General features: G+C 36.6%; 13 protein-coding genes across 19 annotated transcripts; 5 read left to right on the top strand and 8 right to left on the bottom strand.

Moving 5' to 3' along the window:
• Positions 1-7,007: 7,007 nt before the first annotated feature.
• LOC147558794 (uncharacterized) lies at positions 7,008-10,088 on the bottom strand. Its single transcript, XM_086660465.1, has 2 exons — positions 7,627-10,088; positions 7,008-7,471 (listed from the first exon to the last, which is right to left on the bottom strand). Exon 1 carries the CDS (start codon positions 9,915-9,917, stop codon positions 7,809-7,811), a length of 2,109 nt encoding a protein of 702 aa, XP_086516591.1. The 5' UTR covers positions 9,918-10,088; the 3' UTR covers positions 7,008-7,471; positions 7,627-7,808.
• A 7,600-nt stretch (positions 10,089-17,688) lies between these two features.
• LOC147558793 (uncharacterized) lies at positions 17,689-20,662 on the bottom strand. The gene has a single exon (XM_086660464.1). It carries the CDS (start codon positions 20,283-20,285, stop codon positions 17,952-17,954), a length of 2,334 nt encoding a protein of 777 aa, XP_086516590.1. The 5' UTR covers positions 20,286-20,662; the 3' UTR covers positions 17,689-17,951.
• A 17,886-nt stretch (positions 20,663-38,548) lies between these two features.
• Positions 38,549-44,063, bottom strand: LOC147558792 (agamous-like MADS-box protein AGL15). Its single transcript, XM_086660463.1, has 8 exons — positions 43,622-44,063; positions 41,570-41,645; positions 40,706-40,770; positions 40,464-40,563; positions 40,240-40,281; positions 39,793-39,834; positions 39,518-39,681; positions 38,549-38,911 (listed from the first exon to the last, which is right to left on the bottom strand). The coding sequence occupies exons 1-8, from the start codon at positions 43,801-43,803 to the stop codon at positions 38,836-38,838; spliced, it is 747 nt and encodes a 248-aa protein (XP_086516589.1). The 5' UTR covers positions 43,804-44,063; the 3' UTR covers positions 38,549-38,835.
• Positions 44,064-50,943: 6,880 nt separating this feature from the next.
• On the top strand, positions 50,944-68,060 carry LOC147558790 (S-adenosyl-L-methionine-dependent methyltransferases superfamily protein). Of its 2 annotated transcripts, none has more exons than XM_086660462.1 (9): positions 50,944-51,149; positions 64,155-64,408; positions 65,439-65,552; positions 65,669-65,737; positions 65,867-65,886; positions 65,972-66,024; positions 66,149-66,179; positions 66,274-66,355; positions 67,532-68,060. In XM_086660462.1, exons 2-9 carry the CDS (start codon positions 64,225-64,227, stop codon positions 67,735-67,737), a joined length of 759 nt encoding a protein of 252 aa, XP_086516588.1. In that variant the 5' UTR covers positions 50,944-51,149; positions 64,155-64,224; the 3' UTR covers positions 67,738-68,060. The 2 variants fall into 2 exon arrangements, with proteins under 2 accessions (XP_086516588.1, XP_086516587.1); XM_086660461.1 differs by having other exon boundaries at positions 51,086-51,131; positions 64,146-64,408.
• LOC147558791 (uncharacterized) lies at positions 57,372-61,629 on the bottom strand. Its single transcript, XM_086659110.1, has 12 exons — positions 61,207-61,629; positions 60,936-61,085; positions 60,575-60,841; positions 60,418-60,483; positions 60,279-60,344; positions 60,099-60,206; positions 59,725-60,005; positions 59,544-59,634; positions 59,342-59,437; positions 58,648-59,030; positions 58,408-58,550; positions 57,372-57,700 (listed from the first exon to the last, which is right to left on the bottom strand). The coding sequence occupies exons 1-11, from the start codon at positions 61,627-61,629 to the stop codon at positions 58,409-58,411; spliced, it is 2,073 nt and encodes a 690-aa protein (XP_086515236.1). The 3' UTR covers positions 57,372-57,700; position 58,408.
• Positions 68,061-69,155: 1,095 nt separating the features above from the next.
• LOC147558789 (Glycosyltransferase family 61 protein) lies at positions 69,156-71,627 on the bottom strand. Its single transcript, XM_086660460.1, has 3 exons — positions 70,984-71,627; positions 70,820-70,900; positions 69,156-70,667 (listed from the first exon to the last, which is right to left on the bottom strand). The coding sequence occupies exons 1-3, from the start codon at positions 71,192-71,194 to the stop codon at positions 69,388-69,390; spliced, it is 1,572 nt and encodes a 523-aa protein (XP_086516586.1). The 5' UTR covers positions 71,195-71,627; the 3' UTR covers positions 69,156-69,387.
• Positions 71,628-81,692: 10,065 nt separating this feature from the next.
• On the top strand, positions 81,693-85,372 carry LOC147558788 (P-loop containing nucleoside triphosphate hydrolases superfamily protein). Of its 2 annotated transcripts, none has more exons than XM_086660458.1 (10): positions 81,693-82,019; positions 82,574-82,661; positions 82,762-82,943; positions 83,056-83,160; positions 83,241-83,318; positions 83,553-83,694; positions 83,812-83,882; positions 84,007-84,103; positions 84,553-84,767; positions 84,948-85,372. In XM_086660458.1, exons 3-10 carry the CDS (start codon positions 82,776-82,778, stop codon positions 85,218-85,220), a joined length of 1,149 nt encoding a protein of 382 aa, XP_086516584.1. In that variant the 5' UTR covers positions 81,693-82,019; positions 82,574-82,661; positions 82,762-82,775; the 3' UTR covers positions 85,221-85,372. The 2 variants fall into 2 exon arrangements, with proteins under 2 accessions (XP_086516584.1, XP_086516585.1); XM_086660459.1 differs by having other exon boundaries at positions 81,876-82,038.
• A 774-nt stretch (positions 85,373-86,146) lies between these two features.
• LOC147558787 (Acyl-CoA N-acyltransferases (NAT) superfamily protein) lies at positions 86,147-87,058 on the top strand. The gene has a single exon (XM_086660457.1). It carries the CDS (start codon positions 86,240-86,242, stop codon positions 86,864-86,866), a length of 627 nt encoding a protein of 208 aa, XP_086516583.1. The 5' UTR covers positions 86,147-86,239; the 3' UTR covers positions 86,867-87,058.
• Positions 87,059-92,242: 5,184 nt separating this feature from the next.
• On the bottom strand, positions 92,243-99,372 carry LOC147558786 (protein pns1-like). 2 transcript variants are annotated; one of them, XM_086660522.1, is made up of 7 exons: positions 97,658-99,372; positions 96,730-96,992; positions 95,044-95,692; positions 94,563-94,931; positions 93,475-94,440; positions 92,931-93,164; positions 92,243-92,818 (listed from the first exon to the last, which is right to left on the bottom strand). In XM_086660522.1, exons 3-7 carry the CDS (start codon positions 95,062-95,064, stop codon positions 92,642-92,644), a joined length of 1,767 nt encoding a protein of 588 aa, XP_086516648.1. In that variant the 5' UTR covers positions 95,065-95,692; positions 96,730-96,992; positions 97,658-99,372; the 3' UTR covers positions 92,243-92,641. The 2 variants fall into 2 exon arrangements, with proteins under 2 accessions (XP_086516648.1, XP_086516649.1); XM_086660523.1 differs by lacking the exons at positions 96,730-96,992; positions 97,658-99,372 and having other exon boundaries at positions 94,563-94,947; positions 95,044-95,254.
• A 669-nt stretch (positions 99,373-100,041) lies between these two features.
• On the bottom strand, positions 100,042-105,092 carry LOC147558785 (protein TRAUCO-like). The gene is made up of 2 exons (XM_086660524.1): positions 103,678-105,092; positions 100,042-100,628 (listed from the first exon to the last, which is right to left on the bottom strand). The coding sequence occupies exons 1-2, from the start codon at positions 104,819-104,821 to the stop codon at positions 100,363-100,365; spliced, it is 1,410 nt and encodes a 469-aa protein (XP_086516650.1). The 5' UTR covers positions 104,822-105,092; the 3' UTR covers positions 100,042-100,362.
• Positions 105,093-105,396: 304 nt separating this feature from the next.
• LOC147558784 (F-box protein At1g30790-like) lies at positions 105,397-109,002 on the top strand. The gene is made up of 2 exons (XM_086660520.1): positions 105,397-107,132; positions 107,288-109,002. The coding sequence occupies exon 2, from the start codon at positions 107,314-107,316 to the stop codon at positions 108,835-108,837; it is 1,524 nt and encodes a 507-aa protein (XP_086516646.1). The 5' UTR covers positions 105,397-107,132; positions 107,288-107,313; the 3' UTR covers positions 108,838-109,002.
• A 2,849-nt stretch (positions 109,003-111,851) lies between these two features.
• ABCA1 (ATP-binding cassette A1) lies at positions 111,852-131,515 on the top strand. 4 transcript variants are annotated; one of them, XM_086660516.1, is made up of 41 exons: positions 111,852-112,092; positions 112,236-112,345; positions 112,664-112,743; positions 112,877-113,048; positions 113,183-113,265; positions 113,674-113,890; positions 114,836-115,023; positions 115,160-115,220; positions 116,156-116,242; positions 116,477-116,709; positions 116,806-116,920; positions 116,994-117,083; positions 117,555-117,754; positions 117,829-117,941; positions 119,070-119,176; positions 120,266-120,328; positions 121,095-121,181; positions 121,688-121,786; positions 121,876-122,060; positions 122,270-122,324; positions 122,439-122,510; positions 123,476-124,165; positions 124,271-124,449; positions 125,261-125,471; positions 125,686-125,769; positions 126,542-126,583; positions 126,712-126,808; positions 126,993-127,120; positions 127,286-127,390; positions 127,514-127,660; positions 128,330-128,590; positions 128,709-128,844; positions 129,062-129,141; positions 129,253-129,360; positions 129,486-129,636; positions 129,742-129,878; positions 129,968-130,042; positions 130,142-130,439; positions 130,618-130,751; positions 130,957-131,015; positions 131,109-131,515. In XM_086660516.1, exons 2-41 carry the CDS (start codon positions 112,259-112,261, stop codon positions 131,188-131,190), a joined length of 5,598 nt encoding a protein of 1,865 aa, XP_086516642.1. In that variant the 5' UTR covers positions 111,852-112,092; positions 112,236-112,258; the 3' UTR covers positions 131,191-131,515. The 4 variants fall into 4 exon arrangements, with proteins under 4 accessions (XP_086516642.1, XP_086516641.1, XP_086516643.1 ...); XM_086660515.1 differs by having other exon boundaries at positions 111,966-112,345; XM_086660517.1 differs by lacking the exon at positions 116,156-116,242 and having other exon boundaries at positions 112,008-112,345.
• Positions 131,516-131,662: 147 nt separating this feature from the next.
• Positions 131,663-134,366, bottom strand: LOC147558782 (amino-terminal glutamine amidohydrolase). The gene is made up of 6 exons (XM_086660519.1): positions 134,099-134,366; positions 133,914-134,019; positions 132,816-132,893; positions 132,531-132,658; positions 132,293-132,417; positions 131,663-132,146 (listed from the first exon to the last, which is right to left on the bottom strand). The coding sequence occupies exons 1-6, from the start codon at positions 134,182-134,184 to the stop codon at positions 131,989-131,991; spliced, it is 681 nt and encodes a 226-aa protein (XP_086516645.1). The 5' UTR covers positions 134,185-134,366; the 3' UTR covers positions 131,663-131,988.
• Between the last annotated feature and the right edge of the window lie 6,857 nt (positions 134,367-141,223).

The following is a 141,223-nucleotide window of genomic DNA, read 5'->3' as shown; positions in this document are numbered from 1 at the left end:
TTTTCGGCACGCACAGTCTTCGTTGTTCGGAAAATCCAACGGTAAGATCTTCTCCGATTGAGCTTAAATTTGGCATAACTGTTCTTGACATATTCATCTAGTATTTGTACCGTGGGATCGTTGATTGGTGGCTGGAATTTTAGTGAATTTAGGGTAGACTGCAAATTTCTGGATTGTTTTGTTCTTTCTTGTGAGGGTTTCTCCGGGTTTCTTCGTGTTTGAGATTGATTCCTTGTTGGGGGTCTGAGTCTCGGGTGGACGTAGTTTGTAACTACTTTGCTTATTATAGTTGATTTGGTTGGACTACGAGTCCCATAATTTTTACTTCTCATATTGAAGAGGTTTTTCATGTTAAAATTCGTTGTCTTATTTACTTTCCGTTCTTTATTTATTGCTCCCACTATTCTTCTGTATTATCCTCGTAATTAACACAAAGGGGAAAAACTTTATATGTAGCCGAAGAACAAAAAAACAGCTACAATGACTACTCAGTCACGGGTTGGCGTACCCCCTCTTTCTCCCATCAAGTTAAACACCACACCTTTTCACTTTTAATTAGCTTCATGCATGCATTAAATTGGAGGTTTTCTCTTTGCTAGGTTTTGAAATTGGTGAGTTTAGGTATGTTAAATCAATATCTCTCCATATACGATGTTTTTTTATTCGAATTGTCCACTGTATACACCACTTCCACAGTTTTTCTCCTTAACTATGAAACTGTGATAGGAAATCATGACAAAGATGGTAAAATGACTTTTCAGCAGCAGGACTTGATCCATGGTATTCCAAAACTGGTGCACAGTATGAATAGAACATTCTCACATCTGTCTTTCTTACTTCCCATTTATAGGAAAACATAGTAGATATGAAATATTATCGGGTACAGAAGTTGTATATGGGTTTGAGTTCAATGCATTCGGAAGATCCATAAATTACAATAGGTTACATGAGAATGTTAAGTGGGTACTAGGGGATTATTTACGGATTTGAATACCTAGATGTTGTACGGTTTATGAAAATTGTACAAAATTATTTCCAACTGTCTTGTTAAAACCTTGCCAGAAAACTCCATTGACACAAAAATCACGGCTAATGAAAAACAATGTTGTAAGAGAATAGAAATCAGACCAGAAACAGAGCTCATTCTCATTTTGGTTTAATGACTTCAATCAGTGTAATTGGAGTGTCAACAGAAGACTACAAATAGTCCCAACGGTCTCTTGGTGTAATAGAAGTGTAATTTGATTCATGCCTTAACTATCTAATGTTTCTCTCTCTAACTTGTGGAATGTGCTCTGCAAGTTTGTTAGGAAATGTCAGAACTACAGAGCATATTCCTTTTCTCCTCAGCTATGCAATTGATCTATAAATGGCTGAGGAAACCCTTGTATCAATTTGCTCAATTCAATATCAAATTAAAACCCTAATAGTTCTTTTATGGTATCAGAGCCATCTCTCTTTTAAACCCTATTTTCATTTTTTTTTCTCCTTCTTATCTTCTTGTTTTCTTTGAAACCAAAAACCATTTTAATGGAAGAATCTCCCATACACAGCACTACTGCTGATTTTAGCAACAATGGAGGAAGTTACACAACTCCTCAAATATCAAACATCACAAATTATATCTCACACAAGTTAGATTCATCAAACTACCTCCTATGGAAGGATCAGTTCAAATCTATACTTCTATCTACTGATCTCATCTACTATGTAGATGGAACATTACCACAACCTCAAAAACATATTGAAATTGAGGGAGCTATAAAGCTCAATCCAGAGTATTTAGCCTGGAGAAAGGTAGACCACTTTGTAATGAGTTGCCTCAAAACGACTTTGTCACAGTCATCAGCTCAAGAAGTTCTCGGTCTACCCACTTCTGCTAGCATTTGGAAGGCTTTTGAAACTTTGTTTTTTCAAGAGTCATTTGCTAAGAAGACATTGCTGAAAAACCAGATTCAAAATATTAAGAAGGGTACTGACTCAGTAGTTGTATACCTTCAAAAGATTAAAAACATCAAAGATGCCTTATCATCTATCAATTATCGGGTTACAGATGAAGATTTAATTGATTACACCCTAAAAGGACTTGGAAAAGAGTTTAAATACTTGTCTGTTCTGATTAGTAATAGAGAAGTCCCCACCACCTATTCAGAAGTGAAAAGCAAGCTCCTCAACTATGAGCAACAAATTATTCAAGAAATTGCTGAGGAAAATGCTGCTTTATCTCTTCATTCCAATGCTGCGTATTATTCTCAAGTTAACCATGCTTCTAGTAGTCAAAACAAGGGTTTCAATCTGAAACCAAAAACATATGAGCAAAAACACTTTAATCAACAACAGTATGGGGTTTCTAAGGAGCATGAAGCATTTCAAGGTCAAAATCAAGAACAATCACGAGAAAGGTTGTGTCAAATATGCAAAAAGCCTGGACACACTGGAGATAGGTGCTTTTTTCGTTATAAGAAGCAACAGAGGAACACCCAACAATCCTATCAACAAAGAAGGCAGAAGGTCTATCATACAAATGCCCAACCTGACCTTTCTTATTATCACCAAAATCCCAACACTATAGCAAGCCAAGGGCAGGTGTATACTCAAACTTACCAACCACAAGCTTACCAACCAGTTCAGTCAAATTACTTTACACCTATGACTCCTAACTTCAATGAAGCTTTCACTGCTCTTCAAATCAATCCAAGTCAAGTTCATGAGCCACATCAGACAAATTGGCTAGGTGATTCAGGTGCTTCCACACATATTGTGTCTAATCCATCGGCGTTGCAGTTTTCTCAACCTTACAACGCCAATGTGATGGTTGGAGATGGGGGCCAAGCTGCTGTCACTCATCAAGGTATAACCACACTTTCTACACCTCATAAAACTTTCAAACTTACTCATGTTTTATGTGTACCTAGTATAAAAAGAAACCTCTTATCTATCTCTAGATTTACTAAGGATAACAACTGCTCTTTTGAATTTTTACCTTGGGGTTATTTGGTGAAGTCCCTCAAAACAGGTCATATTCTGCTTAAAGGGGAAGTCAAGGACAACCTCTATCCTATAACATCTGCTGGTGTCGACTTTGTTTCAGCTTTTAATGTTCTTCACACTCTACCTAATCTGTGGCATTCTCGGCTAGGACATCCCTCGGCAAGAATTCTCACACAACTCCAACAAAACAACCAAATCAAGCACTTCTCTGTCTCAAACTCAGTTTGCAACTCTTGTCAATTAGGCAAAAGCAAGAGATTGCCGTTTTCTTCAAGCAATAGGATTACTAGTAAACCCTTAGAGTTAGTCCACTGTGATGTGTGGGGACCTTCTCCTATCACTTCACATGAGGGATATAGGTACTATATAGTATTTGTTGATGATTTTTCTCGTTTTCATTGGCTTTATCCACTAAAATGTAAGTCTGAAAGTGTAACAGCTTTTATGCATTTCAAAAATATCAATGAAAATCTCCTTTCTTCTTCTATTAAGAGTTTTCAATGTGATGGTGCAAAAGAACTAACCATGGGTTCACTCAAAACTTTTCTTGAGCAAAATGGTATACAACTTAGGGTATCTTGTCCTCACACACCTCAACAAAATGGTCTAGCCGAGAGGAAGCATAGACACATCACGGATGTAGGTCTTACCTTGATGTTTCATGCCTCCATTCCAGCTGAATATTGGGTGGAAGCTTTTCTTACAGCAAGTTTCCTTATCAATAGACTTCCCACACCTATTCTAGATCATAATTCTCCCTACTATACCTTATTCCATAAGCAACCCAATTACAACCTGTTTAGAGTGTTCGGGTGTCTTTGTTATCCCTACTTAAGGGCCTACAGAGAACACAAACTTGCTCCTAAGTCTAGTGCTTGTGTCTTTATAGGGTATAGCTCTTCCCATCTTGGTTACTTGTGTCTTGATCTCTCATCTATGAGGACTTATATAAGTCGCCATGTCATCTTTGATGAACATGTCTTCCCTTTTGCTTCATTCAACCCCACTTCTTCTCTAAACTCAGCTCCATCCTCTATGACTTTTATCCCTCTTCCAACCTCCCTTCCTCTAGTTTCCCCACCCCCACCACCCTCCCACACCATTTCTTCCCCTCATTCTCCTCCTTCCCTTCCTCTTGTTTCTGATTCCTTATCGTCTTCGCCATCTCCCCCTTCTCCTCAAAGTCCTCAAAGTTCTCATTGTCCCCAAAGTCACCAAAACCCAACCCCAACCCCACCACCTCCACCTAGAACTAGACTTCAATCGGGTGTCGTGAAACCAAAGTCTTTTCCTGATTTTGTAACCTACCTCACCACACCTATTAGAGAACCCACCAATATCAAACAAGCCCTGAATAATCCAAACTGGAAAGCTGCCATGGATGATGAATTTTGTGCTCTCCATAAAAATAATACTTGGTCCTTAGTGCCGTATTCGCCTTCTTTGAACGTTTTGGGGTGTAAATGGGTGTTCAAATTGAAGCTGAAAGCTGATGGAACCATTGAACGATACAAGGCACGCTTGGTGGCCAAAGGGTTCCAACAGCAAGATGGGTTGGACTTCTTTGAAACTTTCAGTCCTGTGGTTAAAATTGCTACAATTCGAGTGGTACTCTCCCTTGCGATATCTTGTGGTTGGTCCCTAAGGCAATTAGATGTCTCTAATGCCTTCCTTCATGGTGATTTGCAAGAAACAGTTTATATGGAACAACCCCCTGGCTTAATTGACCCTCATAAGTATCATCATGTATGTCTTCTCCACAAATCATTATATGGCCTCAGACAAGCCCCAAGAGCATGGTTTGACAAGTTTGCTGGCTTCTTGCAACAATGTGGTTTCCTTCAAAGCAAGGCAGATACATCAATGTTTATCTTCAAGTCCAAGGCAGACATTATCATCCTTCTTTTATATGTTGATGATATAATACTTACAGGAAGTTGCTCCTTTATGGTTTCCCGCTTCCTTCTTACATTGAACTCTCATTTTGCAATGAAGGATCTTGGCCCACTACATTACTTTTTAGGTATAGAGGCAACAATATCAGATTCTCAAAGGTCAATCTCTCTCACTCAAAACAAGTACACTATGGACCTTCTCACAAAGACCAACATGCTGCATTCCAAGCCCATTGATACACCAGTAGCCTCTGGAAGTCGACTCTCAGCATATGACGGCGAACCATTTCCTGATGTCACTTTGTATCGAAGCACAGTTGGTGCTCTCCAGTACCTCACAATTACCCGACCAGACATCACTTATGGAGTGAATTACGTTTGTCAATTTATGCAAAAGCCTTCTTTATCTCATTGGAAAGCTGTCAAGCGTATCTTACGTTATCTAAAAGGTTCAATTGGTTTGGGAATTTCAATTGTAGCTGGTGACATTAGCAAGATCTCCTCCATTACAGCCTTTTCTGATGCAGATTGGGCTGGCTGCCCTGACTCACGAAGGTCAACTACTGGATTTTGCACCTTTCTTGGTCCTAATATCATCTCGTGGAACTCCAAAAAGCAACCAATAGTTGCTCGTTCCTCAGCTGAGGCTGAATATCGAGCAATGGCTCATGCTGTAACTGAACAACTTTGCCTTTCATACATATTGCGAGAAATTGGCCTTCCGATAACCAGATTTGATCTCTTTTCCGACAGTATAAGTGCACAATGTTTGGCTCGAAATCCTATTCTCCATAAGAGGTCAAAGCACATCGAGATTGATCTCCATTTTCTTCGCGAGCTTGTTGCTGCAGGATGTCTTCTTCTTCATTATGTGCCTTCTCAAAATCAATTGGCCGATATCCTCACAAAGGGGTTAAGTGCTCCTACATTTCTCTCCTTGCGTAGCAAACTTATGTCGTCAGGCCGCCATTAGTTTGACGGGGGGTGTAAGAGAATAGAAATCAGACCAGAAACAGAGCTCATTCTCATTTTGGTTTAATGACTTCAATCAGTGTAATTGGAGTGTCAACAGAAGACTACAAATAGTCCCAACGGTCTCTTGGTGTAATAGAAGTGTAATTTGATTCATGCCTTAACTATCTAATGTTTCTCTCTCTAACTTGTGGAATGTGCTCTGCAAGTTTGTTAGGAAATGTCAGAACTACAGAGCATATTCCTTTTCTCCTCAGCTATGCAATTGATCTATAAATGGCTGAGGAAACCCTTGTATCAATTTGCTCAATTCAATATCAAATTAAAACCCTAATAGTTCTTTTAAATGTAGATCACGTATAACGGGATGACGTAGGTAGCACATCAATGTCTAGATGTGGTATTCCCTCTCACTGCATTATAAGTCAAGCTAATCAATCAAACAAACCTCATTTGTGGTCATTCAAGGTTCTTTGAAAGTCTCTTGTGGATGATCTGGCTAACCTGGTTCAAATGCTTAATGTAACAAGTCAATTCTAATTGAATAGTAACAACTAGTTAACCATTTTCAAAGAAGAACTCATAACTTCTCAATACGACCACAAAAGAGAAAGACTCACAATTCCTGTTTTTGGATTTAAAGATCGTAATATTGTGTACTGAAGTCTTGTTTCAACAATTAAATTGAACACACTGCTGCTTTAATACTCGTAGAGGTACCCCGAGGAGAATATCAAAAGATAAACTTAAAACAGTCAGAATTTAGAATACAAACTCTAGATTTAATCCACTTTTAGCTCTGATTGAATTTTTTTTAGGTGGGAGTGGAATATCAAAGAAGATCAAGAAGAAATTTTTCCTTTTCTCAACCAACCCATACAATAAGCAAGAGATACAATCTAATGACAAACTTTATTTGTATTTGTCATTGTAATATACTCATCCATTACCCGAAATACTCTTAAGAAGTTTATAAAATTTTGGCAAACAAAATAAACTAAAAGAAGTAGAAGCAATAGTCGTGGCACTATATCTCTAACGTTATTGTAAATTTCAAAAACAAATTAGTCAACGTATTTGTAGAAGCAAAACAAAATAAACTAAAATGCAGTTATGAAGCTACAAATTCATCATGAACATATGGCAAAGTAGCGAAGAACCTCTTAGAGTTTTTCGATTTCAATTTTTTTCCTTTGAGAACAATGAAATCAAGACTCTGGATGTTAAGATGCTAGCAGCAAGAAAACTTGATGACCGGGAAGTCCAAGTTAGACATAAAACAAATATTCTGAAATCAAAGCAATTCAGCCAGCAATCTGGAAAAAAAAATAGTGATATTCTTGTTTTGTACTAGAAGCTATATCAGGAAAGATAGTCATCAATTAATCAGAAGTAACACTACAAATTATCGACTTACTCGCCATAGGTATGAAAGATGCGACTCAAAATTGATCTTTAAGAACCGAACTAGCCAGATAGATGGATTGGACGAGAGACTTTCGAGATAAGTTCTATTAGCTATGAAGATCAGAGAAGAGTGCAAAGGAAAACCAGAAACCTGGGTGCTGTTAGATCTGCATCCTGAATCCAAATCATCAAACAAATTGCATCACCTACAAAAACCAATAAAAAAGTTGAAAGCACTTGATGAAAGAAAAAGAGAAGGAACGCAGATGAGGCCTCTTAACTTTTCGCGTATCCTGTGTCTTTCGATTAATAAGCTTATGGATGCATAACCATAAACACAAAAAAAATTTGGAAGTATTACAAAATGATTCAAAGATGTCCGTTAGTTGCTTAGGACGAGCAATTTGGCCTCTATTGTCTTTGCCGATAACCAATGGGAGAGCATTGATCAATGAATTTTGCTAGATCTTAACCATCTTCAGTTCATGCTGCTAGTTTGGTGCTAGGAAACTTAAAAAGTACATGGAAGAGCTCGACTTATAATTATTGCTTGAGTCCAATTCCTGGAGTAGCAGAAAATTTTAGATTTTTGAGCTGCTCCACAGAGAGCAAATTTACAAGCAAGGAAATAACGCCATCGCTAGGGGAAAATTCTCTTTCACGCATCTTCTGAAGCATTTGCATTGCCTCATCAACCTTACGCTTTTTAAGCAAACAAAAAATGATGGTATTATAAGTGATGCAATCGGGTAAGCAACCCTTCCCTTCCATTTCACTGATCAATTTGTAAGCCTCGGACAACCTCCCGTTCTTGCAATGGCAATTAACCATTGTAGTATATGTTACAACGTCAGGCACTAATCCTTTGTTTGAAATTTTATCAAATAATTTTTCCGCATTTTCATATTTTTCCGCCTTGACCAATCCATCAATTAGAGTACTATAAATTTCAATACTACCTTTAAAGCCACTACCCTCCATTAACTGAAATACCTCCATTGCCGTATCAATATCTTGGTTCTTACAAAGGCCATTAAACAATGAGCCAATTGTAACTAGATCAGGAGTTAGCCCACGCGTTTGCATCTCAATAAACAACTTCTTTGCAGTTCCAAGTCTTCCACCTTTGCCATGTCCAGCTATTAGTATATTGTATGTGTACTCAGTGGGTTTACATCCCTTCCTTTTCATTTTTTCTAAAAGTTGCATAGCTTCGTCAAACCTGCAACTTTTACAGTAACCATTTATCAAAGTACTGTACGTGACAACATTGGGTTCCAATCCTGTATTTACCATTGACTCAAACATTTTCACTGCCTCCTCCAGTTGACCTGTCAAACAGAACCCATTAATCATCGCGTTGTATGTAAGTAAATCAGGTTGTGCTCCCAATTTATCCATTAATTGAAATAACTCCCTAGCATCTTTCATCATCCCTTCTTTACAAATGGAATCTACTATGATATTGAACGTCACTAAGTTGGGTGAAATCCCATGTTTCACCATTTGATCGAAAAATGTTCTTGTTTTCTTCCACTGTCCACATAGGCAAAATCCATGAATTAGAGAATTGTAAGTGACTACCTCGGCCATAATTCCTTGACTATGCATTTGGTCAAAGAGACTAACTGCTTCACTTAACTGTCCACATTGGCAAAAACCATGGATTAGTGAATTATAAGTCACCACATTCGCTGTAATTCCCCGACTATGCATCTGGTCAAAGAGACTAACTGCTTCACTTAACTGTCCACATTGGCAAAAACCATGGATTAGTGAATTATAAGATATCACATCCGCTATAATTCCACGACTAGACATTTCTTCAAAGAGACTAACTGCTTCAGTTAACTGTCCACATTGACAAAGACCATGGATTAGTGAACTATAAGTCACAACGTCCTTTGTAATTCCTCGACTATGCATCTGGTAAAATAGACTAACTGCCTCATTGAATTGGCTTAATTTGCAAAGAGCATCTATTATCACACTGTATGTAACAACATTAGGAGACAAATTCCATATTTTTACCATCTTGGTTTGGAATTCGATAGCAAGACCCACTTCACCAATTCTACAAAGGCCAGTTATAAGAGTTCCACATGAAACAATATTGGGTTGAATCCCAGAGTCAGTCATTTTATCAAACACTTGAAGGGCAGCATCAATCTTTTTCTGCAGACACAGCCCTTTGATAAGTGTATTGTAAGTGATCAAATCAGGCTCATAACCACTCTTTAGACATTTCCCCATAACACAGAATGCATAGTTAACTTGCCCTAATTGACAGCAACAGTTAATCAAAATATTAAATGTGAACAAATCAATTTGGATTCCAACCGAAATCATCTTTTTATAGAGGGTAAACACATCTGAGTAGGATCTAGTTTTGGTAACTGAACTCAGTAGTTGATTGAAGGTAGAGGTAGAAGGAATTGGTTTAATGGAAACCAATTTATCAAAGTAAAATAGGGCATTATGAAGATTCTTAATATTCCCAGATTGATCTATTACATAACTTGCAAATTGGGTAGGAATTGCTTTAGCTTTAGCTGAAGAAGAATGAAAATAACTTGACAAAATCTTGCCTGGTTTTGAAGAATTATTGAAGGAAGAAACTATAGCAGCTAGTCTTTTGGAGAGGACTTCCATTTTCTTCTTACCAAAGAAACTGAAACTGTTCACATTTGGCCCATTTTTACCAAATTTGTCTAAAATTCATCATTTGACCCCTTTTTATTGTAAATTTCATCTTAAATCTGTTCCCCTTTTATCACTTAAAAAAGTGGTGAGAGCCAAGTGTAAAAAGTTAGGGTGAATAAGTTTTTTTTTTTTTTTTTGTTGAAATAGTGAATAAGTTGTTATTTCTAACTTATAAGTAGTGCATCTTACTATTTTTTTTTTTTTGTTGAAAAGTAGTGCATCTTACTAAGTCATAGTAATGTAGTGGTTGATCTAAGTCTGACACTAATCTAGCATTTGAGTTAGTCTTTATGTTTGTTAAGAGTCATTGTTATTGTGAATTTTTAAGAGATAATTATGCACTAATAAAAATGGTATAATTTAGGGGTGTCAATGGGGCCGTTCGTGTTCGACAGTCTCACCACCAAAGCCTATTAAAAATTACGATTTCGGTTCCATAATATAAGGATTTGAACCAAAACCTATAAATGCGGATATTCGTTGGGTATCATGTGCTTAATGGTTTCTTTTTAAGACTTGTTATTTCATCATTTTTACTATTGATTAGGAGATGATACTTCATTTAAGATTCTAATTATTTTTATTAGATGAAGAAATTATAAGAATTATTAGATGTTTGAAGTTGCTATTAAATATATTTTGATTATCAATTAAGAACATTATACTGAGTGAGAAATTCAGATGACGTCATTCGTATATGATTAACATTAACATAGAATAAGTAGTTCATACCTTAAAACTTGCAAAATTATCAATCAGTCACCTATAAAGGCAGTTATCAGGTACCCATCGGGTCACTATCCGGTATACCCAATTAGTATTGAAATTTTCTTCGACCACCATTTTTTCTTCCTCTCCTCTTCTCTCTTACTCTCTGTCTATCTACTTCTCACACACAGTATATCTTTTTCTGTCTCCTCCGTCTCCAAATTTCAAGACAAATGCTTCCTGGCCGACCATCCATAAACCTTTCGTGGTCGGCCCTTCCATGAAATGCTTCGTGGGAAGAACAGTGGGAAGCACGACCACGAGATGCAAAGCAAACATCTCGTGGTCGGTCGACCACAAAGCATTTCGTGGAAGGGTCAGTCACTAAGTCCGCAACCTCGACGAAACCCTCCTCGAGAGAGAGAGAGAGAGAGAGAGAGAGAGAGAGAGAGAGAGAGAGAGAGAGAGAGAGAGAGAGAGAGAGAATGATGGTGGTGTTGATCGGAGATGGTGGTCGAAAAAGGAGATTTGACAGAGATATTTGAAAGAAAAAAAAATAAAGGTTGCCGTAATGGCAGTTTGCCGACAAACTTTACCGAAATGGAGAATAAATGGTCATCAAAATTTTATTTCTCACCACAACTAGAAAATATGTTGGTAAGCTGAAGTTAACCCATTTTTGCCAAATCACTCACCTAAAGTAATCCTGGTTTAAAATTAGTATAAACTGAAAACGTTTACTTATTGCCTTATTGATTGGATATTTCACTATTATATACCCTCTCCGTCCCATTTTGTTTGGGTCTTATTCCTTTAAAGGAAGTCTCAAAATGTTTGTCTACTTACTTTAAATAGGACTCATTTATTATTAATTTTATTGTCATTTTCCAATCTACCCTTACTTTTAATAAGGTTCCACACTCAATATAGTCTTTTCTCAAAAGTTCTATTGAGAGGAAATGATTTTGTTGATAGTTTTCAGCAAACGAAGAACCAAAAGTAACAATATAAACTATTTTTTTTCTACTTGGTGTATATTCATTTCATTCTGCATTTTATGGTTTAGTTTTCACTATTTTGATATACAATTTGTAACATTAGTTCTAAGCAACCATCTTATTTTCTTGTTCAGTTTTCAATTACTAAGCAAATGGTTGGGATAATCTCACATTGTTCGTGGTAGAGACAGTCAGATCGGAAGCTCTCACGCCTTAAACCAGCTTTTTAGGTAAGCCCAAAACCACCCCAACACTGGCATCAAAATAGAGGACGCAAAAAATTTCGACCTAATAGTCTATTGAAGTCAAAACCAATGTGTGAAAGGAATGATTGTTGAGATACCACTATTAAAGTAAGCCCAAGACTACCCCAACCAAACAACCGGATTATGCAGGAATTTTAGCGAAAAAACCGTAAAGATGTCTCAAGTTAATCTAACATATCGACAAAAATATATTTATGAAACAACTAATGACCCAACAAATTAAGTTCCAAAAGTCAAGCAACTCAGGTATTCAAATCATTGCAGAATACAAAAAACAACACCAATTTCACATGAATCTCATCCAAGGTAAACTAGAATCTATAACTTTTCATCTCCCTCGCTGCAAAATAAACTAATCAGGTGTAATTATAGCTCCATTCTGATAATTTTGTTTAACAACGAACTAAAATTTTTGATAAATATATGTTATAGAGAAAACTGGTCCAAACCTGAAAGTTGTCTGATATTTGATTTCAACCTATATCTTAACAAGTATAACTAGAGATGATTCTCATCGAAGAATTTATCACCTTGGATCCTAGTGACTGCCAGAAACACTCGAAAACGAGCCTCTCTCAGGTGCTTTCTTCTTGAAATATGAGTCAGGCGCCAACCTGAAACAAATAAACAACTTAAACTAATAAGGTAGCTCCTAAGCAACCACAACTTCAAGTCCACGCTTGGCTGACATGTTTACATTCAGATATTCTTCCCTCAGAGATTTAAACATCAATCATTTTTACTAAAATCACATGAACTTGCTTCAAGTAACTGAAGAAATTAACACTAGTGCATGAATTGTAAAACTTTTTACTAGACTAGTAGTACTTCCATAACATAGAGCAACAAAACCGGAGACTAATATATGATCGAGTAGAGAGGATGTTGACTTACCAATCATTCTTTAATTCAATTAATGTAGTCAACCTCGAGAATCTGTTTCAAGTCGCAACAGAAAAGTTCAGTGGAACCGCCCAACATTTTCTATGTCACATTCATGTGAAATATTTGTTATTCCATTACGAACACTACACCAAAAGAATGACACGGCATGATATATTAGGAACTATGTAGAGGATAACTGAAAAACATAGACCATGTCGAAAAGCAAAGATTACCAGAAAGATATCTTCTTGAATACTGATCGCTAACCAATACATATTTGAATCGATCAGACATGATATATTAGAATCTTCAAAGATCACTTATGCCTTAATAATCCATATTCTTGATATGAGTCCATATCACTTACAACATGTAACCTATGTAACACTGCCACGGTTATATTTGCCAATATCAACACTAAGCACTACACTACAAGAGAAGGCTACGACAGAGACAGAGACCTACCTGTTGTATACATAGAGGTTATTGTGTTACTCAGAGTAAAGAAACAACACAAAATTAGTAAGATGGTGTACACAATGATGCTACAGGAGTACACATCTATTACTGGAATAGCACGAGGCACAGGTTACAGACATTTAGAAACAGGAAGAGAGGATAAGATAATAGAAACTGAACCCTACTCAGGCATACGTAGACAAGCTACTAGTCTTCATAAGAAAACCGAAACAATAAGAACGTTAATACGGACTCACCGGGGGACATTCTTGTATCACAATTATTACTTCCAACTGAAGTGTATAATGTTTTGTAGCCAAGGTTTGTTACTTGAAAGAAACATAAGATATGAAAACAGCTACAACGATTACTCGTCATATCCATCACGGGTTGGTGTACCCCCTCTTTCACCCATCAAGTTAAACACCACCACTTTTCACTTTTATTTAGCTTCATGCATTAAATGGAGGTTTCCTCTTTGTTAGTGATAGAGATGAATGGCAGCAACTGTTTAAGGCATATGGAGGCATATGGGAGACGCCAAAAGAAGGATTGCCAGACCCAAATTCTGATTTGGCGTGTCTTGCATGAATGGCCCACTTAGAACCTCTAATAATGCGGGCCTGATCCACATGTCTTTGTGGAGATTCTACTAGTTTCTAAGTATTAGGATGGTTAAGTGTCTTTAATGTCTTTTAGTGTCTCTTTAATGTCATCTAGTGTCTCTTTAATGTCTTTTATGTCCTAGGAGTTTAGAAGTATGGGATATTAAGGGTCAGTTTTAGGCTATATATAAGGGTTGTATTCTGCTGTTTGAGGACAGACAGAGAGTATTCCAGCAGCTACTTAAGCTTTATGTGTTTGTGTGATGCAAATACCCCAAAGGTATGATGCCTAAGGGCTCTAGGAGTGATTCCTAGTTGTACTAGTGGGATGCTAGTGTCTATCTATAATATAATCAAGTTATTTTATTCTTCAATTCCATTTTCCCATTTCTGTCCTACATCAGTTTGGTATCAGAGCGAGGTTACATAATGGCAACTAGATCCGGACTTAGGAGAAGATTAACTGAGAATGAACGAGACAATATCATTTTTGAAATTGCAGAACGACTCAAAGACGTGCAAACCAGACTAGCTAAGATGGAAACTCGAACACACCATCTTGCTAAACATCCTGAAACTGCAAAAGGAGATGAGCAAGCCGGAAATAATGAAGAGAAAGCTCTAGAAAATGAAACTTTATTTGATTATGGAATCTATGAGTATAATGACCTAGAGGAGGAAGAAAATAGTTCCCATGTATCTGTTGTTGGACTCGTTACCACATCTCTAATAGTGGAAAACGAAGAAACTAAAGACATTGTTGATCATCAAAGTGTTTCTATCGAGGTGGATTCCCATCAAGGATATTGGATTAATTGGAAGGGGCACCCACTTACTGACTATACGAGGATTAGATATGATGAGTTCGAAGTACTTGACGAAGGCCTTTGTGCATTTAACTCGCCAGAGTCGAGCTTTCTCAAACCCGGGAGAATTGATAGAGATGATGAGTCCAAAGTACTTGACCAGGACCTTCATGAGAAATTTTATGCATTTAACTCGTCGGGGTCGAGTTTTCTCAAGCCCGGGAGAATTGATAGAGATGAATGGCAGCAACTGTTTAAGGCATATGGGAGACGTCAAAAGAAGGATTGCCAGACCCAAATTCTGAATTGGCGTGTCTTGCATGAATGGCCCACTTAGAACCTTGAATAATGCGGGCCTGATCCACATGTCTTTGTGGAGATTCTACTAGTTTCTCAGTATTAGGATGGTTAAGTGTCTTTAATGTCTTTTAGTGTCTCTTTAATGTCTTTAATGTCATGTAGTGTCTCTTTAATGTCTTTTATGTCCTAGGAGCAAGGAACGAAACTTCGGTTTCGGTGGAAATTTCGGGCGACCCAAAAGTGGAAACGTTTCGTGGAAATGTTTCGGTCTGTGTGGAAGTTTTACAAAACCACAAAAATGATAGAAATATATTAGAATTGTATATACTAATATATTTTATCTATATTTTATCCATCATGAAGCCTAAAGAAAACATTGTTATAATTATAGTATTATTATGGTTGAAAATAGTTGATATGAGGGGCAAAAAGATAAAAAAAAAAGTAACGAATTTGTAACAAAATCAGTAGGTTTGAGGTGTAAATTGCAATCACATAGTTAGGTCAGGGTCAAATGGAAAATCTATAACATTAAAAGACTTGAAGGAAAAATAACTAAAAAGGAAAGCTGTAAAGGCGCCCTCCGTAAGTGTCAAAGGCGCCTGACTTGTGCCTTTCACAATTACGGGGCGCCCTTAAAACTTCCCTAATAGATTAGGGTTTGAAGAACAGAATTCCTTTTTCATCGTCTTCTTCCTCTGGCTGCCACTTTCTCTCTCTAGGGTTTCATATGAAGAAACAAATTATGAGTTGATTTTCGAAGAAGAAACAAAGTATGAGTTGATTCCGACTAGGGTTTCGACTGTTTCGAAGATTTCGACCGAAATCTAACACGAAAATCGTGTATGTGTGTTTTTACTTCGGTTGGTTGAAAAACCGAAATATTTCGGTCATGTCGACCGAAATTTTTCGAAATTTCATTCCTTGCCTAGGAGTTTAGAAGTTTAAAAGTTTAGAGGTATGGGATATTAAGGGTCAGTTTTAGGCTATATATAAGGGTTGTATTCTGCTGTTTGAGGACAGACAGAGAGTATTCCAGCAGCTACTTAAGCTTTATGTGTTTGTGTGATGCAAATACCCCAAAGGTATGATGCCTAAGGGCTCTAGGAGTGATTCCTAGTTGTACTAGTGGGATGCTAGTGTCTATCTATAATATAATCAAGTTATTTTATTCTTCAATTCCATTTTCCCATTTCTGTCCTACATCAGTTAGGTTATGAAATTGGTGAGTTTAGGAATGTTAAATCAATACCTCTTTCCATTGATGCTGTTTTCTTATTCGAATTGTCGAATGTATACCATTTTCGAAATGCCGAAGCTATCAGCAGCAGGACTTGATGATGGTGAAGATCCATGGTATTAGCAATTGCTGAACCCATATTAGTGACCCGCTATTCCAAAACTGGTGCACGGTATGAATAGAACATTCTCCTATCTGTCTGCCTTACAACCACAAAAGACAAAGACTCACCGTTCCTGTTTTTGGATTTAAAGACTGTAATATTGTGTACTGAAGTCTTGTATCCACAACAAATTTGCTAAAATGTTTATATATAAACTTTGATAGGGAAACATGATAAAGATGGTGAATGACTTTTTAGAGTTTTTCGCACAATATCTCTAACGTTATTGTAAATTTCAAAAACTAATTAGTCAATGTATTTGTGGAGCAAAACAAAATAAACTAAAATGCAATTTAGTATTGTGACAAGGTCCGTAGTTATGAAGCCACAAATTCATCAAGAACATAGGGCAAAGTAGCGAAGGACCTCTTAGAGTTTTTCGATTTAATTTTTCCTTTGAGAACAACGAAATCAAGACTCTGGACGTAAAGATGCTAGCAGCAAGAAAACTTGATGAACAGGAAGTCCAAGTTAGATGTAAAACAAATATTCTGAAATCAAAGCAATTCAGCCAGCAAATCTGGAAAAAAAATTAGTGATATTCTTGTTGTTGTATACTATAATACTAGAAGGTATATCGAGAAATAAAGTCATCAATTTTTTTTTGAAACTTAGAATGAATATATTAGAAGAAGAAAACTATGTACAACGGAGTAGGATTCTTAGGATAGCGTCTCACAGCATCCAAGTCTCCCACTGAATAACTACATCAAGATAAGATACATTTTTTAATTTATCCTATTCTCCTAATCCAAGCGAAGATGGTTCCTTTAACATCTTCGATATCGACTGATGAATTGATGTTTATCAGTCGATATCGACTTATTCGCCATATTCGCCATAGGTATAAAAGAAAGTCATCAATCAATCAAAAAGTAAGACACAAACACTACAAATTATCGACTTATTCGCCATAGGTATAAAAGATGCGAGTCAAAATTAATCTTCAAGAACCGACCTAGCCAGTTAGGTGGATAGGACGAGAGACTTTTGAAAACTATTTATATGAAAATAGAGTGACAAGACAAAATGGTCCTATCCAGATTCTGCAGGACTTGATCTGTTCTTTTACAAAGAGATAGATTCTCCTAGCTATTAAGATCAGAGAAGAGTGGAAAGGAAAAGAAGAAACCTGTTGCTAGATCTGCATCAGAATCCAAATCATCGAACAAAAGCACTTGATGAAAGAAAAAGAGAGGGAACTCAGATGAGGCCTCGTAGCTTTTCTTGGTCACCTGTGTCATTCGATTAATAAACGTACAGATGCAAAACCGTAAACACAAACATAACTTGGAAGTATTACAATTGATACAAAGACGCCCGTTAATTGCTTAGGACCAGCATGTATCATTGAATTTTGGTGGATCTTAACCATCTTCAATTCATGCTGCTAGAATGTTTACATTTGATGTCAGAGTTCCCATGGAACTAAACAGTCTAAGACTAATTAGTATATCAACTTCAACTTTATAAGAACAACGAAACCAGATATTATTATGTGAGGAATACGATAAGTTTCCCTTAAAAATTACATGGAAGACCTAGACTTATAATCATTCCTTGACTCCATCAATTCCTGGAGTGGCGGACAATTTTAGATTTTTGAGCTGCTCCACAGAGAGCAAATTTACAAGCAAGGAAATAACGCCATCGTTAGGGGAAAATTCTCTTTCACGCATCTTCTGAAGCATTTGCAATGCCTCATCAACCTTACGCTTTTTAAGCAAACACAGAATGATGGTGTCATAAGTGATGCAATTGGGTAAGCAACCCTTCCCTTCCATTTCACTGATCAATTTGTAAGCCTCAGACAACCTCCCGTTCTTGCAATGGCAATTAACCATTGTATTATATGTTACAATGTCAGGCACTAATCCTTTGTTTGAAATTTTATCAAATAAATTTTCCGCATTTTCATATTTTTCCGCCTTGACCAACCCATCAATTAGAGTACTATAAATTTCTATATCAACTTTAAAGCCACTACCCTCCATTAACTGAAGTACCTCCATTGCCGTATCAATATCTTGGTTCTTACAAAGGCCATCAAACAATGAGCCAATTGTAACTAGATCAGGAGTTAGCCCGCACGTTTGCATCTCAATAAACAACTTCTTTGCAGTTCCAAGTCTTCCACCCTTGCCATGTCCAGATATTAGTATATTGTATGTGTATTCAGTGGGTTTACATCCCTTCTGTTTCATTTTTTCTACAAGTTGCATAGCTTCGTCCAACCTGCAACTTTTACAGTAACCATCTATCAAAGTATTGTACGTGACCTCATTGGGGTCCAATCCTGTATCTACCATTGACTCAAACAATTTCACTGCCTCCTCCAGTTGACCTTTCAAACCCAACCCATTAATCATCGCGTTGTATGTAACTAAATTAGGTTGTACTCCCAATTTAGCCATTAATTGAAATAACTCCCAAGCTTCTTTCATCGCCCCTTCTTTACATATGGAATCTACTAAGATATTGAACGTCACTACGTCAGGTGAAATCCCATGTTCCACCATTTGATCGAAAAAAGTTCTTGTTTTATTCCACTGTCCACATTGGCAAAAACCATGGATTAGTGAATTATAAGTTACCACGTTCGCTGTAATTCCTCGACTAGACATTTCTTTAAATAGGATAACTGCTTCACTTAACTGTCCACATTGGCAAAGACCATGGATTAGTGAATTATAAGTTACCACGTTCGCTGTAATTCCTCGACTAGACATTTCTTTAAAGAGGATAACTGCTTCACTTAACTGTCCACATTGGCAAAGACCATGGATTAGTGAACTATAAGTTACCACATCCGCTGTAATTCCTCGACTAGACATTTCTTTAAAGAGAATAACTGCTTCAGTTAACTGTCCACATTGGCAAAGACCATGGATTAGTGAACTATAAGACACAACATCCGCTTTAATTCCTCGACCAGACATCTCGTCAAATAGTTTAACTGCCTCACTTAACTGTCCACATTGGCAAAAACCATGGATTAGTGAATTATAAGTTACCACGTCCGCTGTAATTCCTCGACTAGACATTTCTTTAAAGAGAATAACTGCTTCACTTAACTGTCCACATTGGCAAAGCCCGTGGATTAGTGAACTATAAGTGACCACATTAGCTTTAATTCCTCGACCAGACATCTCGTCAAATAGTTTAACTGCTTCACTGAATTGGTTTAATTTGCAAAGAGCATCTACTATCACACTGTATGTAACAACATTAGGAGACAAATTCCATATCTTTACCATCTTAGTTTGGAATTCGATAGCAAGACCCACTTCACCAATTCTACAAAGGCCAGTTATAATAGTTCCACATGTAACAATATTGGGTTGAATCCCAGAGTCAGTCATTTTATCGAACACTTCAAGGGCATCACCAATCTTCTTCTCTAAACACAACCCTTTAATAAGTGTACTGTAAGTGATCAAATTAGGCTCATAACCACTCTTTAGACATTTTCCCATAACAGAGAATGCATAGTTAACCTGCCCTAATTGACAGCAACAGTTAATCAAAATACTAAATGTGAACAAATCAATTTGGATTCCAACCAAGATCATCTTTTTATAGAGGGTAAACACATCTGAGTAGGACCTAGTTTTGGCAAGTGAACTCAATAGTTGATTAAAGGTAGAAGTAGAAGGAATTGGTTTAATGGAAACCAATTTATCAAAGTAAACTAGGGCATTATGAAGATTCTTAATATTCCCAGATTGATCTATTACATAACTTGCAAATTGGGTAGGAATTGCTTTAGCTTTAGCTGAAGAAGAAGAATGACGATAGCTTGACAAAATCTTTTCTGGTTTTAGAGAATGATTGAAGGAAGAAACTACAGCAGCTAGTCTTTTGGAGAGGACTTCCATTTTCTTCATACCAAAGAAACTGAAACTGTTCACATTTGGCCCATTTTTACGAAAATTAGTTCATCAAATTTGTCTAATTCATCATTTGACCCCTTTTATTGAAAATTTCGGTTGTGTTTGTTTTTCTTTTTTGTCTGAATCTGAATTAGTTAAATCTGAATAGGCCGAACTGAAATGGTTGAATCTAAATTGGATGAATACTTTTACAAGTTAGTACGTTTGTTTTTCAATCTGAATTCTTCTGTCTGAAAATAATTTTTGACACTTATAACCCTCTTTGATATTTTAGCCAAACAAACCCTAACTTCTAATTTCTCACTCCTCCCTTGTTTAAATAAAAAACCTAAGCAAACCCTAATCCTCTTTCTACCGCCTCTCTCTCTCTCTTACCCCCTCTCTCCCACTTCTGTGATTTCCAAGCCTTCTCTGTCTCTGATCGAAGATGGTGGTCGTGTGGACTTCTTTTAGTATCTGACCGAAGATGGTGGTGGTGTGGGCTAATGGTTAATATTTCAAGCATTCTCTGTCTCTGAATGAAGATGGTGGTGGTGGTGGTGGTATCCCTCTTTGTCTCTGATTGAAGATGGCGGTGGTGTGGGCTGTGAAGGATATGGTGCCTGAAGTCTGAAGGAATGGTATCCTTCCGAAGGAGTGTCCTTCGACCAAGGATGCAATGCGTGCAATTTGGCTATTAGGATCTTAATGACCTTATTCGGAAGATCATTAGTCCGGTCCAATTAGGGGTCGTAATGCTTAGCTAGAAGCCAACTACGATCGTCGAATCAAGAGTTGATTCGCGGCTAACATAGACCGGATCCTACAAGGGTTACACAACAGAATAATGATTTGAACGGAGAGAATTGACAAGATGGATAATGGCAAATAAGTGGATTGGATCCGTTATTGGTAAGTCCAGAAAGATTCGGAGAAGTCCGAAAGGGATAAACATGTCCGGGCCCAAAAGGGAGGCCCGGAATGGCTTTAGGGAAGCCGGCCATGTGATGGCCGGCTAGGCCCTAAGTGGGCCGGCCAAGGAAGCCCATAAAGGGCTATGTTGGCCGGCCACACTTAAGTGACCCAATGGAGGGTATTTTGGGTGTTGCCTATTAATTAGGTTTATGGAATCCTAGTTTGAGTCTAATACCTCTTCTAGGGAATTCTATATATACCTAATTATACAACCTAAAGAGAGAGGCAATTTCATAAGAGAAATTTCCCAAGTCTGAAAGAGTTTCAGAATATACATCTCAGAGAGAGAGAGAGAAAAGGAGTTTTCTCAAGTATCTAGTCAAGAAGAAGGAGTTCTTCATCTCAACCTTCAAGAAGGTCCTAGCTGACTGAAAGGAGGGAGTTCAAGTCATTATTCGGTGTCTCAAGTAGAGGAGCTACACTTGGAGCTCTTATCTTCCGAATACTGATCGGAATTTAGTTCGTGGGAAAGCGATTAAGAGGTAATCTTCTTTCCAATCTAGTTCATTGGTATGTTCATGTATAGATCCTGGATTAGTGTTAAACATATGATGTTTGAGATTCCGCTACCAACACTAATAGACAATTAGGTGTATGAGATACACTAGGTTATTCCCTACAGTGGCATCACGAGCCGTTTGCATGAACTATCTTTGACTAGATGAATTAGATTCACACTTGAACAACTAGATATTAGTGTTTTAATGTTTGAATAGAGATTTAAACATAAGTTTGATGAGATCAAATTAGGGTTTTGGATGAGATTCATGACCTAGAAACACTAGAAACAAAGTTTTATGAAAAGAGTTTTCATAAACAAGTGTTAGGGTTTTAGAATTTTGATAAAAATCATCAAAACCATGAAGATTGGTTGATGATTTGATCAAAAACAGTACCTAACAGCAGCTGGAACAGAAAGAAAGAAAAGAAAAAGAAGTTGGAACGGCAGGATTTTCCAAAAAACATGGAAACCCTACTGGCCGGACCGGCCAGGACGCGTCCAGGACGCGTCCGGGCCGGACCAGCACGTCTCGGACAGACAGTCCGAGACAGACAGGGACACGGACTGGAAATCCCTGTCCGTGAAGGACCGGGAATCCTAGTCCGAGCTGGACTAGGAGTCCGAGACTCTCGGGTCTCGGACATCCCAGAGCGTCTTGGACGCGTCTGGGAATCCCAGTCCAACACGGACTAGGAGTCCGAGACTCTCGGGTCTCGGACGTCCCTGCGCGTGGGACGCGTATGGGACATCCCAGTCCGAGACGGAATAGGATTCCGAGACAGGAGCGTCTCGGAGATCCTTGACGCGTCTGGGACGCGCTCGAGGAACCTATTTAGAGTCTCGGTCTAGGACCGAGACACTGGACGGGCGTCCGGATGCATCGAGGATGCGTCTGGAGCAACCAGAAGCATCTCGGATGCGACTGGAAGCTTCCAGACGCAACTCGGATGCAACCGGAGCATCCAGAAGCGTCTAGGACGCGTCTGGACGCGTCCAGAAGGCATCCCAGATGGGATGGCCTAGCCGTCTGTGCACAGAAGCGTCTGGGACGCGACTGTGGGGCACGGGTGCATCTCGGACCAAAAATCCGAGATGGCACGTGTGCTGTCCCGAGACCAGACACGTCGGGGACGCGTCTGGGAGTTCCAACAGCTCTCGGATTAAGCATCCGAGCGGCATATGCAGCGACCGGATGGCCTGGACGCGTCTGGGACGCGACCAGGACGCATCCTAGACATCTCATCCGAGATGTCTATGGTCTGTCCTAGGACAGAAGCGTCTAGCTGGGCTAGGACGCATCTGCCCGAGAGACATAGCACGGCAGGAAGGTGCTGTCTCTAGGACCGGACCTTGACCGGGCTGAGTCAAGAGTTGACCAGAGACCAGTCAAGGGGCTTTGACCAGGGTTGACTCAGATCTTTTGAGTGAGACTCAAAGGCCCTTTTGGCCATGATCTGAAAGGGAGTTTTTCAGACTTTTCTCCCGGTTCCGAGCATAATTTTTTCCGACTTAGACCCGGGTTAGAGGAGTACCCGAACAGAGTTTTTCCTTATTTTGATTTTGGAAACAATTAAGGAAGAAACGTAATGTTTTAGTTTGAGTATTGAGAATACGAAACTTTAGAAACATTAGACATAGAGATGTCACAAATTCCCACGAATAGCTATGTGATAGCAAAACCTAGAAACGAATCTAGGATACATACTTTATTTATTATGATTGTCATATTTTTGTATGTATGGATGTATGTGATTGCGTAGAATAGTATACCTTTAGATAGGATTATCGTTTCTTGTTCTAAGCGCAAGGAGTTGTGCCCGAATAATACTTAGAGTATAGGGTCTTAGAATCTATTGACGAACTGAATGATGAGATCATGGTTCAAGTGGGAGTAGTCAATAGAGGTTCTTGGATAAGAATCCAATCGAACCATAGGCGAACAAGAAATAAACTTAAAAGATGGGATCTTTTAAGGGGTAATACTAAGATTTAACAAATCATTACGCAAACCCACATAAACTTTTACGTAATAAATCATGAATGGTTATGCAAGAGTTCACAGTAACGCAACTTGATAAATTACGTAATAAGTCCCAAAAGAATTTTGAGTAAAGCCTACCCAGATTAAGACACCTGTTGAGCCCTTGTTCATCGATGGTGGGTCATGCCAAAGCAGGGTGCCATCTTTTACCTCGGGACAATACGGGTAGATCTATGAAGAGGTCTACATGTCTAAATGGTTATTCTCAAACGAGTCAGCAAAAGAGTTTTGGATTTCGAGGCTAAAGGACGATTTAATCGTTAACCAAGAGTCATATGAGATATGATCAGTAAGGAGTTACTCACCCAGGAGGGTGAAGTTAAGGGCAGTGCCAAAGTACGCTTAGCTTCACAGGAATGGGATCTTGGAATTATATTATTCTAAGGGGACAACAAAAGTAGAATAATATAGGCAAATTAGGAAAATTGCCAGGATAACAAGTTTAATCACTTTCGCATTTCTTACATGTAGTTTAATTATGACAACAACCATCTTCAACCTCTACACTATACTTGAGAAATTGAACGACACCAACTTCGTTCAATGGGAGAGGAACCTAAGAAAGGTTCTAGGAAAAAGCGCAGAAATATTGGACATTCCGATCCCCGTGCTTTCAGAAACTTCTTCTGATGAAGAACGTAAGCAAGTAGACGACATTCGAAGGAAGTCAGCACCAGTAACCGGTTTAATGCTAATGGCCATGGAAAGAAAATATATAGATATGTTCATTGAAATGGAGGCATACACCATTATTCGACGGTTAAGAGAAGTGTTTAGAACACAATGTCGAATAGAAAGATTTAGAATCACAATGGTGTTACTGGGGATGCGACTGGAGAAAGGGAAACCCGTTCGTTATCATGTTTTGGAGATGATCGATCACCTCAAAGACATGGAATGGATGGGGTCTCCTATGCCAGTCGAACTGGCGGTTGACATGATCCTGAATTCATTGGATGAAAGGTTTAAGGATGTAGTAACAAACTTTGAAGATAAGTTTGGACGGGTATCCTTCGAAAGTCTACTGGCGATTCTGGAAGTTGCTGAAAGTGGTTTCAGCACCCCTGAAACTCTAGAAGAGATTCTAGGAATTCAGGAGACAGTAAATACGGGAACGGAAGACGTTAGGAGAAGGAAGCTGTCTGGCAGAAGAATGGGCAAGAAAGCACCAAGACCCAGAACCATCCTTCCTAACAAGAGATGTCTTGTGTGCGGTAGTACATCTCATATTCGGTTAAGAGATTGCCCGCGATTCTTGGAAGAACAAAACGACGGAGCTGGGAGTTCCGGTCAAGGTAAAAATTGTTAAAAGTTATTCAATGAATTCACATTCCTCAAGGTATGGGATACCTAAAAGACTCTTATCATTATGAATGACAGGAGCGAGAGGGAGCTGAGTATTTATTGAAGAGGAGATGAACCTGTCGAAAGCTGAAGTAGGCAAGAGTTGCTGGAAAAGCTTAAGAAGGATCATAGACTCGATAGGCAATACTTTAAAGCAGTTTTAGTATTTCTTTTTCTTTTTAGAACATTGACTCTGTAATGAGATTATGGGAGTGAATAAAATATGAGATATTTTATGATGTTCTTAAAGGAGCCTGTCTAACTTTTAAGTAAATTTTAACGAACGATCCAACTTAGTCATTCTAAATCTTGTAAGAGTACAAGAGTTCAGTTAATCGTAGAAAACAATGTTGGACATGAAAGTCTGCGATTAGTGTGATTAGAATGAACATAAGACTTGATTGTGGAGGAGTTTTAGAAACAAATCCAAAATCAAGAGGTGGATCGGGATGACTAAAAGAACATGATGAGATCATGAGTTCGATAGTCATCAGTCTTCCAAAACACAAAGTCTAATACGTATCTGCCAAACCACTAAAAACCTAAAAGCTATAGTGAATAATTGAGTCCATTCGGATATGGATATCGTTTTAGAAGGAGTTCTAAAATTATCAATTATTCCAATGTCTAAAGCGTGTTAGACATGAGTTCTTCAAGAAGAAGAACGGGGTTTTCTCGCCAAACATCGGAACACAATGAGATTGTTGCTCTCGATGGTGTCTTCATTAAAAGGGGGGTCCTTCTAAAGAAGACAAGTGGGAGGAAAAATCGAATGGGATTCGATAAAGAGCAACAAGAGGAAGTAAGGAGTTACTTGCCTTAAAACAAAAGAGAGTAAAGAGTTACTCGTCTTAAAACGAAAGAGAGTAAGAGTTACTCGTCTTACGTGACAAGGGATGTCGACTTGAATGGTTCAAGGGACGATCGCCTAGAAACTTCTTAAGGAGTTAAGAAGGTTGCTCAAAAACCCCAATGAGTCTTGGGAAGATTCATAAGAACTATAGCAGAAACCACTCTGAAATTGGATCGGAAATCCAAAGAGATAAGAGTAAGAATGGTTGAATCTTGTGAGACAAGAAGGTAAGTGGGAGTGAAACAAGAGTTGTTTCAGGGGTCCTGCATGTGGGAGACATGCGAGAAAGGACAAGAAGACGAGGGTGAATTAACCATGGGCATCAAAAGTCTATGGAGATGGACTTTAGATGATAAAGACTCGTTCAAAAGGAGTTTTGGAGAGGTCTGAATAAGAAGTTCTCTGGGAGAGAACTTCTACCCAACTCCCGTGGAAAACACAGGAGAGACACTTATGTTATAAAAACGTAAGAACGATCATGAGATGATTGTTGTTCACCCGTACAGCTAAGAAGGTACTTGGAGTACGAAAAGATGTCGTCGCCCATCCAAGTCAGAAGATTGAAGATAGTCATAAAAGTAATCTTCCGAAAATAAAGATAGGAATCTTTTAGGAAGGGCTAACAGATGGGAAAGAGTTTTCCATGCTGGGAGTCGTTGCTTAACTCTACTAGATAAGAAAGTAAAATTAGAACTTGGGAAGTACTAATTTCAGTGGGAGAAAACTGATAATATCGTAACAGCTTACGAAGAGTTCGAAAGCAAGATAATTACAAAGCGAAGTGAAAAAGGAAAACTAAACTGTCACCTTAGAACGATCATGAGATGCTCGGGTCTAAGGAATTAGGATCCAGGAGGAGAATCCTAAAAAGACTTGTAAAATTGAGAACGTGAAGGAGTTCACGCGGGTGCTCAAATTTTACAAACTCTTGTTATCCGAAATAAACTGGGTTTATTTCGTCATCTAAATTGTGGTTTAGAATTTAGACGACAGTCCAAAAGGATGGAGTGTTCCAGGTAGGTTTATTAGATACGTGATCTAATGAAAGAAACCCTACTAAGTGAACATGGAAGCACATCATCCTAATATCCCTAGTCCAGGTCATTAGTTGGACAATAATGACTTATGAAGACTAGCATGAGTGATTGACAAGATAGCGCTGTTTCTTGGGCTATGGGAATAGGAGTATTCAAAGGTCAACTTCATGGGTGTATATCAAGAGTTGATGATACACTGGAAACCCGCCGAATGAGAGTACTTCAAGAGTTGAAGTTATAAGGTGTCATAACTCTCATTCAAGCAAATTGGAGAGATTCCTCAAAACATGAGTACTCACTCAGTTTATGGAAGGAATGTCGAACTTTGGTACCGTCAAACGCCATCCGTAAAAAGTGGTTATAAAAGCGGCATACTGGGGGAGACAGGATAGACATGAAATTGAGTGGGAGTACAAGAATGGATTATGTTTTCCTGAGTAAAATCAGGATAAAGTATCTCCGGGCCACTTGATGAGAAACAACTGAAAAATGCATGGCCGTGCTCAAACGGATTAAGAGTTAATCGTTTGGATTGGAAGTTGTTCTCGGGATCAAGAGAGTCTGATAAATATGACATATCAGATGAGATACGAAAAAACATGGGAATCGAGCATTGCACTTGTTCTAAGTACAAGTGGGAGACTGAAGGATATGGTGCCTGAAGTCTGAAGGAATGGTATCCTTCCGAAGGAGTGTCCTTCGACCAAGGATGCAATACGTGCAATTTGGCTATTAGGATCTTAATGACCTTATTCGGAAGATCATTAGTCCGGTCCAATTAGGGGTCGTAATGCTTAGCTAGAAGCCAACTACGATCGTCGAATCAAGAGTTGATTCGCGGCTAACATAGACCGGATCCTACAAGGGTTACACAACAGAATAATGATTTGAACGGAGAGAATTGACTAGATGGATAATGGCAAATAAGTGGATTGGATCCGTTATTGGTAAGTCCAGAAAGATTCGGAGAAGTCCGAAAGGGATAAACATGTCCGGGCCCAAAAGGGAGGCCCGGAATGGCTTTAGGGAAGCCGGCCATGTGATGGCCGGCCAAGGCAATAGGGCCGGCCATGTGATGGCCGGCTAGGCCCTAAGTGGGCCGGCCAAGGAAGCCCATAAAGGGCTATGTTGGCCGGCCACACTTAAGTGACCCAATGGAGGGTATTTTGGGTGTTGCCTATTAATTAGGTTTATGGAATCCTAGTTTGAGTCTAATACCTCTTCTAGGGAATTCTATATATACCTAATTATACAACCTAAAGAGAGAGGCAATTTCATAAGAGAAATTTCCCAAGTCTGAAAGAGTTTCAGAATATACATCTCAGAGAGAGAGAGAGAAAAGGAGTTTTCTCAAGTATCTAGTCAAGAAGAAGGAGTTCTTCATCTCAACCTTCAAGAAGGTCCTAGCTGACTGAAAGGAGGGAGTTCAAGTCATTATTCGGTGTCTCAAGTAGAGGAGCTACACTTGGAGCTCTTATCTTCCGAATACTGATCGGAATTTAGTTCGTGGGAAAGCGATTAAGAGGTAATCTTCTTTCCAATCTAGTTCATTGGTATGTTCATGTATAGATCCTGGATTAGTGTTAAACATATGATGTTTGAGATTCCGCTACCAACACTAATAGACAATTAGGTGTATGAGATACACTAGGTTATTCCCTACAGGCTGATGGTGTGGTGGTGCAGGCTGATGGTTGTGGTGGTGTAGGATGATGGTTCTTTTGTAGAGGTGGTGCTGATTTGGTTTGAATGTGGTGGTGTTGTGGTTTAAGGGTGGTGGTGTTGTGGTCTAATGTTGGTGGTGGTGCTATGGTTTATGGGTGGTAGTGTTGTGGTCTAATGTTGGTGGTGGTGATGTAGTTTAAGGGTGGTGGTGTTGTGGTTTAACGTTGGTGGTGTTGTGGTTAGAGGGTGGTGGTGTTGTAGTCTAATGTTGGTGGTGGTGTTGTGGTTTAGGAGTGGTGGTGTTGTAGTCTAATGTTGGTGGTGCAGTGGTCTGATGGTGGTGGCTTGAGGTGCTGGTGTTTTGGTTTTGCCGGTGGGTTGTGGTTTGCTGGTGGTGTAATTTTTCCTAAATCACAGGGGCAGATTCGTCATTTGACGAATTTCAGATGATGGGACAAGATTTCAGACTTGTTTTGAAGTCTGAATTATGTGGGCTCTTTTTAGCTTATTCAGACCATGGCCCGATTCAGATTAATTTTCAGAATTTCTTAAATACAAAAACAAACATCTGAAATCTGAATTGGGCTCCAATTCAGATTTCAGATCTGAAAAAATAAAAAAAACAAACAGCACCTTCATCTTAAATCTGTTAACGGGCTTTTCCCCATTTTACCCTTATGCCATTAAATGAAAATTGCTTTTCCCCGTTAAATGGTTGTTACTCTCCTCCATCTCATCACCTCTCTCTGCCACCTCATCTATCACGCTACATCATCGTCTTTACCGGCGGAGGTCGCCGGCCAGTCAAATTTTCAGTCGGCGACCTTTAAACTTAATTTTTTTAGAGAGAGAAATAGGAGAGAATAAAAAAATTGAGAAAGAGGAGGGAGAAAAAAATTGAAGTTTGAAAGTCGCAGGCCGAAAATTTGGCTGGTCGGCGACCTTCACTAGTGAAGACGATGATGTGGCGTGATAGATGTGAGAGAGAGGTGATGAGATGGAGGAGAGAGAGCAACGAACATTTAAAGGTAACTGAAATAAGGGGGTCATCTGGATATTTTTGGTAAAGTAGGGGGCTAGGCAGGAAGCTGGTCACAAAGTTCGGGGCTATTTGGGAAATAGTGAGAGCGAAGTGTAAAAAGTTAGGGTGAATAAGTTGTTATAAGTAGTGCCTCTTACTAAGTCATAGTATTGTATTTGTTATTGATGGGGATTTTTAGAGAATGACCCCCATTTATTAAGCTGTATTAGGGGGACACTGCTAAAAACATTTCCGTTTAGGCGTTAACCCCAAAGTTCATTTTCCGTTCAAATAGCCGTGAAGTAGTGGTCGTGCGAATCACATGCTCGATCTCTGACCAAAATACCCCCGTCCTAATTTTTAGTATATGACCCCCATTTATTTAGCTATATTAAGTCTACACCCCCAACCAAAATACTTTGTCCATTCGAATAGTTTATCCCGAGCCAATACCTTCCCATCTCACGATCGACTGAATCACCCTAGTTACATGTCGAACCACTAACTCCGAGGTTCGCCCATAGACTGGGTCATGCTCACCCCTAGCCAGAGGTCAGAGCTAGATCCAATCCACGAGTGACTTCGGTTGCTTCACCCTTGTTACGTTCTCTGTCTCATAAGTCTGAGGTTCGGCTATAGATTGGGTCATACTCTCCCCGAGCTAGAGCCAATCAGCGGGTGACTCTGGTCGAGGTGTCACTTGTACTCCGATGATAGGGTGGATCGTGTCTTTACCAGTCCGTGTACCCAAAAATTACTTGTATGGGTCAAGTTCAAGTTATGATATCCACCAAACAGAACCCAAAAAAGAATAGAAGAACAACTAGTAGTAGTAGTACCCAAAAATAGTGTAAGTGGTTTCAAAGTCTTTGTTTTATAATTGTTTCTCACAAAAATCTGATATTGAATCTTTTAGTCATGTTTTAAGGAGTTGACATCCATTTCTTAGACATGGGTTTCGAAGAAAAGATGAAATCTTAGAAGATTTTGCTAGAGAAGAATTGAAATCTAGAAATAGATTTTAAGAAATTGAAGAAGGAGAAGCAAACAAAGAAAAACAAACCGAGGAAGAAATTCATCCATGTTAAATCGGTTTTCAGATTGTCCTTCCACAACTAACCAAGATTCAGAGCAAAAAACATAACCCAAGTTGACAATGAAGAAGAGCAAAAACAAGAAACTGGTGAACTCCAGATTGAAATTAGAACCCATTTGCTTAGATTCAGCAGATCCAGAAATTGAAGAAAAATCTGGATTTTATAGTGAAAATTTTAATATTTGAAGCGTCACTTATTCCAAAAGAAGAAGAAGATACTACAGGTTGTAAAGTTGATGGTTGAGAGGAAGAAGGTACTTGAGAAATAGTTGGTTCTGAAGCTCCAAGTGGTATTTTGGTTGGAGGTGTAGTCCTAATATAGCTAAATAAATGGGGGTTATATATTAAAAATTAGAACGAGGGTATTTTGGTCAGTAAGAGAGCATGTGATTCACACGACCACTACTTCACGGCTATTTGAACGGAAAATGAGCTTTAGGGGTTAACGCCTAAACGAAAATATTTTTAGGGGTGTCCCCCTAATATAGCTAAATAAATGAGGGTCTTGACCTAAAAACCCCTTATTGATCAAGTCTGACACTAATCTAGGATTTGAGTTAGTCTTTATGTTTGTTAAGAGTCATTGTTATTGAGAATTTTTAAGAGGTAGTTATGGACTAATAAAAATGGTATAATTTAGGGGTGTCAATGGGGCCGTTCATGTTCGAGTGTCTCACCACCAGAGCCTATCAAAAATTACGATTTCGGCTCTATAATATAAAGATTTGAACCGAAACCTATAAAAAATGTGGATATTCGTTGGGTATCATGAACTTAATGGTTCTTTTCAAGACTTGTTATTTCATCATTTTTACTAGTAATTAGGTGATGATACTTCATTTAAGATTCTAATTATTTTTATTAGATGAAAGACTTATAAAAATTTGCAACAAATTTTATTATTAGATGTTCGAAGTTGCTATTAATATATTTTGATTATCAATTAAGAACGTTATACTAAGTGAGAAATTCAAATGACGTAATTCGTATATGATTAACATATAATAAGTAGTTTATACCTTAAAACTTGCAAAAGTATCAATCGGTCACTGATGAGTCATGAAAATGCCTCATTTCAATCTCTTAATTGGAGCTAGTTAGTCCATATCGAGCCGTTACTCTGATGAACTGCTTGATTTTCTTTCTCAGGTGTCTTTTACGGAGTTTAGTGTGAAAAACAGGCAAAATCGGGAGAAATTGATGTTAGGGGCATTTTGGTCATTTGGTGACAAGGGTAGAATGGTAAGTTTGGATAATGTTGATGCTCGGATGAGAAGAAGGGTCCATGACGAGTCCGTGGGCGAAAACGGAAGTCGAATCGAAATCCGGACGAGCGAATTAGGCAAGGTCAAAATTGAAGTCAAAGTTAGTTGACCAAATGGGTCAGTAACACATGGCACGCAGGAGGGAAGTAGATCAGACGGTCCAGATCAGTTGTGGGCTACGTTCGGTCAGTAAAGGTGGGTCACTGGATTCTCAAAGAGCGTAAGATCCGGTACACCCGAGCACAAGATATCACCATGCAACCAACCATGACTTGTCGAGATCCGAGAGTTTCAGCACACGTGTTTTTCATCCAACAGCAGCTAGCATAATCCGTCATGTCCCGCAAAGCACCCTATCTTATTCAGTTCACCAACTTTGAAATCCCACATAATTTCTTTTTCTCTCTCTCGAACTCTAACTCTCTTAACTCACATAAACTGATTCAAACAGTTTAAAGAGACCCGAGAGAGAGGGAGTGAGAAGGATTCGAAATCAAAACAGAAGGAGGAAGAGATGAGACCCGAGAGAGAGGGATTGAAGGAGGATATTGTTGTTAGGATTGTAAAGAGAGAGAGAGAGTTGGTTAAAACCGAGAAGATGGAAGAGAGATGACCGAGATTGGAGGAAGATTTGGGAGTTGAAATGGGATTCGATTTATTTGGGTTTATAAAAGAGAAAGAGAGAGAGAGAGAAGGGTATCACGGTTTTGAAGAAAAAAACACAGTTTAGAGGGGGGTCGGCCATTAAAGAGAATATCACGATCGGGAACAAAAAGGGAGAGAACCGAGAGCTTCCATGGAGGTTTTTCATTGATTTTAATTTTACATCTTTTTGATTGTCTTCTTCTTATTAGTTCTGTCTTTGTGAGAGAGATAGAATTAACAGAGAGAGAGAAGGACATTGTAGAGAGAGAAAAACAAGAACCACCATTAATGAATATTGGATTTTAAAGAAATTTGTTTTCGATTTGTTTCTTTTGATTCTTGTATTATCTTTCTTTGTGAGAGAGAAGGATTATACAGAGAGATTAAGAATAGAGAGAGAAAACAGAAAGTTTAGAGAGAGAAAGAGAGTTAAGGAAGGTGAGAAAATAATTTTCTCAGAGAGGAAAATATTTCCGGGAAGACGAGAAAATCGTTTTCCCTAGGGGTGCGTTTGGCAGAATTCTCGGAAAATCAGAAGGAAATCACTTCCTTAGGCTCTGTTTGGTGGGAAAATCGCAGAAAAGTTAAGTTTCTTTCTTCTTTTTCTTATACTAATTCAAATATTTATCGTTTCTAGCATGAGTAGCTAAATCTTTTCTATCTAGGGTTTTAGATGAAGTCATAATAACTATTCTCTCGATAAATTTATTAAAGTTTTTACTATTTTAACGATAAAATCTTCCGGGTTTTTAGACCGTTCATGGACTAAAACCTGAGTTATATAAAGAACTCTCTAATTAGATAAAAATTAAATTGTCGTTAGAATTGTTAGGAAGACGGATTCGAAAACCCTAGGTTCCCTTTTTCTGAATACCGACTTATTTCTTTATTTATTTTTTGAGTTTTATATTTTATTTTTATTTTACCACCATCAAACCATTTTTAAATCTCAATAGTTTTAAGGTTAGAATTTAGTTTAACTTAGTCTCTGAGGAACGAACCGGTCTTACCGGAACTATTACTTGACGCCCGTATACTTGCGGGTGGAGACCTTTTAGGGTAACCTTTTAGGCCCATCAATCACCTGTAAAGGCAGTTATCAGGTACCCATCGGGTCACTATCCAGTATACCCAATTAGTATTGAAATTTTCTTCGACCACCATTTTTTTCTTCCCCTCCTTTTTTCTCTTACTATCTGTCTATCTATTTCTCTCACACAGTATATCTTTCTCTGTCTCCAATTTTCAAGACAAATGCTTCGTGGTCGACCATCCATAAACCTTTCGTGGTCGGCCCTTCCACCAAATGCGTTGTGGTAAGAACGACCACGAGATGCAAATCAAAAATCTTGTGGTCGGTAAACCACGAATCATTTCGTAGAAAGGTCGGTCACGAAGTCCACAACCTCGAGGAAACCCTCCTCGGGGATTAGGTTTAGGGAGGGAAGAGAGCAAGGACGACACAGAGAGAGAGGGAAATACCGTGACTGAGTGAGTGAGTGAGTAGAGAGAAGAAAAGCAAATGATGACGACAACGATAAAATCATCAGATTGTCTCTGATTTGAGAAAACAGATCAAAAGAAAAACCCTTGCTAAATATATCAGCAAGTTGATCCTTCGTCGAGACATGTTTAATCACCAGAGAACCATTCGATACTAAATCACGAACATAGTGAAAGTCGACTTTGATGTGTTTCATTCGAGCATGAAAGATGGGGTTCGAGGCGAGATGTTGAGCACTGATGTTGTCACAAAAGAGAGTGAAAGGTCGATTTAGTGGACATTTCAGATCATCCATGAGGTAAGATAACCATGCCAACTCTGTTGCCGTGTTTGATAAGGCTTTGTACTCAGCTTCTGTCGACGATTTAGCCACTGTAGCTTGTTTCTTAGAGCTCCATGAGATAAGACTCGAGCCAAGAAAAATGCAGTACCCTCCAGTTGATTTCCTTGAGGTAGGGGACCCAGCCAAATTTGAGTCTGGATAAGCCATTAAAGTAGTAATATTACCAGGGATTACTCGAATTCCAGAACCCATTGATCCTTTTAGATATCTCAAAATCTTTTTGACAATATCCAAGTGAACTGTTGTGGGTGTTTGCATGAATTGAGCTGTGTAATTTACTGCAAAAGAGAAGTCTGGTCGAGTTAAGGTGAGGTATTGAAGAGCACCCACTAAACTACGATATTCTGTGCGATTTTCAAGCACTTCTCCATCAGTAATAGACACTCGTTGACCACAATCAACAGGGAGCTTAGAAGGTTTGCGTTTTAACATACTTAACTTTTGTAATAGTTGTAAAGTATATTTATTTTGTGTGAGAAATATACCTTTAGTAGAAGTAATTGACTGAACCTCTATGCCCAGAAAATAAGAAAGAAGACCCAGATCTTTCATTTTAAATGCTGAGCTCAAATCAGATATCAATTTGGAAATTTGAGAATTTGAGCTGCCAGTTAGAATAATATCATCAACATAGAGTAGTAGAACCATCATCTGATCTTGAGAATGATAGAAGAACATTGAGTGATCAGTTTTACTCTTAGTGAAGGCATAAGCATGTTGAAAATTTGCAAACTTGTTATACCAGGCCCTAAGAGCCTGTTTTAGACCATAAAGAGCTTTAAGAAGATGGCAGACATAATTTTCCTTTCCTTGTTGCTCAAAACCTGGTGGCTGAATCATATACACATCTTCATCCAATGTTTCATGGAAAAAAGCATTTGAAACATCTAACTGTTGCTCAAAACCTGGTGGCTGAATCATATACACATCTTCATCCAATGTTCCATGCAAAAAAGCATTTGAAACATCTAACTGTTTCATGAGCCAAGACCTAGTGACTGCAATTGTGAGAACAAGTCTAATAGTGTTTGCCTTAACAACAGGACTAAAAGTTTCTGCATAGTCCACTCCTTCCTGTTGATGGAAACCCTTGGCTACAAGTCTTGCCTTATATCTCTCAATAGATCCATCACTATTTTGCTTCAATTTAAATACCCATTTGCAGCCTAAGATGTTCATAGAACTATGATAAGGCACAAGGGACCATGTCTGATTTTGTTGAAGTGCTAAGAACTCTTCATTCATTGCCTTGACCCACTCTTCATGTTTGCCTCTTTGAATGTTGTGGGTTCAGTAGGTAAATGTAAGATAGAGAGAAAGGCCATATCTAACATGTGAAGGGATGAATAATGAGCCACACAATGAGTAGGCAGCTGCTTGCTTTTGATTATGCCATTTCTGCCTCTAGTAATCACTTGGTTAGACTGTAAAGTCTGAGATTGCAACTCTGAATTAGATGGTGAACTAACCTTGAAATCTGATACCATGTAAGTTTTTCTAAGAACTTTAGATTTTATTTCAATCAGTTCTAAAACTCAATTACATTTTGTTTATATAGAGTTAGAATAGAGAAGAAGAGAATAACAACTAACTAATTCTTAACTAATAACAGAATTAACAAACTTAGTTCCTAACTAACTTTGTTATCTTGATTATTCAGGTACAGGAGGTGCTTCTATAGTTGGACCTTGAGAGCTTGGGCTTGCGTGGGCTTCATAAAGACTATTTTACCCTTCATATGAATAGAAGACAAAAAAAACCCTAGAAACTGTTTCTATCTTCTATCTCCTACAGAACCCTAACTTTTACACTCTTGCAAGCATTGGAAATTACGAAATTACTTAAGAAGGGAGTTGAAGACTAGAAAAAATAAAGTGATCTTTTTCGCTAAAATAAAAATTTATAGGGACTTTTGACTACAATTATATATTTCTAAGTGTTTCTTTTTTTAATCCAAGGGAAACATACCCATTAATAAGTGATAAAATCACATTGATACAAGGATGAAAATTGTTATTTCTCTCCTCTAGATACCTCATGCGAATTACATACCTGTAACTGCAAATGCCTCCTGAAGGGAAAGAAATTAGACTAGACACAGACGCAAGGGATCCTAAAGATCCGAGAAAAGAGACCCTAAAGATCTGACAAAAGGATCCTAAAGATCTGTGAAAGGAGACCCTAAAGGTCTGACAAAAACAAAATAATTATACTAAGAAGAAGACAAAAACTGATAATACAAATTAATAAAATACTAATCAAACATCTCCGTCGCTGCCGGAAAACCGCCATTGTCACCGGAAAACCGTCGCCGGAAAAATCGTCGTCGGAAAACCGCCTTCATAACCGGAAAACCGCCTTCATAACCGGAAAACCGCCACCACCACAGAAAAAAAACTGCCATCATCACCGGAAATTATCCAAGAATCGGAACGAATAGTTCTGTAACCTTCTTGATCAATCTAAATTCAATCTTTTTTCGATCAAAACCCTAAATGAAAATCCTGGACTTTCCAACCAACGACCTTCTAATAATAGTTCATCCATGAGATCAAAATCGATGTTGGTATCCGTGTACATGATGGTATCAAGTTGAAATCTGCTATCTTCAATTATGTATGGGATCTTTTTTTTCCAGAAAAACCCCATCACTTTTGTTGTTGGATCAATTTCAAAGATCATATAATCTTAGGATCCAAACCAGAGAAGAATGAAGAAGAAGAATAACAAGAGGGATTTCCAGTATGGGTTTCTTTTGTTGTTGGATCCCCAAATTTCATGTACCTAATTTGTTCATATTTTCCCATGAATCACAATACAAAACCATTCAGATGAATTAGGTACCCATGAACATCCCTAATTTGTATGATACCCTAAGTAGATTAAAAGTTCAGATCTAAAAACAACAAAAGTAAACAGCAGAAAAAATCAAACTTCAAGTTTTGATCATCTACTAATGGTGATGTTGTATCATTATGTGAGCTTTTGCTATCTCAAAATGTCAGACTCGTTTGAGTAACCACTTGCGATAATTTTAGGTCTATTTGAGTTAGACACAAAATAAATTTCAACGAACCCCTTTCCAAATAATTTTAAGTGATTGTTGTGTCCCATAATAAGATAAGTTTGTTGTGTCCCTTATTTCAATGAAAATCAAACCACAGATTTGCAACTAATAAGTAATTTTGGGTTTCTATAGATTTTTGTGAGACCCAAGCATAAAGTGGGTCACGTAACAGTAGAACGATACTATTACAGTTTCCTTTTTAGTCAATTTACATAAAGAGATTTATAACAGCAGTCGGATGTGATCTTTGTGAATATCCCAATAAAAGTGAACGGCCAGACTTATACCCTGAATAATAACTGAGATGTTTTAATACATAGGATATGTTTATGTCGTATAACATTATACTTTAAAATTGTCGTAGGAGGGAGACCATTTGGAACGTCATTCTTAAACAACATGTTTCTAATATAATTAATTACGTAAAACACCCATTCTTCTTCGTTCTCTTAATCAAACAAACCCTTTTGGGGTAAGCGAACCCCAAGACTACCCAACACTAACATCAGAATCCAAGAAGAAACAAGTCTCAAGCTAACAGTCTATAGAAGTCAATAGCAATGTGTGAAGGGAGAGATTGTTGAGATAACCCAACATCCCATGTCAAAGGGCAACTGGTTATGTCAACATGTCATAATGTGAGGAAAAACCTTAGACTGTGATACCAATATTGGATGGTATTTGAGTCTATTAAAGTTAAAACCAATGTGTGAATGGGAGATTGTTGAAATAACTCGACCTTGGTTGTCGAAGGGTAGGTGATCATTCATAATTGGGGAGAAGGTCCAAGACTACTCAACCAAAAAAATCTAAATACGTAAGAATGTTGACGAAAAGGCGTAAAGATGCCTCAAGTTATTCTAATGTATTCAACAGAAATAAATTTATGAAACAGCTTAATTGACCGATATCCCAACAAATTAAGTTTCAAAGTTAAGCAATTCATTCAGGTGTTCAAATCATTGCAGAATACAAAAACAACACTAATTTGACATGAATTATCCAAGGTAAACTAAAAATGTATAATTTTTCATCATCTCCCTCACTGCAAAATAAGCTAATCAGGTACGAACTAAATTTTTCGGTAAATATATGCTATAGAGAAAACTGGTCCAAACCTGAAAATTATCTGATATTTGATTTCAACCTATATCTTAACTAGTATCACTAGAGATGATTCTCATTGAAGAATTTATCACCTTGGAGCCTAGTGACTGCCAGAATCACTCGAAGAAGAACCTCTCTCAGGTGCTTTCATCTTGTAATATGAGTCAGGTGCCAACCTGAAACAAATAAACAACAACTTAAACTTATAAGGTAGCTCCTACGCAACCACAACTTCAAGTCCCCGCTTAGCTACTTAAGGCTTTACTCAGGCAATTTTAGGACCCAACAGATAAAAATTGAGAACGAATAATATGAGATCTCTGTTCATGTTGACCTACACTAAATACTTAAAGCGAAAGGGACAGCCGACCCTGTGACAAAAAGATAAGAAGAAATATCTCTGGCCGTGGAATTTTTTTAGGACCAGTGAAACCCTTCACAGAAAGATAAGAAGAAATCTCCCAGACTCGGGTTCGGCTCTACATTCTTTTGGTGAATGAGGATTTACATTTCTACATATATGAAGATGGTGGGAACTCTAGGAACCTACGATCATATAAAGAATGAAGATCGTTCCCTTTTACGTCACTAAACACCATGATTTATAGGGCTAAAATAATTTTTTTGCTGACCAACTTAGAGTCATAGTTAACCACCAAACAAGCGAAAGAAAAAGAATTATATCCGAACTTCCCAGCTATTAGAACATATCTTGCTTGTGTCAATTGGCCAATATAACGTTATCTATCGTAATTGTTAAGTTAAAGGATAAAAAGGCATACCCCAAGTGTAAGCAAGTATCTGAAACATCTGGTTTCTCAGCGACATGATTGCAAACAACATTTGAACTCATCAAGTGTGAATGCTTCCTTTCCATTGGATGAAGTTCAAGATATGATGGCGTCGCAGGCTTAGTTGATGGAAGCATTGCTCGAAGCTCCTCTACCTACCAAAGTTTGAAACAAAAATCGCGTCAAATGAGAATCACCATGTAAAACGTTTTACTTTTTGTTTTTTAAGAAGATCCGTTATTCGATTACGAAAGTTTTAGTATTACCTGCTTTCGCAAACTCTCATTCTCAAGGATAGCTCGTTGTTCCTGAGGACAACAAACGAGATCAATCTTCACAAACCCATACTAAATGATAAAATATGACGAAAAATAAATGGCAACAACAACAATTCACATTTAGTAGATTTTTCTAACTATAAACCATGAAGAACAAATCAATAATGCTAGTGATTTATAACAATGTCCATTATAGCATGGTGGTAGTTGTGAAATTGTGGGATTACTCCCACATTGTAAAATTTCGAAGCAAACAATGAAGCTAATAAGATTTAACAACCAATTAGAGACCTAAGTTACAATCCGAGACCAAAGTTCAAGCCCATTAGACTGGTTAAGTTGGGGACACTAATGGTGCAACGGTTGGGCCCATTCGTATGGGTTCAAAACTTCTTTAATATAGAAATGCATGAACTTGTGTAGTATCTATCATACCCGTAGTCTTGACTGATCAATCTGCTCAAATAGCAATTGCTCCTGAAATATGAAAACTTTCAACTCAAAATCAATTGCATCTTATAAAACCAAATATTCATATTTTGCATTGTTCAAGTTTTTCGGAGAATGATTAATTTTTTAGTTTTAACTTGAAAAAAAAAATAGTTTAGTAATAAATAACAAAATTTTGAGAATGAAAGGATTTTGAAATTCAATAGTACCTTCCTAGCCTTCACCAACAATATCCCTTCATTCAATTGATTTTCAAGGTGTTGCAGATCTTTCAAGCTCATGCCTGTCAATTCCTTTCCTAACATTCTCCTTGACAAAGTAATAAACATGCAATTAATATTAAAATTGGTAGATTATAATACTAGAATTAAAATTGAGAAGGTCATGCCCCTATTCGGTAGTCGACGATAGGACCTAGCTAGATAGACATGAAATTTGAACTAAGACTTACAAATGTGATGTTCGCAGTTTCGAAACTTCATCTTTCAAAAAGTTGATTTCCTTAGATTGTTGTCTCTGCACAAAATGAAGCCAAAAGACAAAGGAAACAGGTGAGTTACCTAAAGGCCAATAACAACAACGGTATTTAAATATATTAATACATATGCAGAAGAAAAATGAGAAGAGGAAAAGAACCACGAAGGAGGAGTGGAAGAGAGAAAGACACCGGTACTCTTATTTTATAATCATATAGATTTCACACTCCCAAATATATTTTTGGACATCAAAATCAAAACTAATTGGGCGACGAGAAGAGAGATCCTATATATTATATTATTGGTCATGAGAGTATTCTCACACGTTCCGTGTGGCTTCTTGAGCCTAAAACATATCCTTTTGTTGAGTAACCGAGCACGAGCTACAAGAGGACATATCACCTGAGGCCTAGCTCTTGTATGACATAAAGTTTGTGGACATCCAACATAATCCCAATTCCTGATAAGTGGAAGATATTATATACTTCCTCTAACATACTGTACCGCTTTCACTTCAAGTAACTATAGTGTGAGATAATGAGAATTGATGATAGCTCAATATACAAGCACAAAACTTCAATACAAGAATGCTTTCTTGGAGTTGTGAAGATCGGAAGTGATTTACCCTAAATGAGAAATCTTCATATAATAGATAAGTCAATCAAGTGTATTGAAATAAATTGGTTGTAAATAATGACTCAGGGTGTTTGTTTTCATCTGCCACAAAAGCCAGAATCGAAAGAATCCAACACTACAAAATCGAAATATAAATGCCCGGAAAAAGAAAATTTCCGAGAAAAATGGAAAATATTTACGAGTCGAAGGCAGGCAAAAGGTACCTCGCTTTCATGCTCAGTCACGGAACTTTCAGAACAATCCTGGAACTTTCTGTATCTTGAAAGTGTTCGCTGCATGCTGCACAAAGAAGTAACAAAAACAAGTAACAGCATAAATCAGGGTATATTCCGGAGCTTTCGCTGCAGATATGGGACTTAAAACAAGTTACGAATGAGAAACGTGCTCTTAAATAAGGCCTTTCAACAAAAGCGAAAAGTAAGTCCCACATATGAGATTAACCTGAAGGGAATCTAGTATACTAAGTATAGAAATTGGAAATCGCACATATAGTCATCGAAGAAGGCATTGCATTGGTGAAGTATAGGTTTCCCAAGAGACCAAGTGATGATAGAAAGTTCATTTGAATTTATTACTCGCCATACAGAAAGGTTAGATAACGACGAACTAAACAATGGTCATTCTTTCTATGTAATGCCGACTATTGGGAGGACGAGCTTTTAGTGTGCAAATCCGGAGTCGGTAAAAGGTGAAATTCGTAGAAAAATACCAAGATATTATATATATATACACATACACACAATTCCATACTACATTATACTTCACAAGACCTGGAACTTTTTGGAAAGAAAACTTGATACGACACGAAATGAGGTCTTCAACTACAACAAATAACTAAACTCGTCCACATTTTCAGAAATCAAACACAACGAAAAAAGTGAACCGCAAAGTTGGTGAAGAAAACAAAAGTACTCTAGATGGTCTTTTCTACCCCATGCATCAATCGAAAATTTCGTAAGCTCGGATATCTACATAAGAAAAGAGGGAAAAAGAGGAGGAAACTAGAACAGGAAAAATATAGGTATGTGGATTCACTTTCAGATAGACCCTGAAAGGGGAAGGAAGGCTGGAATGCCTACAAACGTCTATATACTATCGAATTCAACCGACCTGATACTACATTACTACCCATTTTTGAAATGTCCACTGCTTCAAAGATCATGTCGAATAATGACATTGTTACCCATCTAGACTCACGTTTCAACCGACCTGATACTACATTACTACCCATTTTTGAAATGTCCACTGCTTCAAAGATCATGTCGAATAATGACATTGTTACCCATCTAGACTCACGTTTCTTATGAAGAATGTCAACAGCGAACCTTAGCAATTGATCAAATATAGCCAAGAACTAACTTCTACTTCTTCAAGTTCATTTGATTCCATTCCAAGTCTATAAAACTCAAACTTAATTCTTAGCATCTACAAATGCATCTAATACTAAATTTGGATTGAAAAATGCAGATTGGAGAAATGTACTTTAAGTGTTTACTTATAAATGGACAGTCATAAACCACCATTTCGTTCCTCGGGTATAAGTGGCAAGACTTTTATAGAACATCGGAAACAATTCATACTTCCGAAAGGAATTGGGCGACGAGCCCGTAGGTTCCTTTCGTAGAAGACGGTTTCTATTTTACGAACAAACATCGGGCTTTCCGCCAAATTCCACTCATAGCTATCCTCTCCTACATTGAATAGTTTTCTGCAAATGAATAAATCTTTTACTGATTTTCACAGTGAAGTTCGATTGATCGACATGTCTAGATCGAAACGCTTCTCGATTAAGAAACCAAAAGTAAGAAAAGGAATACCATAAACAATATAGTACTCCAAAATCCCCAAAATGGTTCACAAAATAAAGAACAATCTCCACCATATTCAACTTGAATGAATTGTAAAATCATCAAACAATACTTGATGAATAAATCTCTAATCTTATTATCTTAATTTAATCAACAACAATTTTGATGAAGAAAACAAATAATTTTACCCTAACTCACAAACAAACATTTTTCCCACAACAAACAAACAGAGTCAAAATCTGATTAAAACCCTTGAAGATTTCCTAATTCTTAATCTAAATTGAACAGGATTTCACAATTAAAACCCCAAAAACAGAGCATTCATTGACATGCATGTACTTACTAGATCAAAAAACAATGAAAAATTAGAACTAAAATCAAACAAAAACCCATGAAATTAAACAAATCAAATAAACAAACAAAAGATTAAAAGTTAAAAAATCATACCCAGAACTAGAGAATTCAAAGAGTTTCCCTGTGCTTGAAAAGATAATCAAAGCAACTTCAGCATCACACAAAACAGATAACTCTTGTGCCTTCTTAAGCAAACCTGCCCTTCTTTTAGAGAAGGTAACTTGCCTACTAGTAGTATTTTCAATCCTTCTGATCTCTATCTTCCCTCTACCCATTTCTTCTCTCTCTCTCTCTCTCTCTCTTGTTCTTCCTCTAATGAAATGAAAGTTTGGGTAGAGAAGAAAGATTGTTACTAATATAGATGAAGAAGAAGAAATTGAAAAAACTTAAAAAAGAGAGAAATCCAAAATCAATGACTTTGTTTGGGGTGTCTTTATTTTTCTCTAACTTCTCTGAATACCCAAAGAAGGAAAAGGAAACTAATTATAGATGAGGAAATAGAGAGGTGAGAGAAAATTGTACCCCAAAATGGCATAAATTTTTTGAAACGGTAACCATGCATGTTGTATTTTTTAGTGTGTTGTTTCATTTATATTTAGTAAGAAAAGAAAGAGAATTTCTAGAGATAGAATGTAGAGAGAGAAAGAGATTTTTATTTTAAATATTTTTCTCTCTTTGCTACATTTAGAATATGACTTACTATATTTACTATTTCAAAGACTCAATTTTTTATCTTTTTTTCTTTCTCTTTCTCCATTTTTAGTAAAATCTACTCAGCTTTGGCCTGTTTTCCTTCTTTGTAGAGAGATAATGAGTATTAATGTATGAGATTCTAATACCTAGCATCTCATTCCTATATCAATTTTAATTAAAATAGATAATCTTCCTAATGTGATGGTAAGATTACCTTTTTTTTTCTTCCAAATATATATCAAAATTAGCCCACTTATTATTTCAAGAGGTGTCTTAATTTTTTTATTCACATTGAGCGACTGAGTAATCAGATTGCTGATTTACTTTCCGCTTTTACTAACGGATCAAAGGAGATAGCAATTTGATAGAATTGACTTTCTTTAGTACGAAATTTCAAATTAGATATAAGACACAAGCATCATTAGGCCTAGTAATCAGGTAATTGGGTTTCTTGTTTTTTTTATGCCTAGTAATTTTGCTTTGCTTTTATGTCACGAGTCACAAGAGGTCGTAATTTGACACAACCAACCTTTTTCGGTATCAGGGTCCAAATTAGGCATCACATTTTAGCATCATTACATCTAGTAGTCAGATAGTTGGTTTTCTTCTTTGTAACGGGTCAAAAGAGATAGTAGTTTGATACAATTGGATTTTCATCAGTATCTGAGTCAAAATGGGACACAAGGTCTTAAACACAATATTCATTTAAAAGAAAAGTAAATTGTGTGTCATGTTTTATAATTTACATACGGGATTGGAGCTCAGTTGGTTGTGGACCTCTACAAAAGTTTTAAGCGGTTTTTTTCTCGATACTACACTTGAACACATATCGATTTATTAAGATATAATTAAATTTATGACGTTTTTAGTATGAGTTGGCCAAAATTATATAAGTTGGAGTCTTTTTTGTCAAAACTACTTTATTTTATTTTAAATTTCAAATTTTTATATAGAATTTGCAAAGATGTAAAATGTGCAAATTTTTTTCGTTCAAATTAACATATATTATTTACAATTTTGTACATATTTTCACAAAAACACACAAATAGTCTGAACATAAATTTGGATTTTCATCTTGATTTTCTATTTTTAATATTGATACACATATAATCTGTGTGACTGCAAATAAGATCCATGGCAAAGTAGTTTTTGGTATTTATGCAATTTAACTATTTTAGCAGTTTTAGTAGGAAATAATAAACAACTACAAATAGCTAGGTTTACCTATTTTGTTTATGGAGTGGAAAAATTGCTAAGAATGGAAAAAGGTATAGGATTAGGGCATCTTGAAAATTGTAGTAGGGAGAGTATGACTTGTACACTTGTGTGTTAATGCTTCACTTTAGGCTTGGGACAAATGAGGTAAAATGAGCTTTTCTTTTTTTAGAAGGTTAGTGGTTGTAGTAGCTATAGTTTGCTTTTTCATTGTATTTGTACCATATTACTAAAAATAAAAGTTTGTTGGAAACAAGCCCATACTGATAAGACTAGTGCTATTGTTACTGCACCACTCCAACAATCTAAATTTGCTTCTCTGATTTAATCAATTGAGATTAAAATTTTTGGATTTGGTACATTTTGTGTAAAATATAAGTTTTAAGTGCACGATCCTCTGACTAAAAAAGGATTGAAAAGGGCCAAGTACCATTTTTAAGACAAACTTGATATTGTCATATCTTACTTGAAATTAGGGGATACTTGCTCTCAAATCTTACTTTGTACGAGTTCTGCCAGTAATTTTGTATGTCACTCTTTGTATACTAGGCATAGCGTTGTAACCTACGGCCAACATCAGTAGGTAATGTTGTAGAGCGAGTAACTTTAAATCGTTCGCATGAGGATGACGGGTACTACTTTTATTTGGGTGCTCTTGTTATGTCAAAAATTATTGTCGTCATGATTATGCTTCAGTTAATACAAAACATTACATAGTGATATCAGAACAATCTTATCAAAGCCACTGAGGGGGTGTATCCGGTGCCACTGCAACGCTCCTCTTCTATAGAAGAACTCATTTCTCAGTAACATTTATTTTATATTAACAAAATTTCCAAGTTAAACTGCATACTAGCTACATATTAGTGGGTGCAGACTTTGTCTATGTGCATGAGGGATCCTGGCCTCAAGTTTCATCCACCACACTTTGTATACCACTAAATTGGGAAATGATAGAGTGACTTAGAAATTGGTACTTTGTCTCTTGATGGACTTTCTCAGTTTAAGTTAGTGTCATTGGTTCCCAACTAGGTCTGGCCTAGATCTGTTTTTTTAAGTCTTTTCTATCATTGTCGTAACCAATTGAACAGAAATCCTATAGTTTCATCATATTTGTTAGTGTATGTAGAAATTTGGACTCGCTATAAGTACTCTAGTTAGTAATTTCTTCAAAATATTACCTACAGAGGTTGCAGTACATGGCCTTTATATCGACCAGAATGGTATCCGACCCTCTATTCATGTACCGGTCAAAGTACGACGTAGGAGACATACTACTAGCATCCCAGTAAGCCCGCCGGAGTTTCCCGAATCCCGCCTAGCGAGCCTGATCTGTCTAGAAGAGCCAATCAACCCGTCATGCTAACTCAAGCACATGTCCCTAGCATGACTACACTAGTCTGCCATGTCAACTTATTAAGACTCTCAACATCAGGGTCGTGGCTCAGAATTCAGGGACCCGTACCAAATTTTAGTTAGACCCCCTTACATGATCAAATGCAAAAAAAATGTATTGTGAAAGCATAATTTTCTTGGCTCCTATTGTTTGCAAAAGATACAAATAAAACAAAAAATTTATAGATGTCATACCAATATTTAAATTCACCGAATTAAAACTCGAGTAATATTGTTCCTTCTCTTTTTATAGGGTCCATAGAGATGAGGCCCAAAATAAAACTCAAAACGGAAATAAGGTCCTATCTTCCCACAAAAAGGGATTTCAGTCATTTTGCATTTTTCGACCCTATTACCCTCGTATAGATAAAATTTGTTCAGCACAATCCTTCCTCCATTCCCGCCCAATTTGCAAAAGAGTCGAATGACAGAAATATTTACTTTTGCGGACCTCTGTATTTTGTATCTTTGATCAGAGCTGGCTCAAATCCACCTTCTCACTTGCTTCGAGGCAAAGCATGGCTAAGGTGTCGAGCTCGAGGTTACCTGCAGATTAGCTCCTCCTAGTGGCGTACTACGATCTGGTTCGCGCGCACCCTTTTAGGGTGCGTTCACGTACCAGATTGCCATTAGGAGCGAACCTTAATCATGGTTCGAGAAGAAGATGAAAAAATACGAAAAACTAGATTTCAATGGAAAAAAAATATTGAAAACTTGTATTTTCTTTTGAACCTTCATCTTTTAGAGTCTCACGCTTGATTCTCTTCACAGATCTAACCTATTTACAGTTTGTTCAAGGTTTTTTTGTTTCATAGCAAGATGAATAGAGAGAGAAAGTCAAGGAGGAAGAAGACAGTAAAGTCCGCTCTGTTAAATTAGGGTTTTTCTGGTTTCATACCAAGATGAAAAACAAGCTTTAAGGTTTAGTTTTACAAATGTGGACTTTCTTTTTGCCACCACAGGATTGTAAGAGCCGTTAGATTAGGTTCTAACCGTCAGATCAATAAGAGCTAGCAAATTAGAATTCTTTTATTCCAAGAATAATATTTCTATTCCATCTATAGTGAAGTTTTTTTTTTGATGAACAATCTATAGTGAAGTTTCAACAACATTAGTGAATAACAAAAAAGAAGCAAGTTTATTGCAAACCAGATTGCAAAACCAGTTTGTAAACGAGAGTGCAAACTAGTTTGCAAACGAGATTGCAAACCAGATTGCAAACCAGTTTGTAAACGAGAGTGCAAACTAGTTTGCAAACGAGATTGCAAACCAGTTTGCAAAGCTTTGCAAGACAAATCAAATTGCAAAGTACTGCAAAAGTACTGCAAACTAGTTTGCAAAGCTCTGCAAACCAGATTGCAAAGAGTGTGCAAAGTCATTGCTTTGATTGCAAGGCAAACCAGATTGCTTTAATGCAAACAGGATTGCCAAGCTCTGCAAACCAGTTTGCAAGGCTCTGTAAATCAGATTGCAAACCAGTGCAAACCAGTTTGCAAAGCTCTGTAAACCAGATTGCAAAGCATTGCAAACCAGTTTGCAAAGCTTCGCAAGTTAAGATTCCAAGGGCAATTTTGGCATTAGAAATGGGAGTGCTTTTAGAATTGTCCTTCAAGCCTATTTCCAAACTATATATGGGGCCTAAAAGGACAAAAAGATAACTTGTCTTTTTGACAAAAAAAAACATGAAATTGGACCTCCGACCCAATTTCCTGTTTTCTTTTTCTCTTGATGGACTTTCTCAGTTTAAGTTAGTGTCATTGGTTCCCAACTAGGTCTGGCCTAGATCTGTTTTTTTAATTCTTTTCTATCATTGTTGTAACCAATTGAACATAAATTCTATAGTTTCATCATATTTGTTAGTGTATGTAGCAATTTGGACTTGCTTTAAGTACTCTAGTTAGTAATTTCTTCAAAATATTACATACAGAGGTTGTATTAGTAAAGAAAACCAGTACATGGGCTTTATATTGACGAGAATGGTATCCGACCCTCTATTCATGTACCGGTCAAAGTACAATGTAGGAGACATCGTACTAGCATCCCAGTAAGCCCGCCGAGAGTTTCCCGCCTAACGAACCTGATCTGTCTAGGAGAGCCAATCAACCCCTCATGCTCAAGAACATGTCCCTAGCATGACTACACTAGTCTGCCATGTCAACTTATTAAGACTCTCAACATCAGGGTCGTGGCTGAGAATTCAGAGACCCGTACCAAATTTTAGTTGGACCCCCTTACATAATCAAATGCAAAAAAATTGTATTCTGAAAGCATAATTTTCTTGCCTCCTATTGCTTGCAAAAGATACAAATAAAACAAAAAATTTATAGATTAACGAAGTTTAATAAATTAAACTAGCAAAGCATTAAATTATAATAGGAGACAAAAATATCTAATGTCATACCAATATTTAAATTCACCCAATTAAAACTCGAGTAATATTGTTCCTTCTCTTTTTATAGGGTCCATAGAGATGAGGCCCAAAATAAAACTCAAAACGGAAATAAGGTCCTATCTTCCCACAAAAAGGGATTTTAGTCATTTTGCATTTTTCGACCCTATTACCCTCGTATAGATGAAATTTGTTCAGCCCAATCCTTCCTCCATTCCCGCCCAATTTGCAAAAGAGTCGAACGACAGAAATTTTATTTTGCGGACCTCTGTATTTTGTATCTTTGATCAGAGCTGGCTCAAATCCACCTTTCCACTTGCTTCGAGGCAAAGCATGGCTAAGGTGTTGAGCTCAAGGTTACCAGATTAGCTCCTCCTAGTGGCGTACTACGATCTGGTTCGCGCGTACCCTTTTAGGGCGCGTTCACGTACCAGATTACCATTAGGAGCGAACACTAATCATGGTTCGAGAAGAAGATGAAAAAATACGAAAAACTAGATTTCATTGGAAAAAAATATTGAAAACTTGTATTTTCTTTTGAACCTTCATTTTTTAGAGTCTCACGCTTGATTCTCTTCACAAATCTAAATCTAACCTATTTACAGTTTGCTCAAGGTTTTATTGTTTCATTGTTTCATAGCAAGATGAATAGAGAGAGAAAGTCAAGGAGGAAGAAGACAGTAAAGTCCGCTCTGTTAAATTAAGGTTTTTCTGGTTTCATACAAAGATGAATAGCAAGCTTTTAAGGTTTAGTTTTACAATGTGGACTTTCTTTTTGCCGCCACAGGATTGTAAGAGCCGTTAGATTAGGTTCTAACCGTCAGATCAATAAGAGCTAGCAAATTAGAATTCTTTTATTCCAAGAATAATATTTTTATTCCATCTATAGTGAATTTTTTTTTTTGATGAACAATGTATAGTGAAGTTTCAACAACATTAGTGAATAACAAAAAATAAGCAAGTTTATTGTATTGAGAAACTTCCCAATTACTCAGATTTTTATCCCAATATTAATATTTTTATTCCATCTATAGTGAAATTTAGCTTCATTATAGATGCGAATATATATGTATATATATTTGAATTATTAAGCGTACCGACATAATGTACCGAAATAGTGTACCCAAGCGAATTGCATACCGAAACAACGTATCAAAAAAGTATACCCCAACGTACCGAATACTCTCAATCTAGCGTACCACGTACCGGAACGTAGACACGCATGAGCAAGCCCTCGTCAAAGCTATCAGAGAGGTGGATCTAACATAACACTGCCACCTAAGCCCAACACTAACCATAGAGATTGTTGGGAAGTTGACACGAGTCTCCTAGTTAGGCACCTTAAAACCTGTGCTAGCCCAGAAGCAAGCAAAGAGGTAGATCCGAGTCAACTAGCTCTGCTTTAGTCTCAAAACAGACTATCAAGGTCTACAAAAGTCAGCTCGACCAATATTTGTTGACTTCATGACAAGCAAAAGCGGACCGATATTTAGCGCAACAATCTTATCTTGGTCTACCAGTTCTCATATCCTACTCGACTTCTAGGCAACCAAGACTCACCTCTTACTCAGACACTCATCTACTCAGCTACCAGAACTAGTCTTTCGCCCGTCCTATACGTCGACTTGAAAGCATAGGTTGTTGATGTCCACCTAACGATTTCCTACCATGGGAATTTCTATAGTCTACAGTGGAACCAACGGGTTTAATTGGTGGTGGAATTATCTAGGCTTGTGCATAGAGTTGCCCTTTATGTGGATGGAATCTAGGGTATTTGAGGTGGAATAATCTTTTTGAGTCACAAAACTAAAATAAAATAAAATCTATTTTCATAAATGTTGCTTATTTGCTACCGTTTTTTTTAGTTTATACCCGACAAATCTCTGTTATGTTTCAAAGTTTTCAGAGCCAGCAACATCGGGAATTTTGGTCAAATGACCTTTGACCGGGTCAAATTTGTTAAAATGACCCTCATTTTGAGAAATTGGTCAAATGACCTTATTTTAGCCTGTTTGTTCCGTATTTGCCCCTCACTATAAAAGATTGTCTAGATAATCTAGACTATCTAATTTCCCCAAAACCAGAGTTTACTCTCTCTCTCTCTAGTCGACCGGAAAAGTGAAGAACGAGACTCTCTCATCTTTCTCATTCTCGGGCAATCTCTTTGAATCGAACAATCTTTCTCACGCAACACTCTTAATCGATCACTCTCTTTGATTCAGGTATTCCTCTATCTCTCTTAAAAATTGGGAACCCTAACCCCCAAATTTTATTTCCTAAAACCCTAGATTTTTTTGGAGCAAGCTCTAATAGGGTGTTAATGGAGGCTTCTAGGGCAAAATTTGATCTTCATCTCTCACATATTGTACGCAAACATCCCCCAAATTGTTGCAGCTGTTATTGTTTTGTTACTTGTCATGGTTTCTTATCAATCTAGCTTCCATGATAGTTGGTTTAATTGATGAAGAAATACTTGGTCTTTCATACCTAGTATTCTTTATCACCATCTCCTTCTGGTTCGATTAATCTTGATTTCATACCTTCACCAAAACATAATGGTTCTTTTGCATTTGTCAATGGCATTGAGGTCATCTCTATGCTCGACTTATTCGAACCTGCAGCTATGGTTGGATTTTCGGATCATTTGATCGATCCCCAAAATACCAATTTTCAGACTATGTATAGATTGAATGTTGGTGGACAGTATATACCACCAACTAATGATTCTGGACTTACTCGTACTTGGTACGATGATTCTCCTTACTTATATGGAGCTGCATTTGGTGTTACTAGTGATGATTCTAATAAAGTAAACGTTCGGTTCCCAGTGGATATGCCTAAGTATGTAGGTCCTTATGATGTTTATAGTACGGCGAGATCTATGGGTCCAGATTCTAAACTCAACCAGAACTTCAACCTAACTTGGGTTTTCCATGAAGAAATACTAGGTCTTTCTTTTGTATACTAGTAATTAGATCCTGAGTTCCTAATTAAGATGATTGTGTAAAGTTATGTTGTGATAAAATTATTACTTGGGAATGAATATTTATGTGTTTATAGAGGTGTATATTAATGTACATATTAGAAATTTAAGCATGTTTAATATTGATTTGGGATTTATTGGCTAGTTTTGTGACTTAATCATTTGAGAAGCTAGAAAAGTCATTAAGCAAGGGAATTCAGTTCAGTTAGATAGTGAAAAGGAGGAAGAGTTAGAGAAGAAGAAGGATAGTTAAGTTGAAATGCTAACCCAAGGTAGAGTAGAATGAATGAGAAACATGAGTGCCTAAAGTGTTGGTCCAATGAAGAGAAAAAGTTTGTATTTATTATGTTAATCTAATTAAGAAGATAAACTGAAAAATGTATAATATTACTTATGATATTATATGAAGTATGGGTTAAAAAGAAAAAGTGCAATCATATCGAATTCATCTTATGTGTTTTCAATTTACATGTTAAATTCATGTCATGTTTGTATGTATTTTAGAAGTTGGTATTAATTTTAGTACGTATACATAATGAACTTATCTTTGTTTTGTAGGGTAATCCGTAATGGAATCCGTGAGCATTTGGTTATTTCATGGTGGTAAATTAGAAAATGTGAATAACGAAATAAAGTATATTGGTGGTAAACAAGCCGGAATAGTTGTATCAGGCGGGACTACACTTAGAGAATTTCGTGAAGTTGTTAAAGATATAGTATGTGAAGATAGCACGACAAGTTTGGCAAAATTGAGTTTTATGGTTCCGGGGACGATTCAGAGTCCTTCACCTATGGAAATTCAGGTTGAGCGTGACTTCACATTTTTCTGGACACTTGTCAAAGGTAATTTCCCGAAGTGTATTCCATTGTATGTTACTATGGAAGGTGGTTCACACTCTAAAAACGTAGAAAAGGAATACCTAATACCAGAGGAAGTTCCTCAAAGAGAACAAGTGTGCTCGATAGATTTGAACATTCCATTCACTAACTATCCGACCACCTCACCAAACAGAACAGTTACAGAAGAACCTATGATCAGAAAAAGTGTTGAGGTAGGTGGAGAAGAAGAACCCGGAGATTTTAGACATGACCATTATTCTCTCGATGAAGAAGATTATGTGGTAGATTTGAGTTGTTCGGGTGTAAAGGAAGAACTCGCAGAAGAGTTAAAACCAGACATTTGTTCTAGAGAACAAGAAGACTATTTGTTTGATTTGAGTTGTTCTGAGATTTGGGAATATTCCGATGAAGTTAATTTTGATGTAGGGGGTGGATCATCTGATGATGTTGAAGTACTTAGTGAAAATCCATTTGGTAGAAGTGGTTGCGAGCAGGAAAAAGTTAAAGGTAAGGAGCCTTTAGAAGACTTAGGTACGGAAGATGTTGATGTGCCTATAATTGTTCCTTCTTTACATGATCTACCACCACTTCCGAGTAGTTTTGAATCTATGTGTAACATTTATGAAGATGAAGACGAAGGGTCAGGTTCAGGAAAGAAAGACTTGGGTGTGAAAGTGTATGAGGTATTTAAATGCAAGAGTGCATTAAAAGATAAGATGAGTTTATGGGCTGTCAGTGAAAAATTTGAGTTTCGAGTAAAGAAATCAACAAAGAGTTTCTGCTCAATAGCTTGTGCAGTTGAAGGTTGCAGGTGGAGTTTACGAGCAATTAAAATCGGCGAATCTAATTTCTTTAGGGTGTCTAAGTTTGAAGACACTCATAGTTGCAGCAAGATTGGCAACCTCCACCGTGTGCATAGACAAGCTACTTCTAGAGTTATTGGAGAGTTAATAAGGCACAAGTTTGTAGGAGTGAAACGAAAACACAAACCGCATGACATAATCCAGGACATACAAAACGATATTGGTATCACTATTAGTTACGATGTTGCTTGGCGGTCAAAAGAACGTGCGATTGATTTGGTGAGGGGGTCTCCTGATGAAGCGTATGCTGTATTGAGTAACTACTCAAATGAGTTGTGTCGGAGTAATCCAGGTACCATATGCCACATTGAAAAAGGTAACTCAAATCACTTCAAATTTTATTTTATGGCACTTGGTTGTTGCATACGTGGGTTTAAGGAATGCATTCGACCAGTTATTGTGATTGATGGGACCTTTTTGAAAGCTAAGTATCTTGGTACTCTATTTGTTGCTGCTGGTCTTGATGGAAACAATAACATATACCCAATTGCATTCGGCATTGGTGATTCGGAAAATGACGAGTCTTGGCCTTGGTTTCTATCTCATATACGTCGAGTTATTGGCGATGTTAACGACTTAGTCATTGTTTCAGATCGACATAGGAGTATTTTGAAAGGAGTTCGAAATGTATTTCCTAATGCAATGCACGGTACATGCATTTACCACCTTAGTAATAATTTGAAGGCAAAGTTTAAAAAAGATGATTTCCTTTCGTTATTTTTTAGAGCAAGCAAGAGTTACAAACTTTCAGAGTTTGAACGGATATTCCTTGAGTTGGATCTTGCTTTTCCAAACGTTGGTCGTTATTTGCGTGATGTTGGAGTTGAGAGATGGGCTCGTGCTTATGGGAGTAAGAGGCGGTATGATATCATGACATCAAACATAGCTGAAAGTTTTAATGGTTTGATGCGTGAAGCAAGGGAACTTCCTATCACACATGTCGTTGAATACATTAGAGCAACCATACAACAATGGTTTTTTGAACGTCGGCAACAATCTAGTACGAGGGAAACAATTCTAACCCAATGGGCAGCAGACAAGGTAACTTCACGGATGGAACAGGCAGCCCCATATTTCGTTATACCAATTAGTTCAACCGAGTTCCAGGTAAACTATGATCGTACAAGTGAAACAGTTGACATGCTTAATAAAACTTGCAGTTGTAGGGTGTTTGATCTAGAGCAACTACCATGTATACATGCTATCGCGGTTATTAAACGCGAGGACTTACACATTTACGACTATTGCAACAAATATTACTATCTTGAAACAGTGCGCAAAGCTTATGCCGAATCTGTGTTCCCCGTCACATCTCAATCGGGTTGGTCATGCCCAGACCTTCGTGATGATTCATTTATTAGACCTCCAACTACCAGACGTCGAGGAGGTAGACCAAAGATAGCAAGAAGAGAATCGCGCGGGGAGTCTTTACCAAGACAAAAGAAGACATGCAGTCGATGTCATCAATTGGGACATAATCGGAAGACTTGCCGTTCGAATGAAGCAGTTCCATCTTTTTGTCAGACCCTTCCTCTTTGATGTAATTGTAAAAACAAAATATCTTTGCTTGTTAAGTTTTTTACTACCTTAGTTGTGTATTTGTAGGTGTATAACACGAGTTATTTGAACAAAAGTATGCAGGTTCAACACTTAAAGGAACTTTGGTTAAATATTTTGGAGTGATTGTAGTACAATTTTGATGTATGCCACGATGAATGAATATGTATTTTTGATTTGCAATTATTATATAATTTGACTAGTTAAAATTTGTATACGAAAAGAGTCCACGAGAAAACGTGAATCACAGACTGAGTCTAGACTCCTGCAGTCTGAGTCTAGACTCCTGCAGTCTGAGTCTAGACTCCTGCAGTCTGAGTCTAGACTCCTGCAGTCAGAGTCTAGACTCCTGCAGTCTGAGTCTAGACTCATGCAGTCTGAGTCTAGACTGTTGCAGTCAGAGTCTAGACTCCTGCAATCGTCTTGTCATCATTGTTATCGTCTAAGTTACTTACAACCATGGAAAAACATTAATTTACGCCTTGGAATACCCACATACATATCAGTTTTCAAAAGTGCAACAAGTAAAAATGTGTACACACAACGAGAATTCAAAGATTATTTTTCTTCATCGACACAACAATTTTTGTCACAGTAGTTGTGATCTCTAAATCTTTTTTCTCAGCAATTTGAGCTAAATTTTCAAACATATTCTCCAGCTGGGCAATTTCGTCGTCCTTCAATTTCCCGTTAATTGAGATATTTTCATTAGTCTCAATTGTTCGTGATGTCTCGCCCTCATCCCACTTAAAATATTTGCAACGTGACGAGCAATTGAAAAAATACCTACCATGATTTTCATTGTTTTTGTTGACCCTTAACCATTGCATTACACCCTCTCCACACCTCGGACACATTTTTCTTGTAGGGCATTCAACCAATTTATGCCCAGCATCTCGACAACTGAAGCAAATGCCGTCGTTAAATCCTCCCATGACTAAGTAGAAGAAGATGATAAAGAAGTAGAATAAGAAGATTGATAGACTAGTAGTAATAACAACTTTGTAATAGATGCTATCACCCATTATTATAGTCAATTGGAAAATGAGATTTATGGATTCTCCAAGCTGCCATGTGAGTAAATAGTTGTTTGATTGACGTGTAAAAAGTTGATTGATTGAAAGGCTTTAGTTGTCTTATTACTTTAACATTTAGTGTATGAATCAGTCTAGACTCGTTCAGATGCAGTCTAGACTGAGTCATATAATAGTTTTTTTATCAAAATCTCCATCATTTTTATTCTTCACAATTGAATATCTGATTCTTAGATTTAGCTTGTCATTATTCTTTTTATAAACTTACCCAAAAAGTTGATTGATTGAAAGGCTTGAGTTGTCTTATTACAGTAGGTACTGAAATTATCGGCTCGACCCGTTCTTATTTTAAAAAATAAAACTTTACCTTTGATCAAAAAACTTTACGTTTAAAAAAAAACAACTTCAACTAACATGGGGTTTTTTTCACCCATTCAAAGAAGGGGCCCTTTAACCAAGCCAAGTCAAACGTGTTTTACCAAGTCAACGATAACATGGGGAGGCCTTTTAACAAAAACGGGGAGGCCTTTTAAAATCTTCCTAAATGTAATTCGGTTTGTTTTAACGTAATAGGCAACATCGATACAAAGTGGACATGTCTAAACATAGTCTCCAGTAGTCTAGACAGAGTCTAGACTCAGTCTAGACAGTGTCTAGACTCTGTCTAGACAGTGTCTAGACTCAGTCTAGACATTGTCTAGACAGAGTCCATACTTAAACGATTCATGAAATATTTGAATGCAGGAAGAAAAACTAATTGGAATATATGATTCATAACATATAAAAGACAAGAACCGAAATACAGACTTTTCCACAACCAAAGACTTGTCCACAAAAACCACAAGAAACGAAATTCAAACAAAAAGGCCAACTGTCTAGTAATAGACTTTTTTAGTCATCGATAGCATATTTGCCAAAATCAAAGATAAATATCAACAATATGTGATGAAGCTGACAAGGAGACAAAAGACCTCTCTATTCATGAGAGAAGGGAATCTTGTAGCGAAAACCCCCATCGAACGAATATGGCAGAAAACATATGCCAAAGGGTACGCGAAGTCCGATCAGTTGTAGTTACTCTTTGGTGTAGCAGAATTACACTTGGCTGACCTGGATATTGTGAGTAGACTGGAACCGCCAAATTGGTTGCTTCCCTCTCTGCACTAGAGCAACCTCTTCCCCTTTCTTTACCATCCCATGCTCCTGAACAAAAGACACCACATGTTTCAGACACACAAAATAATGAAATACTTCAACCTAAGAGATTTCACATTATATATGCAGAGAGAGAGAGAGAGATGCTACAAACTCTAATACTTCAAATTAAACTTCAACGATTTAAACATAAAAAACCAACTTGACCTTTGTTTGGATCGACTCAAGCACTCCAAAATGTAGCTCATCCACGTATCATTCAGGTGGATCGGCCAATCCCAACTCTTAGGACTTAGAGCTATAAGTAGAATAGGTGAAACTCAAAAAGATCCAGCAGGTCCGAAGCAAGGGAATTTATAGAGACAAAGTTATCGAGTTTCTCTTCTGTTTATCCCACAGCAGATTTATTAGTTCAATACTAGGAGTCGTAGTCCACTACACAACTCGGTCAACAGGGGAACTTGCTTAGATCTCAAGAAGGTCATGTAGAGGATTAGTGCACCAAATTAGGGCTCAAACTCCTTCACTCCTGTAACTACACATATAAGCAACACAAACTATACAACATTCATCAAGGAGCTCGGGATTCGACAAAAAAATTTAACCAACATCGAGCAGTGAGTTACGACAAAAAGAGATGCATGATTATCATGGTTATGTACCTAGTTTTAGTAATTCATTTTTTTCATGATAATGTACCTAGTTTCAGTAATATATGAAGTAATATGCTAACACACTAAGATTCCAACTCGTACCTTATCTGAGACTGTGGTAATTAAACAACTTTAAGCATAGGTTGCGTCGATATTCGGTTATATCATTCAATGACCAATCAGCTAATGGTTCTCCAGATGTTAGACAATCGAGTATCTTGAGTAAATAAAGTCCGCAGTCATCCCTGTGGTACAAATATGACAGTCCTAATTAGTAATAATACAGTTGTTAAGTGGCCTAATATAAGTTATAATAATATCAATTTGTGAGATAAACATTACGAGTTTTTTTGTTGCGGGACAAATTCAGCGTGTTCGACTGCCCATGGATTCTTCTTCACGGTTTTCTTTTCTTCTTCGTTGTCCTCCAACATTTTCATTAAAAATGGCAACATAGACTTTAAAAAACTCATACCCCTGGTCTCCCGTCGTCCCTCTCCACGATTTGAGTCGTACATTAAGATCTTTCTTTCTTTAAGGTGAACAACACCTAGGACCCAATGATTACCTTTACAATTAACCGGGAAATATATTTGGTTCAGCATCTTCCATGATTTGCTTCCTAGTGGAAGTTCTCCATTCAAATATTTCAAACATCTGGCTTCTTCGCCCGACAATGGATCTTTCCGAAAACGGGGTTTCTCGTGACGAGTTTGTAGTAGTTGCTTCGACAAAAAGAGGAGAAAACACAATATAAGTCATCAATATTAAATCATGTTTATAACCAAACTACTAAGAGTAGCAATGAAGATAACCAAAACACGAAAAGGGGCACACAATGAGTCTAGACTAGTTACAAGCAATACTGCTAAACTAAATAAAAAAGTTCTAAGCATTAACACTTAGTCCCACTTAGTCCCTAACGCATTTTGAAATCTAGGATACAAGAGATTGACAAAAGGAATGAAACAAAGGGTTATAAAAGATGACACACATGATACAAACACTTCGTAATACATAATAATCACAAACTTACAGAAAATAAGCAGTCGGTCGTTGTCCAATCCAACCCGAATCTTGAAGGGTCACAGTTTCTTCTTGTACGGTAGTAATGCAACCCAACATCAATTTGCTGCAACATATGAATGATAGTGATAATCAAGTCTTTCACTCTCTCATTAAATTAGACTACAAATTGTATAAATATAAACAAAAACATAACTCCAATAGTCCTATACCTCGCATGTCAACCAATGGTTCTGCATCCATAGCTCTTTAAACCATTTACCTTCTACGGTTGCAACGCCAACATTTATAAGTACGTTTGTTCTGTCAAAGGTACTCATGAGTCAAATATATAGCTATTATAATTATGAAGAGAAAATACATATTATAGTAAATTCTAAAATAGGTACTTACTCGTGCTTCTTCCATGCATGTACCCACGACATAAATCTAATAGTATCGTTGACGTCAAATGTTTCACGGACGTTACATTTTTTCCTTTTCATCCCTACGTAAGGTGATTTATTAATTTGAATGCTATCTCTGGGAGGTCTTAGGGCTACAGACGGATATTTTTTTAATAAATCGTCTACTTCCTTCACTCGAGCATCGTTAACACCATTTGCATCTTCATCTACCTTAAACACCTCACTAAACACGCTATATATCGTGTCTAATGACCCTTCGGTCGCATCCTAAAATATAAATAAATTAGGTAGAGGAATCAAAAAGAACCAATTATAATACTCTCATAACATAAACTTTTAGCGTTGCGTAAGTTTTATTACCTCCATCAAATCATTTTGCAATTGGGGGCCGGATTGACCTTCTCTCATCTCAGACACAGGAAATTTCTTCACTCCATCAACATCATCTCCCACCACATCTGTCGCAACCTACAAATTTTATTCAATAAATACCTTCTTTGTTCAAATGATTACAAATTCTAACACACGCATATATTTTACCTTTGTAGAACATTCATTTTCCATTTCATCAAGACGATCATCTACATCATTATCGCCTTTAGTATCCTGCAGTAAACCGATATGCAAACTCCTCAATATAATGAAATAGTTATGCAACTACACTACCAAATAACGTTACCTCCAGAGACAAACGGTCATGGAACTCTGAGAGCTTCTCCTCTGCATTGGTGTCTTCTACATCATCCTACGGTAAGCAATTTTATTGTATAAATACCTTGTATGATGTAATCTAAATATAGTTCAAACAAAAAAGGAAACTACTACTAATTAAGTACCTTTCTATCCATTTCGGACATAAGCTTCTGTGATTTCTCTTCCATATCTTCTTCAGATCTCTGTAATCCACCACAAACACATATTTTTTTTGATTCCCAATTTTTTATTATCTCGTCACGTCGACGAAGATCTTCTCTTAGGTCAAAAATCTCTTTCTTAAGTAGCTCGGTTTCGCTTCGTGGCCTCTCTAACTCTGAAGTCTCTTCTCTATCTTCTCCACCTTCTCTATCTTCTCCACCTTCTCTACTATAAGGTGTCACTTCCACCTAAAATCATTGGAAGATGAACATGTTAGTATAAGTAAATATAGGGTTACAAAGAATACGTGAATTATAAGAGGATTTGAGACAAACATCTTACATTTGGATCTACAAATTTTTTCCTTAATGATTCAAAAGTGGCAGGTTTGCATTTGGATTTCCACTTAACGATGGGAGGATCGCCATTCCCTCCAGCTTTTCGGTTTGCGCATTCTTCTGCAACGGTGGGTAGGCATTCGTATGCCCAAACCTGTAATCAATTAGAACAAAGACAATTTCACAAAGCTATTCTTTAATTTTAAAAACTTATTTGATTTGAACTCATTGTGTAAAACTAATAAAACTTAGAAAATAAAATCAAATAACATTACCAGAAATCCAAATGGGCAGCCACTCAAATAATAAGTTATTCCATTTTCCTTCTTCTCTTTCTTTGATTCCATTGCACGAGGCAATGCCTTCTTCAGGCAAGATAAAGTGCGTTGGAAAACCTTAGGACCCCATGGAAATTTATTGAATTTCTCTATATTATCCACCAACTCTATATGTTCTGTATCCACACTCGTCCTACGAGCATCTTTACCTAACAAAAAATAGTCTAGACAAAACAATAAACAAAGCTTAACCTTATCTACATCAACTTCACAGTCTTCAATACATCTCTTTAAGACTTCCTTGTTAATGCTTGACTCTTCAGAAAAGTATTTCTCTCTCAATGATACCTCCTCAAGAACTTCCTCCATGTCTTCTACAACCGTGTCTTCTTCATCTACTTTCTCATATTTCAACCCCATAATCTCAGAAAAGTCAACAACTGAAAACTTCAATTCCTTCTTACCCACGAAAAACTTCATCGAACCATCATCCATATCCGATGATTTAGTTTCACGCAGCAACATGTTATGCACAAGTACATAACAAAACTTGAGGTCATTTACATGTAAAAGATGTCCAAAACAACTTTCTTTGAACATTTGCATTTGTCTATCATTTGTCAAGTTATCTTTAACATATATCATATCCTCGATCCTTGAGATGCACGTCACTTTCGCACGTGGTGCTTCTTTAGTCTTTAACGGTAGGTTACGTGTCATCCTGCATAACAAATAAGAAATCATATTGTCAACCTCCAATTTTAGTACTAAATATAACTTACCCAAACAAAATTTAAACAAACACCATTTTACAATCACATATTGATGTGCATTCAAACACAATAGATTCCTATGAAGAAACATGTCTAAGTGAACAATATAATAAACATGTGAAGAAGCATATATAACACAATTTCATAATTCAGCAATCTCAATGGGAGTTATCCACACTTTTCTTAAGAACAACTATGAACATTATACACACTTTGCTTAAGATCAGACCATATAGCTTTATGTATTTATATGAGTTACTTAAGATAATACAATAACAACAATATATAATGAATGTTTGTATCCAGCTATCCAGATAAAGACGAGTCTGATTTGAAGAATGCAAGACAAACATACAACACCCAAGTCTCTTTCAGAATACCTCCCTTTTCTAAACCGAGTAAACCCCATAGCTAACAAGTGATTTTCAGTCTATTTCAGATCTATATGGAGATAAATTAATCCTTAGCCTATGATATTATGCACTTGCCCGAAATAGTCAATCAAGCACCCCAACTAAGAAAACAGGCAAACTATATCAACCCAAAGGGAGGTATAGTTTAAGAAATAAATAATCAGACCTATTTATACAGTGACAGGACGGACAGTATTTAGTGTAGAAACATACAAGAAATACAAGATAAACCTTGCATTTCAGCCGTCTCTAACTCTCTTTTTCTTTTTCATAATTCTGTTAATTAAAGTCAATGACAATGCAGAGTTTAGGCTAGTATCTACACTCTCTGTATGAAGTTAAAACTCTTACGAAGGAAGTTTAGTTAGAGAACCTAATTTAGTTCTTGGGTAAATGTGTGAAATAGCGATACATTCAAACACCATAGTCGGACTCATAACCCTAACTAAAGAATCCCATCACAGTGATTTGTATATCCTCTAAGTCTAAACTATACTGATTCATGTGTTTATGGCTCGGACGTCTCATATTTCCCACTTCACTAAGACAATATCAGTTTACCTAACAAACACAATAACACCAAACATGAAAATTTCAGTTGAAAGGTAATGGAATCATACCCTTGTTTGTATAAATAAATGATGAATAACTATGCCAAAACATGAACAAGTGACCAATTTGTGGGCACATTAAAAGGCAAAATAGATATCAAACACTTGCCACGAAATCCTCAGAAATTTTCCTACTTGTTCATTTCACTTTTCTTTAACTCCGTTCCTCAAAATTGCCAGCAAATAACATTTCTTTGTAAGCCAAAGGCAAAAGCAATCAAATTCATAGTGTTTATATGCATAATATACTTATGAGCTGAAGTATTCAAGTTCTCACAGACATTTCATCAAGCACAATGAGTGCACATTATCTAATCTTCTACCCTTATGATCTAAACCCTAACTGAATTACCTAAATGTGAAAGAACGAGTAGTTCAGATCAAAATAAAGGTTTTTCACATCAAAATCGACGGGAGAAAAAACCCTAAGTCCCCCATGTAATCATCAGAACGAGTGATACATACAAACAATTCAAATTTTGCCCTAGAAACCTCCATTAACACCCACAAACAACTTCTTCTATAGTAGAAAGCTTCACCCACAAACAACTTCTTCTATAGTAGAAAACTTCTTCAAAAAAAATCTAGGGTTTTAGGAAATAAAATTTGGGGGTTAGGGTTCCTATTTTTAAGAGAGATAGAGGAATACCTGAATGAAAGAGAGTGATCGATTGAGAGTGTTGCGTCAGAGAGAGAGTTCGATTCAAAGATATTGGCCGAGAATGAGAAAGATGAGAGAGCCTTGCCCCTTTACTTTTCCGGTCGACTAGAGAGAGAGAGAGAGAGAGTAAACTCTGATTTTTACAAAGATGAGAGATTGCCCGAGAATGAGAAAGATGAGAGAGAGAGAGAGTGATCGATTGAGAGAAAAAGATGAGAGATTGCCCGAGAATAATCGAACCAGAAGGAGAAAGATGATAGAGCCTTATCCCTTCACTTTTCCGTCGACTTGAGAGAGAGAGAGTAAACTCTGATTTTGGGGGAAATTAGATAGTCTAGATTATCTAGACAATCTTTTATATTGAGGGGCAAATACGGAAGAAACAGGCTAAAATAAGGTCATTTGACCAATTTGTCAAAATGAGGGTCATTTTAACAAATTTCACCCAGTCAAAGGTCATTTGACCTAATTTCCCCAGCAACATCAGTACTACAACAGTAGCAGAAGAAAAAGAAGAACGATAGAGAGAGAGAGAAAGAGAGATTTAGAGAAAGAAAATGCAGAGAGAAGGAGAGAACTTCAATACCTACAACTATGGGGAAGCAAAGTACTGGGACGCACGATACATACAAGAAGGTGGAGCCTTTGATTGGTATCAACGTTACTCCTCTCTCCGTCCCTTCTTTCAAAAGTTCGTTCCTTTCTCCTCTCGAATTCTCATGGTTGGTTGTGGAAATGCTGGTACTATTCTCTTTCACTTCCTTTCTTTTTATCTTCTTTTTGGTTAATTTGTTTATAATCTCAATCAGGATTAGGGTTTCTGATTTATCTTGAAGTTCAATTTTACCTCTTTTTTAATTTCGTTGACCAAGAGAGAGAGTGAGAGAGAGAGAGAATTAGCTATTTTGTTCTTCAAGAATTAACTAAAAATCTTAACTTTAAGTCAGGAATTTATCTAATACTAACTATTGAGAAAAGGGGATAAATTTGTTTGGTTAAATTTAAGCTTAATTTTAATTTTCACTTGATCTAATTATACCCTTTTAACAGATTGGGGGGATATAACTATTTTGGAAATTTTTAATTTTCTTCTTGTTCCCCCTATTGAGTAAAATTTGAGTTTATCTTCCACTAGTCAATAATTAAAATTCATTTTAGAAGTTCCTGGACTAATCTAGGTTAAAGGAATCTGTATAGCTTTCAAACTCTTTAATTAGGTTAATTGGGAGTCAGAATCTTTAGTTCCAAGAAGCTTGGGTGTAGATGGGGATTTGGGGCACAGTTGGTAAGTGGTTGTTGATAAACAAAACTACACAATGGCTCGGCGGCAGCTCAAATTCGTACACCGTTTTAGATATTCATGGAAGTAGAGTGAAACGTACCGTAGAAGAAGCCCGCACTAAGGCCAAGATGTACTATCTTCTGAAATCTTCATGAATTATGATAATACATTTGGCGGAACTTGGTTTTCAGTGTTCGTTAACTGCATCGCTCGACGAGTTGACACACTTAGGTGACTTTTCATTTTGTTATGTCTGAGAAGTCCCCTTGAAATCAAAGTGATTTGGTAATTGGTACAATTAGGGGGGGGGGGGGTGAAAGAGTGTCATTTGCATCAAATAGAGATCTTGGTCAATACCAAGTGGTATTGATATTTTTGTGTCAAGTTACAGAAGTACTGATTTTCGTGCATTATAAATGTTGTCATTTCTATGTATTGTTGGTTGGTGCTACATAAATTGTTTGAATATCGAATATTTTTTATGTGCAGTTATGTCAGAGGATATGGTGGCTGATGGATATGAAGATATTATGAACATTGACATATCCTCAGTGGCCATTGACATGATGAAGAAGAAGTATGAGCACATTCCTCAACTAAAGTGTATCCTAATCAAATAAACTATATATTGGTTCCTAAGGTCTACTTAATCTTCCAATACCTTTTGTGATTTAGAACTTTTGATGTCTGCTTTTGGTTTCCTTTATACATCTGACCAGACAAGACAATGGATGTTAGAGATATGAGTTTCTTTCCAGATGACTCATTTGACAGTGTTATCGACAAAGGTATTGTCTTTGACCACTTACTCTGAAACATTGAAAATTGTACATTAACTTAATGGGTGATAAACTGATGTTTCATTCTTGGCTTTCTCTGACATATTAAAAATATGCTCGTGTCAATCTTCCATCTAGGCACTCTTGATTCTTTAATGGTAAGGTTCCTATTTCGTTTGGCTTTATGATTCACAATTTGTTTATAGTCTTGTTCTGACACGTTATTATTGTTTTGGATTCCAGTGTGGTACGGATGCTCCACTTAGTGCTGCCCAAATGCTAGGTGAAGTGAGCAGGTTTAGGCTTCATTACCTGAGGAGATGAATAGTAATTATTATAGGAATTAATAGCTTAATTTCCACGGGCTCTTTGTTGTTTCCTTTCGTACTTTCTCTAACATTAGGCTTCGCTTGCCTGTAGGCTTCTTAAACCCGGAGGGATCTATATGTTGGTACAAAATTAAACCTGAAACTCTATTCTTATCCTTCTTTGTTTCTTATTTGATGATTTGGGAAATTGAAAGTGGAGGGTTTTGCTATTTACAGATAACTTACGGTGATCCGGCTGCTAGGATTCCTCACTTAAGTCGACATGTATATAATTGGCAAATTACACTATACGTCAAACGTAAGTTTCTAACTTCCTTTTTTTTCTGTCTTTTTCGCTTCTTTGTATTATTTATTTTTTGTTTACATGTTTTTCAATATAACATATATTTAGCAGAAAGTAGTACTCTAAGTCTTTAGTTACATCTCCTTTGATCTTTCAACTAAATGGATATTCCCTTTTAAACTCTGCTTTTCCATTTTCTTTGTGGCTGGGTTGTTCTTACTACTAACTAGCCTGAGATGTTTTAACGTAATCCAAAATATTTGCATATGAATTGTCATAGGATTATTAAGTGGAGTAGTTATCGTTGAGTTTCATTGTGAAACATCAGTTCGACCATTCTATTCTCATCTTTTTGACAGAGAAATAAAATGTTTGGAACTTAAAAAAGTTTCAGTTTGAAACCGCGGAGCTTTTTAAGTTTCATGGCTGATTGAACTTTGAAACGAAGAAGTCTCTTGGTTACATAATTTATCAATAAATATATGAATGTTTGTTTGAACCAATAAATATCACAGTAACAAACATTTAAGAAGTTTTATCAGAGCCAGTAACCCGATAACTTGCTGAAAACCTCGAACCACATTTTGCTTTCCCTGATAGTATAAGACCGTAGTTACAATATGTAGTGAGTAGTGACGATAAAATAGGGTTACTTGAACTCCCTTCTCGTGAGTAGTGAAAAGCTGTACCATGGTTCATAACATAAACCATTTAATCAGGTAGATACTATTCTTCTTAAAGGATGATTTTCTGCTAACTCTTTGTTCAGGAGTACGAATTCTGATATATGAAATATCACAAATATCAACAATCTGTAAAAGGTTTTTTTGCTGTTTTTGCCCCTTTTATTATATAGGTAACTATATAAGATTATCTATACCGAATGAGACATTACTCCCATGAAGTAATCCTGGCTAATAGAGAATTCTTTTGTTTCAGTACTTTTAACTGTTAGAAAGATGACTCAAGGAATAAGTCTCCAAATCCGCCCTCAATTCATGGAAATTTTAATTATGAGTCTCGCTGACACTCATATTAATCCCTTGATCCTGAGGTGCATCATGATATATTGAATGACTCAATCATTTCTCTATGTTATGAAAGGATGCCACGATTAAACTAAATGCTGCATTTTGGCTACTTTCATTTTTCATTTTGTTTTAAACAATATCTACTTCTGATCTCTTGCAGCCAGACCAGGATTTGAGAAAACCAGTGCTGATACTAGATCATTCATGGAACCTGTGCCTATCTCAGAGACTGGCCGATTTCCTGCAGATTTTGTTCTGGAAGATCCAGAGTCTCACTATATTTATGTATGCCAAAAAATAGAAGAATCAATAGATGTCAGCAGTGAAACTCTCCCATTAGAGAAGGAAACTGCCGTACTTCAATAACACAGGTTTCGACGACACAAAGTATCAGTCAGTATACTCCGAAAGCCTCAATAATGTCATCTTCCTATTCATTGTGTCGTACTTGTGTTGTAGTTGTAAGACTACTTTTGAGTTGCAGGTCTTCATAAGGTGCAGAATTTTCTTCACCAAAAACCTGAACTAAAAACAGTTTTTTCTCGTTTGTTGATTTCGGTTTTGAAACAGTTTTGTATTTGTACTATGAATTCATACCTATTTTTTCTTGAAACTTCGAATAATTGTGTACTCAAATTTAAGAACAGCTTCATGTACTTCTTTTGAACTTTACCAGTATTCCGTGTCTCTATGCTTCTTTTCCTTTTATTTTTTGTAACTCTCCGAGTCAATCTCTCTGGTCCAGTCAGAAGAATGGCGGAAGCTGATTAATGTAATCAAATTTCGAGATATTTTGGTCGAAATGACCAAAATTTTGATCAAACCCGAAATTTAACCAAGTTTCTCTTCACAGAGTCTTGTCAAGGAAATAATTCGGTCATTTCATTCAGCAAGAGGAGAAGACAACCCTTAATAGGCTGGAAAAACATATGCCCTGGAGCGCTGGAGCCCCTCCATTCAATCCTTATTCTTCTCAGAGTTGGATTTATCGTACATACCTTTTAGCAGTAGCGTCACCATCGAACTTTACCAGTTAATCCAGTTCGGCATTTACGCTTATTCAATGTTCCGGCATTGTCACTACTTATTTTAACATAATATATGTGTGTTATATATATATATATGGTTTTGCAGAACCCAACGGTAAGATTGGTTGATTTGTTTTTTTGCATATGACAGAGAAGAGAAAAGAGAGCCAACTTTATATGGGCATGTGGGGTCCCGGCCTTCATGGGCACAACTCTATAATATAAGGAGATTTGTACTTTGATTTGCAGCAAACATCACCTTTTTTTTAAAGCCTAAAATGTTGGGTTCCCTTCTCACTTCTCTTCATGTGACTATTATGCCTACTCTTTAGTTTCATGTCAATTGCATTAAAGATAAGATTCAAGATAAGCACAATTCTAAAGTCACCAACTAAGAGAATGAGGAAAAAGAAGGCTACACAAACCCTAGATAAACACCTAAAGTACCGAAATTTGTTAGTTTGGCGGTACGTGAATTGTTGATCTCGGACCGATCTGCATTGTGACCGCTTTAAGTTCATGTGCTATGCTAATGGTCTATCTATAAATCGCTCCTTCCACAATTCTTTTTGTTAGTTGACGCTACATGAATTGTTCATCTTGCACCAATCTGTAATGTGACTGCTTTAAGTTCACGTGCTATGCTAATAGTCTACTTATAAATCCATCGTCCACAGTTCGTAATTTGGATTTAAGGTTGTAGCTAGGATGGGCAATTGTTGGCAAGGAGCAAAACAAAAAATGTTCGAGTCAAAATGAATAAAAAGAATTGGTTATTATTATTTCGCCCAAACACAATAATTGACCTAAATTTTGAGTTCCATTACTAGTTTTGTACATCAAAAAGAATATCTACATACATTTACCTTTCCCATCTTCTTCTTGTATTGAGCATGAAATTCCAAACAATAAAACCAAAACTATTTTGAATTGATGTTTTTCTCTTTTTTAAGGTTATCCATGAATTTCTATTGATTTAGGTTGCATTCTAGTATGAACTCTGCAAGTTCCTCCTTGATATATAATCATAAGCACGAACTAATCGCTTCCGAAATCTATGAAGATCTAAGTTCACATTTTGTCCATCTAGATATATCTTCTTAGTATACTCCCATCCTTTCGCGTTAACACTTTCTGGGTCAATTAGGATCGGATCGTTCTTTTTGTAGTTCCCATATAAAGAGCTCTCCTTCGGAAGGATCTTATAAGGAATGTACTTAAGTCCAAGCTTTATTGATGGATCTCCGTAGTAAGTTTCAGCAGCCCAATCAGTTCCAAGAGGTATAACCTGAATGAACACGGAACTTGGCCTCATGAAGAGGAAATGAGTCATGGCAGCTCCATGAACACCGATCATAACATCGCTAGAATTCAAAACCCGATATATTCTTACTAGTTCTGTTCTTGGAGTGGGTTTCAATACTTCAACTTCAAACCCAATTCTCTCGGCTAATTCCACCATTGAATCTTCATTTGTTATGGACCTCGATCCATTTCGAGATATGATTACTAGTTTCGGTCTCTTTTGTTCTTCTTGTTTCAACAACTGAGGTGAAGAAGTTTCTGCTTTTAGTTTTTCTTGTTCAGATTGAATCATTCCTGTAATTCTTGGCCTATACGACAAATCAAGAAGGTTCCGAAAATCTCTGATAGACTTGTTCTTGTCTGACATTAGTGAACGATTGACAGTGAGTTCGTCGTGAATTTGAAGACCAACAATGGCTTCAGGAAAGCAATGAGTTCTATTATCTTTTCTGTAATCGATAATCGGGTAATCTGTAAGTTGAGATAGGATTTCACTATACTTTGTAATCCACCATTCATGATATTCGAGAACAACGAAAACTACTTGCTTGTTCAAGTGTTGTGAAGTGATATATAAAGGAAGAATTCCATCATTGAATTCATGGTAAACATTTCCAGTATACCCACCAGTCGAAAACACAATAGCAGGAACAGAATGTTTTACTTGACAAGGATTTGAATCTTTCTTCTTCCCAAGTTTCGATTTTTTCACAACAATTAGGTCTAATTCATCAATGGTATCCATCACATGTTTCTCCCATTTTCTAGAATAAGGTCTAATCTTTTCATGATGCAAGTGTTCATCTTGTTCAAACCCATCTCTTTTCTGTAATCTTCTTCCTCCATTGCTGATATTGTTTGAAGAGTACAAAAAGATTGAAGATGAAACAGAGGAAGTTCTTATATCCCCTTTCATGAAACAAACATCTGATCTAATACTTCTTCTATCACAACAAATAGTACCTAAATAAAACCCAAAACAAAAAACCAGTTAAAATCACAGATTCATAGAAAAAAATGGGTTTTTTAGAATCAATCTAAAATGGGTTTTTTTTAGATTCAATCAAAAATGGGGTTTAGGATTTGAAGTTCAAAAAGCAAGAAAACCCACTAACCAGAAGCAACTGAAGAACAAATAGGAACATATTCCTGAGCTGAATCAGTAAAGAAACCATCATTTCCAACAGCTAGAGTATCTGCAAGTAAGTAACAAGAGCATGAGAGATGAACAGAGAAATAGAAACCCTTGAGAGTTAGAGAGAGAAACACAAGTACTTACAAAGATTGAAAAGCTGAGGAGCAAAGATTAAGCAACAAGAGAGAAGGACTAAGAAGAAGAGAAAAACAAATTTGGGTCTTCTATAATGATAAATAGTATTAATATTTCCAAACTCAAAGATAAGAGTTTGTGATTCTTCATCTCCTTGTTGTTTAACTAGTAAACTATTCTTCTTCATTAAGTGATGATGATAACGTTGAGGCCTTGCCATCTTTCTTCTTCTTCTTCTTCCTCTGAGAGAGAGAGTATTGATTGCTATGAAGTTCAAATTTTAGTGGGTAAGTCTGAAAAAACTGATACCAATAAGATGAAGAAAGAATAAAGCTGGGTGAGATATACTACTGTACAAGTTGTTTCTTGGGAGAAGAAGAAGAGAGAGAAAGGTGCAATGGGGATGAGAGAGAAAGGTGCAATAGGGTGGTCATTTAAAGGCTGTATTTGGGTTGGAGAAGGTCAAAAGAACTAAAGAAGCGTGTTTGAGTGTGAGATTATGAGTTGGGTAGTTTGGTACTTTGGGTAGTTCCTTGTTGAAAGAGTATTGAAAAAGGATGATTATTTTTGGGAATTGGAGGAGAGTCTTATTTGGAGGTTTAAAGGCAAAATAAGGAATTGAGGAAGAAAGTTCTTCCATTTTTTCTCTCTTTATTGGGTTAATTTAGTTTCACCCCCAAATATGACTAACCGTTTTAAACACTCATATGTTGTTTAAGTTATCGTTTTAACTTTTATGGCTAAGTTAATTCTTATTTGCTTTTCAATTTTACTCATAAGTTATTTTACACATTCTTTTCTTTATCTTCTCTTTTTATACTTTCTCTCCTTTTTTTTCATGTTTTGATAATTTGAGAAGCCTTGAAAAAGTGTTTATTTCACTGAACTTTCTTTATTCTAATAAGTATTCTGTCAACAGTATCATGTGAAAGAAGATAGAGGGAAAGGGAAGATGAGAGGGGCAAGAGAAAGAAGAAAACGATGGAAGAGAATAATTAAATAGGTGGCAAGGGTAAAGTTAGGAAGAAGATATTTGAGCTATTAGTGTGACGGGGCCAAAATGGTATTGCTCATATCTGGAGGGGCAAAACGAAATTAATCTTTATTGGAGCCCTTGGTTTCATTAATAAAGGAATTTAAAAATGGAATCCGTTTTTGGACCATTTGGGACCATTCACGTGTTAGAACAGCTGGTTATTGATTTTGGACGCGGATACTGTATACTGATCCAATGGTTCTAAATTACGAACAAAAGGAATTTATAAAAATTGAGTTCACCCAAATTTTGCCAAATTAGTGACCGACTGAAAATTTGGAAACTATATTTGTCCACTAAGCCAACTTAACCCCTAAGTTATGTGTTTTGTTAGTGAAATTTATGGTTGAATATTTTCATTTCTTTTTCACTCTTCATTTAAAAGGTTTCCCTCCTTGTCCCTTCCTGTTTTTACTCGTCGGCAGTTGGTCGACCTTCAGTTGAAGATAATAATAATAATAGTAATAATTTTATTTTAACTTTGATTTTTGTTTTACTCTCTTCTTCTTCACCCCTTTCAGCATCACCATCTTCTTCTCTCTCTATCTCTCCAGATCTTCAGGTCAACATCAAAGGAGATTGGAAAAGTTTTTCCAGTGAAGAAAATGATTGGAGTAAGAGCATAATGTGGGCTTAAAGAACAATATTTTGAGAATTTTCAAATTGTTAAAAGCAGGGTCGGAACCAGAACTAAAGACTAAGGGAGCCAAACTAAAAAAGAAACAGAGAAGTCTTAAAACTAAGTTCACAATTTAAAATCCATGTTGTCTCAAGGGATAGAACTCAGATCACATAGGTTATAACAACACAATCCTACCAAAAAGCCTTCAAAACTTTCTTGTTATATTTTGCGTATTCTTTATACTAATACTGTGATCCTTGTGAATAATGGTTGTACATCAGACCACTACGTCTAGGTCGAGGGAACCATGGCCCCCTCAGGCCTTGTTGTAGTTCCGTCTTTGGTTAAAAGGATGAAAACAATTAAAGAAAGTAGAAAGATATTTGGGAGGTTTTCTTTCGGTTTTCAAAAGGTAAATCTTTTGTTGATGTTTATGATCGTGTTTCTAGTAAGACTACTTTTCTCTATAAAAAACTTACCAGATCTTTTCTCTTACTCATTTTAGATTTGATAGAGATTCAAGCTTTCGCAAGAAACTCCATCAATGGATCATTTCGAGAATCCTATAAGAAGGTCTTGGCGAACAAATCTTTCGTGAGAGGAAGGATCTGAAAATAAATTTTTATAGGCTATGAAGATTAACAATAAGAGATAAACATAGTTTAATGAAAAAGTAGAATTATTTCACTGAAATTAGGAACTATGAGTAGTTTTTTGTCTCAAGTTAGAGAGAGAGAAAGTTGTTGGGTTTTGTACGTCTCTAAGACTACATATCATCTAACTAATGTTGTAAGCGGATTCTCAATCATCATATGATTAACACTAGTTATCGAGGATCGCATGCAAGAACTAATAATGAACTAGATTCATAAAGAGAATACTTGGATTCCCTTTTCTCGAATTATATTTCAACACCTTTATCCCGAAGATGAGAGCTTCATATGTAGCTCCTCTACTTGAGACACCCGAACAAATAACTTGATCTCCCTTCTTTGTTATCTGCTACAACTCTATTGAAGGTTGAGAAGAAGAACCATTCTTTTTTTGACTCCCTAGATAGATTGGGAGCTTTTTCTCTAAAACGCTATCTCTCCACTTAGTTGTATATTGTGAGAGAGAATCTGTTTTCTCTTGAGAAGAATCCAACAACTTTTTCTGAACTCTAATGACCCTTATACAGAGAAACCCTAATAGGAGTCTCACTCAAATTAGGTTTCAATAAGAGTCCCAGAAAAGATAAACTGTCAGAACTCCTTCTGACCCGAATTAGGGTTTCAACCCTAATATGGTGTGTCCGGCCACTTAAGCCCATTATGGGCTTACACTGGCCGGCCCACCCACCTTATATGGCCGCACAACCTATAAGTGGGTTTTACCACTTTTCGGGCTTCTATTTCGAGCCAGATCCGTTTTATCCTTTTGGCATTATCAGACTGGATCATATCCATCTATAAGCAAGCTCCCACGAGTCAACTCTCTCCGATCAAGCTACCACTCTTTGGTGTAACCCGTTGTAGGATTCAGTCTATGTTAGTCGCGGATTACCGAAGTGATCCGACGATCGTAAGCGGCTTCTAGCTAAGCATTGCGATCCCTAATTGGCTTCCGGATAAAATCATTGTTATCCTAACTGACAAATTGTACGCATTGCTATTTTGGTCGAAGGACACTCCTTCGGAAGGACATCTCCTTCAGACCGAAAGATTATGTCCTTCAAAAGGGAGATGAAGATGACGGTAATGGTGGAAGGAGAAAGAAAGAATTCTTTTCAAAACTTATTATTTTTCAGTGGATAGTTGCCGTTAGATGGTTAGCATAGTTCGCTAATGAAATTTTTGATGAAAAAGAAGAAAAAAAAGGCAGAGAAGGAAACTTTTTAAGATAAAGGGTAAAAAAGAAAAAAGATATTGGTTGTTAAGCATGAATAACAAATCTGAATTGGAATACTTGGCAAATGTATAGACCAAATTGGAGCTTATGACAAATATGTAGGGCAACATTTCTAATTATTCACAAAGTGAAAGCCAAACTGAAACCAACTTCATAGATATACAAATGTAGTTTATGGATCAGGGGTGATACTCTGCGCGTCCTGGTTCGCGCCTAAATCCCAGTAAGCTGACGTGGCCGGACGAGGTTTAGAAAGACATAAACAATACTTTTTCAATCTAAATCCCACCCGTCTACGTCTCCCGATCGAAATTCAGTCAAGATATGAGCTGAGCATAAAATCATTTTTGTTTTTGAGTTACTTTGTTACCAAAATAATATAAGAATAGATCTACGGGCTGAAATTGTTGTAACCTCACGTAGGACTATATTTCCCCCCTATGTTATGTATAAATATAACATGGTTGCAGACGTAGATGCAACAAAAGATGTAAAAAAATAAACCACAGTTTATGGTAGTCGTGTTCTAACGCCGTGAGCCACATACCTTTTTAACTTGTCATGATACTCTTTTACTCGTCATACACTAGCTCAAATTTTTATTTATTTAGTTCTATAGTTTGAACTTTTTTTAGTACAACTTTCGTCAAAAACTCATTGTTTTCATTTGAAGTTTTAATCTTTCAAATTATGTACGACACAGATATTTATTTCTATTTGAATTTATCGATTGATCCTGATAATAATTTTGATAATAAAAAACAAGAAAACATAATTATTATAGATTCAAAGGTCAATCTAGGCAAATCTGTTGACCTTACTAAAGAATGGTCACTATCAACATATTATAATAGTATATGAAATTATTCCACTCGAAAATCCTGGTCAAAATAAATGGCTAATAATTAAAGTTTGGTATCTATTCAACACATACAATTAGCAATCCGACCATGGGGCAGGGTCTTCAACAACAAAAAAAAAACCATGGGGCAGGGCTGCTAGGGTTGCAATCAAATGGTTTCACTTTCTAACTCCTAATCCATTAATTAATTAATTAAACAATGCAATCCCAATCTTACTTCTCCTAAGGCCAATAGTAAATTCAAGAATAAGAGTAGAAGATCACAATAAACAGTAACACTCGTAATTCATAGTGATTTACATTGATAATCTAAAGCATTTGATTATCAATTAACCTAAAGAAAAGTCAAAAAGGATAAACGCTAAAAAGAAGGAGTAAATTCATCCAACATTATATAGAATATATATAAGTTAAAATTGCAAATAATAGGCAATAATCGAATTGTTGAACTTTCTAAAAGAAGGAGTCAAGTTAGGAATGGGTAATTCCATTAAAACCATCATAACCATGACCAAACCAAGTCACACATTTACTAGCTAATTTAGCTAGTGGCATTTGACATCTTTCACAATTTAGCATCTTGTTTTGCTTTTCTTAAATGAGTATATAAAATTGTTCACACTCGATATTTTACCATTTTTGTCAACACTTTGTTGATCAAGTGCTTGATAGTTTTAACATAAACTCCAGAATTCTAGAGGTCTCAGGTTCGGTCAGAGGAAGTGAAATTCATGGTTATTGAATTTGAATTATTAAAGGTATAAATAAATAAGTTTGTTGAGTTTTAGGCTTTTTAATATGTTGTTGGGCTTTAGACTACTTTCATTAGTGGTTTAACTTAAGCAGATATCATGCTAAGATCAAAGTAATATTGACAGAGAATAACGAAATCTCACCATTAAATTTTGAATCCTATTGTTCTATTGTCTGCAAAAAAAAACACGTGATGACACCCAATCATCTTGGATTATTACTCAGAATTTGCAAAAGTTTGATTCATTCTACATATTTCATAAACATGTTTTAATAGAGGAACAACAATCTATTATATAAAATAGGATGTTGAGTGCTGACTGGGACAAACCAAAGTAAAACAAAAAGACAAACTAAAGATAAATCTAGCCGTCCGTTGTCCCATGATAAATCTTGACCCTCCATCGAAATGATTCTCCATTGTCACATTTTAGTTACAAATCTCATTAGTAACAACAATTTTTACTCCACCATTATTTTTTACACCATAAATGGGGAAAATAATTAATACTAGGATTTATTCCTATTTCTTCAGTTACAAATCCCATTAGTAACAACAACTTTTACTACACCATTATTTTTTACACCATAAATGGGGAAAATAATTAATACCAGGATTTACTTCTATTTCAATTGAAAAACAATCACGACAAATGGTCAAGCTAAATTATGTTTCAATTTTCTTTCAATTGTAGATTTACACGTATCATCACAAAGACTAAATTGATTTCTGTTATCAAACTCTACAGGTCATATCTAGCTCATTCTCTAATTGTGTTATGCTACTTTTGTTTTCGAACGCTATACATCTTGGTTCTATCTCTAACCTAATATATTTTTCATAATTCAAGGTTTTGTGTTTTCTTTCTTAATTTAGTTATTTATTACACCTCAATGGGTACATATGGCTATAATAGGGTCAACCATAGTAACTAATGTGTTTACTTGGAATACATTTATGTTTAGAGGAAGAGATGTCTCATTTACATCCAAATTCGATTTTCCAAGAGAGTTTGAAATGTTTGAGTAAGTTAAAATTGAGGAAATTTAATATTTTGTCTGAATGTAAAGGTGAGACTCCTAATTATATCTATTTGTCATTCAGATTTATTTTATGTTCGAAAAAAAAAATTTGGACATAAGAAGTTCTAACACGTATTTCTAATTTTTCAGTTTTGGCTCAAGAGTTTTACTTCTACTATACACTTTTCATTATATTATGCTTATGATTAATACACACAGAGATTTGGTTCATTTTTACAATGTATCTTATCATAAGAGTCTTGCTATAATCTCGAATAAGTATGGTTTATTTTCCTTTAATTTTCCTACCATTTTTTTCCCCATGTCAGATACCTAATCCTCTTAATTAATTATTTATATGTCTCTCTATAGTGACATAACTTAGTAATTAGAAGATACTTTAGATATTGAGAAATGATAATATATCAATTTATTTTTCATTACGATTAACTTTCTATTATCCAAACGTAAAAAGTTTTTATTCCTAACATTTTTTCAATCCCGGGCATAAGTTTATTACCTTTCTTTCTTCTTTTGTTACGCCATTAGTCCATAATTTTATCTCATCTTTTAACTTTTTTTCTTTCAACTCACCACCTACTTACTTACATAAATTGCACAAAGAAAGTGTTCGTGCCGGAGGCACGGGTTATACCTAGTATTTAAACAAAACAAATAAGGTTGCGGCTTTGGGGAATAAAGAAAATTCTCCGGAAAATAAAGACTTAGGCAATAAACATTGACTTAGGGAGGCATATTCTTCTTTTAACCCAAAAATTAACTTGATCAGACATTACCCTCTGATCTTCATCTTCTCTCCCCCTCTCTCTCGTTCTCGTTCTCTTACTTACCATCTCTCTCTCGTTCTCTTACTTACCATCTCTCTCTCGTTCTCTTACTCTCCCTAACTCTCGTTCTTATCATCCGGAGTTGCAAACCCTATATCTTATGACTTATGAGAGCTAGAAATTTAGCCCTAGAAGTTATTTTGGAGGAGAGATCCATAGATAAGAAGCTTCCCCTATGGATTAGTATGTCATCTTCTTCTGTGTCTTCTGCTATTAGAAATTCTTGAATTTATTTGTTACAATATTTCCGATAAGAAGGCAAAAAAGTTGAAATACCCCATAGTTTTCTTGATTCGCTTCCAAATGTAACCTTTCCAAGCTATCTCCATTGATTTTTCCATAGTTGAGTGGTTTCATGAAATGGATCCAAAACGTGGACGAGAAAACACACCCAATTAGGAAGCCTCCTATATACCATTTCTAATTTGGTGGATATCCTGCTCACAGGAGAGAGAACGTAAAACCCATACATTCTAGTAACTTAATAAGAAAAAAGTATATCAGAAAAAAAAGAATCTTTCTAGCTTCAATTAAGAATTCCTTGGGGGAACTAAAAGATAATTAACAAAAGAAAAAAACAGAAAATTTTATAAATAATTTTGCAGAAATCTTTAAAGCTCCTACTTTATATCTCCAAGATGATCCATTTCTGGGGAACCAGAGAATATTCTAATGAAAATGCCTGTCACCACTTCAATCCCTTACAATTTGATCTAAAAAATACATTTTTTAAACCCTAAAAAGCAACTAAGCAACTGTCTACACTCTCAAAATTCAGAATCAAATGTTTTGAAATTACACTAAACTTTACTTAATTTCTCTTCTCCCTATGTTAATCTTCAATCTTATCTTTATAAGATCAAGTTTCGAAGAAACACGACCAAAAAATTAAGTTAATATAATCTGAAGGTCGATAAGTATCCGTTGTAGCATTTTTTTTAAGTGCATGGTGTGTATACCGAGTACTTCGATATTGGGGCACAATTTCTTAGTATAATGGGGTTGGTTTGCGACTTAAAAGGTTAGTCTATTTCAACATACTGACACCCACCTTTTATGACTATTCATTTCATTATTGTCTAATGTCTATTTCAACCATGTTTAATTTTTAAAAAAAAAATTATGGATAAATCGAAATAAATTTGTTGTTGATTTGACATTGTTTTCCAATATACATGGTAATGCTGTGTCGACTTTAATATATCTTTGAACACATGGAGCACCGGAGCTAACCACCTCTTTGTGTGATCATATTTTCATGGCTCTCTTACGAGTTATATGTGCAAGGACGTAAGACATTTACACAATATTTTTACGAAAAAACATAATTTAATTATGTAAAGGATATGAATACCTACCATTTGATCATGGAGAAACTAATTAGAAGTACATGTTGCCGTTTTTTTTAAACATGTTATAACAATATTATTTATGTATCTTAAATATTTCTATTTTGTTTATAAAAGATATACTGCGCTGTTGAGCAAATATTTTTGTTGCAATCATCAATTATAATTGATTAAGAATGATCTATCCTCTTCGATTCTGACCGTTTATAGAAGAAATATATCAAAATTTTAAAGAAAACTTTTTAACGAACTAGATGATCGGTAGTTTTCATCGTACAACATATTTTGATCGCGCCTTCTTATGTCTCTTGATTTATCTTCGTAGACATGACTTGTTTGTGTATATTGTGTTAGCACACGGACTGTGTACCATCACGGCAACGTCAAATTATTTGCACACCTCTGTCTTATTTGGCACTTGATTTAGATTTTAAACCTAAAATAGTATGTCACAAAAATAGTTTATAGACTTGTTAATATAATCGCCCTTGTTGTCAACTAATGGTGACATCTAATAGTGCGTCAAAACCTATGGCACTAGGTTGCGTATAGGATTGAACAAACATAATAGGACACGTCAAAATAGCAATGATCCAGGCTGCTCTTATTCTTATACTTTAGGTCACCCTGACTTTGACATTTTGTATTTAGGTTGCCATATGAAATGCATCCTTTGAAAGCTTTTTACCTCTCTTTTTACAGGTCAGCATAGGATATATGTCTATTTAGGATTTTCTTTGTTTTCCTTTTCGTTTTTCTCAAGTCTTCCACCTCTTATTCTCTCTATAGCAACAAGAGTCGTCGGTAACTTTAAAAAAAAAAAAAAATTATTCATCTCTTCCACCACCACCATGGCAGCATAATGAAAATAATAAGTGGTGAAGGCTCGAGGAAAATCAAATTCTCCCACTGAAAAGTTTTTGTACGTACTCTGAAACATATATTTATTTTTCTAAAACGACAACCTTTTTTACGAGATATTTAGGACTGTTTTGTGGAAGAACTTTTTTCTATTATAGGAGTTAGAAGGTTAGAATGTTCCACTTGAACATTCATTATCCAATAGATGGAATTTATTGTTTTTTCCATAAATTCTCTTTTGGGGAGGGAAAAAAACAAAACACAACATGCAACAACTAACAACCTTTCAAAATTTTATATCTGCAATTCAACAACCTTTCAAATTATGCAATTGCAAAACCTTGCTGTTCTTAACTAAACAAATACCAAGTTTATGTCTGGTTCAACAACACTCAATAATCATCCCAAGCTAATTTGAAGATTCTGAATGACATGAGATGTTAGATTATTGACACTCCACGGAGCGGGGTCTATGCCGGAGCTCCGAATTCCATAATTCATTTTCTGAAATTCTATTTTTTGAGGATTTTCTTTCGACTAATCTAACAAAAATGTCCAAAATTTTGATTTGGAATGTCCAAGATTTTTGTAGAAACTAATTGTGACAAATGATGTCCAACATCCTCATTTGTTGGGCGAACAAGTTTGTCGTTAAATGGATTTCTACAAGCACCCTCGTATTACCGTAGACAACAGAGAAACCTAATGAGATTCGTAGAGATACAAGCAAGGGCACTCCAAGCCCAAAACAGACAAAGCAGTTGAGTTGACTCCAAAGTCACATAAACACCCAATTCTTCATGTTTAAGAGCAATCCATGATAATATATAAATTTTAAAAGAAGAAGAAAGAAAAGGAAAATGGGTTTTTTTTGTTGAGAGGAAAATGGGTTTTTTTTTGTTGAAAGAATGGGTTAATACTAATAGGGCATGTAGTTCTCAAAAAGTTCAACTCATGATTGTTTCTTTCTAGTGCACTTCAGCTCTCATGTTAGTGTCATTCTTCTGTGTCTTATTTTCCCCTATTTTTTCTTCTTCATCTATCTCAACTTCATTTCAAAAAAAAAAAAAAAATCATAACTTCCATCTTTTGTTTTATTTCCTATTTTAGGGTCGCTCTTTAGAAATAACATGATTACTAACATATAATTTTTACCCCATTACATTTCTTTGGTGGCACTGCTTTTGGAATTCATATAATTGAATTATCTAGATACAATCTCCTTTTCAATAATGTGCCTATATTGAACTTACTTATCCAGATTTTTTTTTCAAAAATAAACAGCAATAGTCATTACAAGGCATATATCATCATGAAGATATTATCCAAGGGTACATCATGATTCATGAACTGAATAAACACTATTAACTGTCTGATTTCAGTCTCTTAACAACCATCCTAAAGAGTTTAACATCCAACTAACTTTATTTTTACTCAAGTTCAATAAATTTTGGTTTTGTACCTCGATAGGATCGAGATCTGCGTGTTACGGAGGAGACGTCCAACCATTACACCGAGAAGTAGTGGACCTCTTACTGTAAAAGAATTTTCTATCCTGAAGATAAAGTACTTCGTTCGACAAGAGGAAGGAGTGTAACCAAAAAAAGGAAGGAGTGCCCGTAGTATTTCTCAAGACCCATTGTCCCAATCTGTGTCAATTTTCCTTTCTTATACTTGTTCCTCAAAACCCCCAAAACAAAACCCTTTTGCTCAAAGGGTTTCGAAAAAATACAACACCAGAACCAAAATCATTAGAACCTGGCTGAGAAGGGAAGCTAAACTCGTTCTTCCATTTTCTAAGGTAAAGGTTATTCATCTAAGTTCGGCGTCTTATAAGCTTGTTCTCTTTCATTTGACGAGTTCTATGATAATCATATCAATATGGTTCTTTAAGTGTTTGTGGAAACGCCTAAAAGAATATTTTGTTAGTAAACTGAAAATTCTCACCACACTTGATCTCAAAAAGTATTAATATTGATTATTAAACCCTAGAATCTGGATTACCAACACTGGCATCATGATGTTAGAAAGATATAAAAAACCCAGTCCTTAGATTGCTTATTTTGGTGTATTGGTTGGGTATTTATCTGTGTAAACAATTTTCTTGAACACCTAGGGTTTCTAAGTGTTACTGTTATTTGTTAAATTTCACACAGCAATACCTTTATTGAACTAGGCTCATTAAGGACACTATAATTTATATTCGGCACTTGGAACGTTCCCAACTTGTTCAAGTTGCATTGAAGGGAGCTTCGTGAATGTCATTGAAATACTTAAGTTTGCTTCATTTGATAGTTATCTCAACTTTCTTTAAGTCCGGGGGTTTACGATGTTCTGTTATTTGTTAACTTTCAGAGAGCAACATCTTTATTGAGCTAGTTGACTGAATGCTATGAGCAACTCATTCAGACATTAGTTTCAGCATATTCAACACTCGATTCAGGTATATAGAACAACCCTTAACTTGTACAAGTTTCACCTTCAAAGAAACAACAGAGGTTAGCTAAACAAAATAGAAGACAATTTTCTTTTTTTCGGAGTAGTTAGGACAGAAAAGATGAGCACCGGTTTGGGAAGGATAGTGAAGAAAGGTTTGGGAGAGATGGGGTTCAACATGGGTGGTGGACCCGTCAACTGGTTCCCCGGTCACATGGCTGCCGCAACTCGTGCCATTCGTGACCGTCTCAAGCTAGCTGACATTGTTATAGAAGTTCGCGATGCTCGTGTAAGTCGTCTCCCTCTTATTCGGACTCATAGCTTAACTTCTCTCTAACCTTTTATAGATTTACAATTACAAATTGAATGGCCCATTGATGAAAACTTTGTAACCATACCAGATTCCATTATCATCTGTAAATGGAGATCTTCAGACTGTTCTCTCTAGCAAAAGACGAGTAATTGCTCTTAATAAGAAGGACTTGGCCAATCCAAATATAATGCATGTAAGTACAACTACAAGTTGTTTTCACTTCACTGTTGGATCCTTTCTCTTCTGCTCATATACCCTTTCCGAATTTCACAGCGATGGACTCGATATTTTGAATCTCAAAATCAAGATTGTGTTACAATTAATGCACACAGCAGAAACTCCGTCAAGAAGGTTAGTAGTATTCAACTTTTTTTCATACCCTGCAGATAACATTTCATCATTTCCTTTTCTCCACAGTTATAAACTTACAAAGTAAATATGACTTTTACACACGCCATATCTTATGTTTTATTACCTGAAGATGATAAACTATTGCAGTCCTATGCTTTATGATTGACTATGGACTTGATCTACCAGCCTTTTTCTCTTTTAATGAGTTCTTAATATGTATTAATCACATCACAGCTGCTGGAATTCGTAGAGCTGAAATTGAAGGAAGTTATTTCGAGGGAACCCACACTGCTTGTTATGGTGGTTGGTGTTCCAAATGTTGGCAAATCGTCGCTTATTAACTCGATCCACCAAATTGCCTCTGCACGTTTTCCTGGTAATGTAGCTTGTCTTTTGTGTAGACTCTCATGGTTATAATTGTTATCTCACCAGCAAAAATTGATTTTTAGTATCATATCTTGTCTTGAGCAATGTATTCAAAATTATTTCATAGCGCAGGAGAAGACTAAACGAGCTACCGTGGGACCTCTACCAGGTGTAACTCAAGATATTGCAGGATATAAGGTGTACTTCATTTGATGCTCATAATTTATTACATTCCAGCATATAATGTTGATAGTTATTACTTACCTCAAGTTTTCCAATTCTCATTGCATATGCGGGCTAACTTCGACTGATGAATATGTAGATTGCACACAAGCCTAGCATATATGTGTTGGATACCCCAGGTATACTGGTCCCAAGCATCCCAGATATAGAGACTGGGCTAAAGCTTGCTCTTACAGGTTTTCTTCTTATCACAGTTATCTTCATCTATTCCCAATTTCCCATAGCTCGTGATTGTTTAAATTTCTGCAAGTATTAAAATGTAATTACTAACTTATTTCATATATTTCTCTCGTTCGTATTCTTAGTGTGTGACTCGTCTTACATGCTTTCACATAAACAAGTTATTGTTTGTTTGGTAGTGTAAAACAAACAAATGGGAAGAGCTATGAGCTATCTCCTAGTGTTTATCCTGATTATCATGTAAAGATAGCGCAACTATAAAATGGCCGTAAGTTGATGAGTTTGGCATGATATCCATGGGAACCTGTAAACAGTTTTGTGTTGCTATATGTATATATTAGTAAGAAGCTAATGCTATTGGTATGGTGGCTTCGATTGTCAATATTAGTTCTTAAGATTCTCCTAGTTTAGTTACTGAAATGCTACTATGATTCACCGATTTCAGGGTCAGTCAAAGATTCAGTGGTTGGAGAAGAACGTCTAGTTCAATACCTGCTAGCTATATTAAACAATCGAAGCACACCCCTCCACTGGAAACACTTGAATAATAGAAGAATGGAAGCCCTTCGATATGGGACCAAGGACAAAGAGGATGGGCCTAAAGATTTTCAACCAAGACGAAAGAATAAGTTGAATGAATCTGATGTTCGGTACATTGAGGTAATGCTTTTTTGTTCGAATAATTTCATTTGTCTATAGTCAGTTGATTTCCTATGATGATTTCACAAGAACATCTCCCATTTCAATACTGTATAGATTGGCTCTCACAGTATTTCTTCTCGCCTGATGTTTGCAGAGCTATGAAACTGATCTGTTCGCCTTGCTTTCTATTTTCTGTAGGATATCGTGACAGAAGTTCAGTGTGCATTATACATCACTCTTACAGATTTTGTTGGTAATTTGGAAGACGAAAATGATATGGAGTGTCTAATAGATACGCAGTTTATGGCACTTCAGAAAGCACTAAAAATATCTCCAAACAAGGAACAGGAAGAAGCTCGTATGATGGTATCGAAAAAGTTTCTCACTTTATTTAGAATGGGTAAACTCGGTCCTTTCACCCTTGACGACGTCCCCGGTGATATCCACCCGTTATCTGACCCTCAACCTTGAATTATCTCAACTGTCTTTTAATTTGCTTGAATACATGTAAAAAGATGGAAGAACCTCTTCAAGTAAACAATTGTCTTTTGGCACTGCCACAGATTTTATTACCTATGTAGTGTTTCTTTTGCTATTTATATTGAAACCCTAGTTTCCTTCAATTCTTCCTCTCATTTCAATCTAGTAAAACTATATTGTTATTTTCTTGATAAAAGCAGGTTTTGTATGATATAGCCTTCATTTCAGGGAAACAAATGGAATTTAAAGACTAGTTTTTGTTTGGCTGCAATCTGATTCTCATGGAAGTGTGGACCCGATAACTCGAAACAATGATAGAAAACATGATCTTTAACAATTCAACGGAATACGCTTCTCTGTCTTCCCCATACAATCACTTCCATTGAAATCGTAGAAATGAGCACACTTATGAAGATATGAAGAATACATTTCTTTGTTAGGAAACACAACCTGAGATAACTTTGTACTTTGTGGTTTCGCTTCCCAACCCACTATAAATGTTCCATTATCGAAACACATTTCAGTCATATTGGTCAATTCTATCAGAAAGTAGAGTATTTTTCTTTCTCGTTCTCTAAATCCAACTCGACTAACTTAAATGAATCCAAACTAGGTTTCTTCCTCAGAACCTTTTAATGTGGAACCCGACTTAGATTTCTTAAAGATGAGAAGATGAAAGATGTCGAAGAAGAAGATCGAAAGAAAATGAAGATTGAGATGAGGGAAAAACAAAATGAAACAAAAAAATAATTAGAAATAAAGAATATGGTACAATTGGAAATGAAAACCAATACTTTAACAATTTTTTGACCCATGAGGGCCAAGTCGAAACACAGGACAATATTGAGGGTCAAATGGGTAAGGTGGTAATATTTTGGGGGTTATAGGGGAATTAACCAAAATTAGAACTTAACATTTTAACAAATCTCTATCTCTCTCTATATCAAACCCAAAAGAAAAACCCCAAAACCAGAGAAAACCCTAATCTTGAGAATCAGCTCAATCAAACCATGGTTTGCATCAGACAAGCCACCATTGATGACCTACTTGCGATGCAAGCCTGCAACTTACTATGCCTACCTGAGAATTACCAGATGAAATACTATTTCTATCACATCCTTTCATGGCCTCAACTTCTCTACGTAGCAGAAGATTACGGTGGTCGTATCGTCGGATACGTTCTTGCGAAGATGGAAGAAGAAAGCTCAGAGTGTCATGGACATATAACTTCTTTAGCTGTTCTTCGTACTCATCGTAAACTAGGGCTTGCTACTAAACTCATGACTGCTGCTCAAAACGCCATGGAACATGTATTTGAAGCTGAATATGTTTCTCTTCATGTTAGAAGAAGTAATCGTGCTGCTTTTAATCTTTACACAGAGACATTAGGTTATAAGATTCATGATATGGAAGCCAAGTATTATGCTGATGGTGAAGATGCTTATGATATGAGGAAACAACTTAAAGCAAAACCAGCAATTGTTAGTCATGGCCATCATCATGGTCATAGCCATGGGCATAGTCATGGGCATGGACATCATCATCATGGTCATCAACATCATCATCATGGTGGTGGTTGTTGTTCGGGTGAGGCGAAACCGGCTGCTGGTGCTGTTTCTTCTACTGATGCTAAATGATTTGGTGGCTTTTGAGGTAATTCATTAGAAAGACATTCGAAATTTAGGGTTTGTTTGTTTGCTTGCTTATTCATCTATGACAATTTGTTATGAATTTGAATCTATGTTGTTTACTTCTTTAGTTAACATTGAGTTGTTGTGGATGAAACATGATTCTATAATGGCATGCTAAGTCTTTATTTTGATGGATCATTTACTAGAGATAGATTTTAATATGCTTGAATAAGATTCATCTTTTTGGTACCCAATTGCTAGAGTACTCTTTCCGTGTTGATTTAATGTTGTATACGTCGTCGCTTAAGAGCAATTATTAGTTTTGGTTAGTCTAAAACTAAGACCTTTCTAGCTAATGATCAGATTGGTAGAAATTGAAGATCCGACTTGAAAGAGGACATTGAGTTTAATAAAACTTAGACTAGGTACATGAAGTGTTAGGTCATTGCTGAAACTTTAAAGTTAAGTTCGAGATGTTTGTTAGTTTGAACTATTTGCTCAGTACATTTTATAATGTACAAGTGAAGGTTGTAATATAGTGTTGTATGTTTGTGATAGGAAGGCAATAGATATATTAGTAGTAAAGAAATTCCCAAGTAACATCGATCAAAGGCTAAGTATGACAGATGATCCGAGAGAAAAAAAACTCAGTCATGATAGGGAAAATGTTGAGAAGGCGCCAAAAGCAACCAAAGTATTACTTTGTGAATCGGGCGAAAACTTGAATCACCATCCTGATTTGTAAAGCATACTACAAAGAATGGCGTAGATCGGTAGGAAAGACCATTCCGACACAATATGAGGTGGGGTGGACATCGGATTAGCTGGTATTATATAATTGTCGTGGATGCCCCAAAACATTAGGGGCATAAAAAATCCAAATGGAAGAAAAGATGGCAGAAGCTACCCGACCTACTAGGTCCTTCACATGAAAATAAGGGTAAGAAGCAAATTTTATCCATCTCCGAGTGTACACCCGAATGGATTATTTGATCCATATTGATGCAATTTTTAAGGTAGCATTGTCCAGGGAGAAACCGCCCTAAGCCAAGTCACTATGGTCTCTCCTGCTACAAGTATGGCGCTAGCTAAGCTTGTAAGTACTGTATCTCCCCCGAAACTCATCTGACCCCAAGGTGGTACATATCACATAATCAATTATAAGAAGATTACAACTTGTCATGGTTCTCTGTTATCCTTTCCTATATCTATAGTAGCGACCTTGAGCCAGCCTAGAGAGTCTAAAACTTCTTATTTTCTTGCTTCCCCTCTGTATTTAGGTATCAGGTTTTAAGTACTTAAGTTAGTAATAGTCAAAGCGAGTAGGCCTTTCCCTTACTCGTAGAGGCGGCTTAGCTCTCAACCTCTTTCTTATGTAGTTGTTTTGCCAAGATTAGAGTTGGGAATCGAGACAGGTGGGCCGCCGACAGGCAATCCAAGAGTTCGGCCGGGCTAGTACGAGCAACCAAACATGATGACCACCCAAATATTCGGTGAGGAGTTAATAAATGATCCATTTCATGCTTCATATTAGAACCACAAGTTCTAGGCCCATGATATTTGAATCTAGATGTGGAGTGCATGGGGAAAATTGTATAAAAGCTTAAGTTTTTTCCTTCATGAACAAATTTGAATTTGGGACTTTATTTGTCATTAAAATATGAATTTTGTATTTTTTAACTTAGTTCCACATGGAAAGATGATTGAAATAAGAAGGGTTTTGAGCATTATAATAGCCTCTACATGAAGATACAAGACTATATAATGCTCAAAAAATCCTTCTCATTTTTATCAAATTTTTATGTGGGACTAAATTAAAAGATGCAAGACTCATGTTAGGAGATAAATATAGTCCCACATGGGAACTTGTTAGGGATGGAAACATTAAAGAAGCTCGAGCTTCTATAAGTTTCCTCATCTAGTTTTCAGTTGGCATGGACTAGCCCCCGACACTTGAGCTGTTGTATATTTCCTTAAGGACGCTATCGGGTTGCTCGAGTTTTACCTGCTCGATATTTGATGTGCCCGCTGCAACAAGCGTGCAATGGCGGACTAAGAGGTATAATTTTCCCACCCGTACATTTTGGTGGTCATCATGTTAGGGCGCCCGACCAAATCTTGTTTACCCGCGGGCGGCCGGTCCTAATTCCCAGCTCTAAAGCTGACACAGGGCTGCAAGAGCCATGCTCCTATGTTCGAAAAGATATCACTCCTGGCCAATGAATGTGAAAATCTTTCAGGAATAGGTGCGCCCATAAGTCTCGTTTGAGTTAATTGAATGTCTGGTTTTATATTGCTAAGATGTTAAGGGTCTGAGGTCTCCCACTGACCCAAGGAGAAGGATGAAAATAAGTTATACAATTTGAGGGCTTGTTGAGTAGAGAGGCAAAATTGCTTATATGCTTCGAGTAATCTGCTTATAGTAGAATGTTCTTTCAAGTCCGGCTTGATATAGAGGTTCTGATTGGTATGTCCTGAATATCTACATTATCCTTTGTTTGAATGCTGTCAAGTTATTCTTCATTGTTTGAACAGTTAGTCGCAACCATGATAGTATTTGCATAGAGTTATCATGAATTTGGAAAAGTGGGTTTGCACATTTGGGATCTGCACCTACTTTACCTAATTCATGTGAACTAAATACAAACTGATTCCCCAACTTGCACCTAGACATCCGACAAAAGAATAACTGTATCCACAGTTGGCCCATGAATATTTACAAATATTCACATATGACAAGCAACACTAGGTCTTTTGCTGCTATACTTAGGTCCAATCCACGTTAGAGTGGTGAGTATGGATCATATTCCATGTCTTTCTTTGGTGATTGTGCATTCAAGTACAATAAGCATCCGCTTCATCGGTGATGAGAAAAAGAGCTTGCGCAGAGAAAAAGAGCTTGCACAGAGAAAAAAATTTCATACTTCGATCTAGGTGCCCCTTTACAGTTATTTGCTGGAAATTTCAGAGTAGAACTGCAGAAATCAAGTAATCCTTTCAAATTTCTTTGGATAACAATGAAACTTTGTTGCAACTCTAGATTGAAGGTAAAGTATTTTCGGTTTGTTAGAAAGATGAATAAGTTCACAGACTTGTTTGAATTGCATGTATGGAACACTAGTTAGTAAGAAAGGGAAAGTTGGAGATATAATGTCAAGATGGACTTATGTAGTTAGGCTTGTCTAGACCAACATCGTTCGGGCTCAGGGAGTTCCTCAGCTGATAATGGTCAAACCCTAAAGTTGGAGATATATTTCAAGATGGACTTGTGTAGTAGTGTCTTTTGTCATTCGAGAAACATTCCGTTTCCAATTAGTTTTCTACCGTCTCAGTAAGCAACACTGAAGTGGCAGAACTAAGAGTTGTTCCACTAATTGGTGAATCTGATGTGTTAAATTCACTTTGTAAAGTTAACTCTACTACTAAGTAGAATAGGTGTGACTGTTGCAGTTCGGAGAAACTGCATTTCATGAAGTGCAGTCATAAGTTAACGGCAAAGAATAAGTAGCGTTTTATTGAGTCATAGACTAATATAAGGATCTAGAAGAAAAAGTTTTATTATCATTTGTTTACAAGCTTAACTTGGAATGAGTTTCTTTGACAAGTTATTTTATCTGCCAAGTAGTTAGTTTCATGACTAGATTCTACCTCCGTTGGGGCGTTTTGATCCCACATATTTCTCTCTCTAAAAACCTTCCCCTAGTTTGTTTCGAAGTTCACCTAACTCTACAAAGACTCGTCTGATCGAGTGTGAATTACTAGGGGCCTAGGGGGTCTAACTACTCAGTCTGTGTGACTTTTGAACAGGATGTTGGTTGGCTTCGTCATGGTTTAGTTTTTATGCATCTTCGTTTGTAACTCCATGTGAATGTGTATGAATTTTGTGCTAGGTTTGGTTTGTAATTTTGTCATCTTAAAACCCTACTACTGTCAAATTACTTGAAATATTTCCTCCATGACGTTTCTCGTGGCTGAGAAAACAAGCGCGAAAGTCATTTCGTCCAGTTTTATCCATACCTATTATGGAGAAACCGTCGGTTAGAAAAAGGAAGAGTTCAAAAGGAGACACTGGTATTTTGCTCGGTGTTTCTGTTAGGTATTTGTTTGATGACAGTCTTGTTGTTATGCCTGAGAGAAAATGACAAAACGAGAATGGAAAACATAAAAGCAAAAGCCAAACAGAATCTCAGAAAGGTAGGAGAGCCTTTAGCGCACCTTATATGAAATCATAAAGGTCTTGGGTTGGATGTGTGAAGTTAGTTACACTAGCTCCTTCAAGAATACTAAAATTTGTACTGAAAAATGAGTATATTTGTAATGGTAGCCAATAAACGTACAAACGATTTGTTTATATGGACAACTAGTGTTTGGGTTTATGAATAATACAAAGCAAATATTAAGGGGATAACCTAATTCCTAAACTCTCTTCTTCTTCACCAAATCTCAATCAACTGCTCACCTTTCAAAAACAATTTTTTTTTCAGTACTCACCATTTCCACCGTCGTTTTCATCTCCACCTATTAGAAGTCGTGAGATCCCTGAATTGATTGTGGTTATAACTTTTGGAGTGCAGACATTAAAACCCTACATAATGAACCAAGAAATTGAATTCAAAAGCTAGGATTCTTATTAACTGTAAACATCAAATGACCTAACTTCTTCACATCGCTTATCATCATCGCTTCAACAAAAAAAAAATCATCATCAATTATATAAATACACAAATCAAATGTCTAATTTTTGGGTAATTGACGTCTTATGTGATATCCGATAGTAATTTGAGTAGCAATAATTTTCGAATGAAGTATAAACTTCAAATAAACCAAAGCCGAACACAAGTAGGATAAATTATAGAGATGACCGAGGAGTTAGACAAGAATAATGACAAATTACTCTTTGTCACCATCTCTCTACCTCTCTTACTATCTCCCTATCTTGGTTCATGTTTCTCTCTCTCTCACATCTCAATCTTTCATCGTCTTAGTAACTCTCTATCTCTCATGGTCTATCTCTCTCCCTCTCACTTAGGGACGTTTTGAGGTCGACCAACCACAGATCTTTCGTGCCCGGCCGACCACAAAATCAGAGAATTCTACACAGAGAGAGAAAGACTGCGATATAAAGAAAGTGATATACAACGAGAGATATCATAGCGTGCGAAATGGGGGCAACATAAAGAGAAACAATGAGAGAGAGAAAGAGATAATGAGATAGAAATAGTGAGATTGAGCAATATAAAGAGAAACAATGAGAGCGAGAAAGAGATAATGAGATGGGGATAGTGAGAGAGAGAAAGATGGAGAGAGAGAGAGCGAGAGGTAGTGAGAGAGAAATAGAAATCAATCTCGATTGACTAAGTCTTTATGTCTCTCAAACTTTCCTTTATACCGTACAAAATGTAATTGTTTTTTTTAATGAGAAAGTAACAAAAGAGAGTCCAAAGTTCAACCAAAAAAAAAAAAAACAAAAGAGAGTCGAACAGAATAGAATTAAACCTAATGAACAAGACAATAAAAACCAAGATACTGGGAATCTTCCTCTGACCTGTGGCCCCATACACACATGCCCATACCTAACAAAATTGCAAAATCTAAATAAAGAATGAGTTGTCATCCTAGTCATCATTGCACTAAGAAGATCCATAGAAAATTGACTTATATCTATCTATCTATCTGGGTACAATTATGGTGGTGGCCACACAATGAGATTGGTCTAACTAACAATAATATGTACATTAATTGGGGTAGCTAAGGCTAAATAATTAAGTTTATCCAACGAAACTAATTTCGAAAGCGACGGGGAATTCTAGGAGTAGGTACAGCAACTTCACGGTCTGCTCTGATGAGGTTTAGACGATTAACAATAGTTTGATCAAACAATCTACTTTCAGGATTTTCTGCGTAACATACGTAGTAAGAACTCACACATGCATGTGGTAATGCCATTGCTATCCGAGTCTGCACGAATAGCAAAAAAAAACAACAACTATATCAGTTAAAATAAGAGACTTAAAACTCGTTCGTCTATCGATGTGCATAAGAACTGAAAATGAGAGAATATTGTACTAACCAAGAGGTATCCAAGGAAAAATGCCACTAGAGAAACAGTTGCTGTGAAATTCTTGTGAGTTGAAAATGTCCAAGAAGCAGAAACTAGTACACAAATGGAACCACTACAAATTCCAGTCAAGAAACAAATAGAACTGGTTATATCAGCATCAACTACTGGTTCCATCCCTTGCCTTTCAAATAATTCCCATGTATCTTGTGATGCTTTCACAAACCCTTTTCCATATGCAGCTATCTGCAACAACAAAAAACACCCATCAATTCAAGTGTTGGGAAATCGTTCTGTTTTTGTTCCACTTCTGATTTCGTTCTAGCTGTGATAGTCCCACATCAATTGGGCTAAGTTCCGGAGCCTAGGATATAGGTGCATACTCAAACTTGGTAAGTGTCGAGGCTTTTTGAGCGGACTTGTGGAGCCTTCGCCAGGAACGAAACCCCTTACCGAGGGACTTGGGTCTAGCTGTTAAAAGCGAGGTCTATTTAACTTGCCAAAGTCTAGGGGACTACAGCTGGTAACGAAGAAAAGACGAGAGAAAAAGACGTACCTGAACAAATGCCCAACCGTTCCCATACCGAAAAATGGATTCCATAACTCTAAGGCAACAATGAGCGCAAGAAAACATAAATTCATCTTCTCCTTCCAATAAATTAAGACCTCTTGCTATAATTCGAAGAGCTTCAATAGCCGGAACGAATAAAGAACCTAAACAAGCACTTCCAAGATTTCTCGAAATTGCTCTTTGGAATGCAAATTGAGTACTACATTGCATTCCTCTCAAATAATATAAAGAGATAACTCTACTAACGGTTAAATTCGCAACGTTTCTTAGTACTTCAGATATCCAAGCTAAACTAAGTATCAATGCAATTATAATCAATGGAGGATAGTAGAAATTTAAAGCTCCAATAATAGCTAGAACCCAAAAACTAATCCAAATGAATCCAATTCCAAGCATCCAATAAGTGGGTTGATTTAGATCTCCAAAAATAGGAACGGGTTCGAGAGATTTCGATAAAATTTGAGCTGTAAATCCAATTCTTGGAGTTACCCAACAAGCATAAAGTCCATTACCAATTGAAAATGCAATTAGGGCAACTCCAACTCCATCTGTTGAAGGCTTTTGAAAAACAAGAAGTAGGATTCCAGCTGCTAATGAAGATAAAAAACTAGTCCAAAGAATGAATTTAAGAGTGAAAGATGGCCATAATCTTATAGCTTTTTGCCAAGTAAAAGCTAGAATTATACTTAGAATTGCTGATCCTTCTATTTGAGGTAACCAATACTGTAAAATCTTTTTCTCTGTCTTGTTTAGCTTTCCTGTTTTTATAAGCTCTTCAAATGCTTTGTACCCTAGAAACCCCATTAATCCAATTACTCCAACCATATGTAGTAAGAATATAAACAGAGAAATCCTGTTTGTATATGACCTTGAATTCAATGTTGTCATCATAATTTGCTGCTGATGTTGTTGTTGTTGATGGTATTCCTGTTGTTCTTGCTGCAATTCTCTCTGTTAATTCGATAAAAGCGACAAAAACCCAAAAAAGATTAGCAAAATCTAAAAAATGAAGACGAAGAAGTTGAATATGAATATTTGAAGAAGTGGGTTTAATTGGGTTTGATTGATCTTACTTGTTGGGGCACAGAGAGAGGAGGTAATGGTGGTTGTTGATGTCTATGAAGATGATTACGATGGATATTCGGAGAAGAATGAGGGATTGGAACTTGATTTGAAGCACCTTGAATAACAATTCTTAATGGGTTAGAAGGATTCAAATTTTGTAACATAGATACCTTAAATTCTTGATCAGAAGATTTATCAATCACTTTTTCTTCATCAAATTTCTCCACCCCTTTTTTCATTTCTTCATTTTTGGCATTGTTCACCATCTCTTCATCATCATAATCATCCTCATCATCATCATCATCATCATGAAGATGAAGATGAAGATCTTCTAAATCCCTCTTTTTCTCTTCATTTTCTTCTCTCTCTTTCATCACCTATCACCACACAAATCTAATCTCTCAAAATCAACCTCAAAACAGATAATATTTACTTACAGGAATGGTAAGTACTCCTATATAAGAACAAAGGAATAATATTTTTACTTACAGTATCTGGCTGAGCACCCATGGATGATTAATGGGTAGGGATGTAAATGAGATACCAGTCGTCCACGGCGGCTGTGCTGGTGGCGGCGGCGGCGGCTATGGTGGTGGTTTATCAGTTTATGGGTGAATTAGGAGATTGTGAGTGGTTGGGAGACGTTTACTATATAGTAGTAATAAAAAACTCAGAACTTTTTATTATTGTTTCTTGTGGTGTATTGATATTTGAAATCTGATTCAGGTATAGGTACCAACCCACTAATGGTAATGTTTTGTTTCTGGTGAATTCTCTGATTTCTTGAGTTTTTATACTCAATAATTGAGATACAGAGTGGGGGAAAGAAGAAGAGAGAAACAGAGAAGAGAGAGAGAGAGAGAGATATGTGTCAGCATTGTTTAAAGTCGTTTATTACCAAGACTGTTCTGGGAAAAAGGTATTGGGACCCACAGCTTGGTTTAGGACCTTCATATAAACGTGATGTTGACCGTTGGAAATTACTACATACACTCCAAATCGGGTGAATCGTCCGATTCAGTCTGTTGAATCCGAGCCATTGGATACTCCTACCGGGCTGAGAAAATGGGCCTGGTGGCGGCTCCATAGATGGGTCCATCCGTGAGGAACCATGGTCCATGGATATTCATACTCCTACCTGGCTAGGGTATAAATGGAATTAAAAACCAACAATTTGCTTCTTCAACAAAAAAAAAAAAAAAAAGAAACATAGCCAATTAGCCACCACTTTTTAACCTAAATTTATATTTTAAAAGAAATGGTTAGCTTTTGACATTTTATGCAAAAACTTTCGTCGCCTTTTATATCTTCCAAGTATTCAATCAGAAAAGGCGTTGCTTGCAATACTATATTACTAATATATCTAAGTGCGGCATGAACCTCGCAACCTAATAATAGTTTACCTCCTCAACTATCTTTTCCATAATTCATATGCACATATACAAGATAGGTACTTCTAGCAATGCAAACAAAACTATTTTCATGTTGTAAACAAATCACATGCCACCAGACTTCATCCTTATAAGGATTTGAGCACCTTTTTCTAGTGACGCATTTCTAAACTTCGAGCCTCTGAAGTCTCATAGGAGACAATATTGTTGGTGATCTAGAAATCTGGTACGCACAATCCTACAACAATTTTTTTTTGTTGAAAGACCTATAACAACTTACTGTTACTATGATTATAAAAACAATTATTGTTATATGTTTTCGATGATTGCATGAAGAAATATTTGACATATATGAACAGAAAATGATCATGGTTATGATGAAGAATGGTAGGGTTAGGAGGAATCTAATCACTTCGAGAGCACGTCACCTAGAAATGGCAACTTGATTTTAAGTTTACCACCTTATCAGCTTATCCTTTGCAAATGCTTGACAGGCCGTGCAAGTCACTACAACTACTACTACTGCCCATAATAGAACTAGCAATGATGTTTAAGGAATTCTTTTCTATAATTTGATTTGACTCTAGAATCTACATAGTTCTAGGACAATCAATCAAATGCACTTTCTAATCAACCCTAATTTAATTGAGCCAGTAAAGTGGGTCAAAATATTCTTTCTTTTTTTTTTGTTGAAAGAAGTGGGTCAAAATATTCAATAGACAATAGTTGGATATGATACTCATGAATATTGGCAGCTTACACTTATAGGTAGAAAGTTTAATACCTGGATGCATGATTCTTGTAGTATTAGCAGATTATTTGGTGAAATATTCATAAGCAGAGATCCTTGTGATTGGTATTCGTTGTCGATTAAGTCAAAACCCACTATTGTCGGTCTGAAACTGACCAAGTTCATCTGAGATTCATTACGTCCGTGCTCATCATATTTGATAGTGGCTTCCAGAATTTGAGAATTGTACCTGAAGTAGCTGCTAGAAAGCCAAATACCTTCACAACTCATCTCAGATACTAATTAGCATTCCCTGTCTGGCAAAAAAAAGTCGTTAGAACAAACCAACGACACTCGAAGATGTCAAAAGATTCTGATTCATTAACAACATCAATGAACATGAGGGTAAGAAATCTAGATCAGAACGTAAAAATGAGGATCGAAATGACTCGTATCTTGACCTATTAGTATGGTACAATCGAGAATTATAAAAGTATGTATGTTTCAGATTTTCACATATTCACAGATAGTTAAAAGTTCAAGTAGATATTAACATAAGAAGAGCTAGAAAGCAGAGGAGACCAAGTACAACCTACCACAACCTACACCCAATTAGAATAGACAGTTGCTTAAGATTTTCGATGAGGTAAATTCTGACTAAACTCGGATTTGTTTGAATTAATTCTTATTGTAATTACGTATTTACAGGAGTAGACACATTAATACACATACATATATATCCATTATGAAGTTTTTATTATATAAATAGCTTATATATATGGTCGAATATATAAATAGCTTATATATATGGTCGAATATATAAATAGCTTATATATATGGCGGAATAATTCCATATATATGGCCGAATTGTAGCTCATTTAGTAGTCCCAACCTGACCAACTAGTTTCATACTGAGAGATTAACAACACGTGCTAAATGAAATCAAGGAATTGAATTTTGAAATATTTTGGTCATTTCCTACCGAAATTTCCATCAATGCCTTGTCAAGGAAATAAATTTCGAAATATTTCGGTCGATATGACCGAAATATATTCCATTTCCACGCCTACCGAAATTTCCACCGAAAACCGAAACTTCATTCCTTGAATAGAATTTTACTCAACTTTAGTGCCATGCTCATATAGCAGGGTGTATTTGCCAGAATCTGTCTGTCCTGTAAAGGAAAGTCAAAAAAATACACAGCCAACATAGCATCATAGGAAAATATAATTTGATTTAAAGAATGACTATCATAGATGCAAAAACGATCTGGAATACCTTCTCATATTTATTGATACTAAACAAGCATGACCTAGTAATAAAGAACACAGCATGGTATCGTATAGTAATAAAGAGCTTGGGAAACCCATAGAATGTGAATGAAACAAACACTACTACACAGTATATTCAGGATAGCAACTAAACACTTGGTGGAATGATTCATTAGAAAGAGTAGATTAAGAGCCAAAAAAGAAGTAGCTATTGTCATTCTGCTCAGATAGCAATAAGTGGGTGTCTTTATGTAAAACTATGGTGGTTGTGATCACCAAACGCGTGTCGCGGGATTCAGGCACAACTTAATGAGCTCAATACCCTTCTTTATTATTTTGAGAGCGACCAGGACTGGGTGGGCTGGACTGCAAAAAGCAAACGTCTGATCAAGTCAATCAAGAGATAGGGTTCGACTAATATAATATAGAGAGAGGCATGCACATAACCTAATGATAGACAGGACAATCTAGTAAGAAAACGCTCAGCCTCGCTACTATCGTCTCGGAAGTATTCCTTGCTTTTTTTTCCATCTTCAGCTACAAATAACGGATGAGAGAGCCCTTCCGCACTGATTGCTAAAGGTTATCAATTCTGACAAGCTCGGGCTATCGCACAGCTGGGTTCAAGTCAAAGATGAAGCAAACTCTCCAAATCTATGACCAACCTTTCCTTCACTGATCTTACAAACAAGAAGAGTTGTTCCATGGTAATATCGCCGATATGATAATCTGTATTTTATTGTAATCTACTTTGTATCATAGATTTTTGGTTCGGACTGAAGAATGAAGATTGTGTTGCAGCTTACACCGTAAAATACTCGAATTCAAAGTCTATCAAATAAGGGCAATTTCAATAAGCCATGGAGCCATTTACAGTTCAAAACTCGTTCAAGCATAAAATCAAGTAGAAGTTTCTTTTCTAACGATAGAGTGAAATGCTGCTTCCCCTAAAAAGAATATTGGTAATAATCAAAAAAATATGCATGTCATTATGATGTAAACGTAATATAGAATCTCCATATCTGGTAGCTCTAAGATGAATGTTTAAAAGTCCACAAAACTTCACCATGGTAAAATATCCTGCACAAATCAGCTGTACCAAAGAATAATCGATGCAATCGTCAAAGAAAGCAACCATGAAAGGGCCCATGACTAAGATCATGGAGTAGCAGAACTAGAAATGATAACCAAATCAACAATAGATAGCTGTCGAAATGAAAAATTTGCAAAAAAATAATCAAGGAATGACCCTTAAAGAAATGAGAGAGAGACGCCCTCAGTAGAAACTGTTTGCGGAAATTACACTAATCCTAAAAAACTGTTTGATGTGCGATCGGCAACTTCTTAATCAAACAGAACCCATCTCTTAGTACCTTATATCAGAGAATATTTGAAGTGATGAGGTTTTGTTCTTTAGAGATGGGACATGAGATAATGAAAGTAACATGAATTACACATGATAGGTCAATAACACAAAACTGGATGACTCCGGAACAGTATGCTATGAGATACTAACAGGGTTTCTGTGAGCCAATTAGTGTGCACGTCTTAGTACTAATAGAGGTTGTTGGATCATTGCAGAAATTCAGGATAGAAAATGTGTTCTTGGATAATTGTCTGTTAGCATACAAAACCCATACTTCAGACCTGCATAAAAAGGTAATGACTAAAGTAGCGTGCAGATTTATGCTCATCCTATTAAGTCTAAAAGTGAGTACTGCCCATCATGACTCTGTTTGTCTTGTGGTTCATGTTGGTCCCTGGACCACTGAAACTAACACAACTTAAGATCTTAACGGGGTACCTTGTAAAGTTGAAACTAAGTGAATTAATTCATGTTACCAAATTACAGCATATTCTCTTTCTGTTAAGTTGAGATAGTGTAATTTGCTTAATATGTAGCTATATAACTTAATAATCTAATAAAGTAAGGTAATAATAATAAGAACCTACACACTCTAGCAACTAACCGTACGATGCAATTACTGATGCAACAGAAAGATTGTGGTGCACTGTGATAATGGTATATCGTTCATAAAAAAGAGCTCCAGACGAAGTAGCCGATAAAAATCAGAGGAAAAACAGAACAAAACCATTTGGACAACCTAATAAATCCACCAAAGGGATATATTATTGACATGTTTAAGTCAGTAACAGATAATACTTCCAACATACCGATCAGCGTAAAAACTAACAGGAAAACTCTTACTTTGTTTGAAATAAACTTCGCAGACTACTTTAATCGGATGAGGAAGATCTGAAAATTCCTCAGCTTTTCTAAAGCAAATTTCCTCAGCTACATTAGCTAAACATATAACAAACAATCAATTCTTAACAAAATTAGAAAGGCGACACCTTAACTACAAAGATCCACCCATCATTTAGCCGCAATGCAATCTTCACAAGGTAGGGGGAGCTACTGTTTCTTCTCGGCAGATTCACCATTCTCGACTCTACCATCAAATCCTTGATAAGGAACTTCAGTTATCGGACTGGGTATCAGACGGTCTCCAAAGTCTTGGGGGAAAAAATCAAAATCAGGACCAAAGTTGAACTTCACCACGCAATTAGGTTGATTGGGGAGAGTGTACATGGAAGCAGCAGGAAAGTAACGTCCTCCGCACAAATCTTTGAAAGCCACACCTTGAAATATTCCATTTCTGAAAAAACATATCTCACTACCTGCATAGTAAGAAAAAACCATGAATAAGAAAGAAAGAAACAGTCAAGAACCTGGCTTTGATAGTTTGATAACACATAATTGAAATCCCTTGGGGACAACAGCCAGGTAGGTAAAACATAATCTAACAGTGTATAAATAACGATAATCTAATACCCCGTAATAAACCCCGTGATAATAATTCATGGATTCAGCTGCATATCCTTATAATATTATATCCATGTTATGGAGAATGAACCAAATACAGCTACTAAATCAATTCCCCGAAACATAGCTCTGAACATGGATGTCATAAACGAAATAGTATTATCAAGTAACCAGCAGGACTTCAGGATCAGCCAATCACCATAAGTAAGAATTGGACGCAATGCCGTATTTGTTTATTCATGCACATTCATTTCATTTGATCTCGGGGTATCACTCAACTAGTTTATGACGGTAAAATGAACCTGATTTCTTCACCTAGAGGGTGTTCAGCTCCGTCGCATATTTTTTATGCCGATGATCTTATGGTTTTTTGTCGAGGTACACGATATAATCTACAGGCTCTGAAACTTTTGTTTGAGGAACATGCGGCAATCTCCGGTCAAGTGGTTGGTAAAGAAAAATCTTTTTTGCTTATTGGGTCTACAGCTAGACACAGAATCCTCATTGTCTCTTTTATTCTGGGCATACCACAAGGCACTTCTCCCTTCACTTATTTGGGCATCCCCATATTTAAAGGGAAACCTCGGAAAATTCATTTACAACCATTACTAGACAAAGTGAAACTCTAACTTAGTGCTTGGAAAGGTAAAACACTATCGATGATGGGATGTATCCAGTTAGTCAATTCCGTTATTTTAAGTATGTTGGTATATTAGTTTGCGGTATATTCTTCTTGGCCTTGCAGCATGCTTTATTTGGAGCGGTGACATCTCAGAATCAAAGTCAATAACTGTTGCCTAGCATAAACTTTGTGCTCCGATTGAAGGAGGTGATGGTATTAGATAATATTTACGTTGAATGAAGGGGCTTTACTTAGATTAGAATGGCGAATGGCATCCACTTCGGCTCATTGGGCTAAATGGATGAGAGCTCGATTTTGTCATCTGGACGATTTACTTCATATAAACGTTCCTCAATTTGGTCAGGATTGAAGAATAAAATTGGTATTATTTCTCTTCATTCGAGGTGACTTATTGGTAATGGTACCGGGATCAATTTTTGGTGTGACAGATGAATCGATTCCACCTTAGTTCAAATGTTAAGAATCCCTGAATCACTTCATGGTCGCCTCAAATCTACAGTATCCTCTTTCATTACATCCAGTAATTGGTCTATTCCGAATATGTTGGAGTTACAATTTCCAGACCTGGTGAGGCAAATTAAGGATATTGTAATCCCTATAACACAACATGAAGACAAGTTAGTTTGGGACTTGCTACCTTCAGGTGAGTTAAGTTTTAAAGATGCTTATGAGTTTATGCGTCCTCGCCGTTCGGCAGTAGAGCGGGGTAAGAGAATCTGGCGACAATATGTACCCCCTCGCCGATCGCTTTTAGAATGGAGAGTTATGCATAATCGCCTTCTGACTGAAGACATTCTTATGAAAATGGGTTGCCCTTTAGCATCTCGTTGTTCCCTCTATGGTCAGATGGGAGAAAGTATATCTCATTTATTTTATGGATGTACATTTGCATCAAAGCTTGGGTCGGTTCTGTATTTGGTCGCAATATCAAACACTCAACTGGCTCAGAATTGATTGAGGGAGTCTTCACAGCTGGCTTCTCAGAGCAGGTTGAAGGCCTATATTTATCGACAATAATCTCGACTTTCTGGACTATTTGGGAGACCAGGAACTCTTGCATTTTCGATAATACCATTCCGGATATCTTCAAAGCTATCTCAGTCATTCGTCGTCTTACTTTTGAGTCTGGGCGGCTGGTTAGCGGTTCTATGCAGAATTCAATGAGAGAAATTACCATCCTTCGTTATTTTAAAGTGACAGGCGCCCAAGAAAAAACACTTAAAATTATTCAAGTTGAATGGCACATGCCTCTAGCCAGCTGGGTAAAAGTCAACAAAAATGGTTCATCGAGAGGTAATCCAGGAGGTTTCTGGTTGTGGTGGGATATTTAGAAATAACAGAGGCTTTGAATTAGGTTGTTTTGCAATACCTTTGGGTATTCAAAACTTGGTCTATTCAGAGTTAATGGTTATAGTACATGCTGTAAATATGGCGTGGACTTAAAGTTGGAAGAAGATTTGGTCGAAATGTGATTCTATGTTAGTTTTCCATGCACTTAGTAACACCTCCATAGTTCCTTGGTGTATGCAAAACCACTGGAGAAACATTTTAGATCGGATTAGAGAGATGGAGTTTCGAGACTCACATATTTACAGAGAAGGAAATGTTGCTGCTGATCGGCTAGCAAATGAAGGTTGCTCATTGGCAAATGCTAATTAGTGGAGTGTTGCGCCTAATTTTGTTCTACCCTATGTCCACAAAGATGTATATGGTATTTCTTCGTATAGGTTTAGATGACTTTGATTCTTAGGTGCGTTATGAGATCTCTTGTTATCAGGGGCAGGCTTTAAGTCCCCCCTTTTATTTGTAATTCTTTTTCATTTATTAATAATATCATGTGATGAAATCTAATGATAGATGCTTCATGAGGTGCCAACCTAGTTGGGATGTCATGTAAAGCATAGTGAAGATATCACTCCTTTCATTTAAAAAAAATTCATTTGATCAATTTAATAGGTAAGCGGGTACTGAAGTACTCCATATAATTGTGGAAAACGATGATTTCATAACAAGTTTATTCACGAAAGGTAATAGTTGCTAAATGCCTAAATGTAAATTAACCTTTTCATTTTACCGAAATAAAAAAACCATCGTAATCTAATCTAGATGATGACCTAATTCCTTATCATATATCATAAGCGCAAAACATAAATGTGGCATGTAAGGGTTAGTAATTTCATTGTGAATGCAGTGTTATGATCTAAGGCAGTAAATGCAGCAAATCAGCAATGGAAAATAGAGGGACAAATGAAATTGGTCACCTGGTACAACTTTTGGAGATTCTTCCTTCGCCTCCAATGTTGATGAATACTTTTGCCCCTTATACCAAAAATATTCTACCGATTTCGGTGCATATAAGTTTCCATCCGGGAGATTAATGTAACAACCGATAACATCGCCTTGGACATACCCTTCTTCCCCATATTTCTCCCTCAATGCCTTATGAACCTTACTCCCATCTACATCTCTGTACCCAAAACTAAACCTATCATACCCAACTGGTGCCTGCAAGTCTCCCTTATCAGTAGACCAACCTAACCTCGTATGCCCAGTTTCCCCAAGTTCCAAAACCCTAATCTCAAAATACCAAGCTCCTTGAACAACCCCTCTTGTTGCTCGAACCATTCTATAACCCTTTGAGCTTCCAGCTGATAACCTATCATCACTTAATTCAATCTTCTCAGCTTTATAAACTTTGGATAAACAAATTTTCATATCAGGTGAATCATCAGTCTTGTCTGGAAATCGATTTACTGGAGTTATTAGAACATAATCTTCAGCCGCAGAAGCAACATTATGATGATTGTTGGTGTTCTTTTGGTTGCTATTATTGTTTAATTTGTTCTTCTTTTTACCCTTTCGAGATGTTGATTTCACCCAAACACTATTAACATTGTTTGATTTCTTCTTTCGTTTTTTCACTATTGTTGTAATCGGAGGGATTTTCTCCACAAATTTCTCCGACTCTTCGATTTCTTCTTCTTCTTCCTCTAACAAGTTGATTTTTGGAGATGATTGAGACAATGTGACGGAAGTGATTGATTTTCGTTTCTTTCTAGGGCTAACTTCATCTTCTTCTTGATCATCATCTTCATCTGAAATAGTAGTTGTGTGTTTTTCAGATGAGTGTTGTTGCTGATGTTTATGAGCTTGAAGTTCGTCATTTTCACCTTCAGATGGTTCGATTTCGCTGATTACGTCGGAGATTTCTGGTTCTTGTTTTGTTTGTTGTTCAGAAGAAAGATTACCACTGTCCGTCAGAATTGGAGTTCCCATGGCGGTGGCGGTGGTGGTGGATTTGGGGGTGGCAATGACGGTGGGTTGAGATTGAGTTAGGGTTTCTCCATTGACATTGTTGGTGGATTCATCGTCTTCGTATCTGTAGGTTGATCTCAAGTTTCCCATGACGGAGAAGAACGATGGTTCCTCCCTCTCTCTCTCTCTAAATATATACCTGACGCGGGAAATACTGATCGCGCCGAAGATTTTCCCGCACTTCTTTTTTCCTGTGATCAGTGAAAAGGTTTAAATCTCAACCGTCAAAAAAGTGGACGGGTGAGATTCGAAAGGGTTGGGTTAACAAATCCCTCTCTCGAGGAGCAGTGGCAACAATGAGAACTGCTGATTGACGACGATCACCAAAACCCTAGCTACCTCTTTCTCCCTCTCTCTATCCTGTTCTTTCAGAGAAGAAGGTAATTTATTTGTTATTCTTAATTTGGATTTGTGATTATTAGTTTGGAACTAGTATTAATCTCCCAACCCACTTCCTAAATTTCTTATATCTTTTAGTTAAATTTTTTCTTCATGATTTCTTATATCTTTATCTAATTAATAATGATTCAGGTGGTGGGAAGATGATTAAACTCAACAACGAGGTGAGCAAGAAGAAGAAGAAGAGCATGAGAGGTACTATCACAAATCCAAATTAAGAATAACAAACAAATTAATACTAGTACTTCTCCAGTACTAAGTTTCGTAATAGTCTGACGATTAAGTTTCGTACTTTTGTCGGATCAGATGACAAGATAATTCTAACATCCATTGACCGTCAGGAATGTCATGAAAGAAAAAAGAAATGTGTGTCAATTTATTGTTACAATTGGAAGAAGGATAGTTGGACAGAGTTTGATGTAAGTGGAATCCCTTCCTCAGTTCGGCATCTATGCCATGGTACCATTGTTACTACTTTCTGTGAGAGCCTTTTGCCCCTTAACAATCTCAATACAACATCACCATAGCAAACCGATCGTCTTCACTCTATGTGCAGGTAGCTTCCTTTTTTATCTTATATGCTATTTATACTATTAGACATATTCAAAACAATCATGTTTTCCATACAAATTTTGTAATGAACTATAAGAAGTAAATCAATATTTAAATTTTCTTATGTAAAATCTCATGTAGAGGAAGTTTGTGGGAATGAATTTTGTCAAAGTGTCTTCGGAAATAGAAGTTCTTTATCTTCATCTCCGACTACTAGTTCTGGCGATCATTGCTGGCCACATTTTCCAAGCAATGATGAAACCTTCTACAGGTTTCTCTGTCTCTCGCAGCCGACTGAAACCTTCTCTTCCTCTCTCCCAATCGAGTAAGACCCATAAAATTTCACCAAACAAAAATTTCGGCATTTTTTTCTTGATATAAAGCTGGTGGGAGGTTTGGAAGGAAAAATATTAACGGGCGCACAAATCATTGGGCGAAGATGAATAACCTTATGGGTTAATCATTTACTTCGTTGACCTTTAGGGCGCACAAAACCTAACAAGATTATTTATCCTTACAGTACATAGTAGGTGAAATTTGTAGAGCCTAGATGGGTGCATAAGAATGAAGACAAACATAAGTATAATTGGTATTCCTCAGACATGTCTTCTTATGCTTTTCCCACCAACAACAATTTCAAAAGAAGGAATTTAAATAACTAAAGAGAAAAGAGCCAATTTCAAGATTCACTTCTCAAATTTGACACCTAAATTTTTTTGGAGTGTTCCATGGGAAATGTTTTACAAATTGTAACCAAAAAGTTGTGCCCCTTGTAAATTTAGCATCAAACAACCATATAAACGATGAAGAATGACAAGTCGAGGAAATTTCAACAAAAAAAAAGTCGAGGAAGAGCATGAAAGGAAAATGTATATCAAATGTTACCGTTGAAAAAAAAACACTAGATTTTCAATTATTTAGAGAATAGTGCTCTTCACTTAAAAAGCGCAACTACTCTTATTTGTGAAGAAAAAATTTGGTGTGAAAATCAACGCAAAACAAAAACTTATTAAAAATCAAATCGATCCATTATTTCGAGAAGATAAAAAATAGACCAGTGAATATCAAAGTACGAACCACTATACTATTTCATCCAACAACAACAGACTGATACATTATATTTTGATATTCTTATTTAATATTCAACCGATACATTGTTTCGATCATTTTTTGTTGTTGAGAATATGTTGTTTCGAGTTGGTTTAGGCTCGTCTACTAAGAAGTCATCAACCGTTTCAACAAAAAAAAAAAAGTCAACCAGAGAGCGGTTGACCGTAGTGTCAGTGCGTTTAAATCTGAACCGTAAAAGAAGTGGTCGGGTGAGATTTAAAAGGGTTGGGCCATCAAATCCCTCAATAACAGCAGTGCCAGCAATCAGAACTGCTGATCGGCGACGATCAGTCGATCACCAAAACCCTAGCTCTCTCTTTCTTGTTCTTTCAAGAAGAAGGTAATTCATTTGTTATTCTTTAGTTTTGAATTTGTGATTATTAGTTTTGAATTGGTATTAATCTCCCTACCAACTTCCAAGATTTCTTATCTCTCTTATTTAAATCAAGGGTTTATCTTCTTGATTTCTTATATATCTCATTTAAAATGATTCAGGTGGTGGGAGGATAAAAAATCTCAACATGAAGAAGAAGAACAACAAGAAGAGCAACAGAGGTGCTATTACTTCAACTAATCACTCTTATGGTACTAGAAGTAAAACTCGTAATACAACTAGTACTAGTAGTAGTAGTCTTATTGATGATGATTGGTTGGCATTTGAGATATTAACTAGACTCCCAGTGAAATCCCTTTTTCGATTTAAGAGTGTTTGTAAGCAATGGTGTTCGTTAATTCGACAAGATCAACAATTTATTGATTTACACCTTACCCGTTACAAAACACGCCCTACTACCCGTATGTTTATCGTCGTTCCTGTACCCATCACAAAGGAGGAGGTTGAAAGAGAAACAACTGCCGTACTAACTGCGGGTTGGTTTCGTTTCAATAAGGAAAACTCTTGTGTAGGCTCTTGGCCTTACAAAGAGTACTACATTACAGCGGATCTAATGTTGGTTGAAGACGACGACAACAACAACAAAAGCACTTCAAAAATAGTTGTCGACACAGTAAGGCAGATGGACTCGTCCTCTTACGATATGATCTCAAAACCTGTAAACGGTTTGATTTGTCTCATTGACTCTAAGATTAGATGTGCTTTCCGTCTATGCAACGTCAGTACTAGAGAAGTATCTCCGTGGTTTGACTCAAAATTGTTTGACAAAGACTTGCTTGGGACTCCTTACTATAAAGGAATGTATATTGCTAAATCTGTGAACTGTGGATTTGGTTTTGATCCTGCCACTAATAAATACACACTGGTCTGTGTGTGGAAGATGGCATTTTCTAGGTTGGACTCCAACACTTATTCTATTTGCGATGTTTTTACCATAAGTAGGCGTCGAGGTATTTACCGTAATAGTAGATGGCGGAAGATCAAAGAGGTCCCACCGTACGTACTAACAAATGAATCTGTTTGTGTGAATGGTGTTATTTATTGGACCACAGATCATGTTATGAAGTGGCAGTCGGGTAGTAATACACATCCTGTATGTATAGTTGCATTTGATGTAGGAAGTGAGAAGTTTAGAGCAATCCGACTCCCTGATTTCATCCTTGATCACCCTCGGACTTCCAAATTGTATATTCGTCCTGAGGACGGGCGTGTTGATTTATTGGAAGTTGATGGGTGTGTAGCTATGGTAATTAGAATGGAGAATGATGTATTCAAGATGTATACTTATGAAAATGAGTACAAGGAGGAGGAGAGCAATAGAACGTCAAGTAGATCTTGTAACAAAATATGGAATGAAGTGAGTAGTTTCACATTGCCTTTTGATTTAGGGAAGAATCTGACGATTAAGTTTCGTACTTTTGTCGGATCAGATGACAAGATAATTCTAACATCCATTGACCGTCAGGATTTTCACGAAAGAAAGAAGGAAGGTGTGTCTTTTTATTGTTACAATTGGAAGAAGGATAGTTGGACAGAGTTTGTTGTAAGTGGAATACCTTCCTGGGTTCCGCCTCTATGCTACGGTAGCTTTTTTACTACTTTCTCGGAGAGCCTTTTGCCCCTTAACAAGCACAATACATCATCTTCATAGCAGACGGATCGTCTTCACTCTATGTACAAGTTGTTGCCTTTTTTTTTTTGTCTCATTTGCCGTTTACTATTACACATACTTAAAACAATCATGTTTTCTATATCAATATTGTAATGAACTACAACAAGATAAAGTTTTCAAGTATATCTTTTTTTTTTTTTATAATTCCATAGTCCTTACCTACCTAAATTGACTTCATTATATTTATTTATGAAATAAGTACAAAAGAAGATAATATTGTTAAGAGGATTATTCCTTAAGAAGTAAATCATTATTTAAATTTTGTAATGTGTAATCTCGAGTAGTTAAGTACGGCAATAAAAGATGACGCCAATCCCGACAACTATAAACTTCATTTGAGTTATTGTTTCTCAAGTAGTATTCAATTCACATATGGGTTCGGACTGATGTCGATGGATACCAACATAAAGAATCAAATCTTTAAAATGGGGCCGATTGTCCACTGTTATAGGATTTTCTCCTTCTGGGTTTATTTCTTTTTCTTTACCAGAGTTAGATACTTGGTTGTGACTCCAATATGAAATAGTGAGCAGGTTCCAATCTAAAATCCAAAGCAAACTAGACATTTATACGAAACAGGCGTACGTTGACACGGGTGAAAAACAAAAGACCAAGTTAATAAGTTTATGAACAATGTATTCAAAACCGTTTCAAAGAAAATGAATAGAGAAATGTCATAGTTATTATATTCTATGTTACCCGGTCTTAGTTTCCTATGTGTAACTATTCTCACATGTGCGCTATTATTTGAATCTAACACATGTCTTTTAGTCGATAATACAGAACATACGTGTTTTTAGACGTCGTATACGGTTACGTTACTTGCAATACTGTCTTAATCAATAAACAGTGTTTAAGTAAACCCAAGTGCTTAATTCATCTTGAAGTTTAAATTTGAGTCCTTTACGTGCTCAATTCATAGTTTTTAGGTATTTTTGGTTGTAAAGAAAAGAAAACCAAGTTAAGTTTGTATTCATTCATTTATCTAACCAAATGAAGTTGCTACAGAGTTTTTTTTTTGGTTTTTTTTTTTTTGTTGAAGTAGAGTTTTTTTTTTTTGTTGAAGCAGAGATCTTTTACCAACAATGATAAAGATGTCTGAAAAATTGACAAATCTAAGATGGACGGTGGGTTTTTCAATTACTTTAAAATAAATTTCTAGAGAAATAACATAATTTTTTGGCCCCTTCCAAAATTTTGGACGAAATCCTTTTTTTCTCCACAACCCGCCACCATTTCTTGTCTTCACGCCCGATTGTCAACTACGTACTTCTATCACCGACGATTCTTCAAAATTTTCATTTTTCAAACCTTTTTCGTCTTCCCATCTCCTCCCACAACCACCACCACCTCCGACCACTACTTTCAACCAGAAAGTCTATTTCTCTCATTCTGAAACTTCACCCCAATTATCGTCGCTTAGGTTTCTTGTCCACTGTTGGAGAACTCCACTGAAGGGGAAGCACCTAAAACTTTTCGTTAGATCAAAGGACTTGACACAGAAACCCTTCGTCCTGAAGAAGTGTTTCTAGCCATGGAAACGCTTTGGGTTAAAAGGGTTCTCCAAAAATTCAGATACTCTTCTCCTTCCCCCTATGCTCTCTTCCGGCCACCACCTTCCACCACTGCCACCTCCCTCTTCTCCATCTTCCTCCTTTCTCTATTTGTTCCGAAGACGAGAGCGTTTCCTACGGCGGATGTCGATTTGGTTTGGAGTCTCCCAAAACCAAATTGATTGGTCGTTTGAAGGAATACATATAAAGATAAAGAGGGGAAAACGAGAGAGATAAATGATGGTAGTGGTTAGAGGTGGTCGGTGATCGGAAGAAAAGAGAAAAAGAAATCTAATTATTTCTAAGGATAATCGGGGATGACAACGCGTCTATAAGGTCGCGACTTTGAGGTATAAAGAATAATCTCATAGGAATAAATTCTCTAAGGAATCTATATTTTTTTGTGTATTCTCCGGAGAATATTTTATTTTAGTCCAAAAACTCACGTGATCAAACATTGCCCCCTAATCTTCATCCTCTTAATCACCTTCACCACAACAACTTCCCACCACCACCATTCCGGCAACCACCATGTTGTCCACCATTTCCACATCTTTTCTTTCCTTTCTTCTCCTCTTCCGCTCTCTCTCTCATTGGAGATCTCTCTCTCGCGGTCTTTATCTATCTTTCTCGCAGTCTCTCTCCCTCTCTCTCGGTCTGTATAGATATCTCTAAGGAAATCACAGAGTTTGTGGTCACAAAATGGTAATGGCCACGAAACGTTTTGTGTTAACGACATGGTCATGGCCACAAATGTTTCGTGGCCACGGAGTCCTCGAGGAGGGTTTCACCAGAAATCCTCCTCGATGTTAGGTTCCAACGACGGGAACACTTCTCTTTGTCGAAGCGGTGTCTGTGTGAAGGAGAGAAACAATGAGAGGTCAATTGGAAACCAAAAAGAGATTGAGAGAGAAACAATGAGAGATCGAGAAACATAGATAGTTAGAGTAATAAAGAGAGATAATAAGAGATAGACAATGAGGAATTGAGAGAGAGTTTAAGAGAATAAGCGGGAAATAATAAGAGAACAAAAAATAAGTGGTGCGAGACAGTGGAAGAGAGAGAGAGAGAAGTAGGAGAGAACGATAGAGAGAGAAGAGAGAGAAAGAGAGATAGGGAGTAAGAAGATGAAGATTAAGGGGCATGTTTGATCAAGTCAATTTTTGTACTAAAAGAAGATATGCCCTTGAGTCAATATTTATTCACTAAAATCTTTATTCTCTGGATAATTTTTTTTAATTCTCCAGAGCCGCGACCGTAATGTAAACGTGAAAAGATGACAAGTGATAGTGGAAGTTTAGATAACAAATTTTGTTTCCACCAAAAATTTTTACGACTTCAACTTTCAAGTGATGGGTCAACAACTCTTGATTGGAGTAGTAAGAGGTATAGTCTTCTATCCTAGAGGTCAAGGGTCCGAGACACGCTAAACAATTCTATAAAAAAAAAAAAGAAAAAAAACCTTTTAAGGGATGGCCCTTACAATTTTCTAAGCGGCGAGAGGTCGTGGAAGTTGGGTAAAATGTTAACTAACCTCAGGGAGGGAGGAAGACTACTCACCTTGATATTTTGTTTGGCGCTAACGACGTCATCTTTAATCCAACGGTTAGGACGACGTCTTCCTCGGGATGACACCTGAACTATCTTTCTTCTTCTCCTTTTTGCTGTTACACCAACAAATGTATGTCTTTCTCTTACAAAACCAGATTCCTCTCTTCTCTCTCTCACTTTAATAAAAAAAAGCCCTAATTGTTCCTCTCTCTCTCTCTCTCTCTCTCTCTCTCTCTCTCTTTCTATATGTAAAAAATCATTTTGGTGTTCTAGGGGTTTGAAGAGAGAGAAGAAGAATGGGTACCTTTCGACGACAGTTGAAAGCTATGCTTTGGAAAAATTGGCTTTTGAAAATTCGCCATCCTTATAGTACTACTGCTGAGGTAAATTTCATCTTCAGTTTCCACTGATCTTGCTTCTTTTGCCCAAATTTTGAAAAACTAATTGTTGTTAGTAATTAAGGAAGTAAGTTTAGGTTTTTATTATGGGAAACAAGTAGGATTTGCAGTAATTTTGATGATTCTGAACTCATAGCTGATACCTTGATTGCTTATCATTCGTAGTGTTCAATTTTATAAGTAAGGTATTAGGTGTTTTTGCATGGAAATGAGTAAGATTTATAGTGATTTGAACTCAAATTTGATTTAATTAGTTGCAGAAGGCAGACTAGGAAACTTAATAAATTTGTTGTTTTTGTGCAGATTTTGCTTCCAACTTTTGTTATGCTAATGTTAATTGGTGTTAGGACTAGAGTGGATACAACTCTTCACCCTTCTCAGTCGTATGTATCCGACTGAGCTAATACTTTGTATTGTTTCTCTAACTAAAAGAAAAAAAAGGATTTATTTGGCTTTTTATCCGAATGGGTATTGCGATTCTTGAATCATATTCTCTTTCTTGTATTGTGGTTTCAGGTATATTCAGAAAGGAATGTTTGTGGAAGTGGGTAAAGGTGGGATTTCTCCCACTTTTGAGCAAATTTTGCAGATGATGTCGGTGGCGGGCGAGTATTTGGCTTTTGCACCAGATACAGAAGAGACAAGCTTGATGATCAACTTGATTTCTCTGAAGTTTCCTCTTATCCAGGTAGTAGTTACTGAGTTCTTCATTTTCTTTCACACCAGTATGTATTGATTGTGTCTTGTATAATAGTGATACTTCACTAAATATATCACACTATGCTTTTGCTTGAGAATTGCTTTGCTATTTTTTGGTTACAGATGGTTTCTAAAGTATATAAAGATGAGCTGGAGCTGGAAACTTACATACGTTCAGATACTTATGGTGCTTTTGATCAAGTCAAGTAATCATTACTCCGTATCTGTTTTCTCGATGCTGTAATATAATATGGAAGTATAGTTTACTTCCCTATTCAGATGTAGACACGCACGCGCACACACAAACCCATGCACACGGTCTATCTTCCCCCCTCTCTGTTTCTCTTGCACACATACACACAAAATTAAATGGAGTCCATCAAGAGCAACTCGACCCAGACCCATCCTTGTACTCGGGGCCAGCTGAAATTCCTAAGATATATGGGCTTAACTCGCCAACCCTACCTGGGGACGAGTGCAAGTTAGTTCTGTTAGAGTTATATGAGTTCGTAAAAAATGCCTAAACTACTTCACTTATTGAAAATGCATAATCTTTTAACAAGATTTAATGAGGTTAACGTTTGAAATTTGATACTTATTTCACTCTTTTACAGGAACTGTTCAAATCCTAAAATCAAAGGAGCAATTATTTTCCATAAACAAGGCCCTCAATTATATGACTATAGTATACGACTTAATCATACATGGGCATTCTCTGGGTTTCCTGATATTAAAAGCATCATGGACTTGAATGGTCCTTACACCTATGATTTGGAATTGGGCGTAAATCCTATACCAACACTGCAATATGGCTATAGTGGATTTCTGACTGTAAGCTCTCTTTCACTTTTCTCCTTCTTGCCTGCAACTCTGTCTCTTTTGTACATGTTCAAATGATACTAGCATTCATGTTGTTTGTTTCCAATTGTTCTATGAGGATATTAGTAGTAGTGTACTTATTTGTTTTTAATAAGCAAACATTCCCTTATTTCAAATATTACTATTTCTGTACTTTGATGTGAATCAAGCTTTACAATTATTTTTCTAGGTGCAGAAAAATTACATTTATTCCAAAAACATTTTAGAACTAGATTAGCTGAACTCTGAGTGGGGTGTTACAACTTAAGCGATGAGCCAAATTCTAGAAAAGTGAGTACAGTAAAGCAGTTTCACTTTACCATTACATGCCCTGAGGGGGTTGAGTTATTTGAAGCTTATATCTAATATCTTTATGAGCTAAAAAGGGCGAAGTTAAGGAAGTGGCAGATCTGAGATAGCTAACCGTGATGTCCCAGTGTTCATTGAGAAGAGTCCTGACAATATAATATGTACCAAGATTTGTATTATCTTCTGTTTTAACTTCATAATATATTGATACTCGCTGAACAATCTCCCCTCTCCTATGTATTTTGTAGATGTGTTAGCCTTACTTTAGTATAAGTATGTACGCTTTAGTGAAAACAGTCACATAACTAAGAGAAGGAAACGTTGGTAATTAACTTTTAATAGGATATCCTGTGAGATATCTCTGAGATTAGAATGTTTAATGACCTACTTACTTCCAAAAATTAGAGTTGCTAGACCTGAACTTGTTTACGATAATTCAGCTTAACGGCCCTTCTTAGAGCCTGATAATTTGTTGAATTGGAATGAGAGATACACTCATCTTCTGTTACTTGACAATGGGAATACTTGTTAATCCAGGATTCAGAATATACTGCTATTAGTCTTTCATTATTCTGTGATGTTAAAGGTACTGTATTTTTCTTATTGCAGTTGCAGCATGTCTTGGATTCATTTATAATATTTGCTGCCCAACAAAATGAAACTAACACTGATAACGAAAATAGTCAATTACCTTGGACACATTTTAGTCCCTCAAACATTAGAATTGCTCCATTTCCGACTCGGGCGTACACTGATGATGAGTTCCAATCTATTGTCAAGAAAGTCATGGGAGTATTGTATGTACCATTTAAATTCTTAAAATTGACTTAATGTTCTCCTTTAGCGTTATGTCAAAGTGTTAGTGTCATGACTCACGACTAGTTAAATTAGCTTATACTTTTTGATGTTGCATGTTGGATTTGAGACGAGCAGGTACATATTAGGATTTCTCTACCCAATATCTCGTCTAATCAGCTATTCCGTCTTTGAGAAGGTTTGATAACAAACTACCTAATTCATTTTGTACTTGCTCACGTATTTTAGCTATTTCGGTTGAAGCATGTTCACAATGTCGACCTTGGTACATTGAGAAATTAAATTAAGTATATTAGGTACAGCATTCTTTCCACTAGGGGTTAATATATATAAATTGATTTAAAAGTTAATCTATTGATTTGGTCGAGAAGGTGCTGAAGCCATTGACTTAAACAAGTTTTCTGGAAGAAGGAAATAAAAAGTTTATGATATAGGTTAGCTACTGGAGACTTACTTTGAACACGGCACGGCTTTGTGCTCTTGCAAGGTCTAGGCATTTATTTAATTGCTCAGCCACTCAACCATTTTTTTTTTGAAAAACCATTCAACCATAATTTTACGTTATCCTTCTAGATGATCTTGGAAATCCACGAAACTATGATGTTTATCATAAGCTCTACAAGCCTCGTATTAGACTAATTCATCCCAGTTAACTTTCTAGCCTAGGTGCCTTATATCCACATACTATGTCATGGGTCAGTGATCACTTTGTAAGTGCAAACATACTAGAGAATTTTAGTGAATCCATAAGAGGTTGGCCAAAAATGGTCGTGAAACTGTAAATGTGTAACCTCGTTTAGACTACAAAAACATTCACCATGTGGATTAACTTGGCAGAACTATGAATTTGTTCATATGCTAGCACTTAAATAAACACGACTAAGCCATGTTGAGAGGTGAGATTTGTTCACATGCTACCTCGTAATATGTAGGGGAAACATTCAAAAGAAATTGTAACGGTGTTATCTGTTGTCAAACGGTATTCTCAACTCTCAAGAGAACACATTGAAACAAGGGACTTTAGACAATGATTATTGCGCTCTTAAAAGGTATGCACCATGCAGAATAACTATAGCTTGTGCTTTATCTACTTGTATATTTCTACTTTTGCAGGAGCAGAAAATTAAAGAAGGCCTCTACATGATGGGGTTGAAGGACGAGATATTCTACCTTTCTTGGTTTATAACATACTCTATACAGGTACATTTGCAGATTTATCTTTCTGAATTGTTACTTCTGCTGTCTCTTTGTTTTTGAACTTTTCTTTTTTGAACGAAGACATGAATATTTTACTGATGTATGACAAGTGCAGGAAAGTATTGTATATTAGCACCAATCCAGTTTTTAATGCATCATTTATGACCATATTTTCAGGCATTCTTCTGTTTGAGGTAAATTTTGATGGGTTTCCATATTTCTTTGCTCCTTTGACAGTTTGCTCTGTCGTCTGGAATCATTACAGCCTGCACGATGGGGAGCCTTTTTATGTACAGTGATAAATCATTGGTCTTCATTTACTTCTTCTTGTTTGGGCTCAGTACAATCACACTTTCCTTTTTGATATCCACTTTCTTTACACGAGCCAAAGCAGCTGTTGCAGTTGGCACCCTTTCTTTCCTTGGAGCATTCTTCCCTTATTACACAGTCAACGATCCTGCTGTGCCTATGTTAGTATTGAATTATTCTTAGTTTGTGACGGACCAGGTGTGCCTCATGAGAATCAGCATGCTTTGGAAGCTTATTTGAATTATATCTGTTTTTAGGATGTTAAAAGTCATAGCTTCTTTGCTTTCACCTACGGCATTTGCACTTGGAACGGTTAACTTTGCTGATTATGAACGGGGTCATGTTGGAGTTCGTTGGAGCAATATGTGGCGGGTAGATTTCATAAATAGTTCTTCAATTCACTTCACTCTATATCTTCTGCTTTGTAATTCACTTTAAATTACAGGAATCATCTGGAGTTAATTTTTTGGTGTGTCTCGTGATGATGTTGGCCGATACACTGTTGTACTGCGCTATCGGCCTATACCTTGACAAGGTACTTCTTCAAGTGTTTATCATAGGTTGGATCTTTTTAAGCTTCAGTTTGACAACATTTAAACAAGAACATTATATCTGTAGAAACAAATGCATAGAAGGGTTAAAGTTTGGGTAGAGAGTTCTTGTCTCTGAACATGTCATTTTTTGTGGAGAATTAGCAGAACTAAATACGCCTTTCAGAGTTGGAATAAGTTGACCGCCCACCAACCCTTAATGTCGTAGAGGAAAATGGACAGATTTTCAACTGGGATTTCATATCCGTTTATAACATTATTTGCGTCACTGTCAATTGTCCTCGAAGCCTGGAAAGGGAAAGGCCATTTTCCTTTTTCCACTGCATATGCATACTAGTTATCAGTAGATAGTATTTAGGTATAACACGTGTCAACAAAAAAACAAAACAACCTAATTGTCGAAGGCAAACAATATTACACATATTCAATCATTATAGCTTAATTCTTATGGTCAGGTCCTTCCCAGGGAGAATGGAGTGCGTTACCCATGGAACTTTTTATTCAAAAAATGGTTTTGGGGAAAGAAAAGCATTTCCCAACATTCTAGTGACCAAGCTAAGCTATGCATAAATGAGTCCATGTGTAGCAGTAGTTTCTCTGAACCAGCAATGGAAGCAATAAGCTTGGATATGAAACAACAAGAAATTGATGGCAGGTAAATATGCTAAATTGTAAGATGAAGGTTAAATTTGATTACCTTATTCGTTGACACCGTTTTCCAATTTATAGATGTATTCAGATAAGGAATTTGCATAAGGTGTATATGAACAAAAAACAGAAGTGTTGTGCTGTGAACTCGTTAAGACTCACCTTGTATGAAAATCAGATTCTTGCTCTTCTAGGTAAGTTGCTCCTCTACCGAATTTTTTTTGCCGTAGTTTTCCGTTTATGCTTAACATTCATATGTTGTCCATAATAAATATACTCCTAAGTCGTAAACAAAAAGCTTGGATATTTTCTTGAAGATTCTTACGACATTCCAGTATTAGAAATCATGGAATATAAAGTACTATTATAAGATTGAAGCAGGTTCGTTACCTGAAGCTTTTCTGGTTATGGACTGTAGAAAATTGATGTTCAAAGTTCATAACAGATGAATTCATGGAAATCAAGATGCAGTATTTGTTTTCCTATGCTTATCCAGTGGTCTTCCTCTATGATTACATTTGTTCTGTCTGATATTATAGTATTGTTATTGATGAAAACGAGTTTCCATTTGAATTGATGCATTTATATGTTTTCAATAGATGTATCCCTGTAAAATTCTTGATTACCCAGTTCCGACATTTCTATACGAACCAAAGCAATGCAAGGGGGATTAGTTTTCATGGGCTGGGAATCTCAAGTTGTTCCATGAAAGAAACCCAAACTAATAGAAGTATAGATTCTATAGAGCAGAGTCACCCGAGCCTTTAAAATAGCTTCAAGGATACCATATAGTTTCTGACAAAACACCAGCACACTCCAGCTGCTGTCTATAAATTTCAAAAGGTGAGGCATGACTTAACTCAGAAACCCAAGAAGATGTCCCATGGAATCAAATTCCCAGTCATCCATTTTCCTTAATTCTTCTGAAATAAATGTCTCAACACACCCATACCTCGCCAGTAAAACATCATTCTCTCACTGATGCACATTGATTTGCATAAAATTGAGAGTATGGGGAGGAAATCCCCCTCAATTGTTTGTGCAAGCACATTCTTTTGTCCAAAGTTTTATCTTCTTTCTGTCGTCTAAAGTAAAAGAATATGCCTCTTGCAAAACACGAAATGGTAATGAATATCGCTCTATCCCTCCGAACTGTCTCTCCTTGTGGATGTTTAGGCCTGATCAATTCAGGACCTCCCCACATAACAGCAGAATTGAGTTATAATCCCATTACATGTTCATCATAGAAAAAATCAGATATGCATCTTCCATGTTTTATTACTTGTAGCAGAGTACCTGTCTTATTTATTTATACTATGTAGGGCACAATGGTGCTGGTAAAAGCACTACAATTTCTATGCTGGTTGGCCTCCTTCCTCCTACTTCCGGGAATGCACTTGTGTTTGGGAAAGATATCAAGACTGAAATGGTGCACTTTCTTCCTTTTGTGTAACTTGTTCCTTCTTTTTTTTGTGTGTGACTTGTTCCTTTTTTTTTTGTGTAACTTGTTCCTTCTTTTGCCACCGAGTATTTCCTTAACAACTGTTACGATTTATTCAGTTCAAATTGGTCTGATTGTGGTTGTGGAATGTCTGAGCCTACTAAGAATATATATGCAGTTCAGTAGCTAAATGTTTCGTACCATGATGAAGAGCCAAATAAGAACTTTATAACAATAACCTCGTCATGAATATACTACCACTGGACAAGTAGATATTAGTATATTACCACCTTCTTCCGTACCTGAGCATATCAGATCATTGCCGCATCTGTGCAACGGACACACATCCCACTACATGAATGCATATTTTACTCTGTCGCTCATGATGCGTCCAATCGAGCAAATTGATTGCTGTGGTGGTCGAGATATTCATGTGGCTCTACAGGGATTTGATGCTTCAACTGCTTGAAACGGATTCTTCTTTTGTTCGTTTCCAATGTGAAGGCTTCCTTGCTGACCTTTGTATTCACTTATTTCTTAACATCTGACTTACATGCTCTTCAATTATCTTATCTTATTTTCGGGAATTGGTCGAAGGTCCATACTCCAAGTTGGTTTATAATGAAGTACCCAACAAGTTCTCATTATGGTTTGGTTCCCAGTGTTTCATAATTCTAAGGAAGCATATGATACGGCGATACCCAATAAGTGTATTTAATATTTACTGAAATATGTTTCCCGTTTGTTTTTGTTTGGGGAAACTTCTTGAATGCTTTCCAACGACATAAATATTGTGAAAGTAGATCTTTGATCAAAAGTTATTGCAAATACATTTTTTGTAGTTAATAACATTAAGCTAAATGCTAATCATTGCCTTCTCAATAAATGAATTACTAGATTTCCATGCGGAGCTGCGGTATATTTGTTTATTAGGTTCTTTTGCCAAAATATTTTAGAGAGGATATCGCCCTAATTCCCCTTTTATTGATGATATGATTTACCCCTACCTATCACATTGATTTACTATTTGTTCCTTTTCAGTGTATATAAATTATTATAACTTGCTTTTGGTTGTAGGACGAGATAAGGAAGGGGTTGGGTGTCTGCCCGCAGCATGATATTCTCTTTCCGGAGTTAACTGTAAGCATGGAACTTTTTGGTTGAATATTTTGTGAACATATCAACAATTGCTAACTGCGAAGTGTTGAATCTATTTTTTACATGTTATTTTAACAAAGTAGAGTGCGAGGACCTATTGTACATCTTTTTACTAGGGAAGGCCTGTTTCAGGCAGATCAGTTAATGTAGCAATTAGCATATGCATTTTACTATGAAGGCTCTAGGCTATAGCTTGTCCCAAAGATCATTTATGGGTTGTACTTGCACATCCTTACCGACATAGTTCTGCTTTTTTTTTCCCGGGTATTCTACTTTCACGGTATTGATGCAGATTACATGGTGTGGCAATTTATTTTATCCTTTTATCCACATCTAGTTGCAAATACATCAGAGTGGTTTCTTTTGTACTATGGTAGGTCTGTTTAAAGCCTCAATTTTAAATTGCGCTTCATCTGGCATGCTGAAGTCCTATTCCTTTCAAGTTGGATGCAAATTACATGTTTTGACATTCCCATTTTAATCTTACACATAGTTCGGATTTAGGTACATGGGGAGGAAATTGTGGTTTATTTCGCGTTATGCGTCCATTTAACATGCTGTGGAATGAAGTTCTACAAACTATCGTAGAGGCTCTGAAGTCATTTGTTATAGCTTCTTCTTTAAAGTTCTGGTCTCATGTAGTTATTTTTTGTCAAAACTACGTCTTTTTCTATTATGTTTATTTTCAATAGTTCCTCTCTGCATTATGATCGAGGTTGTTGTACCTTAGTCGATATCATTGTTTCAGGTGAAGGAGCATTTGGAATTATTTGCCATTTTGAAGGGTGTCGAGGAAGATTCTTTGGGGAAAATCGTAAAGGAAATGGTTAATGAAGTGAGCTGTTGACTTAAAGCTTCTGATAGACTTGATGCATATGTTGATGGAAAATCCTTCTAATAAATTGTTATAAAATACTAGACCTTAGTGCCTTACTACCTCTAGGAAAAGTTCTTTTTTTGTTCAAAAGCGAGGAAAGAAGGGTTTCTGGGGGTACGGGTCTGTTTACCTGATTTTTGTTCCTCTTTCTCCATTTTTGTCACCTTCTTTGTCATGGTTCATGCATGGTCTGCATGGATACGCAACTGATAAAAATGCATTTTATTTGAAAACTGAAGTCTACGAAAGTAAATTGTTAAAGCCAAGTCCTTATTTTCTGAACATTGTCTCTTGATTCCTTTATTGTGAACTAATTTACTTGTGGAATTTTCTTTTGTGTAAAAGTATTACCAAGTATCTGAAACTATTAACTTGATCTGGCATGGTCTGACATTAGTTGTTTTAATTGTGCGATTATTGCTTCATACATGACTTGTATAATTTACTTGATGATAAAATATCAGGTGGGTTTGACAGATAAGATCAATACAGTTGTTAAGGCTCTTTCTGGTGGCATGAAGAGGAAGTTGTCCCTTGGAATTGCTCTCATTGGAAATAGTAAGGTGCAATGAGTTTCCAACAAGGGTAGTAAATTAGTATCAATACTGTGTTGGTCTATTTTAAGTTGCGAAAATTCTTGTTCCTCTAACAGGTTATCATTCTTGACGAACCTACTAGTGGAATGGACCCATACTCTATGCGTTCAACGTGGCAGTTGATAAAAAAGATGAAGAAGGGTAGAATCATATTACTGACAACGCACTCCATGGATGAGGCAGATGTTTTAGGGGATCGGATAGCTATCATGGCAAATGGTTCTTTGAGATGCTGTGGAAGGTCTCTATGTCAGCTTATTTGTGTACTTACAGTAGTTGGTTAGATATAGTCCCTACTATTATCTTAGTATGAAGATTTTTCAAATCTTTAACTTTTCTGATTTCTTTTGTTACATAGTCAGTTCTTGAGTTTTTATCGGGTGAAATTTGTAGTTGTCTTGTACTATTTATTTATCATGTAATGATACTAACTTTTATGAGCTGTCACAGTTCTCTTTTCCTGAAGCACCAATATGGCGTTGGTTATACTCTTACTTTGGTGAAGGTCTGCTGCATTCTGTATCAAAATCTATCTTCATTACTAAATTTCTTGATGCATTACATAACTTATTCTCTTGCTTGTTAGTTTATCTCATTGGATTTCTATTACTCTATGCAGACTGCGCCTAGCACTTCTGTTGCAGCAGACATTGTTTACCGTCATGTCCCACTTGCATCTCGCCTGACTGATGTATTCCTCTCTCCCTACATTTCCTATGTTTTCTGTCTATCGCATCAAGTAAATGTTTTTTCTTGTTCTGCGGTCAATTCATTTTCGCTGCTTACTTTGAATATGGGGCAGCTAAAGTTGGATGAGAACTAGTAGAAGTTCCAACGGTTATTACATTAGCAAGCCTGGTGTTTTCGTGATTTTGTTGAATATATATGAGGGTTTTATTTTGTACACAGCGCGCATTTTGAATTCTACACTGTTGTGTGAAACTTCGAATCTTTTTGGCATGGTCAGTCAGCTCATCAGAAGCTAGCAATTTTTAACAAAGTTATACATTCTAATATTCTATATAAATGTGTTTGCCAGACCGTAACTTCGTAGTACTTAAAACTGCCTAAATAACATCTGTGCTTTGGAGAATGCATAAACTAACTGAGTACATCAGAATAAAGAACAAATTGCCAACTGGAAAGGATAAACTATTTTCCACCAGCCTTTTGACGCCTCCCTGGGTTTCATACAAGTCATCAGATATCAAGATGTTCCACTCGTTGTTTCATAAGTATATTACTGGGCTTTATCCCAGTTAGCTGGTTTGTAGTACTATCTGTTTTAGTTTCCTAACTTCTTAAAGTTTAAGATTCCCGTAGGTGTTTGTATTATTTCGGGCTTCCGATTTTTTTGATTATAAATTGTTCGTATTCTGGTTCATTGAATATTCTATTTGTATTTCTGTGAGTCGGTCAAAATTTTCTAGGTTACTATTTCTAGCCTATTGGTCGCTTTTACTTCAGCACTCATTCCTTCATCTCAATATTCTTTCTTCTCTCTTGTGTTGTTTTGGGTGTTAACTTCCAATGCATCTGTAACTAAACATGATCGTCACGTATTTGTCTTTCACAATTAATACCATCCTTTGATCGAGTTATCTCGATTCCAGGGACAGCTACTACAATAGCTCACTGTTCTTTTATTTTTGTTAGGTCGGTACCGAAATTTCATTCAGACTTCCTCTTGCATCCTCATCTTCGTTCGAGAATATGTTCCTGGAAATAGAAAGTTGCATGAGAAGAACTCGCACAGACACAGGTGCAGAAAGCTGCCTTGGCATTCAGAGTTATGGTATCTCTGTTACAACGCTGGAGGAGGTATTCCTCAGAGTCGCAGGATGTGAATTTGATGTAACTGAACAAATGGGACACAATAAAGCTCTCGATTTACCTGATCCTGTGGTTGCTGAAGTTTCGAATTACACACAGACAAAAGTTTCATATCCTAAGTTACTTTATGGGTACTATAAGAAGATTCTGGAAATGATATTCACCATGTTCGGAAGAGCTTGTTGCGCGATATTGAGTACTGTTGTCAGTTTCTTTAGCTTCTTATGCATACCGTGTAGCTCCTGTTTTATTCCCAGATCTACATTTTGGGTGCATTTTAGGGCTCTTATTATCAAAAGGGCGTTATCTGCCCGACGAGACCGAAGAACAATTGTTTTCCAGCTTCTTATTCCTGCTGTCTTTCTCTTTCTTGGTCTCCTTCTTGTCAAGCTTAAGCCACATCTTGATCAGCAATCTGTCACCTTCTCAACTTCAAATTTTAATCCTTTGCTACAAGGTGATGGCGGTGGAGGACCAATTCCTTTTAATCTAACTTGGCCTATTGCAGAAAGGGTATATTGTTCTTGTGCTCGACGTTTTAATCCTAGTAGCAGCTTCTTAACCTTTTATCTTTGTGACGTTCAGGTCTTTTGCTTAATTAATATTACGATGTTGCAGGTTTCAGAAAATATACAAGGGGGTTGGATCCAGAAACTTGAAGCAAGATCGTTTAGGTTCCCTGATTCAGAAAGGGCACTAGCTGATGCTATTGAAGTAGCAGGCCCGGAATTGGGCCCTACACTTATTTCCATGAGTGAATTTCTGATTACAAGTTTGAATGAATCATATGAGTCACGGTATGTGCCTGACCAAGATGCTTGTTGGTTCTATTTGAAGTTATATAGTTTATAAAGCTACCCAGCTAAGCCTTTCTAAATGCCCTTAAGGCTTAACTTTGGTTTTGCTGTGAGCCTGTATTAGAAGTTATGCTTTCTCAGCTTTGAACTTCAAAAACTAAATGGGGGAGTTAGTTAATTGCAGTATTGGACTGATATCCGTATGTATATGACAAAAACAGACATGATTAGTTGTGCTTTTTTAATAGCTGTGAACTTCAAATGCGGACTGAGAGACTTCGGTAACTGCCGTGCTGTAGTGATGTTAATTATTTATTTCATGAATACCATAGGTTATCTTCACACTTGTAGGTTATATATCTATAGAACATTGAAAGCAAAAAAAAAAATATGTTTCCGATACTTTGGAGGCTTAGACTAGATAAAAGGCCAGCACGGGGTAAGATCACCGAAATTATGTTACTTTTTAGTTATTAGGTTCTCTTTTTTTTGTTACAACTTGTTTACACGCGTGGGTCAACTATTGCCATTCACAAAAGGCTTTAACTTAGGCAGGTATTTTATGGTCCATACACGATACTGTACTAGTACAGACTACAGAGTCTACAGACAAGACATACATACAAAATTTCACATTGGTACCCAATTAGGTAACAGCTAGTATTTGACACCAGTGTGTATCTGACAGGAAAAAAGATATTAAAAAGGACTATCCATGTTAAATACACGTGTAATAGTCAAGCATATTTTTTATTCTAAAATCTCATCTTACATTCGGCGGTTTCCTTACTTTTTGTTTTTGTTTTTGTAGGTATGGCGCTGTTGTGATGGATGATCAGAGTTATGATGGAAGTTTGGGATATACTGTACTTCACAACAGTTCTTGCCAACATGCAGCTCCAACATATATAAATCTTATGAATGGAGCAATTCTGAGGCTTGCAACTCGTAACAAAAACATGACCATTCAAACACGTAACTACCCACTGCCAATGACAACAAGTCAGCACCGGCAACATCATGTATGATACTATCTCGTCATTATTATTCTTACCTCTGTCTGGATATATTTTGTCACAATCTTCTTTTGGTAAAAGAATTCTCCATGGTATTATTAAGAAATTCATGCACTAATAGTGGATTTTTCCTCATTACTATCAGTAAATGCGTTGGCCTTCAAAACTTTGCAGTCAGTTTTAACCCACATCTTTTTCTCTTCTGCAACTTTATATGTAGGATCTGGACGCATTTTCTGCGGCAATTATTGTTAATATTGCCTTTTCCTTCATTCCAGCCTCATTTGCAGTTTCTATTGTGAAGGTAATCTTTTTTAATTGTTATTCTAAATGCTCAAAGAGTACCTAAAGACTAAAACATCTGTGAAGAATTACTTAAATTTGAGGAAATAAGTATTGTGGGTTTACCTTCCTAAGTGTGTCGTCCTTAAAGTTTAATTGCTTGGTTAGTAAATAACATTTGTTATTCTGTAGTCTATGCACGGTTCTGGGCTAACCAAGAGCTCACTGTTAGATCCGATCGGCGTCAACATGGTTATTTGTCTACTTCTTTTATTTCCTGTTGGGATATCTTAAGTAAACGCCCACTTAAAGTTGGCGGGTAAAAGTTTCTTCCATCCCAAGTTAGAATAGGGTTACAAACGTGCTAATTGAGGGCCCTAGTCCATTAAGGACCGTCTACAAGATCAATCCTTACGGCTCGACCATTATTCATCACACAATTTTTTTTTTATGAAAACTGAGTTTGCTCATATCGTTTTATTCTTTCTTTAGGTTTATTTATCTTCTTGTATGTTTGTTGTATACTTTTATTACATCTTACTTTTGTAGCTGTACTTGTAAGTCTTAACCAAGCTTAAAGTCTTCCACAGGCAGTATGTTACGTCATATTTACTATCATCTTCAATTTTTTAAACTGGACTACTAAAACATGAGTCGTAATCTCTGACTCATTAATCATAATATGTCGTCATACAAAAAGGAAAGAGTTCTACAGACCAGGAAACGGTGTAGAATGTGGTTGGCATCTTGTGGAATACATGATATTCATATCCTCTTAATCGTAATGGTTGCAGGAACGTGAAGTAAAAGCAAAACATCAGCAACTAATCAGTGGGGTACGTGAATACATCTTTTTATTTGTTATTCATTTCCTATCCCTTGAGCTTTCTGAATATGCTTATTTATGTTAATTTTTTATACATATTTGTCTATTCTACTAATACTACGGACTTACTCTTTGCAGGTTTCTGTACTGTCATATTGGACTTCCACTTATCTGTGGGACTTCATTAGCTTTTTATGTCCTTCAATTTTTGCGATAATTCTCTTTTACATCTTCGGTAGATATCTATACCATCTACACTTCAGATTTAAATGCAGTCTGTTTTAGTTTTCCATTTATACTTTTGTTCTTTTGCTTTTTGTAACCAATTACCTCTACAGTATTTCTTAATTCATGACTGAAGGTGTATATGTTTGACCAAATTGCATAAAAGATTTACGTCCCTGCTCCTGCTTTTGTAGGTCTGGAACAATTTGTAGGAAGCGGATGTGTCCTGCCAACAACGGTCATGTTCTTGGGATACGGGTTAGCAATTGCGTCATCAACATATTGTCTCACCTTCTTTTTCTCTGAACATTCCATGGCACAGGTACCTCTCTCTCTCCCTTTCTCTCTCTCTATTACACACACACACACACACACACACACACACACACTAACACTACATATATATATATATATATATATATATATATATTCCTAGGAAGAAACATGCCATCTTAATGAGGCACTGCTGTTGCTCTTATCGCTGCAGAATGTAATTCTCTGGGTACACTTCTTTACTGGACTAGTTCTTATGATGATCTCATTTGTTATGGGGCTTATAGAAACAACTAAAAGTGCAAATTCCTTCCTCAAGGTCTGTTTTTTAACTGCAATAGTTTATCCTGTAAACTGTACACTTTGAATTTCTTTTAATGAACTTGGACATTTTAATTGACTAGAGCTAGATTATTCAATTGTGGTTTGTGGCTGCATCCAGAACTTCTATAGATTATCGCCAGGATTTTGCTTTGCGGATGGACTGGCTTCGCTAGCTCTTCGGCGTCAAGGGATGAAACTTAGATCAAGCCATGAAAGTCTTGATTGGAATGTCACCGGTGCTTCTATATGTTATTTAGGTGTTGAGGTGCCCGTTTCAATCTCTCATCCCATATTCCTACTTGAATTTATTTCATCATTTGTGAATAACTTTTTTGTTTTAAATAAATCACCTGGAACTGAGTGATGGTTGCATCAGTTTCCATCTAATTAAGTGTATTCCGAACTAAGAGAACGGGGAAGACATCCTCACAGTTTAATTTAATCCGATATTCCACCGTAGTTGTCTAAGAGATCACCACATCTGTTGGAGTTATGTCTTGTATATAATATATGTAAATATATAGTTAGTGTAAGATTTATCTAAGTATTTTCCTTGTAAGAACTAAGAGAGTAAATAATCAATGAAAACTAGTTCAACTTTTCTCTACTCTCTTCTCCACTCTGGATCTACAACAACATCATTGTTCCCCTCGCTAGTATAAGGCAACATGAGTTCAAACTATTACAAGGATGGAGTGAATAGTTCCTTTCTTCCTTTTAGTTGCTCTCTCGACTCCCATCCGCATCAATGTCCTTGGATCATGATCTCCCCCTACAGACTCGTCCAGCCATCAGACCAGTAGTTTATAAGAAATATGAGAATACATACCCGTACGCATTCCATTCTACATAGGTCAATACTGATGTAGCACATCATCTTTCAGTTTAAGAATTACTAAACTTATTCGTGTGGCATTTTCAAAATTTGTATCAGAGTATTGCTTACTTCCTTCTTGCAATTGCGCTGGAACTGGTACCTTCTCACAAGTTAGCGTTAGTCACGGTCAAGGACTGGTGGAAGAGTATTCAATGTCAAATCACATCTTCAAACAGTTATAACGAACCTCTTCTGGATTCTTCTTCTGAAACTCTTGCACATGATATAGAGAAAGATGTAGATGTACAGGCAGAGAGAGATAGGGTACTTTCAGGTTCTGTTGATAATGCTATAATCTACTTACGTAATCTTCGTAAGGTACGTATTTCTATTGTGAATATAAACACAAATTTTTGACATGCCTTTTTAGCTCCTAATGCTTATGTGGTTTCATCTTTTCCTCATGTTAAATGCCAAATTTGCTTGCCAATTTCAGGTGTATCCTGGAGGAGGAAATCACGGACCCAAAGTCGCTGTTCATTCATTAACCTTCTCTGTTCAAGAAGGAGAATGTTTTGGGTTTCTAGGAACAAATGGGGCAGGAAAGACTACAACTTTATCAATGCTTTCCGGTACGTCAAACCTTTATAAAAAGTCCATTCTTACAAAAGAGTTCATCCCGTAGGTTAACTGCTCAATAATATTTGCATCATGACGAAGGTGTTACTTCAACTGAGTGTTTCATTTAGTTGGAAAACCGAGGCATCTGAAACTAACGACATTTCGTTGTATTCAGTAACTAGAGAAATTTTGTAGTCTTCGTTTGAAATTTGAAATGTTATCTTACAGGGGAAGAATGCCCAACTGATGGAACGGCTTATGTCTTTGGAACTGATATAAGCTTACACCCAAAGGCAACTCGTCGACATGTAATATTGGAAATTTGATCCCTCTTTTTTTTCAGTTTTTTGAACCCTTGCTGTAAATAATGTTCGATGAAACTCGAAATAACCTAGTTTTATTCTTCTGTATACATTCAGATTGGTTACTGTCCACAGTTTGATGCACTATTAGAATTTCTAACCGTCAAAGAGCATCTTGAACTTTACGCAAGGATAAAAGGGGTTCCTGAGACCAGAATTTCAGATGTACGGAATACCTTTATATTGTTTTTTCTGTATTCATCGTCAAATGTGCACTTATCCGCAGCTCTATTTTCTTACAATCCTAGTGAAATCTGGGATTGCTAACTCGTGTAATATCAACTCGACAGGTTGTTGAAGAAAAACTGGAGGAGTTTGATTTGTGGAAGCATGCTAATAAGCCATCCTACTCTCTCAGTGGAGGAAACAAGCGAAAATTATCAGTTGCAATTGCTATGATTGGGGATCCTCCAATTGTTATTCTTGATGAACCATCAACAGGTGTTATGTGCCACCAGTTTTCGCTATTCTCTTCATTTTTAAATACGAAATGTTTAATTTTTTGTTTAACAGAGTTCAACTTTATGTTCGTTGATGGGTGTTTAGGTATGGATCCTCTTGCCAAGCGTTTTATGTGGGAAGTCATATCCCGCCTCTCAACCAGATTGGGGAAGACGGCAGTTATTTTAACTACTCATAGTATGAATGAAGCTCAAGCACTATGCACACGGATAGGGATCATGGTACCCATTAGAATCTTCTTTGACATATAGAGGGCTCAGCTTGTACCAAACACCGCTAAGACTGTGCTTTCTTCTTTATCGTGCAATAGGTTGGAGGTCAGCTGAGATGTATTGGAAGTCCTCAGCATCTTAAAAGTCGATTTGGGAACCACCTTGAACTAGAGGTACTTCAAGGTCCCTGTCATAGTTCTGAGTCTTTTCTTGATTATCATTCTCTCGTTCATGATTTTCTCCTAAGCTCCATGGCCGTCGGGTGTTTTCAGGTAAAGCCTACCGAAGTAAGCTCTGATGAGATGAATAAACTGTGTAGAAGAATCCAAGAAAGGCTTTTCGATTTGCCATCTCATCCAAGAAGCATATTGGGTGACCTCGAAATTTGCATCGGAGCAAGTGACACCTTAACACAAGAGAATGTATCAGAGATTAGTTTGACGGAGGAAATGATAATTGCCATTGGACGTTGGCTTGGCAATGTAGAAAGAATAAGGACTCTCTTATCGTCTACACCAGACGTCGATGGCATAGTTGGTGAGCAATTATCAGAGCAGCTGATGCGTGATGGTAAGTCCAACCTTGCACCCAATTCTAGAACAATTTTTTTTTCGAAGTCCCTTAACGCATTTATCCTTGGTTTTAAGATAAGACTTGTCATAGGACTTGTAAAAGAATTGGGGTTCTTTCTGGTGCTACTGTTACGTTTTAAAATTTTGATCTTGCTTGCTCTTGTGTTGATAACTAGGTGGTATTCCATTGCCTATATTTTCCGAGTGGTGGTTGGCTAAAGAAAAGTTCTCCGTGATCAATTCATTTATCCAGGACTCATTTCCTGGAGCAACCTTTCATGGGTGCAATGGTTTGAGTGTCAAGTATCAGGTGAATTATTCATCAACTCTACTCATTTCTAAACAAAATTGTACAGTACTTTTCTTTTTCGTTCGGGTGATCTGTTATAAAAAGGAGGAGTCACCTTTTATATGAATGGATGAAATAGTTATGCGGATTAGTTCCGTGTAAATGAATTCTTTATTTATTGTGTTCTGAACTATCATGAGATATGATCTATCGTATTTGATTGCAGTTGCCATACGGAGAGGAATCCTCACTAGCTAATATTTTTGGACATCTCGAGAGAAACAGGTAACTGTTTTTATAAAGACAAGTGATTCTTCAGTATTTCTCTGTTACTTGTTCTTCTTGAATCTTACTCATTTCATTCTAATATGTTCGCAGAAATCAACTAGGAATAGCCGAATATAGTATCAGCCAATCGACACTGGAAACCATCTTTAATCATTTCGCAGCAAAACCCTAAGAACATGAGTTTGTTCAATGAAAGTCGCTGAAACCATATATCTATCAGGTTCCCCTACTTCGCTTTTTATGAGGTAAACAAACGATAGACAAACACTATCGGTTTTGTATGTATGTATTGATGTTGTTACTGTATTGAAATTGCTGGAAAGCGATATTTACATGACAAACCCAGGCGAAAGATTTTGAGTTTCTTTGTATTGATTAAACACAGATATGTAAAACTGCGGATAGCACTCTTTCACACAACCTTCCTCTTTCTGCACAATTAAACAATTTCGCGGGAACTGTTTCTGAATCAATAACAAACCCTATAATCCTGCAAATGTTGAGTTTCCAATAATTTGAATGAGCTGAAATTTGTGCTGATCTTCTAATTTTTATACCGAAATTAACCAAGTGAAACTGATGTTGTTTCATCACAGTCGAACAGTTTATGTTCGAATTCAATCTTGTTTCACCACATTATGAAATATTCACAAAATACATTTTCTTCAATAGAGAATTTCAAAAATTACAAAATGTGGAGTCTTAAATCACAACATCAAAGTTAAATTTTCAACTGCCACGAAAGTTTTAGAAGGTAAAAAGAAAAAAACTTGACTTCATCTCGTGTTTGTCATATACAATATACAGGTATATTTTCCTTTCGATTTGTTGTTGGATGAAAGTATACGCCCCATAACTGAATAAAAACTAATACAGATAAAATATGCAGACTGAGAATATATAATTGAAAAAGAAAAAGGTCACTCTACAAAAGTCCATCTGACCTGATTAGGTTATCTCTTGTCAATCATCATTTAACAAGAAAAGAGATTTCTGAAAAGAAGCTTTCCAACTTATCTTCACTTATCACCACACCAAGTTTCTCAGTGAGGGCTGTTGCTGTATCGTCATCAGAATTGGAGCGGCCGATGATCCTCATGTACTCGTCCAGGTTGTGCTCAGTTCCATCTACATTACCGTAAAACATATATACACAATCAGATCCTTTGATAATTTATCGTAAAACTAAAACAGATAAGTTTTGGCTAAGAATAGACTTTCAACCCCGGAATTTGTGAAACGAAAATGATGAAGAGATTTTTCTTGATGGTTACCTTCAGCTACTATTGGTTCTTGAAGGGGAGGTTCGGATATCCAGTTTCCATCGGAGTTCTTCATATGTCTTCTGTCAGTTGCAAAGAAACGAAAGAAATTTGGAGCATGAACCACCCTGTATAACCTGAGATATCGGAAGAACAGCTTCTTTCCTTGAGTAACATGGACAGTGGAGTAAATAGTATTCGCAATAAATACTCGTTAAACTTGTGTATAGTGAAAAAGATAATCTTTTACCTATGATAACCAGGGAATAGCTGAAGAGATGGGCGAATTGCTTCGGAGACATACTGAGTTAACGGACACGGGAAAGGGAGAGTTGAATCTAAATCCCATACTTGATGAGTATTTCCTTGTCCATTTGTCTGTCAATTTCATAAAGATCTGAAGCTAGTAACTAATATCAATTAAAGAGACAGCAAACTACTCGTTTAAATGCATATTTTGTTCTAAATTTTCCTATGTTCCGAAGAAAAACTAGTCTTGTTCTCATAACGGCAGTAATAAGTAACAATTAATCACCTGAACGCAAATCACATGATAGTCCCAGAGAACCAATCCCTCACCTCTGTTGCTAGCTTTTTGATGCCATAGAGGAACCTGGATATTGTAACAGAAGGAGGCAACTAATGAAATTGCCAAATCCCAAATTACAAAGACAAAACCTAAAAAAGAGCATGAACGCAAGAACGCTTATAATGTCCAAAAGTGGGATATTGTAGTTTACGTTACTCAATTCCCCGACTAGTTCCCTGTTCCTACTTCACCGACTGAAGTGGCTATACTCGAGCTCCTAGGTTCAGATTTAATCTTCTGCCAGGTGCTAGACTCAGCCAACTGCATGTAGTATCACTAATATTATATGTTATATATAACTTGACCTAGTCCTAGCCCCTACTCGGGCAACAGCAAATTGTGTACTTTTAAAACAGGTGCAGATATTAACACACTCTTTGCTCACATACTGTGGAGTTTGGAGTGACTAAAGCTTTTCTTTGTCGTAGTCACCGAACTAGCCTAACCGGACCAAAAAATGAAAAAAGAAACTACAACCCATTACACTCTTAATCTAATACAGCCAAGACTACTATCAATAAGAAACTTCCAAGTTCCAAAAGGATCAAACTAACTCAACTAGCAAAACTCAGAATTTGGTCAACAACCCTTGGAAATCAGTAGCTTGATGAATGAACCTCTAGATAGACGAGTAATCTCGCACTCCTGAAACTTACTCCGAAGCTCTAAATTCTTTTCCTCGCATCAAGACTCCCCAAGGGGGTCTAGTTATTGAGCTTGCCGAGAGTGTACAAACAACGAATGATAGTCTTTCATTAGGTTGTTGTTTAGAACAATAAACGTCTAAAAAGAAGGGCACAATATCAATTCTTTTCATAGAAACAACAAATCAATCAGGCAATATGAGGCAATGTGAGCAAGGTGTTTGAGCTCAAAGCATTATTGGCCAAGAAAATTTCATAAAAGCCTTCTTGAACTACTCAAAACACTCACTCAATTGAGGGTTTGTAAAACAAAAAATTGTCAAACACACATGAAAAATCCCCAACTCCAATACCATGAAAAACTGTCAAGAATGGGAAGAATAAGGGTAATTCCAAATACCACTTTGTTTTCATTGGAAATGAAAACAACAAAGAGATCTTTTCCATTAGCATCAGCAACTCCAACCGCACTTAGTTTCTTGCACAATCTGTATACATTTTCTTCACTGCCAACAAAAAATGGGAAAAGAACATAAGAACTCTCAAGTAAGAGAGACAGAGAGAGAGAGTGAGAGATGGGATTACCAGTAAGAAGGCGTGTGATCAAAGGTTGAGATATCTAGGGCTAGCTTATCGGAAGAGGAAGAAACTAGTTGTTGGGAAGACGCCATTTTTGAGCACTCAGACTTCTCTCTCTCTCTCTCTCTCTAAAGTCTAAACTTGAATATTAAAGACAAAATCCCCTGGGCCGGCGGCCCCCACTAGATTCCGACTTTGGATCGAAAGAATGGAACTTTGCTTTAAACACGTTTAGGGTGGGACCAAGTCTGACCTACCCAACACCAACCAAAATGAGCCAACCCATGTCAACCCAGCCCCTACATAGGTAAAGTTTGATGAAAATCCATTTTGGCCCCCTACAGATGACCATCTCACTAAAATGACCCTTCTAAAGACGACAATCTTCCACTTCGGCCTCCTTTTTATTTTTCTTCTTGAGTAACTTTAACCGTTCACGTTTTCTTTATGTTATTCGTTCTCAAGAAGCTGCTCCGAGACAAGAGAAATCTTAAGAGATGATCATTATTTTAAATGAGCCATACTGATCGTAGTTTGTTGACATGGGTTCAAGAAACATTGTTGCTTTACATGTATAAAACATCCGGTAATCTTAGTTACTAATTTTAGTATGTATAAGAGGAATTGTGTTAATAATTAATTGAACTCATTTTTTTCAAGAGAGCTTCTGAAACTACAGAAGCTTGTCTTTGTCATACTCGTGCATTCTCTTTTCAACCCACACATATACGAAGCAAAGAAAAATAATGTGTGTCTTAGAAAGGGAGTTTCATGGTGTTCAAGCAAGGCTTTGGAGGATCGGGTTGGCCACGTCACCAAATACTCGTGTTTATTGTTGTATCGGATTCTACTCACATAATTTGTAGAGAGGTGATACGTGGACACAAATAATTCCACATGACGTTCAAAGATATGATGCTCACGTTAAAAGATATGCATCGTACGTGCGATCTCATTGAAGGTCATCCAATTGTGTCGCCTGAAAAGAAAGATATGATGAAGGCGATAAATATGCAATATGGGTTATCAAATCTTTAGACTTCGCCTATAACAATGTCAAAGCATACATGCATAAATCGAAATGTGTTCATCTTAAGTGGTTGAGAAAAAAATGTAGTGGGTCAAAGGACATCTATCACAGTGAAAGGGTAATGGATGTTTGCGGCCGAAGACAGCTCTTTCATATATTTGGTTGCGCACTTTTTACCGATAGGAGTGCTACGTGAAGTTCCTATTGTTTATCTCCATTATCTAAAGAACCTAGATGAGATCCCTGACTGCTTGTGGGGAACCTGTGGAGATTGACTTTCTTTATAGGCAGCTTGATTTTTGGAAATATTAGGGTTTGGGATCTACCAAAAAAAACATCAGAGTTTTGTACCAAACAGACTACACAGCCTGGTACCTGTCAGGTCCAGACGAGCCAGTTGATCCGAGTGTCCTTGATAGGTACCAGACCAAACCAGTCTAAATACGCAGTCCATATTCATTTTTTGTACCACACTATAATATATTACATATTCAAACATCAAATAATAGGTTTGAGATGTTTGTATACCTTATTACAAACTTCTCCCTGCTCCAAAATTAGTTGGAAGTGCCATTCCATGTAGATTCTATATATTTTTGGTACCCCTTCGTCTGTGGTTATCTTATTATTAAAAGATGATAAACACAACTCAACGATGAGTATCTCACTCAAATGAATGATTTCGTGTATTGAATTGCCGCCAACGAGTGGTAGTGTCTGTGATAGTTGAACTCTACTAGGGATTTGGAAAAAAAAAATGTCATTAAAGTTCCTATTTTCGAAGCAGAATGTAGAAGAGAAAATAGAGGTGAACTTCATCTTTATATATCGGTTAGTTGGCTGGGTGTTTATAGAGTGTTGGGCTCAATGGCTATTGGACCAAGTCAAACCAAGTCCCACCCGCTAATACTATTTTCTCACGTGCTTTTACGAACACCTTTTTCTTTCACAAACCAGACAATCAAAAATAGAACACACATCCAAAAATTTATTTCACATAAATATACGAGATAGAAAAAAGACTTACAATCATTTACAACAAAATTTTATCGATATAATAAGGAAGGAGGATATCTTTTTACAATAGATATTATTCTCTTCTGTAGTTAAGATTACACCTCCCAAACTTATCTTCAAGGGTTGAGATTACATCTCCAAACTTATCTCTAAAGTTAAGATTATACTTCTTAAATGTATCTTTAATGACTAAGATCATACCTCCGTCGAACACAGGTTATACCCTCATCTTTTAATACTCCATGAACTTCAAAGGTGTTTCAAAATTCTTTCTTTTGTTTTATCCTTTTTTTTAGGGTAATAAAACTCATAAATAGAAGCATAGTTTACGTCAATATAAGAAAGAACAAACCACGAAATTAACTGCGAAGGATTAAAAAGCTAAGACATTCATTTAGAGGACTGTTGCTTCTGCTGCCAAGTTATGGGCTGCTAGATTGAAATTACGAGGGGTGTAATTGATTGCCACGTGTCTATTTGCTAGCCTACCACGCAAGGATGAAATCTCGTCCATCAAACGCCATGGGGGTGAAGGAGTTGAAGGAGATGTCCTTCAACCAAGGTGACAATGCGAACAATTTGTCGGATAGGACAATTGATGTGGAAGATCATCAAGCCCGATTGATTTAAGGATCGTAGAGTTGTAGCTAGAGACCAACTACGATCGTCGAATTACGAAGTAATTCGCGGCTAACTTCGATCGGATCCTACAACGGGTTACACACAAGAGTGTCAAATTGATCTAGGATATGACTAGTGGGAGTGAGATATAACAATGGGAATGTCTCATTAACATATCTCGTAGGCCTAAAAAGGAATTAGGCAAAAATAGTACAAAAGGGCCAATAACAGGGTTTTTGGGCCTAGGCCGATTCGGGCACTTTTAGGACTCAGATTGGGCTGATTTTTGGAGGGACGTTTCCTTATGTTATGAACATTAAATCTACCAATTTTGGCTGGGTTTGGACGCCATATCCTTAGGTAATTGAGAAAATATCAATAGTTGCTATTTTCGACAATTTCCTTAAATTTTAATCTAAAGGGTGTTTAGGAAACCTAAAAGGAGGTGGATTCTTATTAGGGTTCTATATAAAAAATCTTAGGGCAGAGAATAAGGTGTGGAATTTCTCTCTAAGCTTTCTTACTCTACCACATCAAGTAAGAGAGGAGAAAGTGAGCTAATTCCCATTACTATCTATCTAATCAAGAAGAAAGGAGTTCTTCTTCCAACCACCATTGGTGTGCTAGCTAAACAATAAAGTGGGAGATCAAGTTGATTGCTTGTGTCCCAAGTAGAGGAGCTACGCTTGAAGCTCTTGGTCTTCTCATAAGCAATTGGAAAGGTTCGAGGGAAAACTAGCGAATAAGGTAGTTATCTTTCTAGTTTTACTTAGTATTATTATAGGCTTATGCATGTGATCCTGGGAATACTAGTGTAGACATTAGATATCTTATTTCCGCTATAAACACTAGTAGAAGGGTGTAAAACCCAACAGGGGGGTCTTGATCAACGGTTGTTAAAAGATCCACCAAAACCCTACTATCACCTTCAAGTATAAAAGCATCTAACCCTATTTCATCAGCTAGGTTGATCCCTAACTGAAACCCTACTAATTCGCTGTGGAGAGGAGATCGTGGCCTGAAACTTGATTTCTTCGAACCCTATATATCTCCGGTTGAATCTCGAGCGATTGCTGCTGCAGATGCTCGACTTTCTGTATAAGAACCATCACAGTTTATCTTTGTTTGTCCAATCGGAAGTTGGATCCAGTTATCTGGTTCCAAGTTAGTGAACAAAGCAGAGGATTGAAGATAAGGGAGTACTTACCTGAGTGATTCCTTTGTATTCCACCAGCAGCGTTCTAGATCGACTGGTTTTTGCCTAAAATGTCTTTCGTTCCTTGACTTCCACCAAATATTTTCTTTTTCTTTACTTTGAAGGAGCATTTTGAAGTTACTAACGAGATCTTCTCCCACTACTCCAGTGAGTTGTAGGAGTTGTTTGAAAACAGGACAAGATCCAAACAGATGAGAAGTGGTTTCTGTTTCGTTTATATTGCATAACACACAGATCTGAGGTAACTGTTGAATCCTTTTACCTATATTGCTTAAAGTAGCCACTCCATCGTGAACTAATTTCCAAATAAATTGCTGGATGTTAGGGTTCATCCCTTTAATCTTCCAAAATTTCTGCCATGGGAATTCATAGGCCTCCAGACTCAGAACTGGGATAGACCTTTGTTCAGTGTAATACGACTTTGTGTTGAACTTTCCATTTTTTGTTGGGCACCAAATCAGAGTATCTTTTCTGTTTATCTGAGGAATACTTAGTTCTTGAATAGCCTGCACACTTTGATTATCAAAATATCTATTAAGAAGTTCAATATTCTAGCTATTATTGTTGTTAGATATCAAATCCGAAACCCAATATACATTATTTGGTAATGCATTAATCAGATTAGGAGTTTTATTAGGAAGAGAGGGAATCCAAGGGTCTGTTCCAATTTTTATGCTAGTGCCATCTCCTATTAGTCAGATGATGTTTTGTTTCATGGTAGTTTTTGTTTTCAAAATCGAATGTCAAAAAGGGGACATAGAAGAGGGTCTATCAGTAGTCCAAAAATTATCATTTTAAAAATATTTAGACTTTAAAAGTCTGACCCAAATGACATTAGAGTTAGTCAATAATCTCCATGTCATTTTAGCCACTAAGGACTCATTAACAATTTGGAGATTACGGATACCTAAGCCTCCTAGATGTTTAGGGGAGCAAATGATTTCCCACTTAATAAAGTGCATTTTGTTGGAATCCTGAGAGTGCCCCCACCAAATTTTGTTTTCTGCAATTTCAAGTTGATTTATGATCTGTTAAGGCAAAATTTGGTAACTGAAGGGGTAAGTACAGAAAGAAACCAAAATAGATTTTATAAGAACAGTTTTACCTGTTTGAGTTATGTACTTTTGTTTCCAACCTGAGAGACTATTGTTGAATTTTTCCACTAACCATTGGTGACTTTGTATTCTATTACCTGGCTTGAGTATTAATGCTCCCAGATACTTAGCTTGATCTGTCATTATCGGAGCATTCAACTGAGAGATGAAAGAGGATTTTGTAGCATCTGGCACTCCAGTACTGAAGTAGAGAAAAGATTTTTCAAAATTGACTTTCTGGCCTGAGAGTTATGCATAATTAGTCATCAAATGTAAGATAGACTCTAGATTCTGGTTTGTTGTTTTCCCAAAGATAATCAGATCATCAGCAAAAAGCAAATGTGTTATGCTTGGGTTGGACTGATTTATCTTATATCCTGTAAATATTTTTTGATGTTCATAATGAGAAATCAGGAGGGAGAGAGACTGGGAGGATAGGATGAATAGGTAGGGGGACAGGGGACAACCCTGCCTCAGGCCTCTAGTGGCTTAAAAATCCCCCACCAATCTACCATTCAGTTTGATGTTGAATCTAGGGGTAGTAATGAAGGAGTTGAAGGAGATGTCCTTCGACCAAGGTGACAATGCGAACAATTTTTCGGATAGGACAATTGATGTGGAAGATCATCAAGTCCGATTGATTTAGGGATCGTAGAGTTGTAGCTAGAGACCAACTACGATCGTCGAATTACGAAGTAATTCGCGGCTAACTTCGATCGGATCCTACAACGGGTTACACATAAGAGTGACAAATTGATCTAGGATATGACTAGTGGGAGTGAGATATAATCATGGGAGTGTCCCATAAACATATCTCATAGGCCTAAAAAGGAATTAGGCAAAGATAGTACAAAAAGGCCAAAAACAGGGTTTTTGGGACTAGACCGGTTCGGGTACTTCTAGGACTCGGATTGGGCTGAATTTTGGAGGGTTAGTTTCTGATATAATAAACATTATATCTGCCAATTTTCGTGGTGTTTGGGCACCTCCTCCTTAGGGAATTGAGAAAATACCAATAGTTGCTATTTTCGACTATTTCCCTAAATCTTATTCTAAAGGGTGTTTTAGGAAACCTAAAAGGAGGTGGATTCTTATTAGGGTTCTATATAAACACTCTTAGGGCAGAGAATAAGGTGTGGAATTTCTCTCTAAGCTTTCTTACTCTACCACATCAAGTAAAGAAGAGAAAGTGAGCTAATTCCCAAGCTATCTTCTAGTCAAGCAAGAAGAAGGTCTTCTTATTATCCAACCACCATTGGTGTGCTAGCTATACAACAAGGTGGGAGATCAAATTGATTGCTCGTGTGTCAAGTAGAGGAGCTACAATTGAAGCTCTTGGTCTTCTTCAATCAATTCAACTAGTTCGAGGGAAAAGCGATTAAGGTAATCTACTATCTCCATTAGATTAATTACTAGTTTTGCATGTGATCCTGGGAATACTAGTGTAGACATTAGATGTCATATTTCCGCTATAAACACTAGTAGAAGGGTGTAAATCCCTACAGTGGCGTCAGAGCCTCTTGCCATTAACTAGTTTTTGCTAAGAATCGAACTAATTAATATGCTTAATACTTTGAAAATTGAGTTTATAAAAGTATTTTAAAAGATGTTTTTTAAAAGTATTTTAAACTCATAATTTGATGGGATTCAATAAATTTTCAAATTGAGAATCAAATTGATGATTAAAAGTGTTTTAAAAGACTCAATTTCATTGAATTTCAAACTAATCCATGCTTGATTATGTTGATAGTTATATTTAAAAAGGTTTTAAACATAAAATTTGATTAATTATGAATTGGATTCAAAGATTTTTCAAATTGATTTCAAAATTGTTCTTTGAAAAATTTCAAAAACCTAGATTTTGATCCAAAATTGGTTTGATTAAGAGTTGTTTTTTAAATTTTGGAAACTTTTGAAAAACAAAGATTTGGAATTTTAGAAGTGTTCTAAAAAGAGTAGTTTTGAGTTTGGGAAACTCTCAAAACAAATTTGGAAAAATTTAAAAAGTTTCTAAAAGTTTTGAAATTTTTTAGAAATGTTCTAAAAGGAATTTCAAAAATTTAAGAAAAGTTTTAAAATTGGAAAATAGCAACTTAAAGTTGCATAAGAAAAAAAAAAATTTCTTTTTGGAAACTAGGGTTTTGAAAAAACCC

Source organism: Eschscholzia californica, unplaced genomic scaffold (genome assembly GCF_041429995.1).
Source record: "Eschscholzia californica isolate CP2 unplaced genomic scaffold, dmEscCali1.0.p SCAF_2, whole genome shotgun sequence".
Lineage (NCBI taxonomy): Eukaryota > Viridiplantae > Streptophyta > Magnoliopsida > Ranunculales > Papaveraceae > Eschscholzia > Eschscholzia californica.
The sequence above is the reverse complement of the archived record's forward strand: the minus strand, read 5'-3'. Positions and strand labels throughout refer to the sequence as shown.

What these genes read in the sequence shown, in the direction of transcription:
- LOC147558793 (XM_086660464.1), bottom strand. Translation starts at nt 20,285, where the DNA reads ATGAAGAAAATGGAAGTCCTCTCCAAAAGACTAGCTGCTGTAGTTTCT.
- LOC147558787 (XM_086660457.1), top strand. Translation starts at nt 86,240, where the DNA reads ATGGTTTGCATCAGACAAGCCACCATTGATGACCTACTTGCGATGCAA.
- LOC147558782 (XM_086660519.1), bottom strand. Translation starts at nt 134,184, where the DNA reads ATGGCGTCTTCCCAACAACTAGTTTCTTCCTCTTCCGATAAGCTAGCC. An exon ending in TTTCCAATGAAAACAAAGTG is followed by an intron (nt 132,894 to 133,913) that starts GTATTTGGAATT and finishes TACAATATCCAG; the next exon opens with GTTCCTCTATGGCATCAAAA. An exon ending in AGAACCAATAGTAGCTGAAG is followed by an intron (nt 132,147 to 132,292) that starts GTAACCATCAAG and finishes ACGGTAATGTAG; the next exon opens with ATGGAACTGAGCACAACCTG.
- LOC147558785 (XM_086660524.1), bottom strand. Translation starts at nt 104,821, where the DNA reads ATGGGAAACTTGAGATCAACCTACAGATACGAAGACGATGAATCCACC. An exon ending in ATCTCCAAAAGTTGTACCAG is followed by an intron (nt 100,629 to 103,677) that starts GTGACCAATTTC and finishes CTTACTATGCAG; the next exon opens with GTAGTGAGATATGTTTTTTC.
- LOC147558789 (XM_086660460.1), bottom strand. Translation starts at nt 71,194, where the DNA reads ATGGCAAGGCCTCAACGTTATCATCATCACTTAATGAAGAAGAATAGT. An exon ending in TCCTCAGCTTTTCAATCTTT is followed by an intron (nt 70,901 to 70,983) that starts GTAAGTACTTGT and finishes ACTTACTTGCAG; the next exon opens with ATACTCTAGCTGTTGGAAAT. An exon ending in TTGTTCTTCAGTTGCTTCTG is followed by an intron (nt 70,668 to 70,819) that starts GTTAGTGGGTTT and finishes GGTTTTATTTAG; the next exon opens with GTACTATTTGTTGTGATAGA.
- LOC147558794 (XM_086660465.1), bottom strand. Translation starts at nt 9,917, where the DNA reads ATGGAAGTCCTCTCCAAAAGACTAGCTGCTATAGTTTCTTCCTTCAAT.
- LOC147558791 (XM_086659110.1), bottom strand. Translation starts at nt 61,629, where the DNA reads ATGGGGTTGAAATATGAGAAAGTAGATGAAGAAGACACGGTTGTAGAA. An exon ending in AAAAATTTGTAGATCCAAAT is followed by an intron (nt 60,842 to 60,935) that starts GTAAGATGTTTG and finishes CAATGATTTTAG; the next exon opens with GTGGAAGTGACACCTTATAG. An exon ending in TGTCCGAAATGGATAGAAAG is followed by an intron (nt 60,484 to 60,574) that starts GTACTTAATTAG and finishes TGCTTACCGTAG; the next exon opens with GATGATGTAGAAGACACCAA.
- LOC147558792 (XM_086660463.1), bottom strand. Translation starts at nt 43,803, where the DNA reads ATGGGTAGAGGGAAGATAGAGATCAGAAGGATTGAAAATACTACTAGT. An exon ending in TTTGAATTCTCTAGTTCTGG is followed by an intron (nt 41,646 to 43,621) that starts GTATGATTTTTT and finishes TTCTTTGTGCAG; the next exon opens with CATGCAGCGAACACTTTCAA. An exon ending in ATGAGAGTTTGCGAAAGCAG is followed by an intron (nt 39,682 to 39,792) that starts GTAATACTAAAA and finishes AAACTTTGGTAG; the next exon opens with GTAGAGGAGCTTCGAGCAAT.
- LOC147558788 (XM_086660458.1), top strand. Translation starts at nt 82,776, where the DNA reads ATGAGCACCGGTTTGGGAAGGATAGTGAAGAAAGGTTTGGGAGAGATG. An exon ending in TAGAAGTTCGCGATGCTCGT is followed by an intron (nt 82,944 to 83,055) that starts GTAAGTCGTCTC and finishes TAACCATACCAG; the next exon opens with ATTCCATTATCATCTGTAAA. An exon ending in TGCCTCTGCACGTTTTCCTG is followed by an intron (nt 83,695 to 83,811) that starts GTAATGTAGCTT and finishes ATTATTTCATAG; the next exon opens with CGCAGGAGAAGACTAAACGA.
- ABCA1 (XM_086660516.1), top strand. Translation starts at nt 112,259, where the DNA reads ATGGGTACCTTTCGACGACAGTTGAAAGCTATGCTTTGGAAAAATTGG. An exon ending in GTTGGAGCAATATGTGGCGG is followed by an intron (nt 116,921 to 116,993) that starts GTAGATTTCATA and finishes TTTAAATTACAG; the next exon opens with GAATCATCTGGAGTTAATTT. An exon ending in CTCTCATTGGAAATAGTAAG is followed by an intron (nt 121,787 to 121,875) that starts GTGCAATGAGTT and finishes TTCCTCTAACAG; the next exon opens with GTTATCATTCTTGACGAACC.
- LOC147558784 (XM_086660520.1), top strand. Translation starts at nt 107,314, where the DNA reads ATGAAGAAGAAGAACAACAAGAAGAGCAACAGAGGTGCTATTACTTCA.
- LOC147558790 (XM_086660462.1), top strand. Translation starts at nt 64,225, where the DNA reads ATGCAGAGAGAAGGAGAGAACTTCAATACCTACAACTATGGGGAAGCA. An exon ending in GCACTCTTGATTCTTTAATG is followed by an intron (nt 65,887 to 65,971) that starts GTAAGGTTCCTA and finishes TTTGGATTCCAG; the next exon opens with TGTGGTACGGATGCTCCACT. An exon ending in AATTACACTATACGTCAAAC is followed by an intron (nt 66,356 to 67,531) that starts GTAAGTTTCTAA and finishes GATCTCTTGCAG; the next exon opens with CCAGACCAGGATTTGAGAAA.
- LOC147558786 (XM_086660522.1), bottom strand. Translation starts at nt 95,064, where the DNA reads ATGGGTGCTCAGCCAGATACT. An exon ending in TGGGTGCTCAGCCAGATACT is followed by an intron (nt 94,932 to 95,043) that starts GTAAGTAAAAAT and finishes GTGTGGTGATAG; the next exon opens with GTGATGAAAGAGAGAGAAGA. An exon ending in CTCTCTCTGTGCCCCAACAA is followed by an intron (nt 94,441 to 94,562) that starts GTAAGATCAATC and finishes TCGAATTAACAG; the next exon opens with AGAGAATTGCAGCAAGAACA.